A 141,964-nucleotide genomic window follows, 5' to 3' on the forward strand; every position below is an offset into this window, starting at 1 on the left:
CAACAATTTTGCACTGATAGGTGAGGTCGTTTGGGGGGGAGGCATGCAAGAGAGATTTAAGCGGCAAGCAAGGCACACCACGTTAGAGGTGAAATTAAAGAACCTTTCTCAAAGGTGTTATGTTCCAAAAGTAATATATATAAAAGTTATGGTTCCATTTATAACGTTATGAATTGAACTTGTCTAAAATGTGTGTTGGATCCTCGCCTCTAAACCTGAATTAACTCTCTGAACCTCTGGCTTGCAATGCTAGCCGTGCTGTCGATAGCGATGCAGTCACCTTCAGGATGATGAACCATGAAGTGAAGTCTTGGGGCTCTTCAAGAGCATGGAAATTCGGGCTGTGAGCGGGCTGGGCTGAGCAGCAAGCTCACTGCAGCAAAGCCTGGGTGGGAGTTTGCATTGTCACTTTGGGACTATTCCCATCAGAAAGTTCTTTTCCTCGACACAGAAGAACCTTCACTGCCAGCCTCTAACTAGAAGACACGTAACTCCTCATTTACAACTCTTACGTATCTAAAATCAGGAGCAGATTAACTCAGTGTAAACAAGCTTGGGCACCCAGTTTTCCTCTCTGGCAGCAATACAGGATTTTGTTCCACTTCAAAAAGTCTCCACTTGAAATGTCTTTGGCCCAACAAGGGGAATTAATTTCTGCCTGCAGGATGCATCGATCTTTTAAATAGCATCTGAACAGCACATTCGGTAATGTGGCTGTCTACACGAGCCTAGCTCCAGGGTGAAGTTATATTACAAGAGCTAACATAACATTGTTGTTGTCCAGCAATTTGCATTTGTACTTTCTTTATCTGTAGATTTTTATTTTTAGTATATTCATGTGTTTTTTCTTCAGGGGATACAGTTACTTAAAAGAATCTTCCTTTTTTATGCCAATATCCTATTTATAATTTTTTGTAGTGCATTATTCATGCAATACTGTAAACCTGAATTTTGTTCCTGACTTGAAGACCGTGAACATCTAATGACAGAGTCCTGTTCTTTTTTATTCTGTTCGATAAATCATACCCCCAAAGTTGTATCTGAGCTTCTTGCTGTTGATGTGACTGACACCTGCCATGTGCTATTTGTTCTTTCGTGGTTCCCCAGGGAAAAGTGCAGAGCAGACAGCCTTTCATTCAGGGGTAGGGTGTTTTTTTAAAAAAAATATAGAGATTGTTGCAATGTACAGAGGTTATAGAGATGTTAGATATGGCAAGATGAAGAAATTGTGCCTAGCAATTGGAGCTCTGCCCTTGGAAAGTTCTCTGTTTCACACATGCTGTCACAGCACACACGGGCTTTCTCAGCTCATCCTCTCTGCAAGTGCTGGAGAGCTTTCTCTGTGCCGGAGCTTGGTAAAATAACTTCTGTTTTGCCAAGGAAGCAAAGCTGGTTATCAAGGTCTTCATCTCTGAACTTCAAAATCAAAATCCTTCAAGAGAAGGGTTCAGATTTAGAAGGTGACTTTATATTGTAAAGCAAACAGAAGACACAAGTAGAAGCATTAAAAAGGACAAGACAGACGTAATGAGTTTGCTATAGTTTACGCTGCTGAGCAGATGCTCTGTGCTAGATGATGTTTCTGCAGTCTTGAAGGCCTCATGCCCATGTGTGCTGCATTACTGCAAGGCAGGGAAAGGATGCTGCAGGCAGTACCTGACTCTGGTCATCATCCATGTCAGTGGGGTGACAGCAAACACTGCCTGCAAGTGCTGGCAGGAGTGGTCACTGTCATAGCGATGCTCCCACACCGCCAGTAGCAGTTGTGACCTGATAATAGGGCAGACCAGTCGCTGCAGACACCAACACACTTTTCCTCTGTGCACCGGTTGTGCATCTCGTTTCCTGAGGTTCAGCTGTTCTTCATCCCCAGCTTAAATTCTCTGGCCACTGAGTGCTCACGGTGAGATGGTGCATTGTAAGGACCAACAAAGCTCTGTGTCATTTATGTGCATCAGGCACATGTCCCAGTTACTGAACCCAGCGGCTGCAGAGAGGTGTGGAAAAGGCCCACCTAAAGACCAGAGGATGACCACAGCTCTAGCGCTGAACATGCCAGTCCTCATTTGATGTCAATGAATACTGAACCAGTCTGATAACAGGCCTTCTACCAGAGTAAACAGCCTGAAACACAAGAGCAATTATATGGGCTATATTGCTAAAAAAGAAGTATGCACTTAAGTGTTTGTGGGATCAGGGCTGGACTGCAGAGACAGCCTTGTAGCTTGGACAGATAAAAAACCCGAAACACTGCAAGGCTTTTAAATTAATTTTCTTGACTGCTACAGTGCTTCGATGGGGCTGATCGTAAAACTTCTGAAGGAGCCACATGGGTACCTATATTGGCTCCTCCTAAACAACGCTTCGTAAAAGAAGGTGCTAGCTTTTTGAATGCAGGGATCAATAATACTGCATTTTCTTAAATTCCTCGTTAATGCCAGTAATGCAAGACAGAGCAAGCGGCTCGGTGGTGGAACAAGTGATCCTATCTCCCCCTCTGCTGGAAAACCAGGATATGACCTCCTGGCAGGAAAAGGGTGAGATGCGCAGGGAACTGAACTGGGCTGGGGTGGCTGCTCTGGCCCTCCTGGGAACAGAATAAGGCATAAAAACTGAGCTGAAATCCCCCCCTAGCACAAGGTTGTGCCCTGCTAGCCACTTTTGTCCATTTTTCTGGGTTCTGAGGTGTTTTTTCAGATATATGGACCCTACTGCACTGCACCCAGGAGCAGCCGTTTCCCTCGCTCTGTGCCCCATCTCCTTCCCCCAGTACTGTCCCACATGTGGGGCCAGTAGCTGTGACAAGGGAAAATAACTTGTCAGACTATCCCCAATCTATAATATTATGACACTGGGCTAACATTACCAGCAATTGTGTCACGGGCAATACCCAGATCTAATTGTCTTCCACAGAAGACTGGATTGCCCCAAAATTTCCCTGGTCTTCACCAGTCACACTGCTGCCCTTTCTAAATGTCTGAAAGATTAGGAATAAATCATATTCCCAAGAACTGCTGTTGTTTCTGGTAAGACCTCTGTGAAATCCAAAAAACAACAAAAATATATGCTTATAGCATATGATAAATCCCACCAGTCATTAAGCAGCTGAAAAGAATAATGTGGGGAAAAGAAGTCTGCTGAATGCTGTACTTGCAGCCCTTCGACTGATGTGTTTGTATAAGGTACTAACTGCATTGCTGCAAAAAACCCATCCAAATCATAAAATTTTAAATTTTTAAGCAGGCTGAAATTGTTTGTTCTGGAGAGATTGTACACTCTTAGGAAGTGTTTGGTGCTGTTGCTCTCAGTAGTGGTATTTGGTTTTATTCGAGTTGGGGCTGTGCCTGGGAACTCCCATTCTGGGTCGGTGCCTCTGATATACACAAATCCAGACCAAACCCCAAGCTCCTGTGCCAAAGTGCAGCCTGTTTAATAGTGACGGTGGACAAAGTGGTCATTGTGTTTTGCTGGGACGTCTCAGTTCATGGCAATTTGCAGTTTGCTGGGGACCGACGGGAGGCACCAGCACCACAGGGAGAGGTGGGGCAGGAGGGGAAGGGCTATTGAAGGGATTACCCACTTTCCCTCTAGCATTTTGGGAATGGTGTAAAGGCCTGTTTTGTCGTCTCCTGACGTACCTGTCTAGTTTCTCTAAGGAAATTGTGCCATGTGGCCCATTAAAAGGTGACTTACGTACAGCAGTGCCAGCTCTTTATCATCAGGCATTCCCCAGAAAGGTCTGGAGCCAGAGAAAAAAGTCGACTTCCACTTCTGTGGTGTTTGATCTATACAACACCACGGCTACGCCGCGCTCCCCGTGCAGTTATTATAGCTTGGTGCGATTTATGGCAGCCCTGGGGCAGCTGTCAAAGGGAGATGAGGCAAGTGGGGTCCCACCAGGGCTAGCGCTCACAAAATGCATGTTTTAAAGAAACCTTTGGCATTTTCTTTTTATTTTTAGAGCCCATATAGAGGAATCTGCCCTGTCCTTTTCCACGGGACCACGGCTCTGAAGTCACAACCTCCCAGTTCTCCAACAGTGCTTTAATTCACAGCCCGCATTCATAACCCTGGGAGGGTCATAAATCCTCCCCAGCTACCTGTACACAAAGCCAGCATTCATTTTCATCATGCCGCAACTCCAGCCCCGGCTTGGGGGACTTCCCTGCCAACTCCCAGCTCGGCAGGACCCCCCTTTCTTCTCTGAGACCACCACGCAGCAGCAGGGCTTTTCGTGTGGCAAGGAACGAGACTCGCGCTTTGAGTCATGTCTCCGACAAATGAGTCTTTTTTTTTTTCCTCCAATTTCTTTTCCTTTTTTTTTTCAGCTCTCCTCAAGCTTGGCTCTGGACAGCAGGGTCAGGTTAGGCTGCGAGAGCATCCGTCCTACTCCCTAGGGCATTAGGGATGCTTGGGGCAAGGCTTTCCTCAATGCCCATGTGCAGAGGGGGAATGTCCATTCATAAGTCATGTGTTGCACCCATTACCTTCCAATCAGTGGAGAGAAATCTGGGACACCTTCAGACAATCCTATGCACACAGGTTGCTGTCAGATCCTACACATCACAGACATGCTTTACCAGTCCCTTTTCCCCTAACCTCAGGCCCTGCTATTGCTGCAGGGTTTCTTCTCCAGGCAGCTCTTTGGAAATGATATATATGAGAGGTGCTGTATCCTGGTACGTGGAATTAGGATCAGCTGGTGATCAGCTGGTGATCAGCTGGTGATCAGCTGGGATTGCTCAGGCGTCCAATGGCTCCCTACCCACCCAAGCCCTGTTGACAGCCGCCTCTGAATAGCACCCGCGCTCCATGCAGCAGCCGTCTCAGCTTGAAGGAAATCAAGTGCTCCCGCAGAGAAAGATGAAATAATATTTGATCAGTTATGGAGGGGAAAAGAAAGTCCTGGGGCTCTCAGTTCTCTTCTTGCCAAGTTAACCAGCCTTGTTTTTCCTGGGAGACGTGCTCTGTAAAAACATGAGCTCAACATTTGGACAGATCTTTTCAGGCTGTTCTCCAGGGCAGAAATATCCAATGATAGGAAAAGTCTTGTTTGCCCTAATTTAACTGCTCTGTCCTTAGGATTCTGAGAAACAGCTCACCATGAAAAGGAGCTGCTTCACTGGGGAAAATGTGTGGGCTTCAGCAAGGACAACTGTTTTTGCTGGGGTCTGCTATCCAGAGATGAAGAATGGTTCCCTGATTCCTCCAGGGAAATGTCTGTTTTCATCACTCCCAGGGCTCTGGATTCGGCTTGGGGAAGAGCTGCGTGCAGGCTGGGCTGATGCAGTAGGGTGTGTGTCACCCGTGACAGGGGCCTACAAAGAGGCAGGGTAAGGATCATTGCCCCTGCATGGTGGGGCTCCTCTGCTCTCCTCAGCTTTGCTTGCCCCAGGTGTGAGGAGAGACCTGAGAACTGCCATATGGACATGGGTGCTGTAGGGGCACCCATGCCGAGGGGAGGTGCTGTTCTTTCCCTCCAAAACCAAACCAAACCCGATTCTTCCCTTTCTGAGCCCATCCAAAGCCTGCCGTGGTGTTGACGTTTGCGGTTCGGGGAACCCGTGAGTCGGGTCAAGGAAGCGTGGCCGGGCAGGGCTGCGCTCCCGCAGGCTCAGCCCTGCCCGGGTGAGGCTCTCCCCGCCCCGGGGGCAGACCCATGCCTTGGCCCAGGTGTGTTTTCGGGCTTGCCCCGCCTCGCCCGGTGCTGCGGTGGCGGCAGGGACAGGCGACGGAGCGGGGAGCCGCCGGGGCAGACGCCGGCCGGAGGCAGGGGCAGGGAAAGATGCTGCCAGGCTGAACCGCCGGAGCCGGCACGGAGCAGCGAAGGGATGGACGTGGTAACTGCTGGGGCTCTGCTCCTTTCCACCCTCACCGCAGCAATGCGCTGCTCTGCCTCCTCTGTCCCCCCTCCCCTGCCCGGGTGAAACATTTGCTGCTTGATTTTCTGCTGCTGGTTCGTAGCTTTGGGGCTGTTATCTCCACGAAGTGCTGGCAGCAGTTTAACCTCGGGGTTAGGTGCACGCTCTCGATGCCGCATTTGCTCTGCGCAGGGACCACAAAGGAACAGCTTTTCTGGCCCAAAGCAGGGGTTGAGGGGCTCCTGGTGCCTGGTTTCTTCACCCCTTGCTCTGAGATGAGCTGCGGTTGCTGCCTCTTAATTTAACAAAAAGTAGAGGTGGATTTTATTTATTATTTATTTTCCGGGAGAAGCCAGTGGGTTAATGAGTAGACAGTATCTGCGGCATGCTCTCGTCAGCGTGCCCAGGGTGCCTGGGCTCGGCTCCAGCCGCCCCGCTGCGGGGCAGAGGGCAGCGCTGATTAAACATTTACCTGTGGGAGCTCCCTTGGAAATCAAGATAAAGAATGGATGAAACCAGAAAAATTTCAGGAGGAGAACATGCAGTGCTTCCTCTCAGCTGTCCTCTGTGTCACATCCTGAATGGGGTTTTCTCTCCCAGTGTCGATTGGTTTTAGAAAAGCAGCTGAAATAAAACTAATGAGAATTCAGATTCCTTTTGGTTAGTCCTTGGTATCAGCACGTACCTCCAGCTGCTGCTCTTTCTAAAAGGTATTATTATCATAGGCTTAAGCTGAGCTTCATTCTGCTTCCTAGAATGATATTAATGTTAGAAGAACATTTTATTTATAGGGATAAAATATGGAAAGTTTAGATGTCCCCTGACTCTGTAATGCTCATAGCTTTCCTGCCAGTGGAAGTTTGTTTCCTTTTTATTCTCTCCCTCTCGCATCTTGCATGGGCTTTTGCCAAATGTATTATTATTCACAGTGAGTTATTTGGCCAGATGTAGCTGTAATACATATTGTGAGCTTTAGGCAGTCCTTTAAATTTATTAGTGTATTCTCCCCACTTGTCAACTGGTCTCATTTTCAGGGGAGCGCCTCTCCCTACTGTGCTGAACTCTCCCTGGGCTGGTGGGGCACTGGGACTTGGGACTTCATATGGCCCCTGCCTGCCTGCAACCTTCTCGGCACTGTGTTTGAGCTGAGCATCTCCCTGAGCTAGCTCAAGGTGTGCGAGTTGAGCCAGAGAGTTGCTTGGCTGGGTCTGTGGTTTGAAACAGTCCTGGCTCTGATGGAAAATCATCCCTGCAGAGACCGAGAGAACTCATTGCACCTCGGAGGGTTGTGCTAAGCTCAGCCCTGCGCAAGGAAGCGGTGTTTGCGGGAACTTTGTTGGAGGGGAGAGAGCATTGGGAAAGGCCAGGTGTGGGTGTGCAGGAGGTGGCCGTGGGGTGCAATTTAACCCCATCCTCCTGGGCGGTTCAGTGTGCTCGGCTGGAGGGCTGTACGTGTCCCTCCTACACTGGGTCTGCTCGTGGCATCGGTGCCAATATCCCAGCAGGCTGCAAGCTGGGGGAAACTGTATTCTAGTGAAGGGCACCGAGAGTGCATTAAGCACAGATAACCTTCCAGTTAATTAGGCAAATCATTTGAAACTGCCATTTCAAGGCAAGAGGAATAACAGCTGCAGGGGGAAAAAAGGAGGCTTGTATCCATCCCTTTTTAATTACAGGCAGGGCCAAGATAGTGACTGTCACAGCCCTTTCTGTCACAGCCAGTGCCAGGCAGAGGCCTGACCAAAACCCCCGTTTCGCAGGAGTCCGTCTTGCCTGCGGCACATTGTCACGTGCAGGTACTTTTCCATTTTTTTTGTCTCCAAGGGCACTGATGAGGAACTATATGCTACAGTAAAGAAAATCAGTAAGGAGAGGTAAACAGCATTGAACTCTTCAACTGTTGCTGCAGCACGTGCAAAAGCTTGGTGCAATCGCATAAGGGCACCTCACTGCTTTATTTCCTGTCTGGCATCGCTGGAGGGATCTGGTACATGTGGGATTATTTTTTTTCCAAAATCGGATTTATCTTCCGTATGCTTCTGAAAACTCCCATTCCCATCGGCTCGCCGCTAGATTAGGCTGTCTGGGCAGCTTACACGGCATCATGCTGCTGACCACTAATATGAAATATAATTGGAGCAATTCAAACCTGTCCCCCAAGGATTGGTTCTTTACATCATGCACTACCCTGTGAAAGTAATAAAGTCAGTGAAAGGGGTTATTCAAGAGAAATTGTCAGTGTTTAATAAATCGTGCAATTAAATGCAATAAAACCTCAGTATGCTATTCATCTGTTCTGCCTTAACACTTAAGGCTGGGGCTTTTTTCAGTATAACGAAGTTCTGTCCCAGATAATTTTTTCCAATTTCCTCATTAGACAGGTTCTCATGAAGCCTTACAGTTCTCTGCACTGAACTAAGCTGTCAGAGTAGTGCACCTAATGTAATCATGGCATATAAAAAGTTATAGAGCAGTTCAAGGACTTAAGTAGCTCATAAATTTTTCTTTATATTTTCTCCCTAGTTCAGTTCAGAGCTGAATTTAAGCCACGGTATCACAGGCAAAAACTGTGGTCTCCTTTCTCTGGCATGGGACGGTGAGATGCCTGGGGACAAAGGCCTGAAACAAAACGTTCTTTAAGTGCCCTTTTAAACTGTGCTGTCACTGTTCGAAATCATATATAACCTGGGGCCTGGTAACTGTATGGGCAAGGAATCGAGTATCTTAGCCAGTATTTATCACCCAGACTAGGAGATGCTCTTGCTGTCCTTGTGTGCAGTGTGTTTGGTTTGTATCTCCTCTGGTTCCTGAGGTGGGAATATCGGCAAGGGGAGAAGCATCTAAACAGCCATGGGGACCCTGAGCTGAACCAACATGGTGGAGGAAGAAGGTTTTGTCCCAGAGGTCATTTGGAGCCCACCAAGGAGGATGTTTGGTGCTGCTCTTCCCATGGTGGAGTTTTCTAAAGGAAGCAGGCGATGGACTGGGGCTCTCCGGAGCAGCACCGACCTCTCCCCTGGCTGATGGTTGTGTATTGAAAATAAAGCGCAGCTTTCCTACCTAGCACGTGCATAAGCGGTGTCGCAGCACCTCTGCCAGGAAGCTCTAATCTTCATTTTAGTGTTTGCCAGGTCCTCCCGGGGGAGATTCTCAAACTCTGGGTGACATTGGGGAGCAGGAACCATCTCTGCTGGTCCCGCTGGCTCTGCTTGGTCATGTTTCTATGCTCTACTCCAGTGTTTTTCCCCTGTCTCAGCTCTGCTGCCTTTATCAGAAGTGATTTGTGAGCCTTTGGAGGATCCTTTGAATGAGCTAATTCTCTTCTCCTGCTTTTAAATTTTCACTAGGGTCTGCATATCCTTGGTGATCAGGGTGGAGTCTGCAGCCTCTTTCTCTCTGAAATGATCGTGATCATATAAGTTGCCTGTTGCCACCTCTGAAAGCAGATGTTTTGTGCTCTCCTCTCTTCCCCCTCCCAGGAAGGTGTGACTGATTTCAAAGCTCTCCGAGCAAAATTTCAGAATGACCCCAACTTGGCCAGCAAGCTGGTGCAGCCACACAAGAAGCCTCCCACTAAAACCCCTCCCAAGCTGGGCTCTGGAGGAAATGCCGTGTCCAGCCCTCTGCCCCTGAGTAAGAGAGAAGTGATAATACCAAAACCCAAAGATGAACCTGCCCATCCTGCCTCCCAACCCTCTGTGCTCACCCAACGCAACCCCCTGGCGTGGCCTCGAGCCACGCTGGGTTGTGTGGAGCTGACAGGGCACAATGAAGAGCACAAAGGCAATGTCTCAGAGAACGGACTGAGTTCTCCCAAGAACAGTTCAGAGAAGCCTCTGCCATCCTATTGCACTGAACGGCAAGGATCAGCCCAAACAGCTCCAGAGGGCCCTCTGCTCCCAAATTCTTTCCACTATGCCCTACAGATCTGGGAAAACACTTTATCCTGCAGCGAGAAAGCAAGTGCAATGCTCCCAGCCCAACAGGCAGCAAACTTATCCGTGCACCCCTACCCGGAGCCGAGGGTGATGCGTGCTCCTGCTGCATTGGGCAGGAGCAAGATGCGACCGTCTGGAAGCAAGCCCATGCTTGACTTGCCTGCCCAGAAGAAGGATGCTCTGCATGGCAGCGGGCTGGCTCTTCCCCAGGCTCCCAGAGGACACAGGAGCTCTGACGAAGTAGGTGCTGAAAGCGCAGTGGCAACTGCATTCTGCCATCTGGGTTATTGTGCACCAAGAGAGGAACCTCAGTACCAGAAAGGTATAGTAAGCTATACTCTTAACAATGAGCATATATATATGCATAGCAACATATAGGTATATAGGTCCTCTGAAAGTGCAGGATACAGCAGCTGGAGAGAAAAGCTGTTACGAGTTGGGACCCTCAAACAAGAGGCCAAACTGGCCCATTGGAGTGCTTTCTTCTTTCTCCGGAGGTCCTGGAGATAAGAAATGGGCCCCAAACTGCTGCTGAGCTTGGGTAAGGGGAGGGTTCCCCATCTACACCAAATTTTTTAAAGTTCACTTTAAGAAATTATCCACATTTTGAGAGTAGGATGAAGAGTGAGAACAGGGGAGTGTCTTCAGTTTTGGTCTGCTTTGGCCTTTCACAATTACAAGGTAAATGTGACTACGCCCTGCTATTCAGTTTTCACACAGACATATAAAGGCTTGGCTTTTCTGCAAAGACAGTTTAGTGCAAATTAAAGTGGCTTAAACCTGAACTCCCCCCTTTGTACCCTCCCAGCTTTGCAAAAGGTCATATTTGAGCTCAGAGAGCATATTCTCCTTGCAATATTTCTTACACAAACTGGTGCTAGAAAACTCAAATGCTGCGAAGTTCCCCTTGCTATCGTCATGCTGAGTGACAGGGCGCTGAAAAGAATAAGTCTTTGTTTACCCTGGAAAGCTACCTTGCTTGCACTGTCTATGGAAAGCTGCTATGTCACTAAATCCTGGCAGATTAAAATGTTATCGATACAGAAAATTAGGTTAGTATTTTATAATCCAGAGGAAGGGAGCTGTCAAGAGCTGAGGCCCCAACATGGCTAACTTTATAAAAATCTGTAAAAATGGACATTTCCATTTATTTTTCCATTCTGGTAACATGGTAAGAGCCCCCCTGTGCAACAGGAATGCTGAAATTGGGAGGAAGCGGAGATGGTTAGGAATGTCTGTATAATAACTAATGATCTTACGTGGATTTTTGCTTAAATGAGGGCTAATTGCTGCCTCTCCTGTCCTTATGCTTCTCTGGAGCAGAATCGGAGCCTCCCTTCTGCCAGCCTGGTGCAGGAAAATGCTCTCTCAGCCCCGGGAGCAAGTGGCCAAGAATTAAACTTCTCCCTTCAGCTGAATCCCTGGGTCCTGCCCCTGGGAAGCCTGCAAGACCCCCGAAGTTTGATCTCAGTGCTTTCCGAAGCGCTGTGCCTTCAGTCTACAGAGGAAATGAAACAAGTAAGAGATTTCTAGTCTTTCTCCCCAAACCTGTTCTGCAGAAAATGAATAATAATTTGCAATTTGTTGACATCTAAAAAGCCACAATTCCAAGCACATGGAAATAAGGCATTGTTGCTTGCTTCTAACATCTTCCTCAAACATTAGAAAGAGCCCAGCAGTGTCAGTGATACTGATTTTTGCTCTTAATCTGGAAAAGTGATCTGGTTTTCCAGGTTGAACGTCATCCCCCATGCAGAAACCCGCTTTCCTCCCAACTGCAGCATGTTGTGAGCGGTTTACAGCTGGCTGTAAAGCAGCAGCAGCTGCGTACGTGGCGAGCTGATCTTTATCACTGTGCTTCAATGGGAAATGCCTTGACTCTGCAGCACACAACTGTGGGAAGGCACAATAAAATCAGAAGAAACTGGTCTGCTAATCCCCCCCCTTCTGTTTTAAATACAACAGAGGGCAACGCCGTTAAATGTTCCAACATCAAGAAATGCAAAAGTTCAGTTTCCCATAATAAAACCCTATTGATGTTGCATAATAGAATATTCTGGACTGCTTATTAAGCTGCTAAATGGTCTTTCTTTGTAGATACAGGCTTAATTATAGCCAGATCTTTAGGCACAACTTTTGCTGAATTCAAAGGGAGCTACTTTTCTACAAGGGGCTCGGCTAGACTCTCTTTGGCTTTACTGTGCCAGTGCTTATTGGTCTGCCCTGGCCTTGATAAGAATAAGAAGGAAAGAGAGAAGTTTTCACTGAAACTCTTTTCTAACCTACTTGCCTTTTCTAAATATATTAATTTGATGGAGGGAACTAGCTACATTTATATGTCATTATCTCCATGCTCGCTCAATATTACTCAATTATTGATCTCTAGAAAGCCTGAGGTTGTTGCCTGGAAACATGAAATAATGACGTATTAACATAGCCATATCCCCAGTTTCTGCTGGCAATCTTATTTCATGCCTGCCTTTGTGTGCGGCGTGCTGCCTCGAGGAAGAGCCATCCCCATCACACCTCCCTGTCACTGCAGCTTGTGTTCTGTAGGAGAGCGGTCTTGCCTTCAAACGCTAATCCTCTCTGTGTTTGTGTGCAGCTGCTGACGAAGAGGATTACTTGACCCCTGAAAGGTGAGTGTGTGGCAAGGCAACGTGTGGCTCATAGGTGATGGGAGCATGCCCATCCCGTGATGCTGAAGCATCCCCATGCAGTCTGGAGGGAACATCAAGGCAGCAACTTGCTCCAGGGATTGTGCAAACCCGCAAGGGAAGCATAAAGTTGGCTGGGATGACCTTCTCCTAAAGCAGAAAGCTTCATCCCTATTTTATCCTCTGGGCTTTTCGAGCAGCTTGGAGAGCCCTACCCATGTGTCATTAGGTCTGGTTTAGCTGGTCAGAGGGAAAACACTGCTGGTGCTTTGGTTGCACCTGCCCACTGTACATTTTTCCCTTCCTGTTTTCCATGTACTCAAGCTTGGTGTTTTTAGAAAAGGGATGCTTTTGAGAACTGTTGCTGAAACAAAGCCCTGGTGTAATCAGCAGGTGTTGGAATTTTTGCCAGCAGCGAGGAGCTTGCCCTCCTACATGTTTGTGCAGCCAGCACAGCCGGGGTACAGGAGCCACTGCCCCCTCTCCCCATCCCCAGGACTTCAGCTGTCTCCAGATGCTGAAGTGAGATTCTTATTAAGTGGTGGTCCAAACTCGCTCAACAGAGGACATGAGCTGATCGGTTCAGCTTCTGATACTGCAAGTATCTGAAACAGCTCAAAAATCTTACAGACATGATTGTTTTTGTATGCAAGGGGATCCTGACTTTTTCTGCTACATCTCTGACTTGTCATGAGTGGTTGCGTAGTGGTCCTGGTTCTGTGCCACAAGAACAGCAAAAGTGGAGAAAAATATTCACATACGTGTTTTGTCTTAGCTGCATGAATATACAGCTGGGAAAACGGGAAACAGAATGGCTGAACCAAAGCAAGAAGAGACAAATTCTTAAAATACTTTCTGTGCCCAAACAATGAACCCTTGCAGCTAACGACACAGCAAATTGTGCTTTTCACATCATGAGGTGTTCCTGCCAGCGTTGGCTGGTGTTTTGTTTAACTTTTAACCTGTACTTGTCAAAAGAGAACTGGTCAAAAAATAACTAGCTCCAAAGCTGTCATGCACCACAAGGAAGCCTGTGGTCCTAGTAATACATTGCAGCAAGATTAGCTGTCTTGCTCTAATACTTGTGATATGGTCTTTACAATAGGTCACTTGTTAAATATTAACCATGTGATAACTGGGGAAATGAATTAAATGAACTCCAGCATAAAAGCAAAATCGTGGGGTTTTGGAGGCTGAAATGCCCCTCCCTGAAGCCCAGAGGTGGGAGCCTCACCTGTAATGAAGTCCGGTCTCTTCATTAGAGACCCTGACGTAGTTGTTTGTGCCAACTGATCTTGAGCTCTGATTCCTTGTTTGGGGACAAACATTCCGCCTTCCCTGATGTGAGTCAGGGATCCATCAACCCAGCTGTATTTCAGCTCCAGCGTAGCACTGTGGTATATATAAAGGGCTGTCTGGTGTCCAGCCAAGTTCCCAGGATCCTATTTTATCCCAGGGTTGGGCTGGGGAAGCAAAGGGTAGGGGTTTTATCTGGTCTCAGGTGGTGACACTGGGGACAAATTACATGCTTGTGGTATTAATGCAGTATGTATATGTGTGTCCCCTTCAGTGGGACCTACGTGTCCAAGACATGCTGTGGGACCAGCAAGCCGACAGGCACTGCCCCCAGTGCTGGGGACTGCAGGGGAGAGCAGGGGGCTAGGGCAGCCTTTGGCATTAGCACAAGCTTCTGCTTGACTTTAAATGTCATTTCTTACTCTGATTTCACTACTGTTAAAATGCACCTTGAGTTTCTTGTTCCTCTTGTTCTGGTTTGCAACAACTACTTAGTCCTTACTGTGTTGACACTGAGTTGTGACAGCAGGGTGATTCAAGGAAAATGAAACCCTCACTGAGGTTTATTATAGACTTACTGTTAAAAGATAGAAGTTCTCACTATAACTCTTCCTGATGCTCTTACACCACCCTAGCCTGTCCCCCGCATGTCCTGCAAGCTGCATCTTGTGCATTTGCTGCTTCCTGGTACGCTCCTGAGCTGCCGAAACTTCTGCCGCTGTGGGTGGAGAGTAAGACTCAGGGCTTTGCCTGGGTAATCCGGGAAGGCTTGGATTTCTCTCTGTACCTATTCCCAAATTATGCTAATCTGAATTTCTGGAGGAGGAAAGGAAAAAGGACAATGAGGAGATGGGGACTGGGCTGGGAAGCCCAATACTTGAGGCTGCGCGATGCTGGGGTTGTGATGCCTTGCCTCCTCCCATGGCTGGCACGTGCTACCTGCTGTGTCAGCATGGACCATGTCACTTGATGAGCTCACGAGCAGGACGTTTAAATATACCCTCTGATATCTGTATTTTCTGCTTCCTGTTTCCTTAAGTGAGAAACAGCATGCCAAACAGTGCAACTGGGTTGTTATTAATTTTTAAGTAGCTGTAGTAGGTTTGAAAAATGCTGCACTCTGATTTCCTTGGACTTTTTGTTCTGTTTCTGCTTGAGGGATCGCTGTAGGCAGAAGACCATAATCCCAGTATGAAGTCCCCTGATGTGCTTTGAGCCCTGCGCCTGTCCTCCCAAAGGAAAAGTAGTGGGAATGTGGAGTCGGGGAAAGGCTCAGCTGAGCCCTGCATCTGGCACAGGTCTTCTCTCCCTCCGAGGAGTTCCTGATTTCACTTTGCTTTCTTGTAGGCTCAGTATCAAAGTGCTTGAATTCCTTGTCCTTAAGATGAATAATTTTTTTCAGACTTCTAAAAGGGCCAAAAAAAAAATCTCTTCTCTCTTTTCTTTCATCTTCTCAGTGCTCAACTTGAAGAGCAGCATAATTACGAAGAAACCCCGACGTACCTGAATCAGTCTGGGGACACCACAACCTTGTGTCTCATTGAAGGTAGTTTGCAAGGGAAGACTGCTAGATGAATTACATGCTATCTGGGATAGAGCCTTTAAAAAAGGAAATAACATAGTTTCTTCAAGTTGAGAAAAGCAGCTGTGCAGTTGTTCAGGTGACCAAAGATGACTGTCTGTAGTGTCCCTCTGTGCACTGGCAGTGTATGAGGACTTCAGGGCACAAACAAAAAAGAAGTTAGCATTTTGGTGGTGAGATGGTGCTTACAGTAAAACTGCAGTGGGGAAAAGTCACAAGACGCTACCCATGTAGAAGAGAAAGAAAAGAAGATAGTGAGGCAAACCTCAACATCTTCTTGGGAACAGAAAGGTACAGGGTACAGAGCTTTTCCGTCTCCATCACTACTACTTCCCAGTGTGATTTTCTCTATCAGAGTTGCTTCTGCTCTGCTCTTACATTTTCCAAAGTTGCCTCTTTTGGCGGAGGTTAGTTTCTGCCTTGTGCATTGGTTTTCTCTCCCATTGGAACAGGACGCAAGCAACTTCCTTGGGGGGACGTGCCACAGCCCTCTTGGGTTTTCCCCTAGGGCTATGAGAACTATGGCCAGTCAAGCTCAATGGTGCAGTCCTCTGAATGTGAGCCAATGCTAAACAGCAAATTGAGGGACCCTGGCCAGTAGGACATGGTGAATGTGTGCCTGGATGCTGAGCATGTGGGCTGAAGCTGAAATTGGGTTTTGCAACTTAAAGTGCAATGACTTTAACATGGACTAAGAAGTAATATGTATTCACAAATGTCTTTTCTAGTACCTAAGGCAGAGCCTCAAGAACACAAGGTAAGTCTCATCACAGCCAGTTTGGATCTTTCAGGCTTGACTGTACCATACATACCATGTTTTCCTATCTTAGAAACTTCTAATATCTGTATTTCTTATCTGCCAAGTATTTCTTTGTGTGTTGTCTGTGAAGACTCTCAAAAAATAAATAAGAAATTGCAGAGGGGACATGAAGACTAATGAGGTTTCCAAACACACTAGGGGAGAGAGTCAGCTCCCTTGACTTCCACTGCAAACATGTAAGGAAGTGGTAACACCATCTGGATGTTGGTGGTAGACCAAGTAAGTGTCAAGCACTGATATCAAAAGCATGAATTGTTGGAGGGAAAATCCACTGAATTGTTCTGGGAGTTCCTGCCAAAGGTGAGCTCGTGCTGGTAATTCCTCTGTGAAGGCATAAAAGCAAAACTGAGCCAGGTTTCCTTGTCGTGGCAGCACGCTTTGAGCTTTGGCTCATAAGCGAGGGCAACTGTTGTGGACACGACTGTATGGGTTTTCATCCCCTGCTGCATGGATACCTCTGCTGCAAACTATGACCTGACACTTTTCATTTTACCTTGGCTACAAAGGGGGTGGCAGTTCACCTTGGCCATGGACATACCCTGCAGTGAAGGCAGGATAGTGCATTGCAGAGGGCAGGAGTTGCTACAGCTGTCCCTAGAGAAGACCTGCTTGGCTGCATGGCCGAGATCGCAGTGGGCAGCTGGGCTGAGAGAACATGTCACCTTGTGCCAGGAGATGATCGTGTGCTGGGTATCAGTTGTGGCTCTGCTAAAAGAGGGGAAACTACTCTTTGGAAAACGTCAAACTCCATTTTCAAGTGCTGACTTGCAAAGCAATCAAATTGTCCAGGAAACAGCACAGGTTTCCAAATGCACTTATCTGTGCATGATTTACAGAGGGGTTCTCTGGCTTGGCTCTAGTCTTATTTTATGGTAGGTTGGAAAATCTTTATTTATTAAAAAACCCTTCCTCCTCTTCTGTAAGCTCTCCAACCTCTAATTGCTTTCATTCTGACCAGTAGCTTCGCTGGCCTGATCCCTTGCACTGTTACATTATCCCTATATAGTTTGTCAATATGTGTATCCCCTGTCCTGCAAAGCAGAGGAAATATCCTTGTCTGATGACTATTCCAAACGTAAAATGCTTCTGGGCTTTCTAAAGAAATATTTCTTTAAATACTAGATGACAGTTGAGGCCTTGTATAAAAGCTTGACTGTTGAAAAAAGCACAGTGGCTGAAGGCTTTCCTCTTCTTTATTCTAGAAACAGAAGACTTTTCTCTTTGCCAAATCCAGGTAATTTCCTTTCCTTTCTCTCAGACTTCTTCTAACCCCACCACTAACTCAGGTTAGGGTTAGAATATTGTAACACTGAGTAAATAGAAATAAATTTCATATATTTCATGACCAGGACAATGTAGGCAATGATGCTCTTCTGTGTCAGCACTCATGGTTTCTAAGATTGTTTTCATTCTAAAGCATATCTGGAGGGGAGATTTTCTTCTCTCCTCCAGCACTCAAGAAAATGCATTGTCTTTTCCTACTGAAACTTGAATTCTTTCAGTATGAGAAGGGAGAGGTATGAGGCTCTCAAACTGGGACACCCAGTTCCATGTCCAAAGCTGTGTGGTAAGGCAAGGTCCACACTGAATTTCACCCTATAAATGTCATGTTTCAAACTCCTCGCAGTGTATAATTATTGTCACTGGCTGAAGGCTGTTTTTTCAATGGGGCTTGAAGAATCATGTGATAAAAGGGGGTCACTTCAGTGGGAAATGTTGTGCTGCTGGAAAAAAGGTATCAAGTTCTGCCTCCTGTTGCTGTATCTTCTTCCCTAAATTGCAATATAGTATGGTGAGAGGCACATCTTGTGAGCTGGGTACCGCCACTGGCAAATGGATATAGCTTGTCCATTCCTGCTACTAGAAAACAACCATCTTAGTTTGTCTCTTTTCCAAGAGTGATTGCTATTACCGCAAGTAACCAGTGGCCTTTAGATTTGGATTTGCCTGTCTTTTTGGCACCTACCTCATTCAAAGGGAAAACGAGCTGCTTATTTGGGCACAGTCATAAAGCAATCTGTTTGTCTGTGACTTTGCTAAAGTATCTATGTTCTGAGATTTCTCTAATTTTTGAAATTTTCAGTCCTGGAAGAGCTATAATAGAGGACGAAAAAGAGGGAAAATCAAGTATTGAAAGAGAGAAACAGGAAGCAAAGAAAATTTTCAAGGTATCATATCCTTGCGATTACTTCTAATAATTACTGTAGGATGTCTCTTCTCTTTCTATCCTCCTCTTTGGGAAACAGTTGAAATTTGAGTCCTTAATCACCTGGGTTTTTTCTGCCTTCTCCTTTGCCTGCTCATTGCTCAACTGCTACTGCCTAAAAGGCAAGTAGTGCTGCCAAGCAGCACCTATGTCTACGAGAAATCCCTGATGGAAAAGGGCGTAAAACTGTTTTAAGTCCACAGAAACATAACTTACATGCTTATAGATGTATATTTGTAAGTTATATTAACTTATATTAGAAAGCTGTTTCTAAAGACTGTATTAACCAAACCAAACGTCTGATCTCAGACAGGTGGAAATGAATACGTATCTCCCACTAGCCAAACCAAGGAAGGTGGTAGAGGTGGGATGAAGGTGCTGCAAGTGAAGCAGGGTGTGACCAGTACCCAGACTGCAAAGCATCCTACCCCACAAGGGCTGGCAAAAGACGGAGCAGAGCTCTGTGAGTATCTCATTGCTCTGTTGAGTGTTTCCTCAATCCTTAGTCCCATCTGTTGCCCAAATGTCTCTTCCATATGGGAATAATGTTAAATTTGGATGCAACTCTTGAACCAATTTAGTTAAACCAGGGCAAAAGGTTGCATGTGCATTTGTATTCTGGTCTGAATAATTTATTTTGGCTTTTCGAATAGCTTCCTAAGCTGGTTAACCATCTGCGTAACTCAAACCGAGGTGTTTGTTTTTCTAGCAGATTGCCCTTATCCAAGAGAGCTGAAATCCATCTCCTCTGCTTCTCATAATTTATTGAGTCTCAGAAAAGGGTTTGGCTAAAGCTTGTGGTAGAAACACATGTGAGCAGGATGAGAGCCTGAAGTCTCTCCTTGTCCCTTATTAAGATGGATGATGGCTCCTTGCTCCATCTTCTTAGAAGTTCCAGTGAGCCTTTTTCTGACTTTGGGCTCCTTCTGTCATGACGCTCTGAGAGAGTGTCTGGAGCTGGTGATATGCACCTTAGCTGCACAGTTAAACTCAGTCATGTCTCCTCTATAAACACTATTTTGCAGCTTCACGTATAAGTGTGCATGGGCTCTGTTCTGCAAAGGCTTACTCCTGCCTCTGCCTCTGCAAGCCATTAGTGTGATATGGCAGCATTTCAGAGATGAAAGAGAAAAGTAGCTCTGTAGGGCTCTGTGGACAGAGCGGGACTGTGAAGGAGAAAGTGTAAATTGATTGTGGCTGTGGTTGTTGTTATTGGTATGGTCCTCAGGTTTGTTTTTTTTTTTATTTTAAATCACTTCATAATAATTTTATGTTTTGGTTGGTGTCTGTTTTTGTAAGAAATCATGCTGGTTTTCTTGACCTTTGAACAGCTGGAGGTAATTTCTCTTGGGAATTTTTTTTTTAAAGTACTCATGGTGAGTCTTCTGCTATTGCTTCATCAGAGAGGCTGATTCGGAGAATTGTTTGGTTCCACCCTCCCCCCCTGCCCCCCCCCCCCCCTTGTCTTCTTCATGGGGGTTTGAATGTTTTGCAGAAATTTTGGTCATTAACTAGGCCATATTGTCCTGGTGCAAGCTTCTGGAGAGACCTACTGCATGCACCCGTGCTCATTTAGAAACACTATCTGCTTTTATTTGTGTGGCTGCATTTCTACATTACTCTAACTCTCTTAAATCAGTTTTAAGGATTTCATATGCACTTAACAGAGTTCTCCAGTAATAATCTTTTTCTAACCTCATGAGGTGCAACTCTCATGCTTGGTTCCAGCCCTTGGTGAAATACATCTCTGGGATACTCTCCCTCCTTGTCTACTTTCCGAGATATTGATTTACAGGTATATTCCCAATGGTCTGGCCCATTATTTGGATTTTAGCATCTCCACCAACCATACTAAGCCCTCCCCTGAATCACTTCTCCGAACATCCATGAATAGTCTCTTGGGATGTTTTCTGGTGCGGAGGATTCTGCCACAACTGAGAATATTGATGAACGTTTTAATTTTTTTTAAACCTAAAATATTGTAAACCTTTAAAATATTTTAAAGCTAAATGTTTTAAAACTTAAAATCTTTTAAAATGCTTTGCTTTTCTTTCTCAAAGTGGCTCAGAGCAGAAACTTTCCTGGACTGCTGGAATGGAAAGTATGCCTGCAGGCTCTTATTTGTTGTGGCATCAACTGTTACCCTCAACAGTTGTCCTTGCCCTGGGAGAAGTTCCTCAGAAAAGCTTCTAAAGCAAAGGTCCTTTCTCGTTTTCAGGGCGCTATGTGTATGGTGGTGCTCCAAAGCCAGAGGTAGAAAGAACAGCCTTGAACCAAAACACTTGGCAGTCTCTGCAGGCACCAGAGGATATATATGATGACGTTGAGGAAATACAGGAGAGACTGTGAGTATGGACCTGGGCTCTTCACAATGGCTGTGTCTATGAAATGTCTTTTACAAACTATGCTGCAGCAAATCCCCACGTAATACTTCTGTCTTCTAGCAGCCACGGGTCAGATGCCTCAAGTCCGTTCACTTCAGCCAGCAGTAAGTGCAGCGTGAGGGGACGCTCGAATGGGAGCTGCTTATAATTTGGGCTGGTCCCTGGGAAATGATGTGAATAGCTTCATTTAACTTTCAACATCTATAGTGTCTCCTTCTGGCCTGGTTGCTCTAAATCCCCATTAAAACCAGTGGGGAGAAATAGACGTGTCTAGCATGGAATTCATCTGAGCGACTTGGAAACCTCTCTAAGAGTAAAATGAATGGCCTGTGTGCAATTTGTCCAGCAAACCTCACCTCATCGCTACTGAACGTGGTTTGTGATAATGGCATGCCTTGGTTTTAAGTTTCAGAAAACAGCTACGAAGAAACATATGAAGACGTTGAGATTGGGGGTGATAATCCAGCAAAAACAGAGTAAGTTGCAATTTCTTAGCCTGTATTTTGAAATACTGACCTTGATCTCCTACGCCAGGTACTGTCTGGAAGCCTTTTTTTTTTCCTAATGTAACTGCAGAAAAGTTGTATGGGTGGGTTTCTTCCCCTCTTTCTCCCTCTTTCCCCTTTGGCTGATACTTAGGGAGAAAAAATAGTTACTAAAATTGAATCCCTAAGCAGTGAGGCCTTTCTGTTAGAGCTTGTAGCACTCTCCATCCATTGGAAGTACTCCCCTTACAGATCTCTTCTTGCATAAAACACACAGGACAGTCTTGCTAGCCTTCTCTTGATCAAAAGTATTGCTCAGCTGTAGCTAAGAAATGGCACCGTTTTTTGTGTGCCAAAAGAGGTAATGCTTGAGGGACAAATGGGGACATTGTCCCCATAAAAAAGGACAAAATGCTCACATTTCAGATCACAGAAGGTTGGAAAGCTGAAAGGAGCCCAGGCTGACATGCTGTAACTAACTTGCAACCTGCTCTTTTTTATATAGCTTTTAAAGATATTTGCTTCCTCAGGGTGTGTTATAAAAGCAATGAGTTTTGCAGCCTCAGGTTTATACATTGCCTGAGCTTCCCAAATGGATTAAGAGGTGAAACGTGAAGTTAGCTGTGTTTTTACTTATTAGCTTTGTGTGGTTCCCTGCCCTCATGCGGTACAAGATTTCCTGCATCCCTTTGTAAGAAATAGAGACAGCCTTTGGGAATGGCATATGGGCTGGGGATGCTGCACACAATTGCTTCGAGTGCATCTGGTGGCTCTCTTCTAAGGAGCAGTGTGGGAGGAATAATAAGGTGTTGCTATACATCTGCTTTTCCCTTACGGATGTGAGGCTCATACTGGCTTGCATCTGGATTCAAGCCTAGCTTATGCATGCATGTAGAGCCTGTGTGTGTCGGAGACGGGGAAAAAGGTATGGGAAACCTGAAACCCTGGAGGTGACTGGGCACTTGTTAAAAGGTGAAAGTGTCATTTCTTTGCAAATTGTCCATGGGAGTTCAGTGGTGGAGGTACACGAGCTTCTCAGGCCAGAGGGTAGTGTGCTGGCATCTGCATCTGGCTCCCGGACTGACCATTCATGTCCCCCATCTGCTGGGAAGTGTACCCATGCCTCTCCTGCACCTCTCTGCACGTGGGTGCTCAACAGCAGCAGAAATTAAACTCTATTGCTAATTCACAGAGGAGCAGTGCATCTTGCTGGGTTTCCAAGGGAATTTCATGACAAAGCTAGGGTTGGGACCAAATTCATGGAGTTCAGAGGTCAGTGTCTTAATACCCAAACCAGTCTTTATGTAATCTTTCTATCGATCCCACATGCAAGATTAGGTGTGCTGATACACATAAAGTATTATTAATAGTACTTACGCATGGGTAGTGTCCCCCATGTGAGGATCTTGGTTCTTTGCAGATACTTTATTAGAAAATCGCTGTGTAGCTTTGCAACCCTCCGTAAGCTTCAGAGGGGGGTGTGTGTAGTGGAATGCCCTTTTCAAGAGTGTACACAGCAGAAATGTGTGGTGAAGGGTAGCACAGACAGATGCTCCTAATGTCCTCCTTTAATGCGCACTGCATGCTTCTGGGGAATTTTTGTCCCTTTCATCAGGAATTTTTACTCCAAATAAACCTGGATCATTCTGTAGTTGTTGGGTCAGAGGAGGACAACTTCAATTAACACAGAAAAGTTTAAAGCTAAGCAAAGACCTGAGCTTGGACATTACAATTAAACACCTTTTGCTGTGTTGGTGCCTATCCCATTGAATCCATCATTCATCTGCATGATGCTGTTAAGGCTTAAAGCCTACTCCTGAACTGAGGTCTAAGGTCTGCTGCCCCTCCTTTACTTGCTTCAGGATCTCTGGGGCTACGAGGATTGCAACTCTCACACACTTCAGCGCCTAGTGCCTCTTTAATTTAAAATCTGTCTCTCTTTTGGACAGAAGAGAAAACCAAAAGAGATTTGGAAACTTGTTTAAGATAGAAAAGCTGAAGCTGAATAACATCAGGCTCAAGGAAAACTTAAGGTAAGAAAACATTGGTTGTCTAACCCCTTCCCCCTCCAAACCTGAGCATTCATATTTGCAATAATTTGAGAGCAGGAGGTCTCGGAGTAAGGAATACAGCTTCATTGGGAAAGTTATGCCCAAAGTACTTCTATCAACTCACTTGGAGCTGCTATGGCAGATGTGGTCAATGGTCCATCTGTGCAGTTTCTCTGAAGTCTCTGGCATCAGGAATCTACAGGAGCTGGTCCTACAGCCGTGTCCAAGTTTTCATAGGCTTTCTGGTGCCTTTGGTACCTTTCTGATACTTCAGCATGATGCAGGTACACAAGGGAACATAGAAATGTGATACCTGCTGCCTAGCCCTGTGGGCCAGGATTAGGCAAAGGCTGGCTGATGTGGCTCTTAAGGGTTGAGTTTTTTTTATTCCAAGTACCATTTACGGTCGAGCTGGCAATAGCATCTGCTGAAGAAGTTTACTATTCAGTTTGTAGTTTAACAAGTTAGGATAGATGATATTGTATAACTTCCTACAGTGCCCTTTCGGGTACTCTTACTTTAGTATTCAAAACTCTGATTAAAATTCCATGGAAACTGCCTTTTCCTCAAATGCACAGTAGCTGCCTGCAGAATCTGTCCACCACCGCTGCCAGCCTGTGCTTCACCCTGTGCACAGTGCCTGAAGTCCAGGAAAATGCTACTTTTTCTTATTTCTTTGGAAATTCCAGATTAAACCTTCCTCTTTTATATGAGGAAGGTTTATTTTACTTAAAAACCTTTTTACACTAGGTGCTCTGTCACGTCAGTGGCTCTTTCCTGCATTACTCCTAAGTATCATTACAGGGAAGGAGCCACCAGGTTTCATGCCATTCTCCTGTTGCATAGAACTGTTAAAGCTCCTGCAGGCATCTTAGATATCTGCAGTCATTGTCACATTTAAAATCCTGGGCAATCCATAATATTGGCAGATTACAAGGAGGGAATTACTACTGACTACAGATACCAACTGTCCATCAACCCTCTAGCTATTGGGAAGGGGTGTAGGGGTGGTCAGGAGGAAGGTGCTTTTGCCAATTTGGACTGTTCTTTGGATGCAATGTAGATCTTTTATAACCTGCCTGATGAACACAGGGCTCTTGTTGCTGCCAGAAGATGAAGATGCTTATTTAGCAAGGGAGGTAATTCTGGCAGATGCTGTTGGTGTCACAGAGCCCATGCACCTAGACCTGACTCCATCACTTCAGTAGCAAGTGCTGCGTGCTGCCAGCTTGTCGGTGCTCATGGCTTTTTGGGCGACGCTGATGTGCAAACTTGTTTCTAAAAGCTTCTTTCTATCTGCAGATTGTTTTCCGTTTCGGTACCAAATTTAGGTAAGCAATATACATGTATCTGGCTCTCGGGGACTTGTGTGTGTGTGTGTATGAAGAGGCAAATGTATTGCACAATGGAAAATCAACTTTAGCCATCATGCCTTTCCCAAAATCATGTAATGTGTCAGTGTTAACTTTGAAGACTTGATAGAGATTTGTGCTTCATTTGAGGGTGGGTTTTTTGCTTACTTTTGGGTGGTTTTCTTTGAAGAGGAGCATTGCTCTTGCAGATCTGAATATATTTAGGAAGTCAACGTGTGAAGCAATCCACGCTAAACCACTGCTCTCAGGCTGATGGTGGTGTTTAGCAGCCAACTGCACTCTGGCAGCTCTCTATAAAACTTTGCTGCTTATTGCTGTCTGCTAGAGGGACAAGTTCATGCCTTGTGTAAATGGAGGTGGATTCAAAAACTATCCCCACTAATCAAGCCTTGAGAAGGTGCTGGAGTGAATGGACTCATGTCCTCGGGATGGAAACCCTGCTCGGGCTGGCTGCAGTGTGACGCTGGGGCTTTGCTGCTGCTTCTGCTCCATCCCTGGAGCTGGATGGCCAAACCCATCCAGAAAACTGCCCACAAACACAGCTGACAAACCCAAGCATCCTGCCTTGTACTGGAATTTTGGCTGGTTTTCAGAGTCTCGAGGATCTTCCTTTCACATTGCCTTGGCCCCTCTGGGTTGGGCAACAGCCCCAATTTTCCTCTGCAATACATCGCTTTGAGTACTGGACTCAGAATGACACCTCTTAATAATTTTCTGTTGTATTTTGGTTGACAGCAGCTGTTTCCCAGGAGGACACGGTGTACGACGATGTCGAGGTGGGGCAGAGAGAGCCAAGGTGAGGAGGGTGCCCTCTCCTGGGGCTGGCCTTGGGCCAAGATGTTCCTCTTGGCACAAACCTGTGCCCTGGGGAGCCTGTGGTACTGCAAGGCACCGAGGGTCATGAGCTGGTCAGGACTCAGTTCTCTGGATACAGTCCAGGTGTCCTCTCCATGTGTGTTTAATTTGGCAAAATGTTTCTTCAATGTTACCTAGTTAGTGCCAGAGACGTGAAAAGGAGAGAGCTGCTCCCTGAAACACGTGAAAATTCAGATAGTTTTCCTAAGGAAGGAAAACTCCGGCTTCCAGACCCGATAATCAGCCCCGTCCTGGCAAGCCCCTTGTCAGAAAAATTACTTTTAATAGGAACAGCATGTCTTGATGTCTTGCTGCCAGATGATTGTGGCGGCAGTGCGTGCTGGTATAAATCGCAGCAAGTGTTTGTGTTTCAGTGGTGGTTGTAGGGTGAGACAGACAGAAAAATCATGACTTTGTAGGTACACGAGTTTGGGGAGGGGACACGGTCTGCTGGAAAAAACTTGAATTTCTGTGTGGCTTTTTCTCCTCTCAGAGAGAAGGACAACAAGAACAAAACTTGGATGCCAAAATTCCTGATGGCGAAAGAGGATAAGGACCAAAGGAAAAGCAGCAATGATGTGGGAAGGTCTTGATTTCCATTCTGTGTTTTCCTGCGTTGTCTAACTTTATACGCACGTCTTGAGTTGTTTGCAGGAACGGGGTGCCTCTGATTGCACAGACATTTTGTGTTGGCTGCTGCTCCAGGGTCCTTTCCCTTTGAACCCAACTTTCAGGGAACTTTGCAGAAAATATCTTGAGGGCAAAATAAACTCTTGGATCTGAGCTGTATGCAAGTAGGGGATACCCTGAGGGTCTAATCCTGAAGTTGTATTGTGTCTTCCCACTTAGCTGAGACAAAAAGGTGTTACTTGCTATATATTTGGCTGCTTTTCTGCCATGCCCAGTCCCATTCCTTCCTTAATTGTGCCTTGATTAAATATTTTATCTCCATGGATCATCTATTGCTATTTTGGCAAGAGCACTGTGCTTAGAAGCCCTGTACACAGCGTAGTAATTGCCTATGTGTTCCCCTTGCCCTTATTTTAAAGCATTGATTTCTTGGGTCTTCTTTTTCCAGTTGGGTTTATCGCATTGCCTCTTGCTGCATCATTTGTACATAAAATAAAACTTTTTGTTACCAGCGCTGCAAAAATTTGCATGGACTTAGGAGATTTCCCTCTTAGATCAGAAAAATGTGCATTGCAATGAGATTTTTCATGACACAATAGCTGGGACTTCAAACAAATCCAAATCAGAGATCTGTTTTCTAGGTTCTCACCACAGAGCTCCTGCACGGGGTTGCTCAAACACCACTTGTTGTGTTGTGCAAAGTCATGCATATAATTTTACAGGCTATCAGGAAGCTGATGCAATTTCATCCATTCCTTGGAGATCGCAGGTCCTGCAGGCTGAGACTGCCAAGGAGAAATCGCTTCACAGCTTAGAAGTCCCTAATTTCAGCTTTTGTTTCCCCTCCTCTTAATTTTAAGTGCATGAAAGTTAGCCAAGGGTGAATAATTTATTGCAAGTGGGTGGTTTTTGTTTGGTTGTTTTTTTCCTGTCTAGTTTTAAAATGAATGCCATAGCTGGAATTTCATGTACAAACCAGAAAGAGTGGTATCTCCATACCCAGGGAGTGCCCCAGCATGAATGGCCATTGCTCCTCTTAAGCCAGTTACAAGAGCTTGTTTTTCACTTTACAGTGCCACATAAATGTCTGCTTGGGTGAGTTTCTCCTCCATGTGCTAAAAAAGCAACAAAAATCTGCAGAGCTGTGTCAAGCCCCACTTCCATAAATGACTCAGGACGAGAGTTATCTGGGGACCCTTTATGTTTGAATATAAACAAAACCAGAAGGAGACAAATTGCTGGGGGAAAAGTGAATTGTTGACTTCTATAAAAACACAACTGATTTGAAACACTTGATAGAGAGTTTGTTTGTTCCCATGCTGCTTACAGAAAAAACAGTTATTCCAAGTGGAGATACAAAATGTCTCAAGTTATGCTCACCAACAGATTTGAGTTGCATATTCATCCTTTTATGAAAAATAGTGACGTGAATGGTGTGTTTTGCTCTTCCAAGCGTTCATTGCAGACAAGACCGGAGTTAGGCTCTGGGTTGCATTTCGCAACATGCCAGGGGTTATTTAAATGAAGCTCAGAAGTGTGTGTGTTTCTCTCTCTCTCACAATGCAGAAATATCTTCAAAGTCAAGAAGAGCAATGCAGAAAAAAGCAAGAAGATGGAAAAAGAAGAGAAGATTTTTAGAGAAACATTTATGGTATGTTCCTATATTTAGGGAATTAGCTGTGTCAGAGGAGGAAAGCAGCTACTTGTCATGCTTAAAAGATGTACAGTGGAAAGCTGTTGATCCTTAGCTATGCTGGGAGAGATGTGCAACTGACCTGCTGCCTTCTCCCCTAATCTGGATCTTCATAAGAGGTGTTGCTGGTTTTTTTTCCCCCTCTTCAGCCCCAAACAAAGCCTCACAACCCATCCTGAAATCTGTTCTCTCCGTCCCTCCTCACTGCCCTTAAAGACATCGCACCCGAGCATAGAATAACTCATGCTTTCATTTCTTTGCAGTATGACAAGGAGATCAATGTCATCAACACAGCCACTGCCGAGTGCTCAGTCCCCAGTAAGAGGAGAGTTGATCTCCCAGTCACAGCTGGAGAACAGCTGGACGTTATCGATGTCACGGAGGGCAACTCAGTGATTTGCCGCAATTCGGAGGGCAGATGTAAGTTTGCAGAAAGTCTCTGGCACGGGTAGTCACCTTTCAATCCAGTTTTGAGGGGCAACTAACACTATGTTCTTTGTGCTTAGCCACTGAGACTTTCTTTGCTCAGGAGTTTACTAATTTACTACTTTTTTTCCCCTTCTCTCAGATGGGTATGTCCTAGTGGAGCATTTGAACTTCAGGTAAACTCAGATTTTATTTATTATGATGCATATTTTCTTCTCCTTCCTGTGTATAGATATCTGAGATCTGGAGAAATGTACTTAAAACTCCTGAAGGCAGGGGAAGGTTAATGTAAACAGCCAGCATTAAATATTAAATAAGTATTTCCAGTTTTAGTCTGCTATTCTGCTATTGCACAGGTTTCCAGTCCAACTGCAGCTGAAAAAAGCCCCGTCCAGTCATGACTTACGTAAACTGGAGATTCTTGACTGCCTTCAGATATGCCATATTCATTCACATCTGCTGCAAACATGGGCCACTCTGTGTGCATCGCCTTGCCAAAACACACCCTTAAATTCCCTGCTGCAATATCATTTCCTTGCATGCTCATGCATAATTGATACAAATGAACTTCCTATTGCCCAGGTGCCCATTGCTGTGAAACTTTCTTTTTTTTTTTGAGACAGACAGTACTAACTGCCCCGAGAGCTGCTCTCCCCTGGAGCATCCCTGAAGGTCTCTTTTGTGCTTCCTGCATCCGTGAGAGTCCGCGTTGGTCAGTTGTGCAGAGCTGATGCGAATGTAAATAAAGGTTTATTTTTTACACTTACACTGTTAATCATGCAAGAGAAGTTTCCTTTTCTGTCTGCTATTTAGAGCATGTCTTCACTGATTATCTCAACATTAGTTATCTTCAGTATTTCTCACTTTTTGGAGTACCTCGCTGGTCAGCTCTGAACTAGCTGTAACATTTCTGCATTTGCATGAAAAAAATTATGCAGTTTAGTTGCTCCGTCTCGTTACTGTCTGGTTTAGGTGCTGGAATTGCAAGACTCCCCAAAAGATTTGCTCTTTAAAAAGCAAACCATATTTATATGAACTTGTTTTGGTCTCGAGAAAAGTATCGAGACGAGAAGTATCTACTGCCACTCTTGCTGGGTTAAACATATAAAATAGTGGAAAGTGACTCATTTCTTTCCAAAAAACATTAAAAAAGAGTAAATAAAGCATTCAGGCAAAATTTACTTTTGTTTTTGTAAGCTAACTTAGGCATCCCAGATATGTAAAGGCTGACTTCTGGCTCCCCCCGACTCACAGCAGCAGGCAGTTACCCAACAGTTGCCCCTGTGTTTGGGCTATTCTCTGCTGTGGGCCTGGAGGATGATTGCTTATTTTAAGAAAAATGCTCCTAAATGTAGGAAGAGAAACATAAATTGCTAATGGCTTCTCCTCAGTGTATCCAGTGGATACCTTTTCAAAAGCAGAAAAATGTGGATAGGGTTTTTACATGGCTTTGGAAGAAAAAAACCTTAAATATGACTGTAGTGTACAGCTTCTGCCCCTCCCTGGCACATTTTAAGAGCCCATATCAGTTTGCTCATAAATATCCTAAAAATGTAGATGGTTTAATTAGAAATTATTAAATGTTCCAGGCTTAAGAAAACACAGCAAAATAAAAGTGCTGTTTGCCACACGGCCATTTCAAAGCTGGCATAGAAGACATCAGAAAAAACGGAGCAAATATTTAACATTTACTTTTAAGTCTATACAGACATTCTTATTTATTTTACCATGTGGTTACTATTAAGTGCATTGGCCTGCATCCATCCTTGCAATAAAAAAATAAATAAAACAATCCCCTGTAAGCATGCACAGCTTTGCAGGCTTGCCAGCCCAAATATTTAGACTTCTCTAGCAGAGATGGAGAGTTTGGGGAGCTGAAGTGCGTGTTTGGCTTCAGAGCACGCTGGGACGTGCACTATGTCCTTCACCTACAGCCTTTGCGGGGAATTATCCTGATGGAAGTTGTGGAGACAGCTTACCTGGGGAGCTGTTTTCCATGGCAGTGTTTAGGATTGATCCTGTGAAGAAAACACCCCCTTCCTCGACGCCTTCCTCATCCTTCTTCGCATCAGCACTAGCTCAAGAGATCCTGAAGTCTATTAATCACACACTCTGTAAGCACTATAGGCAAATCTTGTATATTAGCCACATGTGCTAGTTCTTTTTTGTCTCCTAAGAAAGTTATTTAACAATCTTTTTTTTTTATCTTAAGTCTGAAAAAAACCAGCTTCCCATATATCCTGCGATATACGTGATTGGGCCCCGATCCTGGTGCAATTACTCACAGTCCTTGTGGGGTTGCGACACAACTCAATGCAGAACACAAACTTCTGCACTGGCGTTGGCAGCTAACTTAATGCAAGGATGCTTTGCAATGCACTTAAGACTATTTTTCTTCATGGACAGATTCCAATGCATGTACAGAAGGAAAGCATTTGATATGGGATGACTCAAGACAATACAGAAATGCGTTACATATAGCAACTTAGATTTCTTCAATTAAACCACAGGTTGACTATATTCAGGTCAAGATATTTGTCAGGAGATGATTAAATTATTATTTTTTTCTTTTATAGCTGTGCTGGTTTTGGCTGGGATAGAGTTAGTTTTCTTCCTAGTAGCTAGTATGGGGCTATGTTTTGGATTTGTGCTGAAAACAGTGTTGATAACACAGGGATGTTTTCGTTACTGCTGAGCAGTGCTTACACAGAGTCAAGGTCTTTTCTGCTTCTCACACCACCCCACCAGTGAGGAGGCTGGAGGTACACAAGAAGTTGGGAGGGGACACAGCCAAGACAGCCGACCCCAACTGACCGAAGGGGTATTCCAGATCATATGATGTCATGCTCAGCACATAAAGCTGAGGGAAGAAGAAGGAAGGGGGAAGACGTTCAGAGCGATGGTGTTTCTCTTCCCAAGTAAGCATTATGTGTGATGAAGCCCTGCTTTCTTGGTGATGGCTGAACACCTGCCTGCTGATGGGAAGCAGTGAATAAATTCCTTGTTTTGCTTTGCTTGCACGTGTGCCTTTAAAACTACTTATTAAACTGTCTTCATCTCAACCCATGAGTTTTCTCACTTTTACTCTTCCGATTCTCTCCCCCGTCCCATTGGGGTGGAGTGAGCGAGCGGCTGTGTAGTGCTTAGTTGCTGGCTGGGGTTAAACCATAACAATAGCCATGCTGGTACATCCTAAACACACCAAAACTTGAAGTAATTCTCATGTGAATTTTAAAGCCTGTTCCTTCTCAAAATGGAGATCATCATGATAACCGTTCTGATTTGCTGAATCTGAGGGAGAACTGAAATGTCTTAGAAGCCAATTCTGTACCACATAAATAGTGTAAAAGGGACACTGTGGACAGGGATGAAACCGGACCACTCACTGCAGCTGTGTGCTTTAACTGGATTTACATCCTTCTGCATCACAGGTATATGAACTAAGTCCCCAATTCCCCCCACAAGTGCCTTTCCTTCAATGAAAGGTTATTTTTGCACAGTTTTTAAAATCCTTCTCTCCATGCTTTTGCATAAGGAGTCAAGATCTGAGTCAGCACAGGTCCATCAGCTCTGCTGGATGCACATTAATACACAAGAAAACGTTGGGGCCTGGCTCCTGGCATGTATTTTGGGTTGGGGAAGCTGTTTCTGTTATTCATGTATATATTTTAATTCCCCTCCCTGCCCCTTCGCCACCCCAAGCCCTGGGAGCATCCATGGCCCCGCAGCCAGGATGTGCTGGGAGCATCTCCAGAGGGAAATTCTACCAGCCAACCCCAGCCTGCAAAAAGGGACTGTGCAATAAGTAGGTTTTAAGGATTTGTTGCTCTCATCTCTTTTCATCTCTGAGTTTATTAAAGTGCAAATGTCAACCATGGAGACAGCTATCACATGCAGTGCCGAGAAACACTTTCCACACCATAAATGGAAGGTAAAAGGCTTCGTTGTGATTATCTATCTGATACACAGTTACTTGCACAAAGGACAAAACTGAACCTAGGCTCTGTGCCCTTCCACAACAGCTAGCCCCAGAAAGTACTAAAGCAATTAATTTGAAAACAAAACCTTCGCCAGTCCATCAGTTGACAAAACAGAAAATACGAAGGATGGAGTATTTATAGAGCTCAGGATTTTTTTCTGAGCTTCATGTTAATGATATGGTTGAAGGGATGCTTATACTCAGAGCTTTTTAAAGTTCATTATCTTAACCAAAAAAATAATAAATACGTAGTATCATAAATCATAAATACTCCTTATAGTATGAACAAAAAATTGCAATGGACTAGTCCAGTTCATCTCTCTCATAAAGCTGAGGTTTGTCTGCCCAAAGATGCTGGGCCACAAACACTACAGCTGTCCTGGGATTCAGTTTTGCTTTGTGCTTTAAAATAAAAAAAAACAAATGCATTGAGGTACAAAACACGTGAATATAACATGATACAGAACACATGAACATGCTTTCAGCAACAAGAATAAATATTACCATGTCTACAGTATCTACTTCACAGCTTTGTGAGATGAGGATAAATAAACTATTTCAAAACTTGAAAAAAAAAAAAAACGTAGAGATGAGTCTTACAAATAAACTTTGATTTTTAAATTAAGGCAGCTTCAGCAGGAATTTCAAGGCTTTTGTTGGAGACAGACTTTTTTGTAACACCAAAAGTGTACTTATGCTTTGCAGCTAGAGCTCTGATTTACCATCCAGTTCTCCTAATTTTGATGACCAAAACAAGCAAAGATATGTGCATCGAATACATGTAATACTAGGTTTACTCTCTGCAAAAGCCAGTGTTTGTTAACAGGTATAATGTGTGGGAACTGTGAAAACCAGTTCATCTCTCAGGCACGGGAGTGAGGTACCTCTGAATGAATTGTTAACTCCACGTCCAAGAGGCAGACTGGAAATTCAGAATTACAGGAAGCTGTTGCTTTTTTATAAGTGAATGATGAAAAGGAATATATAAGGGAAGGGCTAAGGAAGCCAAAGCAAAGCACTAAATAGAAAGCCCATACCAAAGTAAGACCTTAAGAAAGGGGACTCCAGTAGCTACATCATATACCTGAAACAAAAACGGATCCTAAAACTTTCCAGTAAAATATTGCAGGAGCTGGAGCGGGGATTTGTTTGGCTCATCCAAATGGATGGATGTGCGATTCTTCTTCCCCCTCTCCTCTCAGCTAATAAAAGGGTGAAGCCAAATAATTGCACAACAAATGGTACTTCAAGTATTTAGAAACATGGCCTGCATGTCTCACCGGTGGGATTCTGCATAAACTGGGGGATTTGTGCACCTTGTGAAATAAAGCTGTGACTTCAGCAGTCCTAATGTACGTCGAAGGCACAATTTCATGTCCTGCGCGTAGGTCTCTCTTCCTTCCATATGGCTGCAGACAAGATGACTGATGATAAAGAGCAGTAAAATGAAAAGGAGTAGACAGAATGGTTATTTTGTTTGAACTTCATGTATTCCAATATGAATGGCATTATAATCACACACAAAAATGTATATACAACAGATGCTAACCAGTTGCTTCATTTTTTACAACACTGCCCATACCCCTGTGCTTCTACACACCTTATGAAATGCAAAATTGGACGCACACGCTGAAGATGCATTTCTGACCTGTTAAGAGAAAAAAAATCCCGCTGCCTTCGCCTGCTCAGCTCTGACTCCTGAAAATAAGACGGCCCCAAACCCTGCTGGCACCAGGGCTTCAGCCACGGAGGGTGGGAGGGCAGGATGCTTGTGGCTCCTGAGGCCTCCTCTCCTCCCTTCCCTGGATGAGACCATGCTGGGTCCGACAGGGTCAGTTAAGCTACTCCTGGGGTTTACCTAGAAAAGGGTATAAAAATATCATCCCTTTTCTTCAGGTCCTCTTGCATGCCGGGATAAGTGTGCGTGATGGCAGGCGTCCAGGGCATACACCTACCCCGCTGGGCAACAAAACTGAGGCCAATGACAGGGATGCTACCTACACTTTTTATATATATATATGTATGCATATATAATATATACATATATATATTTGCCAACTAGTATAGTACAAGCTATTTCTGAATTAACTCATCCAGGAGCTGGAGGTTAATGCTGGAGCCTAACTGAACTCAATCCTTTGCATTTTGTCTCTCTCCCCCTTGGGCTGAAGCAAAGTTTGGGTGAGTTGGTGGCTTGCAAAGCACAGCTGTCCAGTAGCTTCTGAAGAATTGCACTTGGAGTAATTCAAGTTTCTGTAGTTCAAATATGTCTACCCTGCTTTTCCTGATGCTCCTGCATGTACCAGCATAACTCAAAAAACCTGACCACAGTGTGACTGTGTTAAAAGTTAAACTTTCCCTCTGGAAAACGTAACTGGAGTTCAGCAGCTTCTTTGCAGCTGGGAACCAGAAAAGAGCTTATTTGAAGGTAAAATAAATTAAAAAAAACAAATGAATATTTCAAAATGCAGCATGGATTTGGGTAAGGCTGTAAGAGACAGTTTTATCTGACATGTTCATCGAGGAAGTACTTCCATCAGTCCTACTCACTCCATTGCCTCTGCTGACATTGAGCAGGAAAGTTGCTTCATCTCTTTGTTTCTCTCCATATGGAAAGCTGAGACACTCTATTGCCTTCTAGGCAGGACTGGCTTTGCAGATCCATACATGAGTTAATGTTTGCATGGGTCCGAGAAGATGGCAAGTGCCAGAAGGGCTTATCCTACCACCTAGAAGTCCCACCTGCCTCCAGGAAGCAAATATTTCCTCCCGAGGGCATTTGCTGTTGTTTAATACTATTAGTTCTGCTGGGTAGGAAATCCCAGAGGACAAGTGTCATTTTAAGGCAAGACATCTGTACATCTACATACTTCTGAACCACAGACTGTAACTATTGCACCAGCCTGTTATCAAGTGGGCTACGGGTGTTTCCAGGACAAGCGACTTGGCAAGATGCTCAGTTGTGAGTGATGATTGAAACAGCCTTTTACATTTCAAATACATTTCATGGCGGGGGTATGGACACTCCTAACGGTTTCCTGGATGGAAATTAATGTCTGTCCCTATGGCCACTCAGCTGCCCTCTCCTGTTCCTTTCCAAAGGGGCTTATCTCCAGCACCCAAAACCATTTAGGGCTGTTTGCTCAGCGTTTGCTTGCGTCTCAGTGCTGATCCGAAAGAGCTGGCTGCCACTCAGCTTTGGCTCTAGGGTGAGGTTTTTTGCATGCAGGAGTCTGGATTCTCCATCCTCGCCAGGTATGACCCGCTCACACGACAGCACTGGAGATGCGCATCATCCGATAGCCACCAGGCACAGCACCAAAGCCATCCTCCACCCCAGAGTATTTATTTAATAATGACAATATAATAAAAAGCTCATTATAAAACCTAGGAGCACTACAAATATTTCCAGTGTTTCTTTTAAAAACAAAATTGTTCTGCTGCCGGGTTTATAATCCAACCACTGCTGCGCTGGATTTAGTGTAGGAGAACTTAACAGCAAAACTGATTTTTTTTGGAAGCTTTCTACTTTGTGCGGCTTCTGGAAAAAATTGGAGCTGTAAAGTCACGTTAGTGAGAATCCAAGCGTAATCTGCAACAAAAGTAAGGCAATTTTGTGTTTTTTAAAAAAAGGGACTTCAAGCTGAAAATGTCCACTTAACCGCCAGTAGATGGCAAAAATATCCCATATTTGTCTTCGTTACCTAAAATGATTAGTATAAAAGGCTTAATGTGTCATTCTCTCCCTCGCTTCTCATAGAAACTTGCAGAAAGTATAAATTAAAGTGCAACTGTACAAAAACCCTAGCAAAAAACCTCGATGGTTTGTAAGAAGCTATCAAAAAGATGGATTTTTTTTTTTTTTAAAGTTGAATGACCGCATACCTGGGACCAGCAACATTGCTTAAGTTCTCCTTTGCTTTGTTTCTTAAAACAAAGCAAAACAAAAAAAAGAAAACAAGAAAAAAAAAAACCACCCAGGATTTTTTTGGCAAAGTTTTCATAAAGCATTTGTTCTTTGACTGATTAGACTATTAAGTTCCTTTGCAATCAAGTAAATGGATTAAATACCATAGTGAAGCCAAGCAGATGCCAATGCTGCCCATTAGATTAAGCCTATGTAATCAAAAATAATAATTCTTTTAAACAAAGAAGTCACACATGTTTTAGAGTTTACCCTTGAATAACAAGAATTTAACCTTAAAAATCCCCGCAGTTCGTCTTAAAAAATAAAATCTATCCTTCAGATAGCCAGTAGTAAAGAAACAGTAAAACTCTGAATTGAGATATCCCTGCCTTATCAGCGGAGTGGTGAAGGTCACAGTCCAGTGAGCAGCAGCAGGACGGGAGAGCCCTTTGGCATGAAAAGTGAGTCTCCAGCGGCGCAAAGCTGAGAGCAGGGAAGGCAGGGAAGGCAGATTTGGCAGCGATTTTAGGGTGCTGACAACGGGTGAAGGCTTCCTACGGGAAAGGTGAGAGGTAAATGCTGCGGAGCCATGCAATGCTGCTGGCTCTCACCCAGCAGTGATGTTCCCTCCTTGGCCAAAGTGCGGGTGAAGCACCAGCTTTTTGGGTGGCTCATCAGCACCCTGCCCTCCGTTGGTGGCTCATCCGAATCCTGCTTGGGATGTGGCCCCTGGAGCTGGTGGTGAGGTAGGGGAGGGTGAGTGGGTTGGAGGGGGTGATGATTAAGGGCTGGAAAAAAGGCAAACAGCCTTCACCTTTGAATGTGGTGAGCAGGTCAGTGCTGTCTGGGGCTCTCAGAAGGAGGAAATAAAGCACCTTATGGGACACTCCTCTGCAAAGACTTGACGTGTGGAAGCTTTCCCATGGCACGTTTGCAACAGGACCTTTGCACATCCCACCTTCCCTCACCCTCACATGGCAGGGGAAAAAAAACAGAGAGGAGGGATGGCATATTGCACTAGTGCAGAAGAGTCTAAGCAGCTGCTAGTTTTAGGAGGAAAGTGCTACCAGAGGCCGGCAGCCACACCAGCACCCGGGTGCGAACGCCGCAGAGCTACTTCATTACCCCACTGCTCCGTTTCATGTAGCTCCTGGTTGACCCCTCTGACCTGGCTCAGCCCATCCTGCCCTTGCTCTGCACAGCAAAGGGGATACAACATCAACCTCACTGCATGCTACCTACATTGCAGAAAGCTTGGCCATGGCTCTGTTAACTTAGGATGAACCAGGGGGGAGGTGTTTCCCAAAAACTCAGTGATACATTTGCTACTTTACAGCCATGCTAACATTTCCCATTCGGTTCACGAGGAAAAAACGGGTATTGGATACATTTCACCACGGTATAGCGAGTGAAATAAAGTTATTCCTAATTTCCTCAATGCCTTGTTAGAGGGGCACTGTTTTGGGTCTGGAATTGGCTCCGTGTCGCAGGCTATGGAGTGGTGAGGGGTGGAGGAGGAGGAACAAAGCAGAAGAAACAAGGAACGGACAAGTTGGACCAGATCCTCACAGTGCAATACCGTGTGTAGAGGGACCGGTGCCTCAGTGCCGCCTGTCAGCGAGCCAGGGCCATGATCAGGCTGGCACACATCTCAAAGAAGTCCATGGTGTGGCTCCCCAGGCGCGGCGTCACCGAGGGGATGCTGCCGACAAAGGAGCCGCTCAGAGAGCCCATCAGCGACTGGCACTCGGCAGCTGCAGCGGCATCGATGCTCAGCCTTGGGCGGTGCAAGCCGGCAGCAGAGCAGGAGCGCTGTGGCGTAGATGAGCCAGACCTCTGCTCCATCACATCATCTTGAATATAAACAACAAAAAAGAAAGAGCGGCATTAGTTAGGTTAGCATCCGCAATGCATGTTTGGTAAGGAACTAGAAACAGTAGAGGAGACAAATGGATTAAAAGGGCTTTTTCTGACTTGAAACAACTGCATAAGCATTTTGAAATGCAAAGAATGATTTAAAATTTTTCTTTAAACTTCTAAACTTGTCATTTTATGTGTTTTACATCTCGTGTCGCACCATTTCCCGCTTACCATCGATGCTTTTGAAGTCCAAGAGATAGCTGCGGTTGTCAACCTGGTAGAGCTGCAGGCTCATCTTCACGTAATTGCCCGTCACCGGATTCTTGCGGCGCACTCTGAGATGGTAGGAGTTCACCACCTGCAACAGTAAACTTGCTTTCAGGAGTAAGATTCAAGGTAGCAAGAACATTTCTTTCCTTATTTTTTTCTAACTACTAGCAAGACATCTTCTCAGAAAAACATAGTTTCTAGAAAGAGTAACGCCTATAAAATTAAGCGAACGGCTTCATATCCTATTTCCTCTTATCTTTAAAAAATGCTTCTTAGGGCTCTGATTCACCAGCTGCTAGCAGATGAAGCTGCAGTTAGCTGTCTGCCAGGCACCAAACTGATGTTTGCTCCTCCCTCACCAGCAGCAATGGCCACTCGTGGACCCGCATACGAGGACCATGCCCGTGAAACCATGGCAGGCTGGGCAGCTGGGGAGAGTAACCTCTCCCATCAGCGCAGCTAAATTCAGTGTTTGTGAATCAGCCTTGAGCTGTCTATTTTCTCTTGCCGCTTCCCACCCCACAATCTGCTGCAATGAGATCTTTTCTCTGTGCTATATTTACAAAGCAATTGCATGGATGGGAAAGCTATTTTGATGAAGAGTCACATCTGAAGTTATTCTTAGGGTGGGAAAGACTATTGTGAAACCTCCTCATACAAAATAAGCTCCACTGCCTACGTGAAGACGTTGGGCTGACTTGGTTTGTGAAGCTGTACCAGAAATACATCAGGTTTGTTCACGCTCTGTAAAACCATGCAGCTAAGAAATGTCTGGCTGGTGTAGGCATATGAATCTGGAGACAGTCCATCTCCTGGCTGGTGCAGTGAAATCAGGTTTCTGGGCACTACTTCGCTTTAAATATGTAATATTATCAAAAATAAGGAGGAGATAGGAGGCTTTGAAGAAGTGGCACAGTGACATTCACACTGTACAACCCCTGGGACCTGGAGCGAGGAGGCTATCTATCTCCTCTGGTGATGAAGATCTGGGCTGAAATTCTCCTTACCTTGCTCCCGATGCTCACACGAGGCTGCTGCGAAAGGCCATGAGTCAGGAGAGCTCACATCAGCGACTGCACCAAGATTTAGGGAATCAGGCTCAGCAGAAAATATTAACGGCTAACTTAGGGATTTATTAACTGGACTTTGAAAAAGAAATGCTGTGTAGCTCTGAAGAAATATCTGAAGTGAGTACTGTCAACTAAAATGTCATCTGGGTTTAAATCAAGCTTCAAGAAGCTGAGCCCTAAACCGGGGAAGCAGTAAGTGTCTGAAAGCACATCTCGTCCACGACCACCACTCTATCTCCATCGAGGAAAAATGCCACCACATCAATGGTACAAACTCCTGCCCCCAACGCCCCCCTGCCCCTCACCTGTGCATCTTTTAAGAAGATGCCACATCATGCCACTTCAGCACATACGACTGCTAGGACTCAAGCAGAAATAATGAGAGTTACTTTGCTCAGGAGCACTCGAGATGACCTTGCAAGGAATTAGCCACTAAAATTAGAAATGTGACCAGCTCCTCTTATCCCCACAGCTAAACGAGGCAGAATCATCTTTCCAGTCAGAGGCTTAGAGCATTCAGAAAGAAAACTCTTGTTTCACGCCATAAACACCCCAGATATTGAACCACAGCTAGCATCTTAATTCAATGTGTTTGTATTAATGAGAAAAAACAGGGACGATCGCAAGGTGTGGGCATTTATTTGGAAACAGGCGAGGCTGTAACCATACTTATTAATCTCCCTGAGCAATTCAGCTCATGAGAAAAAGACCCTTGAAAACCACCACAAAGCGACAGCACTCCCTACCTTCCACTCGAAGTCCAGCTGTTTCATAGCGCGGTACACCTCGGCCATAATGTCATAGGGTTTGCTCTGGCTTCGGATTCCCAGGTGCCACTTGGCCTTTTTGACAGTCAGGGGCTTTGGCTTCGTTGTATTGAGAGCGTCCAAAGGACATCGTGCTTTGGGGCTGTCCGCTATCAATGGTGGCATCCGCTCGGGATGTGGCTTCACCCCGGGAGGGATGTGCATGGCGCTGTCATCCATGAAGGAGCCGGTGGGGGGACTGGAGGCAAGGTAGAACTCACTGGCTTGGTTCATGATCCTCCGGTTGTCAATGACAAGGTGGTAAGCCACCGCCAGCTGGTCCTGAGGGTCACCGCTGTACAGGCTGTTCATCACCTCTGACTCCGTGCATTCAAACTTTTCACAAACTTCACGAACCGCGTCATCATCGATGACAGTGGCATCATAAGAAGGGTCCTCTGGGAACAGGTAACTGGGCAGCTCCTCCTTAAACCACTCGTGTTCCCTGAGGAAAGACAGAGAGGAGCCGCTGTGAGCTCTGTGCAAGGCAAGCTGGGGCAACCACTGCTACCAGTCCCTCGCTTGGTCTAGCTAAGACTAATCCTCAGCTGCCGATTGGGGAGCTCAAGCCAGCCCTGCACGGTCCTCCCAGTATTGCAACAGCGATGACACTTTGCAAGCATGGATGCTTGCTCCCTTGGCTTGGAAGTAAAAGACCTCAGCACTTAGGAGATGCTCATGCTTTTGGTTACTATGGGTCTGATGGAGATACAGAGCATCAAAGCTATCCAGGTACCTGATTCCCACTACTTTACAATGAAGTCAATGATAATTAAGTGGCTAAATGCCACCTGAGAGGCTTGTCTATAAGTTCTGCATAACAGCTGTAATCTTGCCCCATGTGTTGCTGCTCTAACGTGTAATTAAATCCTCTAGTCGTAAGGACTTAAGAAGTAAAAAAGGCATTTTACTTGGTTTTACCTGAAGGGTAAAATTAAGGCCATGCGTTGCAAATGCATTAAAAAACCTGAGAACTCCTGAAACTCCCAGTAACGTTTATGTACGTATATGCTTAGCACACCAGCTAGATGTGCTATTACTATAAATTTCACACCAGCTAGATGTGAAATTACTATAAATTTCATAAAATGCATATCAGGCTCCAGTTTTACAAAATGTTTCTAAAATGGCTCAGATGATGATTGTGAGAATTTTGAAGTCCTGCTACCAGCTATGAACTTTTACTGATCTCTGCAGGGACAAATATCTGCTAAGAGCCCAATTGTTCCCTTTACCTTGCACTTCCACAGTGATGCGTGCAGATAAAAGGTTCATGGGCACTGCACTCGTTGACTAAACAGGAAAACTACGCTGCATTTAAAGATGAACCATTTGCTCACATTTTAAACTATATCCAATATTTACGGATTAAGTTAGTAATTCTTGTGTTTCTTCTCCTTTTTTATTGGATAGACACTAAGTACAATGATGACCCTCTTATTCTGAACTGGTACCCAGAGGGAGGTGGTCTTGAAATAAAGTAATGAAAAATGGCTGGTGGATATTAAGTTCTTTAACTGCATGATATAGCTGGTTTTGCTAAGCACTATTAAGAGATTTTTCAGGCTATTTTATAATGCAGTAAAATAGCATTTTATATATATACATGATGTATATAAAATCATCACCCTGTTCATCATCACCCACAGCCAGCCGGCAGCACCCACCTCTCCATCAGCACAGAAGGGTGCAGGAGTGCTCCTTGAATCACGTGGGACAAAAACCAGCTGGATTACCTGACCACTCCTGTAAACCACCCTGCCCACCTGCCAGCAGGTGACCCCCAGGACAGCCACCATCCTCTGACACCGCTACACCAGAGCCCCCTGAACACAGCCAGCCCACCCCATTCCCCTGGGCTGACCTGATGTCCTTGATGGTTGCTCGCTTGAGGGGGTCAACCTGCAGCATGTGCATGAGGAGAGTGGCAACAGAGCGATTGAGGTATTCGGGGATGTAAAACACACCTCCCCGGATCTTCTTGAAGAGGGTGGGGACATGTTCATCATCGAAAGGCAGAGTGCCGCAGAGAAGGGCATAGAGGATAACGCCGCAGCTCCAGATGTCCACCTCCGGGCCAGCATACAGCCTGCACAAAGGTAAGGGCAGGAGAAAGGTGTCATCCCCCGTCCTCTTCTCCTTAGTTAGGGTGCAGGTCCCACTGGGTGAGCTGGGGACCTGCTGCCAGCTCTATCGGGGCCAGAGCTGCAGCCCAACCCCGGGCTGCTCACACAGATGCCCCAGCCAAACCTGCCTAAGCCAAAATCCCTCAGGGGCGAGGGGAAATGACATGGCAGAGCTGGTGCTGGCTGCCCATGCTCCTCTGGATGGCCGTGTACATCCCTGCCTCTGCCAGACCCTCCAAAAAGCCAAACCCCACATTTCCAAGAGCTCTGCCAGGTTGTTTGCTCATTTGCCCCAAGGGCTCAGCCAGCAATTTCTGTTCATTCAACGAGACAGATTAAACAGCAACAGATACTATATCTCTGTTTATTTTCAGTTGAAGTTTGCGTGCTGGTATGCAAGCGCTCCCGCTTCCGACAAGCTGCTAATGTGCTCCCTGGCATCACCAAGTCAGGACACCCCAAATATACAGGTTCTCCTGCTGCTTGCTTGCTCAATTTGTTTATCTCTTTTTACTACAACTGATGCTTTCTCAGAGATTTTGGGAGGCAGTGTTTACCCTCGGGCTCTAAAATCCTACCAAAATACAGAGGTTGAAATAGAAATACAGAAGTCTCTGCATGAAACCTCATCATCCTGCACTTGCTCCTCCTGAAAAGCACCACTGAAGACACACTGGTGTACAAAAAGCACCGATCATGCATGCAGTCATTCTCTGAACACCACCCAAACACTGGCTTTGCTCGTCCAAGAGTGAGACTTTCCCTGCTGAGGCCAGGGACAGCAGCAAAGTCATTTTGGAAATGGGGACAATTAGCTAGATGCCCCCTTGGTCTTGCCTCCGTGCCCGATTCCAACAGATAGGAAGCCTGACTTGTTTTGCTGATAACCACATTGCCTGACCAGTTGATTGGACTTTTAAGTGCAAATGAGATGCACTTTTATGACCTGAGTTGTCACACTCTACTGCTTTTGTGCTCTACCCAGCAAAGGTAGCAGGAGCAGGAACCAGTTCACCCCTGCCCCGCACACCCACTGGCAAGGCATTCACCCTGCTGCAGGAACAGCAGATCATGCCTCTTCCCCACAAACGCAGCTCTCGTGCACTGCTATAGCTTTGAGAAGAGGGCAGCTTGGCATATAATTCAGGGGTATAAAAATCAAGCTCACTGCTACTGTAAGCGGTACTGATGTGGGAGGGCTGCAGCAGTAGCTGGTGAAAAAGTGCAACATATAGGTTTGTTTTTGGTTTTTTTTCTTACTTTTCATGTTAGTAAGTTGTATTGCCTGTATCCTTCAAACAATCAGGCTTTGCATACTGGGACGGCAGGGACTTGGTAATCTACCATGTGCCTTGTCTCCTATATGAACTGAAAAAAAATGTACTTCTGGCCTTTATTGAAAAGGCCATGTAAATAATACTAATTTTTTTTTTTTTAATCACAGTAGAGTTTCTGGCTTTGTCTCCCTCTTGACAATGAAGATTTACTTGCTTTCGCACGTAGAGCTGTAGTCACAACAGGGTTTTTGGATGCTGATCTAATTCCTAGGATACTCTGCCAACACTTGCACTGGTGTAAACAGGGATAAAATAATCATAATCACAGCTAAGACACTTTGAACAAAATATTGTATTTAAAAGCTACAGTTATAGGCAAAAATATGTTGGATTAGGGAAACTAATGCTCATGTAAAGGGTGATTCAAAAATATGGGGCAGCTAATGTGGAGATGGGCAGTTTGAAGGACCATACAGAGGAGTAAAAATTTGAAAATCTGTATTTGCAATCCTTGTTATGCTATTATAGAGAGAGTTAGGGAAGTAAGTACGTTCTAGGTAACTTAGGTTCTTGACAGCAAAATATAGGAGGTAACATTTCTTTATCAACATGGCAAAGTCCAATTCAACCTTGCAGAGTGCGTTCAACATAGAATCATAGAATGGTTTGGGTTGGAAGGGACCTTAAAGATCATCTAGTTCCAACTCCCCTGCCATGCGCAGGGACACCTTCCACTAGACCAGGTTGCTCAAAGGCCCATCCAGCCTGGCCTTGAACACTTCCAGGGATGGGGCATCCACAACTTCTCTGGGCAACATGCTCCAGTGCCTCACCACCCTCACAGTGAAGAATTTCTTCCTATCTAATCTAAATCTACCCTCTTTCAGTTTAAAGCCATTAGCCCTTGTCCAATCACTACATGCCCTCATAAAACATGCCATGTGTTGTACAGATGTTGCACACTGAGAGATGCAACCACACTGGAGGTTTGTCAATTCATTTCATCAATTCAAAAAAAAGTTATGATGGTTGAACCTACTGTCACAAAAAAACCCCTAGCTTAAGGAAGGAGAAGACAAGTACTTTCAATACAAGAGTTCAACAGTGTAGGGAAGTGATTAAAGATCTTCCTGATTCTTCCTGAATGGTTTTCCTTATTAACAATGTGTTGTATTATATTATAGGTGGGCAGGAGAGAAGAGGGTGGCCTGGAAAAGCCTTTCCATCTGAAACCTCAGTATTTGCATCCAAAGAGTAATTTTCACTCTCTTTAATTAGCAATATAAACTGTCAACATCTGCTATTAACAATTCCTCCAAAGTAAACATCTTTAGCAAAACATGGTTTGCTATTACAGCTATTGAGAAATGTAATAACCAAGAAAACTCAGATTTTTGCCAGTAGATTCACCCAAACATAAAATATAGGCTGGAAGGTTTCAGCTGCTTTTACTAGATGTGCAAAGCTGTTTCCAGTCCCAAGAACAAACTGAAAGACCATGTGCTTACATAGGCTCTGATTAGAAGTGGAATGTCCTACCTTCCAGAGATGACTTCAGGGGCTGCATAATTTGGGGAACCACAGCTGGTGCGTAGAAATTCGCCATCTGACATCATGTTGGACAAGCCTAAAAACAAGATGTTTACTACATATTGATGTTTGATGTGAAGGTCCAGTCACAGGGGACTTCATGTCGCACACAGGAGAGGTATAGCAAGTGCGGGGGGAAATTTGAAGGGGAACTGTTGACATAATTTAGATACTCATTTGAGCTGATTTGCAATTTTTTTTTTTTTTTCCCCACATCCAACCAAGGAATATTCACTCCAGGCTAATTTTGCTTCTCTAAGCTGCAAATTCCAGAGTTTTCTTTCTTTAGCACAGAGGAAAAGAGACATAATTCATCCCAGAGCACTTACTTTATATGGGAATTGTGTGGGGTTGTGAAATTTGTAAGTCTTCAAAAGGATTTATCACTACTAGAAAAGAGTCACCAGGGCTGAGCCAGTAGCCCAGCTATTTCAATGGATTTCTATTGGTAATGCCACTTAAAGACTCCTGTTACTGCTCATTTGTAAAATGAAGTGAGGCCAAGAGCACATGGCCAAACGTATGGAGAACACACATGAAAATGAACACACGCAGCCAGCTCACCCTGGAATTAATTGCATTGAGTCTGTCTTAAACATAAATTAGCTAAATCTTTATATTAGGTCATTATACTAAAACATAACAAAGATTTGCAAATTACTTTGCTGCTCCATTCTCAATGCCAGTACAGAAGCAGCCTACAATAAGTAATCCCTGCTTTTGCAAAAAGGCTGGTGTTTATAACTGTGGGCTTTTCAGGTAAAGCAACTGCTAGTGGTTAGGAAAACAGGCTCTGGGTTTTGTAAGGCATGCTACACGGACACGCTCCAGCAAGCGCCTCGGAGCTGGCTGCATTTCTGGAATGCTGCTGGGGTCACATACCAAAATCAGCTATCTTTGCATTCATGTGTGCATCCAGCAGCACGTTCTCTGGTTTCAGGTCTCGGTGGACAACCATGTGTCTGTGGCAGTAATCCACCGCGGAGAGAATCTGCTGGAAAAGGCGTCGAGCTTCTGCCTCTTCAACCTATGGATGCAAGGCGAAATAGTCCTGAAGGTTGGTCTACGTGCAGAGTTGGCAAGGGAAGGTTTGACTTAGCAAGGAGCCAAAACGTTCCAGGGTGCAGACAGAAAATCACAGCATGCTTGTGACCAGAAGTAGCAAATAAAGCAGATTTCCCCCCTTGCATTTTATAATGTGCTAGTGTTTGCAAATGATATAGCCCACGGATGAAATTAGAAACCTAAATTTAGCTGCGCTATCAAGAACTTATTGGTAGCACCTATGAGGCAATGGCCTGCTGTCCCAATGGGACCAGTTCTGCTATACAGGACATACAGATCGGGGCTGGACAAAACACCAGAGAGAATGCTGAAAGGAGCAATTCCTCATAGACAGATGGCTTTGGAAAAAAAAGCTAAAGGTGGAATATTGTGATGATTTTAATTGGCTATATAGCTATATTAGCTATAAAGTTGTATGAGCTATATTAGAGAAATTATCTTTAAAAGGATGAGGAGACTGATTATTTTTACTGATGACTTCCTACAGTTTCTGAATGCAAAAGTTCAGAAAGGATCCAAATTAGTCACTGAAAAGATCCAGATGGGCAAAATGTGCTGGAAATCAGATCTGTACATAGAATAGTAAATGGAGTCAGCTCCATCGACCAGTGCACTAATCTAAACCAATTTATTGTAAATGTATTGATTTTTGTAGTACAGAGAGGAAACGTATGATGGGCTGATCCTTCACTTGAAGCCTTATTCTGGATGTCCACTTCAGCCTGTTTTTATCTCCTTGCCCTGCAATTCCTCCCTGCCTACAAGGATGTCCACAGGGCAGACGCTAGTGATTTTCTTTGTAACCATAGTATCATATTTCATGGGCTCAACCTATGCCTCAGGTGATTTATACCCAGCAGGATTACTGGCATTTGAAAATGTTGTTCAGATAAGCCACATCCTTAAAAAGTCTTCAAAAAACCTTACATGGAGCCAAGGGGGAGGCAAATGACTGCGACGGAGACCACACCAAGTGTTCTTCCCCTCTGGTGCCCTGCACACACGTAAATCTGCTGCTGAACCGTGGGGGTTTTGACAGGCAACCCATAGCTAAAAATTACAAAAATATGCTAGTTTTCCAAATATTTGTACTAAGCAACACGTTGCCTTGGATATTTTGGTTTGCATATCTAAATACATCACAGAACGTTGCAAAAAATCGCATGCAACTTTTGTGCAAGCCAGGTACGAGACGCTCTAGATGGGACTGCCGTGAAGCAACTTCTATTTTGGGCCTTAACTTTAACCGCATTCCCTTTAGCAGTTGTTTTGCTTCTGAACACCATCCTCTTCCCACACAAGTCTTTGGGCTGACACAGTACTGGCACTTACACGTCCATGCTTACAGATGTAATCAAATAATTCACCGCCAGATACGTATTCCATGACCATGAAGAAGTCCGTCGGTGTGCTGATGACCTGGTACCTTCAAAAACACAAGTGGATTTAGAAAAAAAATAATTAAGAAGAAGAGGGAAAGGCTTTTAAACAGATTATTAGTTTCATATCAACCCTTAAAATAAATATTTGTTTGGATCTTGCATTTATAATTGCTTTCTGCAAAGCCATCTCTTATTTCAAGTATAATCTTTCACTTGTGTATGAAAGGATCTCTTTTATAGACCTATGGTTTTTCTTCAAGCTTTGAAATAATCCTCTGAAATCTCTGCCAGACAATCCCATCCCATTTAGGACTGTCCTGACTTTCAAATTTCCATTTTGGCTAAGATCTGCAAGAAGAGGTTTAGAAGTGAAGGCTTTGTGAGCTGGGGGCAGGGAGGGGGTATATTTGGTTTCCCTCATATCAAGGATAAAGGAGATAAAGAAGAACTCTAGACACTAGAGGGAGCTTCTTTTGGAAAGGTATAGAAACAAAGATGAGCACCCCAAAAGATCACAGCTATTTTTCAAATATTAAATCCCTCTGTATCCTAGAATGGAGAAAAAGAAAAAAAAGAGTATCACCCTTGACTCACAAATTTATTCTCCATTTTCATTCAAAATGATCCCTGAGCACGGCAAAGGCATTTCAGTGTCCCAGCTGGTACAAACGGCCAGTGATCAACTGAGGACAATGAAGCTACAGGAATTCATAGCAGTACCAGCTGAGACCCCCCTCTGTTTTATTTCAGACATGTTGTTGTTTGCCTTTTTTATTTACAGCTGAATTTCTGTGGGTTGTAGTTTGAAACAAACAGATTTCAAACAATTTTCAGAGATCAGCAAGTGAACGGGTGATAGTCCCATAAAAATCAACAGGATCAACTTAATTTTTCTGAAGTGCTTTGGAGGCAGACATCTAAGTTATTGTTAAGTGCCCCACTATTTCTTTTACGTATATGTAAAAAGCTATTGAAAGAGGAGGTTTATGTACTGTCGTCTCCTCCTCACCTCTTTTCTTTATCATTGTATTTCATGATTGCAGTACGCACCATAGAACATGGATATTGTTAAACTGGGTTAAATTTTAGGCAACTGTGTGAACAGGACTTAAGTTGCAGGACGCTGGATGCACAGCTGAGGGCTCTTGCTGGCTTTTTTGTGAAATAATACCAATCTGTTCTCCAATAAATCCATGGAACTGTGAAGTTACTCTAAAGTCAACAGTTGCTGCATGGTTAGTTATTTAACTGTAGAGAGAATTTGTTTTCCCTTGCCTCTAAGTCCCAGGTATTTGCTATATCTCATGCCAGTTTTAAGGCTGACCTAAATGTCAACTTATCCTTGCAGTTACCATTCAACGCTTTCTTTTATAGAAATGCCAAAGATATTATCGAGTGCCTCATTAATGTGGACTGGCTGCACAAACTGGGGATTGAGAAGGAATCCCAGAGGCTGGAGTGCAGGTGCTGATTTACAACTTAAATTCAGGTTCATCAGAGTGGCAACTTTGAAAACTTATGTCTGAATAATAAATTTTAAAAAAATGTTCCTTTAAGCTCTGGATAATCAGGCCATTAAAACGTAAATCCGATTGACTTCAGGCCAAGGCTTCACTCTGTGAGCCTGACCGTGCTACAATTCCTGAGGCACAATTTTCAGCAGCTTCAAGTCTGGAGACACAAGGCCAAAAAAGGGTCATCACAAAAACTCCTAATAGCATCCCAGTGCAGGAAAACCCAGACTCTCTCTACGCACCTTTATAACAGCCTCTGCATGGAAGAGAGGGCAGCTTGGACAGGTTTAGCTGAGCAAAACTTGATGCAGGGACATCAGTCTGTTGGCTGTTACAGAAACCCAGACTCCCAATGGAAGAAACATCCTCCACCATTTCATGTATCAACTCCGTAAGTTAGTGGGAGACTCTCAAAAAGCAGTGTTTGCTCTAACATGCAAAAACTTGACCACGCACATAACATTTTTTACTACTCCAAGCCATCTCCTGAAACCCTTTCAACTGTGTATATGAAGTCTTTGCAGATGGAGGAGTAAGCTGAACACATAGCAGAAACTGTACTTACAGTTTGATAATATGAGGGTGCCGGAAGAGCTTAAGGTTTTGAATTTCTCGTTTGATCTTCCCAACCACATCCAGGCTGCGTATTTTCTGTCTGTTGAGTATTTTTACTGCTACTTTGTGCCCCGTCAGCTGGTGTTCGCCAACTATTAGAAAGCATTGCAAAGTCACTAAACAGTGTAGCAAGATTCATACAAGCAATTTAGAACACTGTGATTTATAAGCAAAAAGCAATGCTTGAAGGGAAAAAAAACAAAAGATGAGGGGGTGAAATATTTTAGACTTGGTATTTGTCTCTTCACTTTATTGTTTTCCCCATAGATACATGGAAGACAGAAGAGAGGGGACTTATCTGCAAAAAACACTCAAGTAAATAAAACAGAGTGAGTTATTGGAGGAGGTCATATCCAAAGCCAATTTGCAAGGATTTATAGCATGTAAAAGCTAGATCAATCAGAAACAGATATATTTCAATGGCAGAGGAGAATCTCCACCGTAACACACTGGTTGATTAAATCCCTAATAAACCCAGTCTTAAAACTAGACCATCACACTTCTTTTAAAAAAATTATACAGGGATTTTCCCTGCCCAAAATAGGACTGTGGGATTTGCATTACTAAAATGAATTCCTATTTATACTTTCTCAAGCGTGCTTCTTGGTTTGATGACAAGCTGCAGGAACACTGCTCTACTGCAAGACCAAATTCTGGGTTTAGAAAAGATACAAACTTCAGTATGGGTTTTTATAATACGCGCTTAGTGCATTGAGATGCTGATGCTTATCTCCTGTGTACAGGGACAAACAGTAACCACAAACTGGGATTAGCACCACTGTCACTGGGGTAATTGCACTAACAACAATAATGTGAAACGAATTCAGCATTTGATCCATTTGCTATCAATAAACAGACTATACAAAAAATAAAAAGCTCCTAGGAAGCAAGATTTATATTGAAGTCAACAGCAGAAACTGCTTGAAAACTGTCAATTGGATGTTTATATCTAAAAGGGTTCTCTGGCCATGAGCTACCCCTTCTCAGTATTTTCTGATGTGATATTAAAAATGGTGACATATGGATGGTTTTCTAAAGACTGCACAGAAAACTTGCTTACAGTAAATATCTGTGCTCTATAATTATGAACATTACCCTTCCAGTAATAACATAGAGTGCAAGGAGTTAATAATTATGAGCAAACCTTGTTATTACATTATTAGACGCCGTAATTTTGGAGGCTTTAATGAGCTGATCAGAAGCAAACGGCATAAGCAGACAGCATGAGAAGGGCAGGGGGGCAGCGCCGGCATGGCTCAGGGCACACGAGGTCACTATTATTAGCCACCAGATAAGACCTGCCAGAGATTCTTTCCTCAATAAGAGCATCCTAAAAATAAAACACTTTACTGCCCTTGAAAATTAAAGCACTACTTTGCATGTCCATTTTATTCCTTGCAATACTTAAAACTACTAGACGAAATGAAAATAAACTAAGCTTTGCAGTATATTTAGGGATTAGCTGAGGGCTGGAGGAGGCAGATAATTCCTCTTGTGCGATGCAAGGAGAGCGCTGTAAATAGTCCGAGGAGGCATTTTCCCTGGTGCATCCTTGGGGAGAGAAGAGCAGGGCAGCGTTGGGCCTGCCCCATGCTGGGGAGGCTCTACTGGAGCAAGACTCTGCAAAGCAGTGCATGTGCAAGGGATGCAAAAGCATGGTCGAGCTTTACTGGGGCTTGTGAGGGGGCTGGGGTACAGCCTCTCTGGTCACTGCAAGGAATTGTCCCCAAGTTGTGCCAATAGTAGTCTTATAAAGGGCACTGATCTCTCTTTGCCAAGGTTGTCGTGGTATATGTGTGGCATATGTTACACCGAGGTGGCTGAGGAAGGGGTGACAGAGGAGTAAGAACTTCAGCAGACATCTTTGAGATCAGGTCTTTTACCAGCAGCATTTGATTTGGTCAACAATGGCACTGCGATACCTCTGCTCTCTCTTTCCTGGGAGCATGAGAAGCTGTACTTTGGAAACTGCCCTTGATTTATTCAGCTCCATTAAAGAATTACAATGCACTAAGCCATTAGTTGGGAAACTGAGGAACAGCAAAGCAAAATGGTTTATCACTGAACTGGGAAGAAAACCCTGATTTCTGCCATCCTTCGTTTCAAGACAAACCCTTTCTGGCTTTACCCCAGTACGTGCTTTGAAAAATGTTTATTATACATTTGGAAAAAAAAAATAGCCATGCCTGGAATGAAAAATTATTGTTTTTAATACCATTGCCGAATAGTTCATCTCCTTTCCATCCATGAGAAACAATGTGTAACTCTGCAAAAGGTTTGCTAGCTCAAACACATTAATAATTAAAAATAAACAGTCTATTTTGTAATCCATCTTTTGCTTACAGTAAGCATTAGATACAGAGATATTATTGTTTCAGTCCCCAGTGGCTTGTTAAGCCTACTCGAACGCCTTGAGAGATAGAGACAAAGAGAGAATATAATTTGCTATGTGGTGGGAGCCTTTTAAGCCTTTCAGGTCTCTCCGGCTGCAGATGCAGGAATTTTGACATGGGGCAGTAAGGACAACCTTCCCCCTGTTCACAGAGTCGCTGTCTCTGACCCCATGTGCTGGAGCATGTTGGTGGGATGATCCAGCCCCAGGATGAGGAGCAGTGGCAGGTCCCATGCCTCCCACAGGCATGGAAGGGGATGCTTATGCACCTTGTCTCTAATGGGTTTGTCCTCTCCTCTCCCCAAGGATGGGCAATCGTGGTCTCAAGCGGTGGTGAGGAAGCCTTCTCCTTCCCTCTCACTACCTCCTTGGATCAAAAGCGCAGAGGAAGAAGGGAGGGCTGAGTGGCAGTATTAGAAAGGGGATTTGAGTATATGTCTTGTCTTTCAGTGACAAATACTCAGATGAGCTCCACCACAGCTTAAAACCAGCAACCAGGGCTCTGTTGGGGCGAGCAGAGGAGACTGACTCGACACTGAGATGAGGAGCAGCATTGCACAAAACACCCCAGCCATGAGGGTTAGGTGGTAACGCTGACCCTAAACTCCAAAAAACGGCACCAAACGGGACATGGTGTGAGTGTCCTTAGCTGCTACCCCATCTGCTTGCATGTGTGACTGCCTGGGCATGAGAATGCTTCAGCATCAGATGCTATTAAGGAAAGAAGAGAGGAGATATAATAGAATTAGTTTCTGAAACAGGACCCTTCTAATTTAGTTATTTTTATAAGAGAAAAAATAAGGAGGAATAGTGTTTATCCTACCATAAGCTGAGATAATCATTAAAACCCCTTGACGGCATGTTTTTTTACAGCAGGTACTAACAAAGCCTACCTCTGGGTGCATGTTTGATGCAGCTCAGGTAGCACAAGCAGTTAACATTTTTGCAAATGCTTCAGGAGAATGTAAAAGTTTAGGGAGGGGTGAGAAAACTCTTTTCGTATCAGCTGTGCCAGCCCTTATCTTAGCCCAAAGTTACAAATGAAATCCATCCAAAGCATATATTTAGCAACGCTGTATTAATTCTGCCCCAGTGCCACTTGTTCATATGTTACATCATCCTTTCTTTCCCTTTCCTTCATCTATTCAGTCTCCTCTAGTTTATCTTCCCTCCAATGCAAGGTTTGTCCTTCAGCGGCAATGCTACAGTGCCTGGGAAAACGGGATCTAACCCCAACTCGAGCCCATGGAGATGCCATCATAACCAACATAAACATAACCCAAGCACTGCCGGTCCTTGAGGGACCACAAATTGATCATCTTGGTGGCCAACAAGCGTTGGATAAGAAACCACCAAGTGGCCACCAGGGATGTCGTGTGTGGCACCACATGGAAAAATATTTGTGTTATTCTGCTGGATTTTGATTTAAGCTCTCCAAGCTGCAACCACCATGAACCTTGTTGTGCGAGGGCTGCGGTCGCAGGAGAACTCTTTGGGGACCCGCAAGGTGGGATGTGCCCAGGACAAACATAGCAGCAATTTGTCTAATCTGTTCTTACCAACCACCAGTGGAGGAGATGCCACCTCCTTCCTTCATTGCTTCACTAAACTCAAAATCCAAGATCATTTCCACAGTTCTATTTTCTGCAGATTAATCTTATCTTTGACCTGGAGGACACAGAAAATAACTATCACCAGCTCTCCCTGTATTTGGCAAAATCCTGTGTAGTAATGTTGACCCTTGGCATGAGACCTCCTATCCATCTACCACATTCACATCCACCATGTTAACTCCTGCCACGTTCCTCTCTTGTAAAAAGGTGCTGCATTTTAATCACCATTTCCAGCTGGAATTTCAGTATTATCACCAAAATCCTGCTCTCATCTCCCAACCTATTTGCTCCCCTCCATGCCTTGTACAGTCTTGCTATAAGCAAGATCAAGGAACTGAATGGCCTTAAAACTAACCATCTCTTGCAGCGTTTAGCTAGTTTTTAGGTGGATCAGTTCACTGATGACCCAGGCAGTGCTGAGCCAGAACAAACATCCCAACAGGTCGGCAGGGACTTTTTCTGTCATATCTCTGGTTTCTGATGGCTCAAAGTGACTGTTCAGCTCCAGCCACAAATCCAAGCTCTGGTTAGTACCCCATCATCACTAAATCCTTCCCTTTCATTACCATTTTTTTATTTCCTTAATAATTGTAATCCTTAAAATTTGTAATTTATGATTTCTTTGAGGAGTAAGGCACAAAAAAGTGCCTCTTACAAGGTCTTGTGCAAAGCAGAGTCTGAAAAAAACACATCAGCAACAAGAAATGTCACTGATGGCACTGGCCTTCTTAGTGAAAAAGCAATTATTATACACAACATATAGAAAGCCTGAACCAATCAGGCCAAAATCTTTTCACTTCTGTCATGTTTCTTGCTAAATAGGGTGAATACAGGCTTTTCTAATGCTCATTTGATTAAAATACTATAATGCTGTCTAAATAGGAGATCTAGTTTCTTCATGTCAGTTTCCAAGTTCAAGTCGAAATTTCACCTGTCAGTTGTAGGCAAAATGTTAAGGGAAAAAAATATATAAAGGGTACTACTTACCCATAAAGGATTTTGAGCTAGGAAATCTTTCATGTTATTTTTAATGTTTCTTTGGAGACTGTCAGGTTTTACCAAAGTCAGGTCATATGTGGGGTGGGGGGTATTTGTGCTCACTACTCCTGGTAGGTAGTTAAGGAAAAAAGGCTATTGTTGGCAGGCTTAATTTGGTCCACAAGAAAAAAAATTACCTTTGGAGCACTTTTTGAGGTCTGCTGATATATGCGAGTGATTTAAATGGTCCTTACTGTTAGAAGTATTTATTCAGATAATTCTTTACTCAGTAAATTTGTGGTTTGGGATTAAACACAGCAATATATTCTTAGGGGCCTGATTAATGGTCACAGGTGGATTTAGCTCCAGTGGTTGCGGTGGTTTCTTTCCCCTGCTGTCAATTTTAGTTTATTTTAAAACTCCAGTCGCTGAGCATGGGCACATCACCCCTTTGACCAGCCACAGCACTGCGGGTAACCTCCCGGAGGGGCAGGGACACACTGAGCGGGACAGCTGCTCTGCTGGCTTCAGCTGAACCTATTTCCAACCAAGAATCACAGCTATCCATTTTGCTTAGACAATAAATTTTGTTGTGTGTGTTTTTTTTTTAAATGTCTTGATTAAAAAATAAAATTTGCATATAATGGCAGAAATCACAGGAAAAGGAAAGACAAATATTCGGAAATCTGACAGTCAGGTAAAGCAAAGCTGGTGCCTTGAAAACGCCAGTTGACTACTCCGGCATGAATGACAGAGGAATCCCTGTGTATAGCCCAAGCCTGAGCCGACCCCTCCATCCCTGCCTGCTGCAGGTCTCAGCCCCCCGGGAGCCGCTTCCCAGGCCGCCGGGAAGGCTGCTCTGCTCCCCAGGGCGATGTACAGAGGGGCAGCGGAAAAAAACCCCTTTTGCTCCCGGTTCTTCACTCTAGGAAGCACTTGCCATCCCTCTAGGAAGGAAGGGGCAGCAGGGACCACGGCCCCGGCACAGAGGGGGAAGGATGCCTGGTTTGCTGTCCAGCCTTCCCGCCACCTTCCTCCTAGTTCGGGAGGAAAGTTTTGGTGGGTCCTGCTCGGAGCACCGGCGCCGTGGGCTGCAGCAGGCAACGGCACCACGCCGCCCTGCTACCGAAAGGCGAGGTCTGCATCTCCCACCAGCTACCCGCGACCCCCCTCAGCCCTGTCCCCCGCCAACCCCGAGAAGGGGGCGCCTCCCACCCCGTCCCCACCGGGGAGGCGCCGGGCTCCGCCAGCCGAGCACCGCCCGCCCCCCGCGGCGCCCCGCCGGACCCCGCCGCCCCCCGGGGATGCTGCGCGGCCGCCCCGCGGCGGGGGAGCCGCCGAGCGGAGGCGATGCCCGGCGCGGAGGCCCGCGTTAGCGGGCGGGGGGGTGGGGGGAAGGCGGCGGGGGGGCGCAGCCCGGCGAGCCCGGCCCCCTCCCCGCGGCCGCGGTACTCAGCTCTTGACTTTGCCGAAGGTGCCGACCCCCAGCGTGTCTCCCAGCACGTAGTGGCCGATCTTCACCCGCCCGTCGTGCTTCTGCTTCTCGGCCATGTTCGCCCCCCGCCGACGGACCACAATGCACAGGGCCGGCCCGGCTCGGCGCGGCTCGGCGGGCGGGAGCGGCGGCGGCGGCAGCGGCGGGGCGTGCGCGGCGGGGCGCGGCGGGCCGGGCCGGGCCGGGCCGCGCCGCGTGCGCGGGAGGCGGCTTGCGCGGCCGCGAGGGCGGGGAGGGGCGCGCCCGCCGCGGATGCCAGGTGGGGAGGGGTGCGTGTGTGGGAGAGACCTCCTTGGGGTGCACCTGCCTGGGGGTGACACTCCTCTAGGGCGGCATCTGCCTGGGGGTGACACCCTCCTCGGGGCGTGCCCTTCTGCTGGTGCACCCTGTGGGGTTTGAACACTCCTTGGGGTGCACCTGCCCGGGAGTGGCACCCTCCTTGGGTGACACTGTCCTCGGGGTACACCTTCCCTGCCATGCACCTGCCTGGGAGTGACACCCTCTTTGGGGTGACACCACCTTAGGGTACACCCTCCTTGGGCTGCACCCACCTGATGGGGACACTGGGGTGCACCCTCCTTATGGTATACCTGGCTTGGGGTGGCAGCTGTCAGAGGGTGGCACCCTCCTTGGAGTGACACTTGCCTGGATGGTGCAGCTGCCTAAGAGTGACACTCTCCTTGGGATGCACCCTGCTTACCATGCACCTTACTTGGGTTGAACCCTCCTTATAGTGCACCCTCTTTGGGGTGTACCTGCTTGGAGGTGGTACCCTCCTTGGAGAGCAGGTGCCTGCAAGTGACACCCACCTGAGGGTGACACTGTCCTTGGGATGAATTCTCCTTATGGTGCACCTTCTTTGGGTCGATCCCTCCTTTTGGTGACACTTTGCTTGGGGTGGCACCAGCCAGGGAAGTTGCATTAGGTCTGGAGAGCACATCTCCACAAGAGGGATGTGCCATGGGGTGGGAAGCATGGCCGCACACACACCCTGCGAGGCCCAGCTGTAGCATGGGCTGGGAGACAAGGGGTGGATGGGTAAAAGGGATTGATGGGAATGAAATAACATGGGCAGGTGGGGGAGCAGGGAGGAAGGGGTGGAGGGTTGTGGGGTGGTCGGGTAGTGGGCTGAAGGGGGAGAAAGGAAGTGTCATGGAGAAGGGTGGTTGTAAGGTGGGCAGTAGGTGTGAGGACCTGCCTGGTTGGGTGGTGCCAGGACCTGGGTCTTGTATGCTGAGGAAGGGAGGTGGCACTTACGGATATCTCCTTGCTCTCCTTCACCCTGGACTGCAGGCTGGGAGGAGTGAAGACCCAGTGAGTTCATGTGTGTGGTTGGGAAGGGCTGAATTTGGGGGGATGGTGGTGCTGCCCACCGCTAGTAGCTGCTGGGCAGTGCATTGGGGTGTGATGGTGAATAAGCATTCTCCCTTGGTAAAGCAGCTACAGGAGCCTTCTTGTGGGTCAGTAGCTGTGTTAATACAAAGGAGCAAAACAGATGCACGAGGAAGGAAACATCAATACATCAGCAGTCAGTGCAGCCAGCTGAAACCATCTCCATATCTTGGCAGTGCTGTCAGATGCTGTTTCTCATGAGCTAACAACTCATCCTAATGATAGCATTATCCATTCCTTAGCATTTCAGCCCTGGGACAGCCTGCAGTCTGGTACGGTGATGTTGTATATTAAATAATAACAGCTGCTCTAAGCGGGCTATTTCTTGCTAGAACTTCTTATTAGAAATGTACTTTTGGGAGAAGAAAACCCTATCCTGAAGGAAACACCCATTTAGTGATCCCAACTCTTTCCTGTGATGAAGATTTTCCTTTTTACTCATTAAAAGACAACTGCAACCCCAAAAAAGAAAGCCCTTGCCATGCTGCACAGTAACTGAGGCTTGCAGGCAGCTGACGCGGGTGTGTTTGCTATAAGGTGAAGGTCTCCCTGCTTTGCAGTGCCGTGGCCTCAGTTGCCTCTTGCCTGGGTGATGGGACCCCTGTGAATGCTGTCCTGGGACCTCTGCGTCTCCAAACCAGAGCTCAGGCAAAGCAGGAGCAGCTGCTCCTCAGCTCAGAGAGCTGTGCTAGTGGAAATGGTTTGTTGTTTGTGTAGAGGCTCAGATCCATTTCTCTTTCAAGCAGTCACCCAACGGACAATTTCAGCTGAAAGTCCAAAAAGTTTCCTAAGGAAAGCAGGATGTTCTCCCTCATCTCCTAAATAGGATGTAAACTATGTCTGGACCATGTGAATAGTTAACATTAAAAAAACCATGCATGCTCATCAGTAAGTAGCATGGTTGAACCCTGAAATTGGTCTAGCTTATTTGACGAGTAGTTCTACCATCTTTTAACAGTGTTAATTCTGACCTCTCCATTTCTTATTCAGCCACAAGAAGTAGCAGAAGGCAGTCACAAATGCATTCCCCGCTCTGAAGTAGTAAAGAGCGATTTGGGAAGGTGTGTAAACAAAAGACTGGACTATGCAACTGTACTATCATAAATAATAAAATGACAACTTAATTCAACAAATCCAATAATATAAATAACTAAAATAACAAGCTCAGGGTAGAAACAGGAAGGTTGCTGTAATACAAAACCATGTGTAGTGTAATGAAACTGAATCTGTTCAATCAGAACAATGGATGTACTTGAAGGCATAAGAGAAACAGTATTTACAAATAATATTGCTATTATCTTATCTAAAGTTTACTGTCTCCTGGAAAGCTTGAGAAAACTGTTGTCTTCAGGCAGCTACAAAATTGTCAGTCCATCTAAGTCTTTACCTTGCAAGCTCTCGGCAGCTGTCTTCTGTCTTTGCACACAAGAGCGTGTAGGGTTTGTTTGATCTCTGCTTCCAGTCTTGGCAAGCCCTGACTCTGCCTGAATGAAGCACCACAACAAATAGGTGAGATCTCAAATGGTATTTTTTTAATGGTTAAACTAAGATGTTTAACAGGAGCTGCTGTATGTAGATTTTGCCGTCATGCTTTTGCCTAAAAGTCGGTAACTAAATCTCAGAGCAAACTGATGCATCGTTTCTGCAGCCTGTTGTACACCCAGAAGCTGTTTACTAGAACTATTGAATTAATGTTAATCAGGTTTTTAATTTATAGGGTATATTTTTGGGTCTTAAGGCTTATAGGAGACTATAGAAAGCCCTTTGCTTGGCAGCAACCATGTCACCAGGTGGGTGAGCACCTTCCACCTGCATCAGCGTCAGGGAGAGCTGAGAGCAGTTGTTCTGCAGAGCATGGTGTGCTCCTGGAAAGCAGTGCCGGGGCTCAGGCTTGAGGGAATTTGCTTAATTTTCCCTCTGGCTTTCAAATAAACACCTGTATGTGTGCATGCTTATATGTATGTGTATCTGTATATCTCATTTACGCCCACTGGGGAAGGAAGCTGTGTTTATAGGCAGGAGCTGGAGGGTCTTGAGTAAAATGCTGGGCGGGGAGGTGTTGCTAGGAGATGGAGATTCCAGTGTCTGGCAAAGTGGCATTTTTATTTTTGGTGCAGATCACACAAAATGGTATTTGACTGTGAGGCAGGATAGAAATGTCATTCCTCTGCTTACGTTCATTTCTAAATGATGTCTGTGCCTAGTAGTGTTGCAGCTTATTTAAAACGGAAATCAAGTGTAGAGCAGCTAGAGGCTGTGTGGTTTGCAGTCTCTGGGCTTTTTTTTTTCCCTCCACCCGCCCCTACTCATTGAGAAATCCTTCGCTTGAGCAGCAGGCTATATGTCTCTGTTTGGGGAGGGCATCCTCGCATGCCTTTGGTTCCTTTGTGGCCAGTTGTCTCTGCTTTTTCAGACACTGTGTGTTAGCAGTCATTTTTTCTGGGTTTGGGCTTATTAAATACATCCTGCCAGGGCTTGTTCTCTCTTGCTTGTGCCCCTTATTGCACCCCAGTGCCAGCCGGGAGTCAGATCCCCCCATCCAAGCACCTCCACTTTCCCTGCAGCCAGGGACTACGTGACGGCACGGGGAAAGCTGCCATAGGGTGCCTTTGCTTGGGGCACTCATCTCTCCCTGGTGTGCTATCAGGGCTGGATTTACAGTAGAAATTAGGTCTGAATGCTAAAACATTGAGGGTTTTTTGCACCCTTTTTGGGGTGCTGGAGTCTTGGGCAGAAACTCGGGGGCCCCTTGCAACTCTTACAGAGGCTCATGCCATGCACTCACATTTTGCTGATGCTCCTCTCAGACACCGAACTCCCTTCACTCAATATGGAAGGGGCTTTTTTGGGAATGCAGGGCTAAACAGCGGGATGCTGAAGGGTTGGGAGGGCACCTGGGCAAACCTGGGTGCCTCCTGTTGCAGTGCTGGCTTCAGTCACTGTAGTAAACCTGCAGAAGGGCTCATAGCTGAGCGTCTCAAGCCACGTCTGACCTGTCAAAGGACTTCAGCTCAGCATCCTGAATCTCTTGGCCCATTTGGGAAGAGGTTAGGATGCTGTATTTTTCCAGTTCAATGTGACCAAAAAAGACCAGGAATGCTGTGCATCTGTTTATACAAAAGCTCAGGTTCTGGGGCATGCCATTCAACCCCTGTAAGTGCCCTAAATCTGTGGATTTTCAGTAGGATTTGCTTTCCCAGTCTGTTTTTGGAGGAGATAGTTAATGAGATAATGCAGCAGTGGGTAAACTGTGACATGTGAAATGGTTTGGGTTTTTTTTAATGTTAGAGAAACTACATGCATCAGAGGCTTATGCACATTAGATTTGTAACCAAGCAATTCCCATTTATATTATGTAACTGGTGTTATTTATCAAACCCCATGTACTGGCCATGAGCAGATGTTGAACTGTCATGCTGCAGCGTTGGAAATTAACTTTTCTGGGGGTTAGTTATTCAAGAACAATCTTGTCATTAGCTCATTGTAATATAATGTAACAACATGCAATATGGAAGTATTATTCAAAAAATGTAGTGCATATGGGCCCAAAGTCTATTATGTTCTCTTTTTGGCATTGAGTGAAAATCTGGACTGTATGGCAACATGTGATGCTCTGGTGGGAATGTGTGCTGAAAACCCTCCCTGAGTCAGAGTGGGGAAGGAGTCTGATATTTCTTACATTGAAAATAAAACGTTAAGCATGCAACATGAGAAACACTCATTTAGTGAGGAGGCTGCTGAAAAGAGACTGCACTGGGTGCATACATGCTCTAACCAGCAGTTAGAGAAGGACACATTTTCTGAGTGGTTTACTCCTACAGGAGAATGAGAGTTCTGGATAAGAGTTTTTAAGGGCACAAATGAGTAACTAGATTCCTCATTCCATTAGAAGTTAATAGTAATGAATTCCTGTTATTTTTTTATATGCTCTGTGATTAGGGTGATGGTTTATTTGGGGGTTTGGGGGGTCATTTTTAAAGGAGATATATACATTAGTCTTTTTCCTGCAATCATGGAATCAAACTTTTAGGCTTTATCCACAAATGTGAAGAACAATATGGATTTGAGGGGAGCTATAGGGAAAGGTGGGGAGTATTTTTTGTTTCCATGCAGTCTTACCCTCCTTTTCTTTACAAGCTGTGGGCGATCCAGTTCCTACAGAAACTTTGTAGCCTGGAGCTCAGCATCAAATCCTGGAAGATAACTTCTAGCAGCGTGGAGGGAAAAGCAGTGACCATGTGAGCTGCTTATAGCATTTTTTCAGTGGCTTACCAAGTATGTTTTCTTTTAGGGCATAATCTGCGAGAGCTGGCAGACCTTCTCTTGGCTTTGCCTAATTAGCTCAGCTGGGAAAGCACTTGCTTGTAAGGAGGACTTTGAAGTTTATACTCACCCTTCGGTTTGGACTCATAAGCATCTATTCCAGGGACTGGCTGAGGAAGAGTTTAGGATTTGATCTGTTGCCTGTACAGTAGATCCAGCCTTTTTTGACCTTGATATGAAATGCTATTTAAAGAACCACGACCTTGCAGAATCAGTCCACTATTTCCTTTGCCCCTTCTGTATTGCTGCTCTGTATCAAAGCATTACTGCAAACAGGGTGGAACAACATGTTCTCCACGTCCATTGATGGCCAGGACAAGAACAGGGCTAAAATTAAACCACACACAGATGGTATGAAATGAAGAAATACTTAAAAAGAGGCTTGTTGAAGCATCAGAAACTGTTATTTGGACGGGACTGTGGAGTGCAGATGTTCCTGCCTGGGGTGGAGGGGTGCTGTGAGGTTGGTCCCTGCACGTTGAGTGTCTGGTTCACGTCTCAATCAAGACCTCGGGATTTGGGTTCAGCCCCTGTGGGATGTTGGGCAAGCTGTTAAGGACTACACGCAATTAAGGGCTGAAGTGCCCAAAGTAGGAGAGATGGAGCTGAGCTGAAGTCTAAAAATCCCCATCCAAACCTTCCACTTGGCTGCTGCCAAGCCCTAATGTTTAGGTGGCTTTTATTTTATTTTTACTTTTAAACTCCCCACCTGGGAATCTGCCAAGATTTAGACCTATCTCATTAACCCAAACTGCTCCATTTTTAACAGTGCTGAGCTGTGAAGTCACTAAGCCCAGAACAACCCAAGGTACAGGTATTTCCCTGTGCCTTAGTGGCTGCATCTTCAGAGCATCTTTAGTGCCTTGTGGTATCTGCAGTTCAGGACAAAGCTCTGCTTGGGGTAAATCAGGGGTTCTGGTTCCCATTTCTAGTTGTGTCTATGTATCCTCTTCAATCACTAATTTTAAAGTAAATCTAGATTATTTTTTTTTTTATTTAGCCCTCTTTAGCCTTTTTATGTTTCAGTTCCCCATCCTTGTAACTCATTCCTTCTCCCCGCTTGTGTCTGAGTGGACATTTTAGACTGGAAACTCTCAAACCTGTCCTGAAAAATGTATGTATTTATGGCAGGACGTTACACTTTGTGGCAGGCTGCTAGTATGATGGGTTGGCTGTACCTTTGAGAGATTTGTCCCTGCTGTTGTCTGTGCTGGGTCTGAGTGTCCCTCGGCCAGGCTGTAACACATAGTCCTATTTGTGTGCGTGTTTTTAATAAGCATGTTGTTTCAACTGAAATGCCTCTTTCTGGGGCTGGCGCTCTCAGAGAATTGCTCTCACCCTCTTTCACCTCAGTAGCAAACTGAGAAAGGTTGCCTTTAGTCAGCTGGGGGAGAGAGGGAGGATTTATGAATCGGAGAAACACATTCCTGATGCGGAATAGGCACATTCCGCATTTTATTCCACCACCACCCCCCACCCCCCCACCACTCAATAAAAGCACCATTTGTGTGGCAAATAGCCAAGGGTTTTATGAATACAGCTCTTACTTTCTCCAGCTGTTAGAAACCTTTCTCAAATATGAATTAAAATAAAAAGCCTTGCTAGACACTTTTAGCACTCATAATTCTGCTATTTTTGGTCTGCGGTGTGGAGTTCTTGCATCAGAAATCTTGGTTTGAGAGGCTTGAGTGGCTTCTTTCAAATATTATGAAATTGAAAAAAAAATCTGAAAGATGTATAACTTAAATAATCTTCCACACTATAAGGATCATCAGGAACTCGATGTGATTATGTCCCTAGATTTGATGCTTCCCTTGCTGTTATGCTGTGAAATCCTATCATCTCTGATATTTTATATAGGCGTGCCCTTCCTTCAGAAGCCATTGGGGTGTGTTCTTGAGAAACTGGCACAGTTGGGATTAGGTATTTTTAATAAATCAACTACTGGGGAAATGAAAAGATCAGGACTGCAGCCCATACAGAGGAATCCCTTCTAGGTTTTAAGAAAAGTGTTTTAGGTTACATCGCGGGAATGAGCTTTGGTAAGAGACCTGGGAAACCATGGTAACGTTAGGAAGATGGTTGAACTGTGAGTTTACAGTTTGCATAGCGGAGTGTGTGTGAGCAGGGAGAGAGACGTCTCAGGGATTTCTCAGGAGGGCAGATGAGGGGCAGGGAGATGTGCTCGCTCGCTGCATGGTCGGGGGATCATGGAGGAAAGGGAGTGTTTTTTTCCAGGGGGGATGAACTTGGACAGTTTGCAGTCCTTAGTGATTTTCTCTAAGTACCAGCCCTGTATTACCTGTGCATTTGTGCAGGGATTTTTGGATACTTCCCTGCTAAGTGGGACTCGTGCCTTGTTCAGAGTCACTTCGGAGGGTTATCCTGAGCAGGGAGCACAGGGTGGTACCACCTGAGCAGTAGCTGCAGTGGGGTGTGGGGCATCTTTTCCCTGCTGTGTTTATAATCCAGCTGTTCCTATAAGAAACCTCGCCTATCTCTCTGAACCAAAGTTGGGTAAATTAGGAGTTTGTAAGCAAAGCAAGCAGGCTGTATGACTGGTCCCAGATAGCTAGATGTAGTGTGTGTTAAAAAAAACCCCACACACAAAAAAAAAAAACCAACCCCCCCACCATTTCTGACAGAGCATAAATCATGCTTCTTTCCCCCCGCCCAATTGCAAACATCTTTTTGAGAGAGCAGCCAGCATCGTTTTGGATATCCAGAGTCATCAGTGACAGAGGGATTGCTTTCCTGGAGGAAGGGGCTCACATGGTGCCTGCGTGGCCATGGGCACATCAGGACCCTCACAGTCATTTTGTGCATCTGTATTCAAGCGATGTGGCAGCCAGCAGTGAGAGGAAAAAATCTGGACAAATGTAAAATTTCACCCACTCAGATTTTTAAGGTGAATCAAGAAAATGTGTCTAGAGGTGGTGGGGGGGGAAATCTTGTTATATGTAGGTTGTGGTGCCATTAAGATGGAGTGGATGTAAGTTGCAGACATTCATTGAATGATCTCTCATATCTTCCTAGACCTATGCACAGCAAGGAGAGGTGAAACTGAGAGCAAATCTCGCCTTATAAATTTGTATGACATGGCTCAATTTATTTGCAAGAGCAGTAGAGATTTTTCACTTCTGTTGCATTAGCCTGAATCCCAACAAGATTGGAGATAAATAACAGAGCCTCCTAGAGATGGAAAACTAGCCAAAGGGCCGTCAGTACCTTTGCATCTGGATCTACACTCAGAAATTCAGATTTTTGCTGGCTGGTAGGAAAAACTGAGTATTCCCCCCAATTGTGCGCATTTATCCTGGTGGGATCATCTTCGAGGATGAAAAGTTCAGTGTCTATAATGGTTGTGCCAAGGCTGCCACAAAACAGATGCTCAGGGGTAATTACATGACTGGCATTTTTGTGCGTCTGTGAGATGGAGGCTTGTCCAAGGCTATAGCAGCATCGTTCATGTAGGTCACCAAACTTAACAAGGCAGCAATGGGAAACATGTGTGAACTGTTGCACTCATTTGGAGAGAGGACTTAATTATCTAGAGGCTTTGATGAGAAATAATTGCTAAAGGCTTTAATACAAGTTGCCATTGTCAAAGAAGTTGTTGTCGCTTGGCTGCTCTGCGGGAACTTTGTGTGCCCAGGCTTACCCTAGCATCGATGGAGCAAGCTGCCTGGAGTTACCTTGCTTCCATACATACAAGGGTAAGACAACTCACATGGGCAGTAACTATGCATCAACTCAAGTGGGATAACACTTTACAGTGCAGCAACTTGATTGTTTGTCAAAGCCCTTAAAACATGCATGTAAACTCTGACTTGCAGCACTCGTAAATCATATTCCTCTCCAAACTGCCTGTCTTACTGTTGTGTAAAAAAATCTTAATGAATTAGGGCCTCACCAAAGGGACGTTACTCTTATTTTACTGATCGGAAGATAAACCACAAATCACACATAATAAAGGGGGCTTTCCCTGATTCCCAGGCTTCTAAGTTAACCTCTATACAATGCTTTCTTTAATAACTTAGCAGTGTATTGCGAAAATAAACCTAAATTTGATCATCCGTGTTAAAAACAAACAACCCAAAACCTCTTTCATGAGAAATAGCAAACTTGTGGCTATATTTTGTGTGCCTAAGTAACAGCCTCATAAGACACTAATCATGCCCACTAGATGTATGCAGCAGTATTACTAGATAGCAAGGGATATAATTTTTTGCTTAGGCTATACTGTGTGTTAGTGCATCAATTTAATTTTACTGTCTGCTTGATATGACTGCTTCTATAAGCAGGAATATCATTTTACTTGTGTCCTATTGCAAGTTTGTGCATTAGTATAATTTTCCAGTTTCTTCCAATGCATGCTGAAAGCAGTTGGCTTTCTTCCATGGACTTTGGTGTTTGTTGTATCAGAAATTTACTGATTAATTTAAGAAATGGTATATTGTAATAATCCTGCAAATCTTTTCTGACCAACTCGTGATACAGGAGATCATCCTACAGTAGCATTTTTGGCCCATTCTTGTGCGTTGTGTAAACGAAAGCGATTTTCACAGCTGGCCTTCCCATCAGTTCTTCCTGCTGCCTAGAGATTAGACTCCTAATCTGGTTTTATAATTTCTGTGAATCAGCCATACTGGTTTAAACCACTCTGCTCTGCTAAGGCTGTGGAGTGCTTCCAGTCTGAGGATACCCTCTCACATGTGAGCCTTGGGGCTAGCCTGACCGTGGGAGCCGCGCTCACATCCTCTGCAGAAATCTTTGGAGACCTGCTCTCAGATGAGAACATTAGTTTTTCACAACCCGCTTAAGTAGAAATCAAAATGTTTTTGCCAAGTTTGCTGGGCTGGGAGGAAAAATCTGGAATACGCGGATGTAGGTGGAATCTCATGATCTTCCCTGGAGAGCCCTACACCAGCAAGTGTCGCTGTGCAACCCAGTGATTGTGGTGGCAAAGCTTAATCAGCAACAAAATGAATTCTTGTTAAGTCCATTATTGTCATAGCTGGACTGGGCTGGGGCGTCTAACAAGTAGGAAACAACAAATGACTTCGGGTCTTGTAAGTCAGCGTGTGGAAATGGAGCCCCGCTACGTTTCACAACCATCTGAGTCACACATGTTCAGTGAAGGCGCTTGTGATTTGGCTGTTATCTCTGTATGGGGGAAAAGTGGAAGATAAATCTGAAGGTTTTTCCAGACAAAAGGAACTTATCGAGTAATACTGAAAACAGATGGTGCAGAGCCAAGCTTGGATTTGGCCCTTATTTTGAGCTGAGTAGAAAGAAACTGTGGCCAAGGATCAGCTGTAAAACCATTTAACCTTCTTTGATACTGATCAGCAGCTTGTGCTGAGAAAGTCTCATTTGAAATACAAGCATGAGAAAAATCAAGAGAGCAATGATTTATACAGTGATTGACAGCATGTCATGTAGGACAACCTACAAACTCACCTCCTGAAGGTTATACCATGTATGATCATGTACTCTGATGAGGTGGAGCTATAAAATATGAGAGGTTATAGAGGAAAAAAAAATGCTGCTTCTGATCCTCTTCACCTCTCCTGATGTGCCTTTCCCTTACCCTGCCTGTGTCTCAAATTCTCTTTCAGACCCGAACTCTGTTAGGGCAAGTGGAAGTAGAGGGATTAGCTCAACAAATTCATGCATCCTAATATTGAGGTTTTTTTTTTTATTTATTGAATTCCTCACTGTTTGTTGCATCTTGGTTCCAGCTCATGCTATCTGTGCCTTCACTTGACCATACTATCTGTGAGTCTTTATTCTTTTTTTTTTTTTTTAACCTGGCTCTCTTCTTCTCTGATCCCATTGCCCCTCTCACCTTCCTTTCCCTTCTTAGGTCTTTTTTCCCCCATTGCTCCCTTGCTTTCCCTTTCCTCTTCCCCTTCTGCTTGTTTCTCTGAAGGATAGCCCCAGACTCAACTTGTGCCTTGCCTTTATCCCTCTAACTTTGCTTCCTTTTCCTCCCAGTGTACTTCTCCCCTTTGATCTCTCAAATCCAGGAAAAAATGAATTATAACTGTGTATTCTTACAGCTAGTCTTGACCTTCAGCTCCTGTTCCTGCTTTTTTGAGGTCACAAAGTCTTAGGTAGATTCCTTCCACTTTCAAGGAGACTTTCTGCTGAGTGGCCTCCTACTCTGGTCCACATCCTCAGTTCCTGTGAGGAAGAGCTGGGACAGTCCTCTCTGCTGCTGAGCATCTTTTGGGGAGGACGAGTGTGAGAAGTGTGAATGTAAGTGCCTCTCAAAGACATGTTGAGGACAGGATGGAAAGGAACAAGGAGAACAAGGAGAAAGTAATTTGAGGCTTGGAGAAACCTGGGCAGTTGGGCCACTTTTCCTAATCCTATTCTTTTATGTAAAGACATAAGATGAACATAGCTTCATTGCTGAGCTAGGATGTCTTTGTTGGATATTTCGCAGGATGTTTGTGATGACTTTTTGATTAATTGAGGAATTGTATTTATTTCAATTGTATTCTCTCCATAAATGATGGGTGCTGCTTTTCCTCCTTTCTAAAGGGATCAGAGCTATACAGATGAGAAACGGTAGATGGGATTATTGGCTAATGGCTATTTTAGCAATTTAAGGCATGTTGGGGCTATTGTACAGAGATTCCCCTCCAGTGGTTTAAGTGAGCTGATTTTGCTGTACTGTGGCTAAAAGGAAAAATAGATCCATCTCATGCTTAGCTGTGCAGTGAAATTACTCTGAATGGCCAGATCTTTATGCTGAACTGCATCTGATGAATTTACCCATTTCTCATGTCTTACAGAGTAGCTGTGATGTCCAGGTTGGCTTTGAATTCCACATCTCTCTTCAGTCTGTAGTAACCAGCCCTTTACACAGGGTCACGATGGAGGTGCTTGGATCTCCATGTGAAGTAGAGGCAATTTTTACTCTTAAGGCAGTCCTGGTGCTTCTTGAGCTGTAATGAAGAAAGCATGTGGGGTTTCTGTGGTACTTATAGCTGAAAGTCCTGAGTCCTTGCTGCTTATTCTTCATTTGGAGTCCAATGCTAGCTTTCCTATTTTCATGAAGGATGAGGCTGGTGACTGTAGGTTTGCTACAGGGTTGTTATGGGACTCCTGAGAAAAATCCCACAAGAACTAACCTCAAATTCCATTCTACTCCAGCTGCAAAGCAGAGGTCTTTGTTCTGCCTTCTTTACCATAAACACCAAGCAGTGTCTGTTACGAGACCTTTCCAAATTAAAAATCCTACCAAAACAGAAGGCATTGCATACGCTATTTCCAGTGGCAAAAGTGAGACTCATCACTTAATGCGTGATTGGAAGGCATTTCAGTATTCAAGATATGCAAACCTGTGGGACATGTACTTACGATTGCTTGATATTTCCCAGTTATTTTTAACTGATGTATCATCTGATGCACACCTCTCTTTATAAAATGCAGAGTAGCTCAAAGAATAGAGCTCCTAAATTCTTGGTTCAGGCAGCATTTTATCAACCTTTGGAATTCAGTAAGAACTAAGAAAAACGTAAAGATCTGTCTCAAAGAAATTGGAGATGTAAACATCTGCTAGGCTGCCTTTTGCATCCTGTAGGGAGTTTGTATGCTTTTTATAGCAACCTTTGTTTTTGCATAGCACCTAATGCAGAGGGGGTTTGAGCCATTGCTTGGGATCCCTTGGCACTATTGCACAGCAGTTAGTTAATAAGGAGACATTGTTGCCTGTAATGTAATGCTATTATTATTTCAAATATTTTGTTAAAGTTCTTTAATCTCTCCTTGTGATCATCCCTTTCTGCATTTTTAATTATCAATGTTTTAAATGAAGATATGCTGAAGTATGAAAGGTTAGATAAGGAAATATTCAACATCAAGAAGCCCTTTGCTCAGAGGGGCTTTGAACAGGACTGTTGTGTTGATTTGATAAACCAGAGCCTGTGTTTTATACATCAAATGGCACTGTGCACAACAAATATACTTACAGTTTCTAATAGGAAAGGAGACCCCATTCAATGAGGTGCTTCTGCTTGCTGGTTGACGTGAGAGAACGAAAAGAGTGAGTCTTTTTTTGTAAATGGGGAATGATGGAGTAGGTTTATAAGAAAAAGATTCAGCTCGTTTCAAATTTGAAGAAGACAGTTTGCTCCCGATTCCCAGTGATTCATGAGCTGTCACACATCAGAGACAGATCCAGCCTGGCTCTGACAAAACACATGACCTGAGCGGTCTTCTAAAACAGCAGTGCCGCTGAGCAGGGTGACACACAAAGGATCAGGAGGGGAAGCTGGACTGCAGCTCCAGGAGGGGACAGCAGTGGCAGCAAAGTGTTTGTCTCGGAGAAAAATCAAATATACAAATAACTGAGGCTGTTGGCATGGGGGTTATTCAATGCTTGTTCCAGCATGGCCTCAGCCAGCACCCAAGGGAGAGAGGGCATTGCTTAGGGGTCTGCAGACTGCCTTGGGACCACATTCAAAAGGGGAGCTATGTCTGCAGAGTAGGTCCAGCTATAACAACCTTAAGCTCTTCTCCTGTGCCCTCAGGCTGAGGATTTCATCCATGCCCTATAGAGACCATGTTTACATTCAGATATAACTGGTGAGACTGACTCTGTTCCTGCCCTGTTATTTTCCTGCCCAGTATGGCTGTACAGACCCAGAGCTCAGAGTACAAAGGACAGCAAGCTGTGATGTTTCTTTCTGACAGATTTTGCTTCATTTTATCATAAAACAACACCTAATCAATTTAAGCCAAGCTTAACTGTGACAGATCTAAACCAAAATGAAGTCCTGCTACCCTTCTGTACAGGTTCACCTTATGTTAAATTGTTGTGGTTCAACACCAGCCAGCAACTAAGCACCACACAGTCGCTTGCTCACCCTCCCTCTCCCTGCCGCGGTGGGATGGGGGAGAGAATTGGAAGGGCAAAAGTAAGAAAACTAGTGGATTGAGGTAAGAAGAGTTTAATAATTGAAATAAAATAATAATAATAATAGTGAAAAGGAAAACAAAGAAACAAAAAGGAACAAAACCCAGGAAAAAACAGGTGATGCAGCTGCTCACCACCCGCCGACTGACGCCCAGCCTATCCCTGAGCAGCGATCACTGCCCCTTGGCCAACTCCACCCAGTTTATATACTGAGCATGACATCATATGGTATGGAATAGCCCTTTGGCCAGTTTGGTTCAGCTGTCTTGGCTGTGTCCCCTCCCAGCTTCTTGTGCCCCTGGCAGAGCATGGGAAGCTGAAAAGTCCTTGACTGGTGTAAGTGCTACTTAGCAACAACTGAAACATCAGTATGTTATCAACATTATTCTCATACTAAATCCAAAACACAGCATTATACCAGCTACTGGGAAGAAAATTAACTCTATCCCGATCAAAACCAGGACATAAACTTTGGCAGTTGTCCCGAGTGCAGGCTCTCCAGTTCCTGATGTGTTGAATGATGTTAGGCATCATCTACCAGCATCTCCAGCTGGGTGGGAGCTCTGTTTTCCCTTAGATGGGGGCTCATATGTTAGATGGGGGCTCATATGTAAGATGGGGAAAGAGTTTTTAGCAGGGCCTGTTGTGATAGGACAAGGGGTAATGGTTTTAAATTAAAAGAGGGTAGATTCAGACTAGATATAAGGAAGAAACTTTTTACAATGAGGGTGGTGAAACACTGGAACAAGTTTTCCAGAGAGGTGGTAGATGCCCCATCCCTGGAAACATTCAAGATCAGGCTGGACCAGGCTCTGAGCAACCTGATCTAGTTGAAGATGTCCCTGCTCATTGCAGGAGGGTTGGACCAGATAACCTTTAAGGGTCCCTTCCAATCCAAACTATTCTATGATTCTGTGATAGCCATGCATTTTGGGCCCCATTGAGCTTCTTTGTCATTCAGAATAGCAGTGTTGAAATGGGGGAGGAACGGGTACACATGGGACTATTTGTAGTGTGTTGAAGAAACCAGGTAGAGTGTAAATAGCATCTTTGATCAAACTTTGAGCTGAATATTGTTCAGGAAGCTCAACACAAACACACTTCTTCCGGGTGGAAGGATGTGGCAGCCTTGTGTCCTGATGGCTGTTTGTCCATGCAGCACACTCTCCAGCTACTCTTTCTTGCCTCAGGCCAGGGGTAATTGCAGTTATTTCACAGGCAGCACCATCCAATGAGTTTTCTTAAACACACAGCAGGGATGGGCCTGATCTGACTAAGATCAGTTCAGTAGGTACATTCTTCCCACATTAAAGCCAATTAACTTTGGATGGGTATGAGTGAGAGCAAAATTTACCCCAGTTTGTCTTCTCTGTGAATTGGTTCATGTTGGCTGAGATTGTCTCACATCTTTCCTTGAGGCAGAGGCTCCTGTCCATGTGAAGGCCAGGCTTACAGAGAGCCATTAGAGCAGGGGAAGGGCTTTGATCTCGAAATTGCACCATTTGAAATTGCAGATGAAAAAAAGGAATTAATAAAACAGCAAGCAAGCCTGCAAGTGAATCATTTTAGCTTCTCCCAGAGCAGGCTCAGTCCCAGTGGCTCTGAAATGGGAGCACCCCAAGGGTACTGAGATGCAATGCTCCTGATGGCCTTGTTGCAGCAAGAGCAAGGACCTGTCACCTTTGGGAGGGGGAGATGCCAGTGGAGGCAGAGGAAAGCAGGGTTAGCTGTGGATGGGAGTGCAACATGGCTCTTGGAGAGCAGTGGTGATGGGGAGCTGGGAGCCAGAGCAGGAGGCTTTGGAGGAGCAGGTCTGCACAGCCTCCACCACTTTTGCCCCAAGCTGGATGCGTGCTGTAGAGCCACTTCAGCGTGGCACGGTGCCCAGGCAAATTCGGCTGCTTTGCACTGTAACGCTGCTCTGCAGCTTCCAAACCAGACCTGACTTGCACCCTGCCAGCTCCAAGCAGGAGCAGAGCAGACTGAGCCTGGTAAATAGACATGCCCTGAGGATATGTCTACATTGCAGTGCAGAGGTGAGACCTGGGCTTGGTGAGACAGACCTGAGCTAGCTCTTGGGAGCCGCAGGGCTGCGATGCACCAGGGGCACGTGGGATGTGTGTCCTTGGGCTCTGGGAAGAGGGTGTGGAGGAGGAGGGAGGTTTCTAGCCTCAGTGAGTCTTGTGACGCTTTGGGGGACTGAGGCTGGGTGGTGGAAAGACCTTATGGGATGGCATGTGCTGTGCTCACCAGTGGGATGGCCATTCTGTAGAGATCACACAAGAAAATCATGACCAGCACTGGGGAGTGAACAAAGTGCTAGTGCTGGAGTTTGGGTAAAATACACTGCTGTTTTCCTTAGGATGCATGAATCTCAGAGTTTGACTGAGGATCCTCAGCCCCATACCCTGGCACTGGGACAAGCCCCAACCCTTCAATCGGGTGGTTCATCTCCTGGAGACCAAAACCACCTCTGCAGGGTGCAAGAGGAGACAAGGGGCGGTGCAGCATTTGCTGAGTGCCCGGCTGTGGGGCAGGGGTGCATGGGTATGTGTGACAGGCCAATTCAAGCACCTGTGGCTGCAGTTTGTGCTAATGCTCTAAGCTCCGTATGCATGAGGACATATAGCAAAAAGAGAATAAAAATAGTAGAAACAGGTAAAACTAGCTTCTGGTGAGCAGAATACAAAGAGATTGGCTGAAAGAAGTAGAAATGCATATGAAATTTTAGGGTTATTTTCCCTTCTGCATTCCGTATGTTCTCATTGTAAGTCATATTTCTGTACTTCTTAAGTGCCAGGCTAGTTGCTACCTGTTTTCCCTCTACGCCCCTCTGCACCTCTTGTAATCCATGAGAAAAGCTCTTGTGTTTGAATTCACCATGTTGGCTCGTGACAATCTACTCAAACTTCCCCTCAAAAGCAGGAGGACAGGCCCGCATGGGATCCATGCTGCCCTCTGAAGAGGTGGCTGTATCCATATGAGCCATTTTGGTTCACTTTACAGTCAAATGCAGAGAAATAGGCACTTCCCACCCTATGGCAGGCTTCTCATATAAATCTGATAGACTGGCACTTCAAGGAAACATTTTCTTTTCACTGACTGGAAACAGATTTTAGGTGTCTCCAGCAGATGTTATCCTCTGAAGGAGTCCCACCTCCTGAGTCTGCGTTGCCATGTGGTTGCTTATTCCTGAAATTATACAATATTACAGAGACAAAGAAAGAGGTAGAGAAAGAAATGGTCAGAAGAAGCTTTATCAACCCAAATGACAGGTTATTTTCAGCGAGATCTTGGGAAATAAAGTCTGGTGTGAGCCAGCAGCTTAAAGCCAGAAGGGTTGCTGCAGCCCCTGGAAGAGGAGCAGAGATCTCCCTCCCCAGCAGCTCCCAGCACCTTCGAGGCTCTTCCACTCTCAGCACTGAGCACTAGATGGCACCCAAGGGGGTAATTTGGGCTCCCAAATGCAGTCCTGGGCTCTGAAATTATAATTGTAATTGCAGCTGGATTCAAAAATTAAGATCCCATCCAGATGAGGAAAACAAACAAAGGGCCAAGGGGGTGGACTTCGTCCAGCTCCTGCTGCCATCCCATTGGGGTACAGCTTGCTCCGAGGTCTGCTCCACTGTCTCAGTCAAGTGCTGGGCCATGGGGGCAGGAAAATAATGCAAGGGGCTGAAGAGCAAAGGCATCATGCACAAGTCAAGGTGCATTAAAGCCTGTGTAGCTGCATTTGCCCATATCCTCTTTTTTGCCTAAATGCTGCCAGCCTTGTGGGTGCCTGGATGCGCAGCACACTGCATACATTGCTGTCTGTTCACGTGCCATCCCTTGGTGTCCCCTAAGGTATGCAGTCTGGGGACAGCTGCAGGTGACTGGAAATGCAGCTGCTCTGATCTGGAAAACATTTCCTAATGAGGGAATTACTTTGCTTCATCCACCTTGTTAATAAGTCAAGTTGTCCCTAGGCCATTAATGAGCTTTGGAAGAAAGCAGAAGCACCGCAAGAGATGGTTCTTGCTCAGGTGATTTTTTCTCCTCTTTATCTTGAAGGTGTCTTTCTGCTGGCACACGATGAGGAGGGGGAGTGTTCAGCATCTCTTCCTGTCCCATGTCTGCACCCTCCTGGGATGGGGCGTTCAACTTCAGCTCCAGGCAGGATTAGACCCCCATCTTGGGTATCAAAATGTTTGCTTTATCATCTCTCAAATAAGTGGCAGCCATGAACAAGCTCCTCTGGAGAGGCAGCTGTGCTTGGCCCCATGGCTCAGCCCCCTTTTGGCATGTGGGGCCAGGAGCCAGCACCCAAGCTGGGGCTCGAAGGCATTGATATGTACAGCATGGAGGTGCACGCAAAGGTGCGAGGAGCCAGACGGGATACCAAAATGAGTAAGTGGCCGTGGGTGGCTGCCTGGAGGTGCAGGAGCCATGGGAGGGACATGACACTCCCCTCCTGCCCTGTTTGCATGCCGCAGGTGACCTTGAGTTTAACAACTTAATGAGCGCTGTGCAATTACCAGCATTATTTGCATGTGCCCTGTCCCTGGTTAGGAGGATGCCGAGTTACAGGTCCCAGTGCATGCTGGACGTGACTTTATGCCTGCCTCTCCTGAGCCTTTTTGTGCTCTTTTTAGATGAGCAAAGGGGTCTCAGGGCTGCAGTGTCCCATCCGGCACTGTACGGGCTGCCTGCAGAGCCCCACTGCCCTGCCTGCACAGGCAGCAGCCAGGCAGACCGCAGCAGGCAGGACCTGCCCTGACCTTATCAGAGAGCAAGCATCTGCTGTCTGCAGCACCCCGCCTCGCCGCCCCCACAGCCCCGCAAGGGAGAAAGGATGGGGGCAAGCGCTTGATTTCCCAGCTTGCTTAATCACAGGCATTCACTCCTGGGTGTAAATTTGTCTTGCAATTCGGGTGACAGGAGGAGAAGGAACTGTTGGGGTTCGACAGTTGCTTCACTGCCTGGAGGTCCAGCACCAGAGGGGGCTGGGTCTCATCATTGCCCAGAAAACATTTTCCCTCTGAAACACCTTTGTACTCACACTTTTTTTTTCCCCCTTGTGTTTTTCTGGTGTGAATACAGCTCCAAGCAGGGATGCAGGAGAGCTTTATCGGGGTTCGGTTAGAGTTTGAAATAGTTTTCTTCCCAAAAGTATATGTACCTAGAAGAAATAGCTTCAACCCAAGCCCTGGGTAGCCCAGAGTTACTACAGACTGCTTCTTGTGTGCCCATTTCTTTCACCTGCAATTATGGGGAAATTGCCATCATGTAAGCAGTGGGCTCTATGAATAGCTTTATTATTTGTTATTATTAGACCTGGATGTGTGTTTTTCTTGAGATCATATCTGCACAAGAAGGCACAGTAATAATAGCCTTTTGGACTGGCCAGGTTTAGTTTCTATGGACTGTGAAACTGTTGAAGCAAGGTGCTGTTTTTCGCTTTCTTTTAAAATCAATGGTATTAAGCAGATAGTCGCAGCAGAGAGACCTCTGCGTTGTCAGGGATGAGTTCTTGTAAGGGCAGGCAGTCAAATTGTGCTCGCTCTCCTCAGCTGGCATCAGCAAAAGGGTCTCTTGTTACAGCCTGGTGCCAAGCTATTTTAGGAAGCAAGATTCCCCTTTTATAGAGTTATTTTTCATGTGAGTTTAAGTACTGCGCTCATTTGCACTTCTCTTTTTCTGTTTTGGTCTGTTCTGTCTCTTGCCTTCAGGTAGGGTGTGTAATACAGAGAACAACAGCTTCTCAACTTGTGAGAGCAAGGTGCTACCTAAGTATGGAAAACATGACCAAGAATGGGTCAAGAAATAGGAAAAGACCATGTTTTCTCTTTGAGGACCATTATCAGAAGCTTTACATCAAAGTCCAGTAGGAAAGAGTAAAATCAGGGCTGGGTTCCTCAATGCACATCGTGACCTACCAGTATTTTTTGGGCTGTTTATCAGGTGCTCGTGCCCATGTGGACACAAGCACATGTGGTTGCAGAGCCACCCAGGTTGGCAGTCTCTGAAAAGAAGATGAAAACAAAACCAAATTGAAACGGTGCCTTGTCAGACTTATGCGATTTGTGCTTTTGGTGTTGAGTTTGTTACCCCAAAAGTCACTTCACGGTTGGTATTTTGCTCCACTTTGCAAGTAGCTGGTGGTACGAGGCTTCACTAAAAGCAAGAGGGCTGTAAACATGGCTGCATGCCTGGAGAAAGGCGGGCAGCTGAGGACAGATAAAATTAGAACTCAAATGCATCACTTTAGGGGGTCTTTTTCTTCCATTTTTGAATCTCAGCATTTCAAAACAGTCTCAGGGTTTGGAAACAGAAGGATTTTGACATTCAGTGTTTGGTGTTGGCAGTACTGGATAAAGGAGATAAAGGGGCCTGTGATGGAGCACAAGAGCTATTTGCAATCTGTTGTGCAACAACTGTCCGTGAACCTGTGTCTTTGTGTGTTTAAAGTGTTTTTCCTGACATTTACTGGCAATTTTAAAGGGATTTACTCTTTGCTATTTCATAATCCCTGGTTCAGAGCAAATTTGCAGATTTTGAAGATCAGAAGAGACGATTAATGCCATAGCCTGAGTCTCTGGATAGCTCAAGCCACCTAACTTCACCCTCTCCTGTACTGAGCCCAATACTTTGTGTTCAGTACAGGGCAGGCGGTCAAGTTGTGCTCGCTCTCCTCAGCTGGCACCAGCCCCTTTGCACCTCCCTGGACATTGCGTAGCACAGAGGGATCAAGGCATGGATGGCCAGGGTTACAACAAAGATCAACCACTAACCCAATGGTTTGTTCCAAGATCCAATCATTATCACTATTGAAAATAAAATGGGTAACTTACTTCTCATTTTTCTTTGTCTGCCTTTGGCTAGAAGAAGAATTTATACCCAAACATTCATATAAAAGCAAATATTTCTTTAGCCCTTTCAAAATAAAGCAAAAGATAGGCTACATATAGTTTGCAGTGAGTCTATGTACAGAGAAAATAGAATAGCATCCTTCCAGTGGTTTGATGTTGTGGTCTGCAGGTAGCTTGCATGCATTTGTAAAGTCATTTGAGCTGTATTAAGGTCAATATCATAACTTGAACAGAATTTCTTTTAGTGGCTTTTCTTCTTTATAGACATTTCTTCAGCCTTTTGAAATCCAATGTCCCAAGCAAAATTAAACTGGCACAGAAAAGTGAAGTGGGAAAGGGAGGGTTGTGCACTTAAGGGAAAAAAAAAGGCATTTAACTGGAAATGTGTGTGACAAATGGGAGTGGGCCTGGCTTGACCCCTTCTGGCTATTAAAAGGCTATATTGCAAGATAATTTGGGAAAATATTGTAGCTAGAGAGAGGGTGTGAAGCAAATGGTTCATACCAAGTCAGTAATTTGAGTGCTGTAGTTTTGTAATGTGCTGCTAACCCAAACCATGGATCCCACCACTCCTGAATTTTTGGGCCTGGCTTTTATCACAATATCAAACAGCCTATGTGAAAATATTCAGAAGACAAATGGGGGAGAAAATCCTTTTCAGAGCTATAAAACCATCTTCTGTTGTAAGAAGCTTGATCGGTTTTGGCAAGGCTTTCAAAGAAAACAGTGTCAAGATCCTCTCGATGAATAGGGACATTAATATATTAGGTATGTATTATGTAAATCCGTACTTCAGTGGGGTGCTAGATAAGATAAATAGGAGCAAAGAGCAGGCTTTGAAGACTGTTGGTGAGATTTTTTTGTGTATGCTGTTCCCCTTGAAGGCTCAGTGTAGCACTCATAGCCCACGGGGACATTGAGATCCTGCAGCCCCCTCCTGCTCCTGGGCCACTTGAGGGGCTGCTGCAGCATCACCAACTAAATTTTGTCAACTTGTGGTACAGCCTTGCTTAGGCCACAGTACTGCAGCACTATCACTGAAAAACCTCTTTTCACCCTCTTTTGTTGTGAGGGCTTCCTTCGCAGTTTCAGTGCAGATGGAGGAAAGCTCCTCCATGGCAGAACCAGCCCCTTGGCACCTCCCTGGACATTGCGTAGCACAGAGGGATCAAGGCATGGATGGCCAGGGTTACAGCAAACCAAATTTGTGTGCTGAAGCAAATATTTGGGGAGGGTCCTGCTTGGCCCCTGCAAACACATTCAAATACTTGAGGATCACTGACAATGAATTATCAAGATAGAGACTTGAGAGCAGATAACCCCAGGGACTTGTGCATTGTATACAAATACATGGCCTGACCCTCACATCTCACGTGAGGTGGCAGCGAGAGGGATGTTGGAGCTCTTCCCTGGCGTATCTCCGTTTTCATGTTGTATAGTTGTGCAAGACAGGATTGATACAGGGACCCTCACACATAGGGCCATGTGCTTCACTTTTTCTTGCACTGCTTCATCTCTTGACAAGCCCCACTGTTGTTCCATATATATTCTGCTTAAGTTGCCTTTCAAAAGCCTCTCCCTGCTTCTCCACTTAGGTGCCCAGACCCCTCCAGTATCAACCCATCAGAGCAGCGTCTTGGCTTGTGTTCAGAAGGTGCAAGCCCATGCACGCCATCTTCAAGGCTGCTCCTCAGCTCAGCATCACCTTTCCTGCTGCCCCGTGGTGCTGGTGACCAGCCACACACCTGCCCCATCAGAACCCGTGTTCATCATCAGGGACTTCACACTCTGAAGGTGATGCCAAAAGCTATCTGGTGGCCCATAAAATGGTTTGGTCTAGATGTGGAAAAAGATTTTTTTTTCTTTCACTTTTCATTTAGATGCTGAGCACTTTCAAACAGGTTATTGAGATAGTTTGTGACCAGAAATCAGTCCAGGCTGAAAAAATGTAGGTGTACCTGTTTACATTATAAACCACAAATGTTTGTATCCTGCAACAAACATCTGGGAAGTGTCCAGACCAGACATTACAAACGTGTTAACTACCCCGAGTTAACCGGTAATCAATTCGGGGCTAAAAACTCGAGTGTGGACCTTTCCTCTGAGACTGCTGTTTATAACGGGGCTTTCATTTAGATCCTGACCTAGCAGCATAATTAAACCATGGCACATTCTTGACTTTCAAACAAACTTCTGGGAGCTCGCCAGCACGGAGCACAGACCCAGATTTTACCAGGGTTGAAACGGGGTGGCGATGTACCACCTCTTTCATTAACTGTTGTTGACAGTGAAAATGCCTGCCCAGTAGAAATTGTAAATTATACAGACAGCCCTTTAAGGCTCTGCTAATAAACACATGAAAGGATTTGAGGGAACTGTATGAAAATACTGGTCTATTGAAATCATTTTTAATGCCACCAGTTGGGGAGAAAGTGTATTATTCAGGGCTGGAATTTCTAATAATTAACATGCGTCTTTTGTAATTAAGACGCTGCTTTTGATTTTTGAAGTCCAAGTTTGCTCCAATTTCTCCATCAATACTGGGCTGTATCACCAGGCAGTGGGAAACCATAGCCATGACCTGCTGGAGATGCTTTGATGAAGCTGACGGGTTTGGGTTTTCCAAGCAAATGCTAAGGAAGGGCAGTAGATGGTGCTGTTATTCTCTTTTTTGAGGGCAGAGATGGCAGACTGAAGATGGAGGCACGACTACGGTTGTACACAAGGTGTTACCAGTCCCCAGTGCCCCCAAGTCATAAATCAGGCTCCTTTGAATCGTGGGATTTGGCCTTCAGAAAATCTCTCAGATTAAATCAAAAGGCGTCCTTTTCTGCAGCTTGTGCATTTTGATTTCTCAGATGAGATTTGGAGGTCACCTTTTCAAGCTTTTTGTCGTAATCATGTCATTTGAAATTTATCTTTTTTTTTTTTTCCTTTGTATTAATGCAAAGTGGAATCCTCTAATCATTTCAGGAGTCAGCAAGATTTAGGGGAACTAAATTAAATTAAGGAGAAACACCAGGATTGTGAAACTTGGCAGTAGTACAGAAGCTGGTTTCAAAACAGACTGGACTTGAAGGTTGTTGGCAAATTGAATGCATCCGAGTCATTTGGGATGCCAGGAATGGGTTTGTGACCACAGAGCTTCCTACCCTGTGGGTCACTGAGGCACGTGCTTGAGGGATGACCCTCCTTGCCCGCATCAATCTGGATACCCAATTTCCTGAACAGCCGCAAATGCTGTATCAGGATGACATTTATCAGCTAATTTTTTTAAATGACCTGAAGATTGTAAGTCTTATTATAAGTCTTGATTCTTCCCAGTGGCATTGGAGAGGGCAGAATTTGCCCCCCTTTCAATTTCACTTTTATTTACCTCTCTCTGCAACGACAGGTCTAAGTCCAACCTTAACAAACATTTCTTAACAGGGCAGCGATGATTGCGCAGGTTGGACAACCCAGTGCCGGTGAAGGTGGCTGGTGTGTGAAAGCAGGCAGGGGATGTGGCAGCTCTCCTGCCCTTAAGCTCCTCCTGCCTTGGGGTGGGCTTGGCAATGCCCCCAGCTCCCTCCCCACAACTTGCAGCCCCTCTCATGGTGCTTTCTCCAGCAGCAGCTGGTGCTAAAAATAGTCTGGAACAGGGTAGTGGTGGTTCAACTTCGGACTTTCCAGAAGTTTACTGGTATTCTTGCCTCGTGACTCCAGTTGAGGCCACCCGATGTGCAGCACGTAACTTTGCTCCAATTTCCCCGTTCAGTGAGGAACAATCTCAGATAACGTACGGATAACAATCAGCAGACTGAACACAGCTCACTTTCTTATTTTAGGATTGCTATGACATGGTCATTAATGGCTCTAAGAAATACAATAGGCAGGGCCTGGTCCTTCCCTGCTGCATGTCCCCTCTCCAGAAGAGCTGCTGCTAAATCCTGCCCATGATGGAAAAGCAAAGTTGTTCTTATATAAAACCCTGCTGTAGGTCTGAGGGAGCAGCGGTGGTTTGACGCTGGGCTGTGCATCAAAATGATGCAACCATGCACACTTCAGACATCAAACTGCTCTGCAACATCTTTCTTGTTTGCAGCACATCAGGAAGAGCAGGAGAGATTCTCTACGCTTGCAAGTGGGGCAGCCCGGAGTGCCAGGGCCGCATCCTGCACAGCCGAGGAGCAGCTCTGGGAACACGGGGTCCATGCTGGCGAAGGGCAGTGCTGCTTGCCAGGCTGTCACTGCACCTCAGCAGTAATGCTGGACTAATGAAACACATCGTAGAGACTAATTAAAGTTGTACTGGGCCAAGGGGAGTGGGATGGGCTAAGTGGTGCTGTAAGAGCAGGCTACCGATCCACTCCCTGCTCCAGCAAATAGTTATTTTACATTAAATAATGTGTGGGACAAACTAATTCCATGAGCCTCAGAGCAGAAGCCGGGGCTGCCTCCCTTCCCTTCTCCCTCCCCAAACCCACCCTGTGTACCAGGTAGAAACACGAGCTCTCAAAAGACTCCTCTTTCCCCAAACTAGACCTTACTGTCCTCCTCGGACACACTCTTCTATGGACAACAGAGAAAAAGTAAAACCAGGAACTATTTTCCTTTTTTTGTGTGTTTGTTTTTTTGATAGAAGTGATACCCTTCGGCCTGGATCGTCATGAGTGGTCATGCTGAATGAGGCAGAACTTCTCTCAATTTTAAATTATTGCCATGTAACAATCAGGTTTCCATGTAGTTATGTTCCATAGATACAAAGGTGCAAGGGGCAGCACCCAGTTCCTGCCCCTTTTCCTGTTACAGGAGTAGTCTTAAAGAGATTATTCTCTTAAAATGGCAAGACGGAATGAATAAAACACAATTCCTGTTTTAATGGTGTTGGGTTCTGAAATATCCCAGTTAATTTTTAAATCTGGGCAAGAACAAGTGTTACTGCAAATATTTTATCTTCCCATAGATTATATCAGTGCTGCATTCCTTGTTCACCAGGGGTCTGGTCCAGTTTAGATGGGAAAGTGGTGAAAATGTTGTGAGATCAGTTGGTCTCCAAAAACGTGGGGCAAAATTCACTGATAATGTAAATGTAATTGGTTCAGTTAATTTATATGAAGAAAAAAAAACTTCAGTCCATAGTGGGAATTTAGAATCTGACTGAGAGGAAAAGCTGAGCCCTAAATGGATAGCTGCTGCATGGTGTATTCAATAATTGCATTTATGAATAAACAATTAATTATTATCAATGAATCTCTTGCATATTACTGACAAAGGCACAGAAGCTGGTTTTTGGTGCTGCTGACTTACCCATTGTGAAGTGTGAACTGAGCAGTTGTCCTGGCTGCTCCCTTAAGAAATTGTCCAAGATTCAGACTTATTTGTGCCCCCATGGCTTGCATCAATTAACAGTACAATCTTTTTGTTATGGAAATGCAAACATTAGTAGCCTGAGGGGTCTTGTAAATGCAAATATAAAACTATAATTTCAATTTCCCTTTAAGTGCAAGAAAGGCTCTTTTGTTTGTTTGTTTGCTGTTACAATGACAGGTCTCTTTTTTTTCTTTCCTCACTTTAAACTCAAAATTGAATTTAACCCAGGGAATTTGAATGAGGATGGTTTTCAATCAGCAGATCTGGGGATGCGGGGAGGCTGAAGCCAGCTGCCGAAAGCGTGGGCTCCTCTCACAGGGGCCAGGCTCTGAAGGGTGCAGGGAAGGGTGGATGCTTGGCCCCGCAGCGGAGGTGGTGAGCTGGGCTGGGCAGCATGCCCGCAGCTGGCGCGGGGCTGGCCCCCTCGGCTGGGGGAGAATTCCCACGTGAGGATTCTTTCCGCTTGCTTCAGGCATCCGAGAAGCCTAAATTAGGCACCCGCACCTCTGCCACCGTCAGGAGAAAGAGAGAGAGACCTTGAAATGTGTCCTTCAGAGGCAGCTTGGCCCCCAGGTGGGTGACCGTCACCATGGGGCACCATTTTGGGCCAAAACTGATGGTTTTGTGCTCAGTGCTATGGGGTGCTACCAGGCAAAAGAGAGCCGTCTCCTCAAAAGCAAGGTGGGAGATGGCACCTGAGTGCATGTCACTGAGGCGTAACGAAAGAATTGGAGGAAAGTCCAAGGTCTGTTTTCCCCTTTCTTTTTATACCACACATATAAAAGTAAAATATGAAAGCAGCCACTATGATTTCTTCCTTCCAGGTTGGCCCAAATATGCCCAGGTATGTGTCTAAACAGATTCCTGGGAAACCTGCCCTTGCTGAGGCACAATCTCTAGCACTCGGGTTGTAGTCTGCAGCTCTGCGAAAAGCAGCAAGGAAATGTGTCCTCGCCGGGGGTCCTACCTGCCCTCCTGCCTGCCTTCCCTGCCTGCCTGCCTCTGCAGGCAGCAAAACACCAGGGACCCAGCAGGATATGCGCCTCAGCGCAGGATTTGGCCTGGCAGTGGTTTGCTGAGGCTGAGGTCAGATACAAGACCAAAAAAAAAAAGAAGAAAAGTGGTTAGATGCTGTCCTGAGCAGTTTCCTTTGGTACCATGCACTTGCTCCCGCTGTCCGTGCCCCCGGCTGGCCTGCTCGGAGCTGCTAGCATCGCCATCCCACCAGCCAAGGTTCCTGGGAAACCTTTTGTTTGATTCCTTAGTGATTTTTAATTTGACCAAAGGGGCAATTAACCAACAAAATAATCCCTCACCCAACTCCGAATGCTCTCGTTACACTCATTTTACGAAGGTGGTGTTACTCGTGCAGGAGGGCAAAGCCGCCTCAGTTTGGTGGTGGTACGCGGTGGGTGGGTGGCATGGCCAAACCCATCCTTCAGCCCTGAGCAGGTAGAGCAGGATCTGGCCCTGCCAGGGTGGTCCCACAGGGGTCTGCCAGGCGCCAGGCTCTGTGGGTACAACACACACTGCGTCCTCTTGAAAAGGGGGAAAAAGTCTGAGCCCATGGAGCAGAGCTGGAGGGCAGGAAGAAAAACCAGGAGAAAAATGTTGAAAGTTATTTGACACCAGTTTTCTCCCCTTCACACCGTTACCACCTTTCAGGAGTCCTCCAGCCTTGGATCGGCTGGTTGTTTTCCTTCCCCCTCTCCCGTTGCACTCCTCTCTGGTGTGTGAACGCTAGAGGCTCCCTCCTTCTGGTCTGCGAAAAAACTTTAGTTCCTGACTCTTTTTTTTTTTTTTTTTTTTTTTTTAACTTCCCTCAGGAAAAAAATGTGGAGTTAATTATCTATGTAAAATGTCAGATGCAGGAAAGGGGCTGTGCTTACTTGGATAGCCCATCCGAGGCGAAGTGACTGATTTTTTTTCCCCCTTTCTTTTTTTTTTTTTTTTTTTTTTTCTTCTTTCCTAAGGGGTGGAAAGGACCTCGCGAAATAAAAGTGCAGAAACAAGCCGGTGGCTCCCAGAGCGGCCGGGGCGGGCGCGGCGGGAGCCCCCAACGCAGCTGCAGCGCGGAGCAGAGCGCGGAGCTGCCGCCGAGCCCACCTGCCCCCAGGAGTCAGCATCGCCCGGCTCCTCGCTCCGCACCTTTTTCCGCCGCGTACTGAGATCTTGATACATACATATATAATTTTTATCCCTCCCCCCGGCTTTTCCTCCAGGACTTTTCCACCGCCTTGGGACACCCGCAAACTTCTCCCTCGCTCCCCCTTCCCTCCCGCCCCAACTTCGCTGGTGTTTTTGTGTTTGTTTTGGTTTTGTTTTGCTATTTTTTTTTTTAATTTTTCTTTTTGTTTTGGAAGACCCGCCTGCGTTTCGCCTCCCGTGCCCCACCGGAGAGGCCGGGAGCGGCTCCGGCGGCGCGGGCAGCACCTCCCCGGCGCACGGCGTGCCAGCCCGGCGGCGCGGCGCGGCCCGGCTCGGCGCGGCCCGGCCCGGCTCGGCTCGGCACGGCACGGCTCGGGCGCTCGCCCCCGATAATGCAGAGCTACAAGTACGATAAGGCGATCCCGCCGGAGAGCAAGAATGGGGGCAGCCCGGCGCTGAACAACAACCCGGCCAAGAGCAGCAGCAAGAAAGCCCTGCTCATCTGCCTCGACTTCCTCTGCCTCGTCATGGGTGAGCAGCCGCGGGGGCTCCGCGGGGCTAAGCGCCCCTTCCCTCCGCTCCCCTCCCCTCCAAGCCCCCCGGACTCGCACTTTGGGAAAGTTTCGCGGAGGGAGGGCGGGCAGAGCTCGGCCGTGCCCCGGCCGCGCCGCTTCCCAAACAAAAGCGGAGCGGGGTGCGGAGCGGGGCCGCCGGCCGAGGCGAACCGGGGAGCGGGCAGCGGCGGGGAGCGCGTCCCGCCGGGGTCACAGCGGGGCTGGCGGGGGGGAGAGCGGGGTGCCGGCTGTCCGCGCGGAGAGGGGGGCACGGCACCCCACCCCCCGCCCATTTACTGATTATTATTATTTTATTTATTTATCCTGTCCCCCCACTGCCGTGACCTGACCCGGCGCTGCGGAGGGCGGGGGGCAGCCCGGCCGCCGGCGGTGCGCAGGGGGCACCGTGGGCCCGGGGAGGCGTCCCGGCCCCGCGCCCCCGGGGGCGCCCCCCGGGCCGTGCCCCGCACCCCGCCGCCTGCCCGGACCTCGGTAGGCGCCGGGCCAGCTCCAGGTGGAGGTAGTGCTCTACGGCTGCAACGAACCGCACAGCTTGGGTTTACTTATTTTTTTACTAATAATGAAAAAAGAAACTCTTGCCACTCTGGTTACTTTGTGTTGCTCGGATGTCGGGTTTACCAGTGGTTCTTTCTTCCCGCTCCCCTTCTTGCACCCAGTGCAGGCATCTCGCTAAGCTAATTTCTTAAAAGGTTGCTTTGAAGTGCTTTCAGGCATCTCGTAGTCACTGGCAGTGGTCTTATTTTGCTAGCCTGCTTGGCTTTTGGAAATGGCATGGCACGTAAGGAAACTGTCAACAGTCTGTCTCAAAAAGATTTCGCACGCCAAAACATCAACCGTTCAATTGTGGCTGCAATGCTGAATATTTAATTGACAGACACAGGCAGGGGAAATCAACTGGCTTCCAACAAAGAGATTAATAACACAACAGCACGTGAGTTTAATACTCCAGACACCACAGTCTTTAAAACAATTGTTTCTGCTTAGAGCCCATTTTTTAAAGGCTGTCAGTTTGATTTAATTTTTATGTAGTTTATTGATCATCTGGTGTATATTACAAGGCACTAATACATTAAGAAGAGGGGCATGGTTTTCTCTTTATATTCCCACAAGAATAGAGGCCAGTGCAGAAAGCTTCATCTTCTTGTATCTGGAAAAACTAAAAATACTTGATATCCCATGTATGAAACTACTATAAGTAGAAACATAACTAGCTTGACTTACCTCACTTATTTAAACAGAAGGTTGGATTCCTAGTAAAACAGCTCCTAGGAGTCAGAACTTTAAAACTTTTATTTACGCAAGTTTTCTTAACTTCAGGCATTGCTGGCATGAGTAAGTACTATTTGAATGGGTAAAGGGTTTTCTTCCCCATCTCTACACTAAGGTCCTAACTGCAAAAGCAGTTAGTTGACATGTGTTATTCTACTTGTGATAGTTTGGGTAAAGACAACTTACCAAGCATCACTGGAAGGTATTGTTACTGGGGAATAATGTGATACAGCAAAAACTGTGATTGTTGCTTTGTTTCACGTTACTACAGGTGGAAATCAGAAAGTAAACACCAGAGTTGGTTTGTTGTTGTGGGTTTTTCTTTTTTTTTTCTGTGTGTGTGTGAGGAGTATTTAAAAGTAAGATCATGAATTCAACAGCTGAAGGAAATTTTAGATCTGGCTGATCACTGGCAGGTGAAGAACACAGGTGGGATGTGGTAAGGGAGGTGATTACATGATGGATAGCCCATGATGTGTGTTTGGGGATGGGCTTGTCAAATACACCCAGACCAGTAGTATTGGACCTGCTGGTGGATGACTGGGCATGAGGTGCTGTGAAAGGTAGCTGCCCCACTCGCAGGAGGCTTGGCTTGCTCTTCTCTCTGCTTTTTGCTAGGGAAGACTAAGACCTTATAGTTTCCAAGCACTTGATTCCAAAACCAATAAAATCTCACCACTTTGAAGGTGAAAAAAAAGGTGCTCTAGCTGAAGCTTGTAAGAGAAAGTTGGACAGATACAAGTTGATGTGTATTTACATGTTCAGTAAAAAAATGGAGTCCTATGTAAGATAACAAGAAGCAGAACTGGGTGAAATTACTTGTTTTAAGGTGGAGGTACTCAGTAGAGGTCTTCTGCTGGTGCATGTAGGCACGTGGCCAATGGCCTCCAGTGCAGTTAAACTGAGTTACGCCTCTTGAGCAGCTGCCCAAAGACATTCAGAGTAGCAGGGAAACAGAAGGCTTTTTCTCATTTGAGGACCACTTTAGGAAATATTAAAACCTGTCATTTGAATTGCAGAGGTCTGTGCTGCATTGGCTTCTGCTGCAGGTACTGCCGTAATTCTGACCTGAATCAGTTTTTTTGGGGGGGGAATGAAAAGAATAAACTACAGCCGAAATGTCTTTCGGAAATGACACGTCAGCTCTCTGTGAGGTGGTAGATGTGTACAAACCCTTTGTTTACATACAAATGTAAACAAATTACCCCAAAGACAATTACCATAAGCATCTAAGAAAGTCAGAATAAGTAAAGCAGAGCTATCGGGAGCTTCCTTCAGCTTTAATTTGGTGCAAGTCGTTAGAAAGATCCACTTTGTCTTTCGTCATTAAGTACAATGGTTATCTTGATAGTAAGTGCATAAGGGGAAGATCTGTATCTTCGTTCTTTGGGTATCATGGGGAGCAAAGTTGTCGAACCATTGGCAGAAGTGTGTTGCTGGTGGAGTAGGCTGGATGAAGATCCACTGAACCAGACCCCCCACTTCTCCTGCATTTCCAAGTTGTGTTGGGTTGGCAGGGAGCTGAGTATTTCCGAATGCCCTGCTCCTCTGAGTGCACTTTGCACTGACAAATCCCTGGTTTCTTGCATGAACAAGAGGTTTCATCACTGACACTGTGAACTTCCCAGAAATTTCATGTTGGTGCTTAACTTGGTAAAAGAGGCAGAAAAGAACTGACTGTGCATTTATTAAAGCAGGTCATGCAAGGGGGGAAAATAACTTTCTCCATCTGCTTCCTCCTCTTGGGACGGCTCTGTTTAGAGAATTAGAAGATGCTTCCTGAAATTGTTAGGGCCACAGGCAAGCCCGGTGGTGTGGAAGAGTCCCCGCTGCCCCATCCTTGTCTCGCTGGTTACCGTGACACATCTGAAAATGTGATTGAGGAGCTCAGCTGGGGGGGCTGAAGTTGCCCCTGCTAAGCTGGTGGGTGATTTCATGTTGGAGAGATGTGGGGAACTCTCTGAGCAGCAAAATAAGAGGTGTGATGGGAGGACCTCATTCTACCTTCATCTGATCATCCTCAGCCCGATTGCAGCCACATCTCTTCGCCAGGATTTTCTTGCACCTCCTGCCTGGAGCACGAAGCCATTACTGGGTGGGGGGACTGGTGTGACTTTGGCTGGGTCAGGTCCCGCTGGACAGTTTTCCTTGGTGCCATGGGGTTTTGGTACCCAGATGCAGGACTGCACGGAGCTGTTGCAACCAGCCACCACCTTTCTGCAGGAGACATGGGCAGGTGGGGAAAAGCCTCTTGCCCTGACCCTTGAGGTGGGATATTTTGGAGCCTAGCCCCACAGGTGTAGCATCTAGGGTTAAATTTACTCCTCTCGGACCTTCTGTTTTTTCCCTTAGCAGGGACTCCCCCTGTCCAGCAAACTCTGAGCAGCCACTTGTGCTCTGCTGACGGGCACTAAGTGAAGTGTTTAATTTTGGAAGAGGGGAAGGCTGCGTCAGCAAGGCCAATAGGGCAGATGAAGGTCTTCGGTAGCTTGTGTTTGTGCAGCTTGCACAGGTAGAACAGCTTCCAAAATGTCCTGCTTGTGCTATAAAATAGAGGGATTTCATCTGGCATACCTGCTTCCTAGGCGCGTGGAAATCGGGTTTATGGGAGCATATGTTTCAGGCTGGTGAGATGTAAACTGTACATAATTTACTGCCCTTCTTATTTTCTGTCTCTAATTTAATTTTGTCTCCTCTGTCAATCCCAGTTAATCTGTACAACACAAATTTTACTGCCTTTGGGAGGTTTTGAAGCAACAGATGGATAGGCCTATTATGACCTTAATATCTCTTCAGCTTTCTCACAAATTTGGCGTCTCCTCTTCTGTAGCAAGCTTGATGCTAAAGTGAACTTTGAAAGTAAATATTTACACTAGCAGGACTTTGACATGTTTATGTAAGTGGGGGTATAATCTTATAATTTGGGCTAACAGTTTAGATTACTCTTAACTTTCCTCTTCTGTGTAGAAAATTGTGTTGTCATCCAGCTTTCAGAAGCAAAAAGTGTTTGAGCTCTGCTGGGGACCCTGTCCCTCCATCACGAAAATTGGTGCAAACAGGCCTGGGATTGTCATTTAAGTGTAAAGAGTGGGAGGAATTAAAGATGAGGTTAGGGTTATTTGGATGCTGTAAAATTGAATTTGATGAGCTAAGCAACTTTGCTTTGTTTGGTTTTGTTTTTATTATTTTTAAGACTACCCTGCCGTGCAGGGCTCACTTGTCGTGTAGGTAACATCTTTGTATACGGTCCTGAAGAAACTGCTGACCCAACCATTTCTTATTTTTGGCAAGGGATGAGATCTGACTGTACTAAACCAGCCGGGCAGTCCCAACGCCTTGGCGTTGTCTTCTCCGTGCCGTGTCCTCTCCATGTTGGGGAGGACTAGATCCATACTGCACACAAGAAGCTGTGTGGGTGGGGAGTCGTCATCGTGTTTTGAGCATCCCTAGATGGGGTTTAGTCATTAATGTTTGTGTATCGCTTATTTTAATACCTGTGGAATCTCTTAGCGGCAGTGAGCTCCCTGCAAGGCAGCAGGGTCTGTCTCAGGGATGGCTGGTTTGGAAGTGCTTTGGCAAAGGCAGGTTTACAGAGGTGGCATCTCGGCATGGGGGTGTGCGGTTGTATCCCACCATCCTTTTGGAATAAAGGAGATTATTTGAGCCTTGAAAAGCTTCTTATTAAACCAACAGTCAGCATCTAAGCATGATACCCATCCTTAGTTTTGACCCTCTTTTGAAAGACCAAAGGGGCCAAAGATGACTGGAAGAAAGGACGAGAGAGAAATATTTTGGAGGTGTTTAAAATACACTTTCTTTTGCATTGGCTTTATAAAAAACAAAAAAGCCTATCAAGAGCAGGTTATTAGTGACAATTATACTTGAGGTGTTAATTGCAGAATAAGGAAATGCTGTACCTATGGCAGACCAAGTCCTTGGGGGTATAAATCTGCTGGCTTTCACGAGTTAGTGGAATTTGGCCAGCCTGAAGATGTGTCTCCAGGAAAGCAGAATTATGTGCAACTGCTTCATGGCCAGAAGTGCTTTGAATCCTGCGTACCTGCTGCTGAGACAGGCAGGAGATGGGATCACAATTACAGTGGATGACACTTCTTTTTTGTCTGTTTGTAGTAAGCATAGAAAATAATATAAACATCACTCCCAGATCAAACAGATTATTTTTATACCCTTTAAAATCTCAATTTAATATGCATGCCTTTCTTAGGCTGTTTTGGTCTGACTTTGTTTGTCTAGATACAGGCTGATGGTATATCCTCCAGATGCATGTGCCTCCGTATACCGCCCAAAGATGGTTTGCATACCACAGTTGGGGAACCCGCGCTGCGCGGGCACCGTCTTGCAAACAAGGGTGCCTGCATCTGAGATAGGAAGGGTGTTTACATGCCTCCATCTCTGCCTAAAATGACTTAAAAGAGGGGAAAAAAGCCCCAGCTCTGCTCTCTGTAGCTTGCTCTGGTGGAGCAGACTCCATCCTCTCCGTTTCGTTCATACAATGCTCCTGCTTCATCCATGGTAATCCAGAAGGGACCGTTGTGGTCGCCCAGTCTGCCTGCGCCTTGAACAAGGGCATGCCTGTTGAAGGCAGCGTGAGGAAAGGCAGCAGCCTTCAAACCCTCCTATTCCAGTGTCAGCACAGTCGGTGCTGAGAACGGCAGCTTCCCCCAGCCCTGCGCATCCCCGGGGGACTGTGTCCCAGGGGCTGGCAGCAGGGAAACCCCCTCCCCGGATGCGGCTTTCCCTCCTGCACAGCAGGATGCCAGCTGGGGTTTTAGTATGAGTGCTGTCATTTTTTTTTTTTTTCCTTTCTTTTTGTTCTGTCTTAGGGCCCTGGCTTCTGCAGTTGTGTTGGTTTTTTTTTTTTTTTTTGATAGGTCAGATTTCATATTTCAAAAAAAAAAAAAAGGCTTGTAAATGAGAATCAAGTGAATGATAAAGCCTCAAAAAAAAAGGTAAATTAAAATAATCCAGTGTTTATTCTGTAATGATAAAGTCCAAAGTCAGTTTTCTGAATACGTTCTTTTTTTTTTTTTTTCACTGACTGGTGTGGCGGAGCTGTGGGACCCCTGGTACAGGAGAGGCTAAAGCAGCCCTCTGTGCTTCCCCCCTTGCTAACACGGTGCCGCAGGCTGCACCACTGTGTGTGCGAGGGTCCTGCCTGCGCCCAGCCTTCGGTCTGGCTTTGCAGATACCTCAGCTGTGGGGGGGTCTTGCCAGAAGCTGGGAAGAGGCTACCCTGTCCATCACATCTCCTCGTGGATCAGCATGGCCCCTTTCTCAGAAGGGCATTCATATCCCTTTCAAAGCCACCCCATCTATCCCTGTTTTGCTCTCTCCCATGACATCTACCTTGGAGAATCACTACCTGCTCCACAATTTTAGCAGGTGGAAAGCTCCTCAGTGCACATCAGGTGTCTGAGTACAGGGTTGTGTTGGAGCAGCTGTTGGGAAGTTATGCTTGAGAACCCCTTCTTGCTTTTAGCTGCACGCAATGCCTTAGTTGTAATGGTGGGATCATGATCAGCAGAAGCTGCTCCTCAAGTTAGATCTGAGGAGGCAGAACGTCACCAAAAAAAGGGGAATTTGAAATATTTTCATATAGCTTTTGATGCAAACCATTGGAAAACTTGCCTTAAGCATAAGTTTGTTACTAAGACAATGTATGAAACAGTTGGAAAACTAGGTTTGTCCTGGTGGGTTTCTAAGTATCAGAAATTCCTATAAACTCTGTCCTTTCAGGTTGGTCACGTAAGTGGGCTTGTTTTTCACATGCGTTGGATGTTTTGAAGACACACGGTTGAAAACTGACTCTCTGGATCAAGTAAATGTTATTACCAGAACGTGTAATTTAACTCTAGAGCTTCTGATGCTCTGAAAATGCCTGTGCTCTTTATGCTGTGTGTTCTTGTTCCAGCGTTGCCTGTAGCTTGCACACATATATGAGCTTATCTTATCTGAGCATATGGTGCTCTCAGTCAGGAGCTACAGGGCTAGGCTGGGGCTGCTAGCCAGAGCTCAAATGAAGCTGCCGTTGGTCTGACAATGCTGGTGACACTGAATCAGCGGAGAGTGTTCATAATCCTCTAGTACTTTCCCATAATTTTTCATCCCTTGCCCAAAAACACATGAAAGCTGTCTTAACCATAGCACAGAGAAGCTTGGGAGATGCCTCCAGCCTTTCTGATAAAACGCATCAGTAGGCTTAGCTTACGGTGCCTGAGAGACACAGAAAACTGTGGCTGGATTCACATTGCTGGGCTAACCCAGACCTTGCCCTGAACACCAAAGGTAGCTGTGGCATGGAGGTGTCCTTCACTCCTTTGGGAATTTGCAGATGGCAGGCTAGACCTCTTGGAGCCACTTCACCTTTGCTGGTTGGAGGAGCTGAGAACAGCGTGGTTCTTCCTTCCATGGGTTTAAACAGTAAAAGTGAAAGTTACTGGTTAGTGGTTTTGGGCAGCCATCCCTCTTGAAACAAATGATGCTCCCTCTGAGAGCTTGCTTCTCCTAGCAGTGTCAGGGTTGTAGCCTGTCGCTGCACAAAGGAAGCAACAAGCTACATGGCATCCTGTAATTAGCTTTCACCTGGTTTTACTGTAAATTAGTGAGAATGGCAGCCATTTTTGAAAGCTTTTACAGCAGTGCCTGTGTGTCAGGTCATGCATGTACTGGAGACAGGCACTGCACGCAGATATTATTGCATTGATGTTAATTCAGCATGTGCTTATGCAAAGCTGAGACATCATCGCATGCCTCAAAATGTCCAGCCACTGAATTTGAAAGCCAATGTGCCAAATGGGGTCTGGGCTTCTTGTCTTCTTGACGGTTGGCAAGTTATTTATGACCTCCGTTTTAAGGTGGTGTGATGGGCCTTTCTTTAAGCCTAACTGCAAGTCTCAGCTTGAGGCTGGTTGGAGCGAGCAGCCAGCCCAGCCCTGGTTATCATTCCCACTGATGTTGACAGCGAGGTCAAAGTAGCAGCACAGTGGCTGTGGCAACGGGTCCTGCACCCGAAGCATTTTGAGGGCTTCCGAGGCTTTTCTGCAAAGCCCACCGCTCTTTAAAGTGTTAGTTTCCAAAGGGAGAGTCAAAAATAGCATGGCAAACCACTGGTAAGCAAGTCTGGTCAGTGAACGCTGAGTGCATTTATGTTCTGAGTGATACTCACAGAGTAATTTTGGATAGATGGTAAGCTGATGGCAGACAGCAAAACTCCTTTGAAGTTGATAGCTGTGAATCAGTTCAGTGTTAGCAGGTTTCTGAAGCTGCTCTTTGATCACTGATCAGGTGGCCCTCGCTTTTTGGGGAGCTGCTTCTCCCTTTGATTCCTGGGTTGCAGCCCAGCCAAGGACCCAGAGGAGGTCCTCTAATTCCTAAGAATTTAAGTGAAGCCACAAACTTCAATGCTTCTGCCAGTCCTGCCAGGCCATCACCTGCCTCCCAAGGTATCTTTTGAAATCAGATCCTCAGCAACATGCAACTGTGGAAAAAGTGTGCAGCTCCCAGGGCTTGGGCTGAAACGTGTCCCTAGGACATGTGTGCACCTGTCCCAGAGCTTCCCACCTCGATTCCTGTGAAAGCTTCCCTGGGTGGCTCTGTTCCCATGCTCCCATGTTCTGCAGAAAAGGGAAATGACCTCGCATCACCCGTTGCAGTGGGAACTGTCTCATCTGTTCCCAAATAAGAGCTGAAGTTTTTCTGGTTAAGGATATGCAGGGAAAGGTGTACTGAGACATCTGCTGGTTGATAATACGTAACATAAATGGCTAATTTTCAAAGGAAGGGCTTGGAGGGGCTTTTAGCCTACTCATACTTGCCAAGCTAAGAAAAAAATCCCCCTTGCTGCTTGACCACAAGAGGCTGTGTTTTCAGTAGAGGCCTTGGGTTTTGTGTTGTTTTTTTTTTTCTTGTTTATTCTTATCAAAGTTTGCAGCATCAGTGACTATCTCATCAAATAATTCCATATTTTTTCCCATAATCTGGGATGGATATTTTTCTGTCTAACACTCCTCGTTTCTTGACCACCCCTGCAGCTTTAGCATGCAGCTGTCATTCTGCTGCAGCTCCCACAAAGCGGCTGAAAACCAAGGTAACAGCAACATTTTGAGTGAAGGGGATGAAATGTGGAATAGGTTCAGCGTATTTCTTTGTCATTGTTGGAGTCCTATTCAGTCTGGAGCTGAATAGGAGGCTGATTAGCATGTGGAAGCATTTCTAAAGCATTGGGCTGTGAGGGTTGGGTGGTTTTTTGGATTTTTTTTTTCCTTAAAGGAGAAGTTTTGTGGCATTTATTTTTCTGACTGACCTGGCATGAGTCTTTGTCAAATGCAAAACCCATGGAAAAGTCACATAGTGCTTTAGAGAAAGCCTGTTTTGATAAATCACTGTGTGCATGGGCACAAAGAAGTTTTCCAGTGCCTCAAGCTCTAAGAGCTACTGCAGGGTCTAGGGATGCAGTGTGTTTAAAACAGCCAGACAAGTGGGATAGAGCTTGGGACACATCTGGGTTGTGGATGTAACATAAGGGACTTTGCTTTTGCTCTCACTGAGGTTGTGTGCAAAACTGGGTATTGCTTTACAAACACAGGATTGGGTCCACAGTCTGAAAATCCACCTGCTTAAATGCTCAGCGTTTTGCTTTCACAGAGAAAGATATAATGCTGAGGTAGATTAAAAAGCTAACTGCAAGTGGAAAAACAACTTTTCCCCAATGAAATTGCTTCAAGTCCTGGGCCTGAGGCTGGTTTTGGAGAAGAAGGTTGATTTTCCCTTTGGTGTCGGGGTGAGGTGTGGGGCTGACGTTCCTGTTAGTCTCTTACTGCAAGATCTGTTGTGTTTTGCTCTGAGTGGTGACTGAAATTGTTGCCTTGGTGCTATTTGTGGGTCTCACGTGGGTCTGTGCTAGACCAGAGGTCCTGCCATGGGAGTACCATATCTCCTGCCCGTTGCAGGATTGCGGGATTTTGAGGTGCTTGCAAACCTCAAGGGAGATGGGGGATCCTGTTGCATGCCAGGGGCTGTATGGATATAGCACACTTGTGCCCCTGAGGTTGCAGGCAGAGTGGGCAGTGCAGGAAAATGCATTTAATTTCTGGGTGCAATAAGTGGTGGACTTGAGGTTGCATGGAGAGCTCATGGCAGCAGTTGGAGTTGAACCCTCTTGGTGATGCATGTATGGACCAGACCCTATGCCTGGGTTTCTCCAATGCCTTGTCTAGTTTTCTTTCAATTATTCCAGTTTAAGAGAGGAAAAAAGTGCTTCTCCAGCTCACTGGTGTGCCTTAATGTAGGCTGTTGAAGGCTGATTAAAGCTATTGCTTAATTAAGGAGAACTTAGCTCCTCTGTTCGCAATTCACGATTAAAGAATCGTTTGAAGTAATTCTGCAATACTTCCCCCCGCCTTAACGTGAAGAAAATTCCTAGCACTGTACATGCCCCAGCAGCGAGGTTTTGAACGCTGTTACAGGACCACAAACCTGCTGGCGAATCTGGCTGCTGCCAAAGGCATCTGAACATTAAAAAGCCCTGCAGAGGGGTGGGAGGGAGTTCAATCTCAGGATACGCTGATTTGGAAAGGGAATCCAAACAAAGAGGCTTTTCAGCAGAGGCTGAGGCTTGGCTTCTCTCAAGGGCAGTTTGGGCTTGGGGAAGCATCCGGGAGGCGGCGAGCAGAGCAGGAGTACATGAGCTGGATGCCGCGCGGTGTAAGGTTTCCCAGCACAGCGCGGTTTTGTGTTACAGGCTGGGGAACTGGCTGTAAGCGCTCCTCTCTCTTTTTTTTTTTTTTTTTTTTTTTTCTCCCCTCCTTTTATTTCTGTTGGACACAAAGGAGAGGTTTAGGTTGTTGGTTTTTTTTTTTTTAATAAAGGAAAAGTAAAGGTTCCCATCCCCTGCCTCTTGCTGTTGATGATGGAGGGGGACCTGTCAGTGTCTCCAACCTGGAGAAACCCTTTGCTGGGTCTCATGGTGGCCCTGTAGGGGCATTTTATTTTGCTCAGAAAGCACAACCCGCTCACAGGCTCACGGAGGGTACCCTCGCAGGACCCCAACGTGCTAGGGGGACAGACACCTCCTAAAGAAGGGTCTGGCTCAGATAAGGAGAAGTGAAATGAGGTGGATGCTGGAGCACCTTCTTCACAGGAGGGATGCAAAGTGGGGTGTGCATCTGCTGGGCCCCCTGTTCCCACAGCAGCCTTGTCCTTCATGGTGACAACTCCAAGTGCCACCCCACTCTCAAGAAATGCCAGGAAGAGCCAAGCAGGGAGGAGGTGCTACCAACCATCCCAACCAACCAATTGGGTTTTTTATAGGCACCAGATGGTTTTAATAGAGGAAAGCTGAACTTCTTATGACCCTTCCCCACAGACGTTGTTTGTTGTTTTGTAATTGTGGCCAGGACAAAACCATGTCCCAGAACCTGCAGTGAGTGTGAGAGCTTGGTGCCTGGTGCCTTCTTCTCCCACTCCACTGTGAGCCCCCCCCCCCCCCCCCGCCCCCATGTTCTCCTGCCTTCCCTGCCTCCAAATTATCTGGGGGAAGCTGCTGGGCATGAAAGACTTGAGGCTTTCCACTGATCCCCAGTTAAAGAGATTAGCAAGAGTACAAATTGGAGAAAACCGAAACATCTGAAAGCAAAGCACAAGGAAGCAATAAAATGTCAGGCCATGTTTTCCCTTCCAGTTGATTAAAAATTCTCCTGATAAGCAAGAAAGCTTTCATGGCTGGACAGGACCTGTATCGTGTCAAATGCAGTGAAAGGTTTATTAGAAGCATAAAGTGGTGTGAGTGTGGGGTTGTGCTTGCAGCCCTTCTGGTGCTGAGGTATTCTCCAGGGCTGAAGGCATTTTGCAATGGTATGGGAGCAAGAATTGTGATGGAGAAACCGTTTTTCCTATGGAGGGAGGAAAATGTATGGAAATGGGGGTATCTGGAGGGGTGAGTGGGAGACACGAGTTTCTGTGTGCTGAACAACTGTCAGAAAAATTAACATAGAAACTGGCTGTTGGGAAAAGCTGAATGACAGAGGTAAAGGAAGAAGAGCAAAAGCCATCAAATTACTGCTAATGAGGGTCTCTGGGTGTTATACATATATCCATAATGCATCCAAACCCATGATTGACTGCATAGTTGTCCTGTGGCTGGTATGTTTGGGAGCAGTGTTACATCAAGGCTGAGCATTTCTGTGAATTCCTTCTTGCTGCCCCTGTTTACAGTCTTATTTTTGCCCAGGAGCAATCAAACCTCCAGTAAATCTGAAATTATGCCCGCCTCATGTGCCATTTGTTTTGTGGTGGCTCTGGGGACAGGAGGCCACCAAGATGCTGCAGACTGGGGGGAGAAGTTCAGTGGACTTGCCCTGGCTTTTAGAAAGTCAAGTAGAAGAAGGAAATGAGGGCTGGGTCTCCTGCTCTCCATGGGAAAGCCAATGGTGGTAGCAAACCAGCCTGCTTGGAGATCTGCTCCAATTCAGTGCTGAGATGCTCCACTGGGCCCATGGTTTCCCCTTAGCTTGAGATATCAGTGCCTCTGTTTCTGTTTGGGGATCAAACACAAGATAAGAATGAAAAAGCAGGAAAACAAAAGGTTTGTTTCTGTGCTGTTGTGTTTACCTTCCCAAGGTTTTAATTGCCAAGGGCTGCATTGGGAGCCAGCTGGCTGCAAAGGGATGCAGATCTCAAGGAAGAGAAGGGCTTTTTTTTTTTTTTGTCTGAGGATCCAATAGCTGCTATATTTTCCTGCAGGAGATGCAGCTTTGTGTACATTTTACCCCCAAAGGTGAATTATTATTTTTAGGTACCTGCTTCCTCAGCTTCTCCAGCTGCTGTAACAGCAGGAGCTTTAACTGTTTTACTATCTATAGGAGTAAGAGGGTACAAGCAGCAGGAATGGCAAGTATGGACTCCAAATTGTACCTCAGTTTTAGAGTTTTTCTCCTTGGAGCCAAAAAGTGTGCTTTATACAAAGGGAAAATACTGTAGGTGGCTCAACTTGTAAGCCCTTGGCCCATGCACTAAGGGATGCATGTGTCCCTGTAGATGCTGGTGTGCAAAGACAGCAGGATCAGGCCCACCAGTGTACGGACTGGGAACAGGCTGGACAATCTGAATCTTGCTACCAAAACCTTATTTGTACAGTAACGTGAAAAGAGGAAAAAAAAAAAAGGCCAGCTTAAAAAAAAAAAAACAACTAAAGCATGCGATACTTGGCACGCCGGTTGTATAAATCTCGACATTAGCTACCTGTGAATCATCCAGCAGCACGTTAATTGGTACCCCTTGGTAGATGAGGATTTGGCATCAGGTCTGCATGTAATTACAAGCCACACACAGAAGGACACAGGCAGCTAATGAACTCCTGCCAAACTCCAGCTCCGCTTCTGTGGCTTTTGAAGTTTGCTGGTCTTTCAGCATTTTGTATAGTAAGCACTGAAAGGCATCAAATCACTCCTTTGACAGCATTTAGAAAGGGTTGGTTTGTTGAATAACTGAGTCCCTCCAAATTCCCATCTGAGAACTAGAGCATCTATAGGCGCCTTTCTCAACGGAGCAGTAAATAGGCTGGAAATAGAGGACACCCCCTACGAGCTGCTGAGCTCCTGCCTTGCTGACTGGAGCCAGTGGGCTCTGGTTGCCATGATAGGCTGCAAGAAAAGAAACTATTTCCATTTAAAAATCCTTCAAAACAACCCTACTGATGGTACAGGCTTTTTCCCAAGCATCAAATGGCTTAAAACGGAGGCTGTGCAAAGTGGGTTGCAGCATGTCACGCGTGTCTGCAGTTGCATCGGTGTTACGAGAGAGTCGGTAAAAGGGTTTTGGAGGGCAAGTTTTCCTGATGCTGGATTTGGAGGGTCATGGGTGCTTTTCCGCGGATGTTTTGTTGCTGGGATTGGATTTGAGCCCAAGCCCTTTTCCTCCTCTTTTCATGTCTGAGGTGACAAAGAGTTGTTGAGATAAAAACAATTTCCATGAAAACGTGCAGTTTTCAGGCAAACATACCAGGCAGGTTTCATGGCAGTACCATGGTGAAGAAGAATAATGCAACTTGGCACGAAGCCCTTCCAAAAAAAAAAAGGGGGGGGGGACGACGACAGAAGAGCCTTTGTCAAAATTAACCGCAATAAAGAAAAAGGGACTGCTATTCCCTTGGGCTTCTTTAACCTTGTTTTCCCCAATTTATTCACACGTTCCTTGACAGCAGGGCATGGCATTGTTACAGGGGGGCTGGAAAGGGAAATTGGGAGTCATCCATTTTTGGTGTTAAAGAGCACAGTACATGTTGTGTCCTTTGAGTCAGTGTGAATGGAGATTTGGCCGCTGCCTGTGCTGACCCGATTTATACTGTCCCCTAAGGAAACAAGGCTATGAAATGTCACCTGTCTGCAAAATGCAGCCATTGCAGTGAGGTTTGGGCTGTGCCTGGGAAAGGGGCTGTTGTGACACTGGGTGTGACAAGGTGGATGTGCCCGCAGTGGCTGGTCCCTGTGCCAGTGGTGGCCCTGTGCTTGCAGAAGAGGGTGGTGAAATTTTAGGTGTTGCTATGACACTGCTGCATCACCTGGATTTACAGACTATGCAGTTTCTTACGGGGATAAAAAGCATCCAGAAGTCTGAGGTGGTGTGCAGCATGGAACTATGCTGTCCCGAAAAATCTCCATTTAGCTTTCAGGGACCCAAACAATTCATAGGGTCTCATCCAGGGGCAGATGGGTCAGGGTATCCTGTCCTTGTGAGCAGCACAGGGTGGGCACCTCTGTCACTGCGGGTGACTGCTTGCCACCGCAGTATCCCATTCCCAGCTACTTTTCACCAAAGTAACTCAAACTTTTGCAGGCAGTGCGGTGGCAGCATGGCCAAGGCAGCAGCCATCACACATCTGCCTTCCCCTGAAAAGTCTGCTCTCCCCATAATACAAAGCTATTTTAATTAGGAGCATGATTTTTTTTTATGTTACCTGGGTACCAGTGCAATCTCAGTTATATCATGTATTGTTATATTTTAGGATGCCACTGCAGTAACTGCAGTCAAAATACAAATAAGAGAGAAAGATAATTTTACACCTTTTTAACACATAGGTGAATAGGCAAAGCCTTACTGAGCTCTGCTCTAGGGACCACTGAGATCAGACCCCCATTGCTTGAAGGACCTTTGGATCATTTCCACCCATGCTCAAGTTTTTTTGCCTTTCTTTCAGCACTCTGAACCATGCATTATATCCTGGAAACTTTACCAAATCTCGACTACTGAGGGGGAAAAGTTTCATTTCCAGTTAATCAAGGGAATTGTGTAATACCATTTTCTCCTGGGGAACTTCCAGAAAAAAGAAAGGAGGAAAGAGAGAGGGAAAAAGGAGGGGTATTATATAAAGCAAGTATATTAAGAGGAAATAAATTATGAATTAAAAGTGATTAGTGAACTTTTAAGGAAGAGGTCAGAAGTGCCTTTTGGACTACAAACTTTTTAAGCTTTCAGTGCTTGTATTTGGTTACAGAGTTATAACCCAGCCTTATTTGTGCAGGTGGCTGCTGCTTCAAATCCGAAGAAGGATTTTGCATTTACAATAGGTACATTGACAGAACTGGGTCAGAAAGCTACTCGCGGCAGGCTTTAGCGCTGTGGACACAGCCTTTGCCTCATCCTGCACAGGGGCAGTTGTTCCCCAAAACGTGCTTAATTACAGCTTCAGTGCTTGGCCGGGATGCTCTGGTAAGCAGGAAAGGAAGCCTGGGAAGCTCAGCAGATCAGTTTTTTTAAGGGACCTGATGTTGACCAGGTGAACTGGCTTTATTTTTGCTTCAAAAGCTTTGTGCCTTTATTGATTTAAAAATAATCAAGATATTTTTGTCAAATACATTGCATTGGCTGCAGTTCTATATTTCCACTCAGTCTTGTTAGGGCTCGGTGTGGCTGTGCAAAGAGAAGGTGTCAGGGCCACATGGTGGTGTTTGGGGGCAGTAAGCTGAGATAAGGAGTCTCTGCTTGATATTTTCTATATTAAAACAACACCTACAGCCCACTAAACTTTCCTCTTGAATAGAGGTTGATGGAGTGGAGCAGATTTGTTGTTATATGGGGAAATACTAGGGTTCATGCAGCCAGTGTGTGCCAGTGGGGTGACATGGATGAAGGGGAGCAGCAGCTCTGCTCACCCTTACATCAGCTTGGAAGAAAGCTCCTAGATTTCCCCCAAAGAAATGGGGTGTCATGCCCCTTTCTTGCAGCGTGAGCGTTGCTGGTGCCGGGCAGTGGTCCAAGCCCTTCCTCTGGGCTCTGCCTTCGAGGAGTCGTGGCAAGGCAGGGCTTGTTCCAAACCCCGCTGACCGGCAGAGTAAACCATGTTCACTTCATTTGTAATTGAAAACATAATAGTCGCTGCAGTGTATTTTTCACATGATCCGTTTGCCCTGAGTATTGCAGAGGTCACAGACATATTTTTAGGTGTTTTTTCCTCCTTCTATTCAAGCTGGGTCATCCTAGGTCAGACTTCTCATATCTGTGAGACCTTCCAAAGCACTTGGATGCATAGAGGTGCCTCAAAAGGTGCTGACGCATTGGTGTTTTCATGGTGTATCACATTTTATTCCTTGCTCTAGACAATGTGAAATGATGGCTTTGTTTCCATCATGTTTGACTGGAGCTGGCTCTGGATTCCCGTTGATAATGTCTCTTATATTCACCTTCTCCAACTTTTACTGGTCGGCCAGTCTGGCTCAAATCTGTTTTACCCCACAAATGCAGAATTTTATATGTATCTAGGTATTGTGGCTTGGATAAGACCTTTTGTTCTTATTAATGCATTTTTTTAGGTATTGAAAATATACATGCACTTTAATATAAAGCTCTTTTAATACATCAGCTCATGCCAAACTCCCAGAAGGAACAACTTAACACACTTCTTAGAATTCCCTTCTCCTCTTTCTTCCTTTGTATGTGGTGTTTACCTCTGGAAACAGGTAACAGGTACTGAAAGAGCAGTACTTCTCCCAGCAAAACCAATGGCAGCCCTCCCATTCATCTGGAGCTCTTGGGAGCACGGGGCTGACACATTGTGCTCCAGCTGCAGGAGGAAGCATTTCAAATCCAGAGGAATTTGCAGTGCATGAGAATAATTTGATGCTTGTTTTAAAGTATTTGTTACCAAGAGCTTTTCTATAATATTCTCCGAAGATGGTTGGGTCAAAAAGCATGTGCCAAGTTGTACAGGCACATTTTTACTTTTTACATTTTTTTACATTTTTACACATTTTATTTACTGCAAAGGATGGGTATGTCTCTGGATGATGGGTATGTCTCTGGATGATGGGTTTGGGCAGCAGGTAGAGATACCTGTCATTCCTGCCACCACTGCTGGTTCCTTTTAGAGGTGCTTCTCAAATAGCTCTGTAGCTTGGGGTCATCAGTGTTAGAGGGTTGTCCATATAGAAAATGAATATTCTTGGCTTTCTTCTTGTTTGCTATTGCACTAGCAGGCATGAGAAGACATTTTGCCCAGTGTTCCTGAATAACCAGTTCTTATTTAAAAAAAAAACAAACAAAAAAAAAACCAAACAAAAAAAACCCCAAAAGTAAGAACCCAGACAATATCATCATCTAGGTCAAAATGAACCTGTCTGCTCACTAGGAAGTCTCATGGACTCTGTAGCATCTGGTAGACCTAAAAATGGTGAGGTTTACATTGACGTTCCTATGATCTGGCTGAAATATAACTAATAATAATAAAGTGGACTGAAGTGTCCCCCTCTTGATAGGAAGGAAACCAGACAGATTGACATAGGTAGATGCAAAAGTTAGTGGGAGTTACATGGGAGAACCTACAGCAAGCAGAAAATGAACTAATATCTTGTTTTTTTGTAGAAATAAACCTGTTGTGTCCTAGGACTTTTCCAAACAGGTCAAATCAGAGAAATGCAATATATGCTGATCCTTGTTTATAGGTTCTTTGGGACTCTAAAGCAGGTACCTGTTCTACAGTAAAGTCTAGGGTTTGTTTGTGTGTTTAGAGACTTGCCTATCCTTACGTGTCTGTGTAGCCGAGAATAGTGGAACTGTAATAGAGTTGAATGGGAATCTGTTTTGCAAACAGAGATATTAGATGTGTTTCCAAAATACAGACAGATGCACAGAGCAGCCTTCTGGGCTGCTGGAACCAAGGTGAAGAACAATTAAGACTGAGCAGGTAATAAAATAGAGTTGAAGATACTCTGTATTTCTGATGTTAGCCTAGTTGTCTCTTGAGAGTATATGGACATCAAGTATCCAGATTCAGTCAAAAACCGTTGGGAAGGAGGCACATCACTGATGCTTTCAAGACTCTTGAAAATCCCAACATAACGGCCCAATCCAGCTTGCAGCAGGATCCTTCCTTTGGCTACCTCTGGGCTGTGGATCAGGTCCCTTGAGATTATTTTTTGGTTGACCAAGCTCCTACCCCTCCTTCCCCCACCCATTTTCTTGCTGCTGGTGTAGAATCAGGCCCTATTGTGACTGTCAGCATATGCCTGATATGATGGAAATGTGGAAATAATTCTATTCTTCGTGTTATTAAATTTTATCTGTGTGTGCGTGTATATACACACATACAGATACAATGTCAACTGGCTTCAAGAGTTGCTCACTTTTGTAGCAGTTGCCAAGGCTGATCTGCAGTGCTGCAATTCCTTCTCTAAAAGTTGGAAAGCCCACTTTTAAAGCCCCAATAAAAGCCTACTGTAGGCTAATCTAGTTTTTATGCATTTTAAAACATGTACAAATGTTGTAAACCAAGTAAGGTTTATATGTACCCAAGATCAGCCACTAAGTACTTCAAATAGAAAGCCCGCCACTTGTAGGTACCCAAATATTTACAGAGTGTGTCTTAAATGAGGAATTAGATGCCCTGCTCAGCCCTGCCAAATTATTTAATGATCTTTTTCACTTGTTAAGATAAATGTATAATCTACCGAAACCTTAAAAGCACGCCCAGAGCCTGGACACTGGCAGCCAAATGCATGACAGAGTGCTTGTTAGCAATTACCATTGCTTTGTTGAGATAGCCAGCAACATCCCACTGACCTGCAGGGTTGAAAGAAGGAAAAAACCCAACCTCTGTTAAAACCAAACATAAAAAAAAAAAAAAAAAAGACTGTGATGGTGTTAATTTAGTGCAAAGGTGAAGGTTGGGCTGGGAAGATGAGAGCTGCATGGGTGGGTCACTGCAGAAATGCCTCTTCCCCTCCTGTTCCCTCTGCAGCTTTTCCGATGGGTGGCCAATGAAAGCTTATCCCGTTTAAAATTTTTTCCCCTGCTAAATCTGCATAAGTGTTAACTTCTCAAAGACTCTCAGATTCAAAGTGCTGTACCCAACACAGAGCCCTTTTTTCTTCTGCCTTTGATTTTTATGCATACTTCAAGCTGGTCAGAGAGTGCATGGGGGTTTTGCAAGGCTTTTTGTTTAGGCTTGGTGGTGGGGTTTTAGCTTTCATGCTGCCAGCCTTCTGAGGATTATTGCCTATTAATTGCCCCTTAATAAAGGTGCTGACCAAGGAAAGGAATATTTTTACCTTGGTGCTAGATTTCCAAACTTGATTGGCTCTATTAAATGGAAAGAAAAATAAATTTAAACCCTGCACTGAGATATCTTAGCGTAGGACACCAGCGGTTAGAGGTCACCAAATCACTTGGACTTCCTCCCAGCAAAAGCAGCATCATTTTTCAATGTCCAGCCCCATGGTGTCCTGCGGTGCCTTGTACAATTAGTTAGTGTCCACACCTGCTCTGTGCTGCTCGGAGCAGGGCCAAGCCACTTTCCACACCATGGACCCCATGGCAAAACTCCTGTGGCTTTGGATGGGGCAGGATCAGCCCCCAAGAGATTTCTATTATGCTCATGGTTTGGAGCCCTGTTTGATCTTGTGCAGCGTAGTTAGATAAAAGCATGTGGTTGGGATTTCCTTGTTCTGTTATTAAAGCAAAAAATCCCCTTTATATAAGGAAAAAAAAAAAACAACCAACTTTCCTTCACCTTGTGAAGCATATTACAATCTGGAAGGTAATCTCTGCTCCATTTACCTTTTTTGCATTGGAATAAGCAAATCCCTTTGTTCTGTGCTTTAGTTTCCTCTATGTGTGAGATGGGGATAACAGTACTTCTCTAGTTGCACAATCCTATATGGATGTGCCAGGGTTGCCTCTGTGCCTTAGGGTATGGTCCACAGGCTGCTGTGTAATTTATCAACATGGGGATACCAGTATTAAGGAAGATGTGAGGCCCTTCTACAGTGTTACTAAAGATTTTGCAGTAGGTCTGTACACATAGGTGAGTTGTAGCCACAGACAGAACAGCCAAATAGGACCATTTTTTGGAGAAGAGTGACCATCCCCAAAATCAGTGTAATTTTTTGCCTGCCATGTACGTCTATCGCTCACTTCAGTGCAAGTCACCATTTGTTATCGTTTTCTGAAATACACATCTTGTATTCTCAATAGTTTTGTACCATGGGTAGGGATGGGAAGTGGTGGAGGTTGAAAACTTAGCACCTTTGCAGGGTTCAGCTGTTGAATTTGTAGATGCAAATCACTGCAGCCAGGGATGCATAATATGAATTTTCTATTAAAACACTGAAGCAGAGAGATAGGCTGTGGCAGAAGAGGTGATGAGGCCAGATGTACCATCTTCATGGTACAACCCTATACTGCTTGTCTTCCATTTCCAAGGGCATGTGGGCTGTAGCCCCACTTCTGGATACCTTTGCCTCTGGCAGATCTCCTAGTGTGAATAATGTCTCTGTGGTGTTTTGCTGAGGGATCCCAAAGGCATCTCTCTCCGCATTTAATTTTCTGTCTTCTTCCAGACTTCCCTCTGTAGTGTTTTTCTGCAAAATCCATTCTCTGGCTGCCTTTTGGCACCACTACAGGCTTCTCTGTGCTGGAACCTCCTTGCCAAAAAAAGTGTGGGTGGTGACCTAGTCATTTAGACAACCCATTCTCCAAGAAATAACCTTGTGGAAGAAGAGCCATCATGAACACTATTTACTGTTCACCATGGGCTGGGGTCTTCTTTTCCTTGGGTAATTACAGCTGAAAGAACAGCCTCTCACCCAGCCCTTGAAATCAAAGGCATGTTATGTCTTCTAAGTAATATCCGTTCAGCTATGGAGAGTATGTTTATGTTTCTCATGTTAAAAAAAAAAAAAAAAGGGGGGGGGGGAGGAGAAGGGGAGGAAAAAAAAGGGAATCTGAGGTTACTGTTTTGCTGGAAAAATGTCAAGACTTGATTGGCAATATCCCGCTAAACCACAAGTTTGTAGGAGAGAAAACAAAACCATTGGATTTTCTAAACTATGCCTATGTGCACTTTAAGAAAATGTATACCATATAGGTCAGTTATGCTCTTATTATAGCTGTGGCAAACGTACATATAATTGAAATACGGAAATACTACCCCATGCTGTTCAATGAATGAAGGGAAAACAAATCTTTATTATTCCTGGGTTCACATAATATATAGGAACACTATTGTCTTTTTTTTTTTTTTTTAAAGCTAGTTTTAGCTTTCAGATGTATTTTATTGTCTGTGGGAACATGTGTTTTACAGACCTGTCATGTGAAAGCTATTAACAAGAGGAACTGGAGAAATAACAATAAGCCACGTAACCGTGGCATGTCTACTCCCCGAGTTCAACTGTTACGCCGCTGCTTCAAGTGCATATGAAATTGGATCGTGCCAAGCAACGTTAGCTCTTCTGCAATTTTTCATTGGGAAACTAAGGATTTTTTAAGTGGCCTATTAATATTGGATTGCTGGCATCAGAGACACATTTTGGGGCCAAGCTGGCTAGGCATCAAAACAGTTAAATAGTGGCATGAAGATCAACTGGATTCACACAAGATGTCCAGTTTTATTTACCAAATCTGAACTGGACAGGCAGTTCTGAAACCTTTGCTTGCCGGTTCACACATGCAGTGGAAACCATGCTGCCCTGCCAAGTGCCGTGGGGCCCAGCGCTTGTGATTAGCCCATTTCCAGAGTTTTTAGAGAGGATCTGAAAGGGGTCCTGAGTGGTGGCGCTGGCTGCTCTTGGGTACCTGAGAGGCTGCAGGTCTGTATGTGGTTGTCCCTGCTCCCATGGAGCAGATGATGGGGACTTTCCCTTTTCTTAAGACTAACAAAACCCCCTAATAATCCTAGATTAGGCAAACCTATTAACATGTAGGAAAAGGAGCCAAAATGGATTGTGCAAAGTGAAATACAGAAAGTGGTTCACGTGGAGATGAGGAACATTGTTTTGATGACACTTTTTAACTCCCTGGACGGTACCTTTGCTAATCACAGCTAGCAGATCATGATCACTGAAAATGTACTGTGGGCAAATTTCACTGAAACCCAACAGCGCTTCATATATATATATATATATATATATATTTTTTTTTTTTTTTTTTAATTTTAGAAGGAAAAAACCCTCTGATGTCTTGGACTTCTTGCTGTGTAAACAAAGCCACAGATACTTAATCAACTTAGTGGTCAACAAATATTCCTAGTGCTTTCCATAGGATCTGGGTGTGAGACCTGTTGTCTTGGCCCAAGGACAGTTTGAACCACTCTGTGTTTGTTTTCCCCTTACCTAGGTTTCGCTCTGTAAGTGGGAGGAGGGTTTCCTGTACCTTGTGGTTTGTGATTTACTCTGAACACTGGTTTCAGGGAATTTGGGCCTTGTTTTGGTGGGGATGTACTGCTCCTCTCCGTGATGGGCTTGATAGCAAAGATGGATGGGGAAACTGAGGTGAAGGGAAGGAGGGTGCCCTGCCCAAGGTAACGTCATGGCTGGGATATACCCCAGGGCTCTCCTTCCAGGTTTGAGGCAATGCTGTGTTTCTCTGAAAGACTTAGAAGAATATGGGGTTACAGACGTAGAGCAATTTCGAGGTGTCCCCTCCATAGTGTGTGTTGTAACCCATCACCTCATGTTTTTGAGCACATCTGCTCCATGCCTGGTGCAAGGGTCTAGCTGAGCTGTGCAGATGCAAGTCTCCTGCACAGGGGGCTCATGAACAGCATATAAAAACAGATTTCACGTGGCTCTAATGTGATTGAAGGTGAACAGGCTCTGATGGGAGTTCAGCAGCTCTGGTGGATGGGCTGGCTGGGTGCATGCTCAGGTGCCCCTTGCACGATGGGCCAAGGATGAGTGTCCCACAGCTGCTCAAAGCGTGTAGTCTTATAGCATTAGTAGGTACAAACATACATATAACCTGTAAATACAGAGAGGAGGGAGCTGAGGAAGGCTTCAGAGGCATACAAATAATGGGGATGAAGTGTAGCTGGGCTGACCAGGTAGGAGAAGCTGTGCTGATACTCGATCCTCCAGTGTTTGTTTGCACAGCTCTGGGCTGCCCTGCCACGGGGCCCTCAGCAAAGCATTGGGCCCTCCCCGGAGAAAAGAGCCAGATTCATTTTCATGGCTTTTTGCAGAGGGATTGCTTTAGGGGTCCATTCCTGTAAGTTAATATTTGCAGTGCACAAGGCTTAACTGAAACCAGGCAGTGCAGACATCTGATAACCATAACAGAGGAGATGCTTTTCTTCTGTAAGAGCAACTTGGAAAAACAAATCCCAATGCTATTCCCTTTGGAAAGATAGCAATATGAAAAGAAAAGCATCAGGAATGGTGCTGCATGGTTTGCAAGGGGTTTTCTAGTGGGGTCTTTTTTTTTTGTTGTTGTTGCTGCGAGTTGCTTTTGTTTGCCTGTGTTGCTGATGGGTTTGCTTATTGTCTCCCCTTCTTTCTAGCTGGGTTGCCCTTCCTCATCATTGAAACGAGCACAATCCAGCCCTACCAGCGGGGCTTCTACTGTGATGATGACAGCATCAGGTACCCGCTGAAGACGATGGAGACAATCAACGACGCAGTGCTGTGTGCTGCGGGCATCCTCATTGCCATTCTTGCCGTAAGTACCACCTCTGAAACCTCCTCTCCTGTCCCTTGGGCATCCTTGATGGCTTTTTGTCACCTCTTTAGCTGATGGCACCAATGGCCAGTCAGTGTTGGGGGTTTAACGCTGTCTTGATGGTATGTCCGTACTATCTACCAAGGTGCACATCTCCTCTACGATTATCTGACTTCCGCATGAGCAGTAAACATTTGCAAATGAAAGCTTGTAATGGAGAGGAATGAGACTCTTGAAGCCCATAAACAGGCCCAAAGCTGTTTGGGCAAGTCTGTGAGCTGTGCAAGAGCTTTTTCACCCTCTGGTATGAGTTCAGAGTAGAAGCAAAAAGACTTGAGTGTCAATAAGGACTTGGCATGGTTTGTCCCTATTCAAATAACTCTTGGTATTTGCCTGTTTTATAAGGTTTAAAAAAAAAAAAAAAAAGAAAGGATACATCTTTTCAGCTAACCAGTGCCTGGAAAACTTTCACAGGCTAGTATTAGATTTTTAAGAGATTGTATATTACAGCCCTATTAAAAAGACAATTAAAACCTTCCACGGGGAGCATATTCCCAGAGTCCTCACTGTAAAAAGTAGTTAATGCATCACCTTCCCAATGTCTCCTCATTTCTCTTTTCCTGCCAGGTTTCCTAGAGCTGTGCTAGGAGATGATTGCATGGTAAGAGCTTTGTGTCTGCCAAAAAGCTGAATTCAGCCCATGGAGCTGAGCCTCCTCATGCCAGCATGTGTCTGGTGCTGGGGCAGAAGGCAAGAGCTGTCTCCTGGTTGTTGGTTAAATGCTTCCAGCTGAAGATGAAATTCCCCTATGAAAAGTACCTATGTTTTCCTTCTCACCTGCTGCCAGCCCAACTCAGGTGCTTTCCCAGAGGTGCTGCCTTCCTCTTAGCCCTTCAGCTGTGGAGGAATGGAGATGGAGAGGTCAGGAGCCCTTGTTCCCCTCCTAGCTTTCATCTTTCCTCATAGGAGCAATGTCACGGGCAATAGGTATTTTAGCATGGCATGGTGCCTGCTTTGGTAATACCCTGTCCTCAGCCTTGTTGCTTTGTGCTGTGAATATCTCCATCGTTTCCCGATCCTCTTCATCATTTCCTGACCACATATGCTCTCTTAGCAAAGTAGGTCCCTAAAACTGCCTTGTTCCTATGCCCCCTCCCTCCACAAAACAAGCCCAAAAGGTGCCAGACCCGCAATTCTATAAACACGGCAGATTTTACCCTGCAGGTGAATTACCCCTGAGTGTGGAAAAGCCATAAAAATGAAATGAAAAAGCCTCTCATTTTCACATTACTGCCTGAGCTATCGGCACACTGGCTCCATGCGGAGTGTGCTTCTGATCAGTAATGAGGCAGTGGCAAATACAGGAGTTGGAACAGAAACTGGAAACATAATCAGCTGCCTATGTGATCCATCAGCTTTCTACCACGAAATAGCAGGTCAATTAAAAGAGAAAGAAAATCCCCAAAGAATTAGATGTTTCTGCCCTGGTTTTACTGTGCCCACAACAAATGTAACTTAATAAGGTAAATTCAAAAGCCTGGTTATTTGCTGTTGAGTGATACAAATGGCTAACGAGGAATTGAAGCAACAGATTTCTTTGCTATGGCAGCGTGCATGGAAAATTCAAGTCAGCCTGACCTCTTTTTTCAGATGTAACCCAGATACCAGAATTACTGTAGCATAATAGGAATTCCTTCCAAATCCACAAAGCACTCGCTCCACTCCTTTCGCTCACAAAGTTTGCCTTCACAAGGCAGGACAGCAGTTATGAGGACTTCCAGGAGCTGGCGTTTTGGATGGCACAGCCAAAATTTCATGCCCTTGCTTTATGTGATGTTATGGGCAGTCTAGCCTAGGGTAAAAGGTCCAGGTCATGTTTTAACTGGCTTGAGGACACCCAGAGTGTTCATTAAGTAAATGGCAGAGTCGAAGACCTTTGCTTTGATCAGGATGTGAGAGGATATGCATTTGGTTTTAATACCTATATGTTTACTGACTTTAGGCAAATTTCCGTGTAGATGACCCTGGAGGCTCGTGTCCCTGGACTGTGTGCTCTCACATCTCTCCTGACTGCTCTTCCTGCTTGAAGATGGTTAATTTAATCATCTTGGGCACAGAAGAAGCATGTTGAAGGTCCCCTGGATGGCCAGGGGAAGGTGAAGTTTTCCTCTTCCTGAGCCTCATATGGGTACTGCTGCTGAGCCACCCTGTGTCCCCAGACCTGACAGGTCTTGAAAAATAGCCTATGAAAAATACCTAAGAAAATTAATTTCCTAGATGATCTAAGTTACACAGCCAGATTAGCTGATTGTTTTACAGTTGAAGGTGATGCGCTTCAATGTGATTAGACACAGAGAATGATACACCAGAGACATAGAAAAAGCTCTAAAAGTAATTACAGGCTAATTGGATTGCTGATGATACCTTATGATAACGATAAAATGGGCACGAGAACCAAATGTCTGCAAAAGGCATTAACAGACAGAAAAGTTTGATATTAACTTCTCTGCAGTGACTGTCTTTCCTAAATGTGTGTGACAGTCCCCTGGGAGCTGTGCCCATCACATAGGCATGGCATATGTCCCACGTGGCTGGCTTGCCAGAAGTGCAAAGCATAAGAAGAGCTTAATATCTCTGACTTTTTTTTTTTTTTCAGGATGTCCTTTCAGTTCGTGCACATCTGTGCTGCATTAGTTTTTCACCGTCCTGCTTTATCTGGGACAGCACTGCCAAAAAAACAAGTTTACCTAATTTTTAGCTTCTCATTAAAGTTGAGCCATGGCTTTAACTAAGTGGGGAGGGTTCATGGCTGCCCAGCAGCATGTTAGCGAGGGAATGAAGTCTCCAATTTACAATCTGCTACATGTGTGCAATTGCCCAGACCACCAGCGGTGAGAGAAAAATATTAATCCCCGGACTTTTGTTGGTCACGTGCCTTTCCCAGGCCAAGAGCCTTGGGTTTACGTGGATCCGTTTGTGAGTGCGGAGTAAGGGCACATCCGCTGGTATCAGACGTCGTCCTTAATTCAGCTCATCTCCCCTGTGCGAAATCCATGAGTTTTGAGCCTCGTGGCTTCCCTTCTTGTGAATTTAGGCTTTTGGAAGGCTGCAGGTGGTGGTTGTGGCCTCGCGCAGGAGCATCCATGTCCATGCAGGACATCCTGGCGTTGCTTCCTGGCAGAGGAGCAGGAGACGCTCCAACCTTCCTCTGTGGTTCTCATGCCAGTAGATTTCCTGGCTGCCAGCTTGTGCTAGAAGGTGGTCCAAAATGGAGATAAACCGTGGTCTTTGGAGTCTGAAAGGATTAAAACAATGCTGGAGCTGGTTAGCTGCAGCTCCTCGGACAACTCTTGGTCACAACCAGATTTCCAAGAGTAAATCTCAGTCGTGACAGGTAAACCCCGCATGATGGTGCAGCCACACAAAGTATTTCTGTGCATGGTAGCAGAGTGCTGTAGCTTGGCCTTTATTTTTTATTATTGTAATTGTATCTCTCTTTGATAAAGCCTGCCTAGCTGCAATTTTAGCTGCCTTAGGTCAACCTTAGTTTTTTCAGGCCGTGGTATGAGTGAGTTCAAACAATGATACAGCTTCATCTTCTCTTAGTCTAATTGCCATACTTTTCCAGTTTATTAGTTTCCAAAGGTTGTGCCAAGCTTTTAAAAAAGGTAGGCAGGGGAGCCTTGTCTCCTGCATGCCACTGGCAGGCTGCCAGGCCGGGAGGAATATTGCTGGCTGCTCCAGAAAGGGATTAACTTGAAGGCATTTTTCCTGACAGTTAATTTTACGTATCACAGTCCTTGTGACTACAGAGGGGCAGGGATGAGGGGGCGGCCGAAAAAAAACCCCGCCTCGATTTATTACTCAGGTATAAAAACATTTAAAGTAATGAATAAAATCCTAAAGCTGTAAATCTGGAGCTCAAAAACTAGGTGTATAACATGATGGAGAACAATTTAAGCCTTTGCCTCTTTGGGAGAGGCGAGACATTTGGACTTAAATTTCACAGCCTGATTTTCATTAACCTGCCTTTTAAGAGTTGGAATTATGAGAAGTCAGGTCCTCTGCTCACTGACTGTGATTTATGGTGATACTGTCAAACACCAGCACCCCTGTTACAAGAAATACATCGTTTGCTGCCATGCAATGGCAAGACCCCTTGAAATACCCAGAAATAGTTGGTGTTTACGAAGGCTTTGAGCAGCTTGAACTGGGACTGGTGGTGGCAAATTTTGGGCGAGAATCTGAAAAGTTTTAGGCTTTCTGAATCTTCCACTGTTGTGTCCGTGGTTTTCAGAGAGGAAGATAGGCAGGTTGTTAATTTTTTTCCTCCAAAATCAGTTTGATAAGAGGGTAGTAGATCTGGCCTCTCGTTCCCAAACACATGCTAATTCTTTATCTGGTTTATGTTAAATTGTTTTTTCCACTATGCTGGTATAGATCTGGGGTGCTATTTCACTTCTATAAAGATATGCCAATTTGCTAAGCCAAAATCTAGCTTTTTTCTTGTTTATCAAATTTTTCCATAAACAACGTTTCAAGCACTGCAATCTCTTCTTGAGAGGGAGGAGGATGGAGAGATGCTGGGCTATGGGCTCTTCTTCCTCGCTGTGTAAGCAGATTCCTGGTTTGAGATCCTCGGAGCACGAAGAACTGTCTTGGCCCTGCATTTGCCACCCGTGGCTGGTTTTACACAGCATCTTTCCTGCTCTCTAACCCCTCTGTTGCATTTCCCCCACAGATTATAACGGGAGAGCTCTACCGCATCCACTACCTGAAGGAGAAGTCGCGCTCCTTTATCCAGAACCCCTATGTGGCAGCGCTCTACAAGCAGGTGGGCTGCTTCGTTTTTGGCTGTGCCATCAGCCAGTCCTTCACAGACATTGCCAAAGTGTCCGTCGGGCGCTTGCGGCCACATTTCCTGGAAGTTTGCGATTTGGATTTCTCCACAATCAACTGTGCTAAGGGAGTTTACATCCAAAATTACACCTGCAGGGGAAGCGACAGCAAGGTCCAGGAAGCCAGGTGAGAGCTCGTGGTATCAAAATGCTGGGTTGCTGCCACCAAAATGCTGTCTTACGCTAAATACATCTTGGGGTTTCTCTGCCAGTAATAGATGATTCAAACGCTACTTTTTCTGTGAAGGCTGTAACTCTGTCTGCTAGCAGTAGGCAGTTTCCTTGGGAGTTGCGGGAGTCAGTTGAATAATATTTCTTTTCCTTTCTCTTTACTCCTACACTATTGTTTCCCTGAGTGGTTGCTTAATGTGGGAATTCACTGTAAGAGCTGAGCTCATGGTGAGCAGCTCAAGCTGTCGCATGTGGCAGAGCAGAGGACTTCTCCACCAAGGAGGCTCCATGCAGGCAGGGCTGCCAGCACCTCCCGTTCGAGCTCTCTATCAAATCCATCAGATGCTCAATTTTGATGTTTCCAGGGGCGGATTTCACATGCTGCAATTAAGCAACCGGAGAAGTTGCTCACTTCTTTTTTTCTTTATGGTTTCCTGGTTATTTGAGGCGAGACGATGAGTTATCGGGCTCTCCTGGAAATAACTGCTGTCCCACGAGTAGACCAGGAAGGGATGAACAATGCGAGCATCCTGTCCGTCCGTTCGCTTTCTGCCTCGCGAGCGAGTGGGGCGGATAACGGGGGTTTTATAACTTGAAAGATTGGGGGTTGTGGGTCCCTCTGCTTTGACACCCTCTTGGTAGCAGCAGACACATCACCATATTACATGTAAAATTATAATATCAAATATTATAGTGGCTGGTTCTAAGCACCTGCTTTGTTTTGCAGGAAATCCTTCTTCTCTGGGCACGCATCTTTCTCCCTCTACACCATGCTGTATTTGGTGGTAAGTAAATTCAGCCTTGCTTGAGGTTGAGCTGATTTATCCCCTGTCCCCTTTCCCAAGGCGCTCACCTGCGTTCAGTAGCAATAATGGCACAATGAGCGTTGGAGATAAAGGGCTGGTTGAAAGAAAGAGCCTGAACAAGCCAGTGGTGGAAAGATCCACTCTCAAACCCTGTGGTGTTATTTGGGATGGAGGCTCTTGGGGTGATAGCTGAGCTGTGCAGCTTTGGGATGTAGCCAAGGCTGCAATTAAATCCAAATCCTACTAAATCTGTGGACAACCTGTGCGATTTTGTTCACCCCACGTTGTGGTTTCCACTGGGGAGAGTTTGGGGCAAGCCAAAATGTTGCATCGATGGAGGGGGAAGCTTTGCCATCGCAGCTCTGTCGGGGAGTGAAGGCTGGTTCCCAAATGTGCCAGCAGAGCAGGTGGAGCAGCCTCTACCCGTCTGGATCTGGAGCGGAGGGCTGGGACTTGTTTTTCTTTGTCAGTGAGAAATGGCTCTACCCTTCCTGTGCCGGGGCTGGGGCCGGGGCGGCTGCCAAGGTGCTTCCTGCAGGGGCTGTGGGAGGCACGCTGCCCGCACCCCCCAAGGGGCTGGACCCGCGTGCAGTGCTTTGGGAGGATCTGGATAGTGATTTGTGTTTGCTTTGCTTTTCTTAATTATTTATTTTTTAGAAAATCAGGAAAAAGGTTTTGGATTCCTGTCAAGATTTGTACCCCCTCCATCTTCTGTAAGCTCAGACTAGCAAAGAAACAGCATAACACTGATAAAAACATTAAACATGAGCTTTTATCTATGAGCAGTGCTTCCCCCTATCTCTTTACCCGCTGAAAAGATAAGTGATCTCTGGCTCCCTCCTGCCCTTTCAGCCCTGGATCCCCCCTCCCTGTGAGCAATTTCTGTAATTTAATTACTCAACTTTCCAGGCTGTTGGGGGTGGTGTATTAAACTCTTTCCTCATTTTCCCCCCTTTTTTGTTCTTGGAAAACTTTTTAATTTCTTCAGTAAACATTTTGGCCGTTTCCTCCCAGCTGCGTTACAATGCAGAGTCACTCTGGCGATGCTTTGCAGGAGGCTCAGCCCTCTGTTGCTGCCATCGCAAGACTTTCTGAGCTGAATTTGGAAGCCATCACTCACACTGGCATTTATTTATTTCCAAGGAGCTCTGTGGACAGTCAGATAAGTCAGCCCCGAGATGCTTTCAAGCCTGGCATCTGGAAACAGTGAGGACTGCCACTCCCTATTAAGTCAGTTTCTCTCCAAATACTCAGCAAGATTTGTGTTCTTTCAAGGTATTTTTTAGGAGATGCTGCTCCCGGGCCTTTTTGGAAGCCAAGCCCAATGCTTTACCTTTTGCACAGGATCATGCCCTGCAGCATCCTTCAGGGTAGGGAACAAACCCGGGGGGCTGTGCCCCGCTGGGCAAGCGCTCACCCCCTCCCTGTGTTTCCACCCTGCTCACTTCAGCAGTGGCTGCCCAAAGTCGCCAGGGCTTGACCCTGTTTCCACAGGGTGTGCTGTACAGACCATGTTGCTTTGCCAGGTTTTTTTCCATGTTTTCTGAAAAGTCAGTGGTTATACAGAGCAAGTAAGAAACGAAATGGCCTGGGGCAGCACAGCAGGAACACTAGTGTCCGGGGGACCACTGGCAGGAGGTGCACTGGAGACCCCAAAACTGCTTTGCACCAATGCCTGCTGCCTGATTTTCTTTTTAACTTTGCAGCAGGCTTCAAAAGTGGCGTTTAGCTCCTGCGTAACACTTCAGAGCAGAAAGCTGTCTCTGATCTCTCTTTGCTGCCTTTCTTCGTCCCCATATGGGAGCACTCAGGCTATCAGCAGCCTCTGCCCTTCTCCCTGCCTGATCCAGGACAGCAGGCTGATCCACTTATCCCTCTTCATGAAGGGGCTTTGACACCCAGTCCCTTAAGAATTATTTTATTTTATTTTTTTCCTTGTCCCAAAAACTGGGATAAGCAGGCTCCACCTGACCAGCTGTTCAGTTGCCTTGTGCCTTAAAAAGTCAGGGGAAAAAATTACACCAAGTGCTCAGTCATAAATTGAAAGGAGAAAAAGGCAACTTGAGACAAGCCAGTGTGATGCGGTGCATACCGGAGGCAAGGAAATGATGATCTTAAGGGTCTTTTCCAACCTAAATGATTCTATGATTCTAACTTGTCTCTCAGCACTCTGCTCTCCATCACTCCGGCTCCCCTGCCAGAGCCTGAATGAGAAATCTCATAGAAAAAGGGAGGCAGAGAATCTGTCACATTGGAGAGGCTGGTAATACCCCAAAATAATTAAAACAAAAATTAAAAAATTAGGTTATAATAACCCAGAGGGATTTTATTTAATGCAAAATAAACCCTGCTCTCTTGCCCAGCTCAGTGATCGAGTGGGTTTTTGGAAGCCTGGTTAGAAACATGGCATCCCCCATGCCAGCACCTGCAGGAGGTAGGTTTGATGGATTTATTCAGGGAATCATCTCAATCAAAACAAAATGGTTGTTCTCTGGTTCCTGGGAAGCGAGGGCTGTGCCACAGCAGGTTGCTGCCAGCACTTCGGGTACCAGGAGTTTGCTGGGACCCTTTGCAGAGTGGGAGTATTTGTGGGGCTGAGTGAGTGCTACAGAGGCTTGGCTGATCAGCCACATCCTAAGTGCATTCCCTATCGAACAATACTTCATATTTCAAGGATAAGTCACTTCCCGTCTTTCCTGGCATTCCCTGGCTTCACTTTTAGAGCCCATTCTTGAATTATAATGTTTTCAAGTTTGCCTCACCTGATGGAGATGGGTGCCAGAAACCTTTAGTTGATCTATTAAAAGATACCTGGATTCCCACACATCCCAAGGGGCTTTGCCTGCACTGCGGGGCTGGATTTGCCCAGATGTTTGGTGGCCGGTGGATTGGTGACCACAGTTTCCCCATCGCCTGGCACAGCAACAGTACCCTGCGGTATCCATCAGGGAGAAAGCAGTTTGGCCCTAGGCTCCCTGTGGGAAAACATGGATAGATGGCAAGCCCGGGAGGGCTTTGGGGGGAAAAGTCCCAGGGAAAGGCACTTGCAACACAGTAAAACCTCCTGGGATTTAGTTCTAAACACTGAGACTTTGGGGTTAAGTTTCTCACAGCCTTCTTGTCACCAAGAATACCCAATTAACATCAGGCCTTTGTATAAAAAATTTAAAAGGGGAAATTACACTTGGATAATCCTCTTTGTCTTAATTTTCCTTGCTTTGTTACTCGTTGGCTGCGCAAGCCCATAATACATATTTATAGCAGGCTGAGGAAAGAGGAGGTATGCAACAGCTTATTCCATGGAGCCCCCTGGACCTGACCCACACCTCTCGGTTTTGTTTTGCTGGATGTCGGGAGTCTTTGCAGAGAGCAATGGGGGCTTTCCGCTCCTCTCAAGCACGTGAGACCATAATGCTAATTATTCTTTTTTTTATGCTATGAGGTTGTCTGAAACTACACAGAGGATCCAGAAAAACAAAATTAATGTCAGAAAAGTTAAATATGTCAGCAATGCTGGGGGAGTAAAACAGGGTAGCTTGCGTATTTAATGTGCGTTGGTGGATGAGATTGAAGACTTCAGATCAGAATGGGGTTTAGTGTGTTCTACTCATTTATATGAAAAATTAGAGATGTTGCTGGTTTTGTGTATCTGAGTGAGCGTAAAGCTTTGCACTGGGGTTTCTTGCTGAAAGGTGGAGAAGGTCCCAGTGCCCTCGTGCTGCTGAGCAATGATGTGCCCATGTAAAGGAAACTCTGTGGTGGCTGTAGACTTGGAGTCAAGTCTAGTGGTGACCTAAGTAAGCGAATAAACGGGAATTACATCAGAGGCCAGGGCCGAGGTGTGAACTGTGTTGCTGAACTGATGGAGATGTTCCCGATGGGGTGGGAGGATGCTGTACATCCAGCAAAGGCAAGGAAGAGGCAAACAACACATCCCTTTGGTGCTGGGAGGTCTTTGCTCTTCTCCTGTCCGTGTCCCCTGGCCATCTTTGTGCTAAAAGCCGAATTCTGCAGTTCCCCTTCCTCCAGCTGGGTTTGCCCAGCCAGGGCAGTGTGTTACGCCAGGGTGAATTTGGGTTTGAGAGGTTTTGGCCCCATACCACTTTGGGTACCGCTCTGTTTGCAGATGGGGCTGGAGATGGAGGTAACTTCAGGTCAGACAGTCAGAAACAAGACCAGCCATTTCTCAGAAGGAAACCTTAGCTGTGACTAAGGGACGTGGTTAATGGAGTTCAGCCTTGCAGTGGGGAGAGTGTGAATAGGATGGGATTTCTGGATGACAGAAAGCCCCGGGAGGCTGGAGGTGATGCTTTTAGCCCGTGTCCCCTGCCAGCTCCTCCTTGATGTATTTGCTCAGGGGTTGCATGTGGCCACAGGCTGTCCCCACCAACACTGTGGAAGTCCCCTGGCAGAAGAGCAATGTGACGTCCTTCAAGCCATCTGCTTTGTGGTAACTCAGCCTCTGCCAGGAGACAGCGGATGGGAGCTCCAAGTAACTCCTGCTCTGTGTGATCCCATTTCATTTCATCCATACTTGCTCCTGTTGATGCTCCTCCTGACTTTTGCTGCCCTGTGATGGTCTGTGGTGGAAATAACCCTGGTTGTGGTCTTATTCCTCCATCCCCTCCCAGGAAGGGCTCCATCCAGCTGTTCCCATCCAAATCTGGCAGTCCTTAGCAGTCAGCACTTCAGATTTGCTCCCAGGTTTAAAAAAAAAAAAGTCAAAAGCAGGTTTTCAGATAAATTGCCAGGAACTTCCCATTTCTTAGTAATAGCACTAATTCCTGTTTTAGGGAAATTCCGATCCTTTCAGCCCCCAAGCCCCACTTTTGCTTTTTGACCTTCTCTTGTTAACTAGGTTTTTCTTTCATACTGAGGGCAGAGGCAAAGTTTGGAGCACCCTGAGGCTCACCTCTAAAGTACTTAAGGGATCCTCAGCACCCTGGTGTTTGAGCACAGTTTTCAACGTACTGCATGCTCATAATATACCTGTGGAATATGAAAAGTGCTGTTATCCTCTTTTTTTCCTTTTTTTTTTTTTTTAATTCTTTATGAATGGGGAACTAAAGAACAATTTTCCCAAGACTTTTATTGCGGCAGTAAAAGGAGCTCAGTCAAGATCCTTACACTGATAGATGCATCTCAGACACCGCACTATTTGAGTGGGTTTTACTCCTCCAAGATAGGCAGGTGTGGGTGTGAGTTGGGTGCTGGGGACTTGGCTAGCACCCAGCACAACCCCATACAGTGCCACACTGCTTTTGCACACCTTTTCCAGGGCTAAAGTGTGTAGATTAGGCACATAGTTCAGAGCTGTGCTTTGGAAGGACCGAGTCAGTATACAAACATGTTTATTTTTTAATGGCTTCAGCTCCAAAAGCATCTGCTTTATCTGCTTTTATTGTGTGTTATTTATTTAAGCTCAGGGTTAGCTTTTTATTCTTAATTTTTAATTGATACTTTGCTTCCTCACATACAGATGACCTATTTAGTCCAAGCTTATGGGATGGAATGGTTTGAGGGGGTGTCAAAGCTGTGCAAAAGGGACAAATGTCAGATTATCCAGCAGCAAATTTCTTTCTTAAGGGGTTTGACATGACGGAGCCTCCAGACTAAAGTAAGATGTTAGGTTTCAAGTCTTCCTGGTAGAACTAAGAGTAATAGTTTATAAGATATAATACTTGGAGCTAATTTTGCTCTGCGACAGCATACTGGAACCTGAGTTTTGCATTGTCACCTGGGCTGGGCTGAGACTCTTAAACATAAAAGTAATCCTGAGCCTAGACCATGGCAATAGAAGCATACTTTTATATCTTCTGTGCGCTTTAAAAATACTACTCTCCACAGATACTCTCTTTTCAAGGGACATTGTCTCTACACTGAGAAGTTGTATTTAAAGATATCAGGACCCTCAGCTCTATCACCACCTTCCCTGAATGCTTCCCAGGAGTATCCTGCACTGGGTGCACAAATACCATGGCAATGAAAATTCAGCCAGCCTAAGCATTGCAAACTAAAAATGCAGTTCCCTGCTAATGAACCACATAGATATTTGCTTGCAGGATGAAGTGCCTGCTGTTAAATCACTGCAAATGACTGTGCAGGATCGCGTTGTGCTATTTTACAGCTCCAGCTTTCCAGCTCAATGGTGGCTGCATTTTACCTGGAGGAAAAGCACCTCCTCATTGGTGGTGGGTTTTTTGGTTGTGGGGGGGGTTTTTTGGTTTTTTTGTGTTTTGTTTTGTTTTTTTTTTTAATCTTTATGGGCAGAACATGCCTCCTAATTTTTATACGTTCATTGTTGACTCATCTTTCTCCCGAGCACAGAAATTATCACCACAATCTAGAGAACCAGCCCTGTGGTCCGTTCCTTGGGCTACATCAGCATGGGTTTACTGTGTGGGTATCTAGAGGGCTGTAACTCATCCCCTAGCATCACGTGAGCAAGTTTGCATGGTGTGGGGTGTGTTCCGTGGTGACGTGGCTCCATTCCCAGACTCAGGCTGGTTTGCAGATATATTCTTCAGAATCAGAACGTGCATTAGCCAGCACCGAGCTGTTTTGGTGCGGCTCTCTTCCATGTTAATTGGCTAACAATTTGGATAATTTGGAGCATCTGCTCCATTCAAATGACATGATGTTTCATTTCCTCTAAAGAGCCAAGTGTGTGTTCTTTCCAAAAAGGGGTAAATATGTTTATGCAACAGCCAAGCATACCAAATTGGGCAAAATGATGCTTATCCCCTTATCAGCTTTCCAATTAAGTTAGCTTTTATAGGTAAATGGTGTCATTAAGTTATTTGTGGTTTCAGGGAACCCAGCAAGAGCTTCATTCCTTTTATATCAAGGCAGTGTAAACTGCCCTGGGTGTGTAAAAGGGATCGTAAATGGGTATTAAACCCCTTCCAGCCCTCTGATGTTGCAGAGTCCCACGAAGCATGCTGGGTCTGATGCAGCGCTTCATTTTGGTTCAGGCAGAAAACACCCACTGTGGCTGAGCCCATGGGCAGCAGGTCCAAGCTGCAGGAGCCGAGCAGCATTTTTTTCCAGGCTCTTTTACACTCTTCAAGCCATTGAATGCCTCTCTCCTCCCCAAGCCCGAAGTTTGCTGCGGCGTCCCTCCCTTCCCGCAGCCTTCCTCCCTGTGCTGAGCCTGGCCCTGCTCATCTGTGGGCAGCGGGTTGCCGTTTTCCTGTCCTCTCTTCTCGACCAGCTTCCCGGTTCCCACAGGAACCATTCGTACCCGCCGGCCAAAACGGAAATGGGCCCAAGATAGTCGCGGGGGGGGGCGGGACACAATGTCCATTTGACGTCATATCAGCTTCGTCTTTTCGGGTCGAGCCAGGACCTCGCTCTTCCCTCGCTGGGTAAGAGCGACTTCCCATGCCATGCAACAGGGCGGCTGCTCGCTTACGGCCCTGCAAACACCAGGGCTTGGGCTGAGAAACATGATGGCAATGTTAGAGGGTTGCATTTTGCATCCACATCGTCAGTGTTTGCCGCTGTGTCTGGAAATCCTTTGGGCTGGCCCTGGAGGTGTGGCATGCTGTGTTGATTCCTGTTTTTCCTCTGAGAGATGCTGTGGGTCCTGCGTGCCCCAAATTTGGGACCTTGCTTCTGTTACGTGCTAAATAGCGGTGGGGAGGAATTTGCAGGATGTTGTGTGTGACCTTGATGGACTTGCAGGCTGAAGGAGGGCTGGGGTGAGCCAGGATGCGGGGGGTCCCAAGCTCCTGACCCTGGCTTACCAAGGGAGGGCTGTACCCATCTGCCTCTGCCTATATTCCCTCCATGTGTTAAAATCCCTCCAGCTCCATTCCTCTCTGCATGATGGAGGCCACATGTTTGCAAGGAGCATCCTTCTTTGACAGCTCCCCCCTCCTTGAGCCACAGGGGTGCAGGTGCCCCACAGCCAGCCCCATGGAGCGGGTGCTGCCACGCATGCACATTTTGGGTACAGCTTCTTCTTTGCTGCCCTCAAATTAATGCGACCTTTTTGTTTTCCTCTCTTCCCAACAGTTTTATCTGCAGGCCAGATTCACGTGGAAGGGAGCCCGCCTGCTCCGTCCCCTCCTCCAGTTCACCCTCATCATGATGGCGTTTTACACCGGCCTGTCCCGTGTGTCGGACCACAAGCATCACCCCACCGACGTGCTGGCGGGCTTTGCACAGGGAGCCCTGGTGGCTTACTGCGTGGTGAGTACAGCAAACTGTGCAAGGAACAGCAGCAGGGATGCTGGTGGGGGTCCCGGGGGAATAGTGGGTGCCTCACCAGCCCGTGCTACTGTGAGCTCGCGTAATCCCCCATTACAGCTGGGGATGTGGCAGTAGGCAGCGTGCTCCAGAGGCTCAGTCCAGTGTCATCCCCATGTGACAGTGCGTATAAACCTTGTTTGCAGGTGGAGTGTGGCTCAAGGGCGGAGCACCCTACCAACCCAATGATGGGTGCCCTGATGGGCACCCAGCAAAGAAGGGTGCACCCACCAGTGCTTTCCCCTCCTCACGAGCAAACACCGCTGCCATGCTGGAGGTGTGAAGCAATTCCTCTTGTCTGCCACCAGACAAACTGCATATTCAGCAAAAAATGCAACATTTAGGGTTTTTCTCCATCAGCCTTGAGCTCCTGGAGGCTCCTGGGTAAAGGGCCCCTTCGCCCAGGCAGCTTGGAGCACTGAAAAGGCATTCAGACAAGGGAGAGTATTTCCTTCTTGTCCAGCAGCATTCACTTCTCCAGCTGCTCTCGGTAACGAGCACCGGCTCATTTGCAAGGCTCTCTGCCAGGACCCAAGCGAGGAGTTTGAGGTCGCTGGGATTATGGCTCTTCCCTGCACAATCCAGCCAAAAGCTGTCTCCTGGGAGCGGGAGCTGGTGTCTGCCCAGTGAGGGGAGGCAGGGTGCCTCATTTGGTGGTGGGTTTTTAATGTACCGAAAGGGCTCGTGAGAAAACGGCAAACAAAAGCCATGCCCGTTTGTCTTTGGCTGCCGGGCTTGTTCTCATGCAATTTGCTTTCCAAAGAGTGACCTGATTGTGCAGCCCTGTAACTCGAAGTGACATATGTAGATGTTTAAAGTAGGCAGGGTAGGGGGCACCGGGTCAGGTGGCTGCCTCCCATAAAAACAAAGGGGCTGGGGGTTATGGTTGTTCTGTGTCTGTACGAACTCCTGAAAGCAAGATTTTAACAGCTTACTGCTTTCTTGGTTTTGGGGTTTTTTTGTTTGTTTTTTTTAACTGATCTAAAAGTAAAGCAGCCCTAAAGGCAAGGAATTAAGTTCACTAATGTTATATTTTGCAAGGAGAGAAAGTAGGTTATTTATGTACTTTCCACTCATTGATAATATTCCAAAGCCAAAACAAAAATGTCATTGTCGGGAAGTTTTGATAAAGTATTATTAACTCTCTGAGCAGTAGCTGTTGGGTTTTGCCGTTGCCTGATGCCAGTGTCCCATGCAGGGCTGGCAAATTCAGAGGGGGAAACCAGAGAAGTGTGTGTGCGCACAGATGCGTGCTGCTGCTGTAACGCCTGCTCGCAGCAACAGCATTGCAGGTCCTGTGTCCTTCACTCCAATGCTGTCGGGGTGTTCCTCCAAGTCCTGGTAACTTTTTCCTATCCCTGCAGTCAGCTGTAGCACTGCGATGGCAGTGCTGGCAACTCTGGGGAGAAAAGGCCCTGGGCCGCACAGGAAGCAATGAAGCAGCTTGCCTCAGTCCAGGTGCCTGAATTTGTATTGTGTGGGTTTGTTGAGACACCAAGTGCACATCACCGTGTGGTTTTACAAGGGGGTGTTTACCTCTCTGCGTGCCTTTCCACTTGAGAAGTGGGGATAACAGCAATATATAGGAGGAGTAGGGACCAGGCAATCCATCCCTGGATCCCAGCAGTGGTTTCAGAAAGACAATAGCTCTCCGGATGCTTGGGATGAGCATCAGGATGCTTCCTGGCCCGGACGAGTGGCAGGGCTGGCTGTCGCCTCCTGGCCCTCCAGCAGCTGGAAGCTGTGCTGGGAAGGGGAGGGTGCAGCAGCACTGGGCTGGTTTTCCTGTGTCGAGGTAAACCAGCATAGGAAGCAGCTGCCTGGAGTTTCACAGGCAGGCTCGGGTTTGCCTGCAAGCCCGGGGCAACCTGCACTGCTCTTCCTAGCTGGCTCATGGAGGGGGCAGTTGTCTCTGCACCCTTTGCAGGCATGGCTTGGTGGCTGGGGACGTCTCAGGCAGCAGCTTAGGACTTGGGCAGGGTTTAAACCCAACCCTTGTCCCATTTCATCAGCTGGCGAAGAACCAGCAATATGCCCTTGTTGTCCCAAATCCAGCTTTGCTGGCGTGAGCCATTGCCCAGGAGGGGCTGGCAGACTTTCCTCCCTTTTGGGAGGTGGCAGCAAAAGGACAAGGGGAAGAGTCTCCCTGAGACTCCCTAGAGTTTACACTAAATGTAGAGTTTGGCAGCTTTTTGCGAAAATTACTGGTATATCAGAGCAATTACTGGTATATCTTGGGGGTCCTTGCCCAGCTCTGAGATCTAGCTGTTGTGCACGGAATGCTCTGAAGCAGAGGGAGGGAGGGACCTGGAGACTCATCACCTCCAACCCACCCTGCGTGCTCCCAGACACTCCTTCCCCCAGCAAAGCCTTCAAGAGTCTGCTCTGATGATAGTCAAGGGCCGTTAAAATACCATAGTTATCAGGCTGTAATTTGCAATAGAAACCAATTGTGGGTTTCATCTCCGAGGGCTGCCAGAGCTTCAATCCAGGTTGTGCTGCAGCAACCGTGTTTGTCCTTTAGTGCCTGAAATAACAAGCAGAAGATGTTAGTGTCAAGCACTTCCAGCTGATGAAACAGTTGGACTCGGATCCAGAGTGAAATATGATGAGCATTTCTTAAATGGAAATAGTTTTTATGCGCATTGTAGGCAGCCTGCTATGTGTCATGTAGTTTGTCTCATCTGATGGAGAGCGAAAAGGGGAGGTGTCAGGAGGACATGCTCCTTCTGCAGTTGTTCTGGTTAGCTCAGATGAGTTGTTTTAATCTCTCTGTATGTGATTAAGGATTTCTTCAATATAATGAAAAGGAATAGGAATTCTTAAGTGGCGATATAAGATATTGGCTTACTTTGTATAATACATGCTCAGTCTTCTGCCATCAAGTTTTCTTTATGGGTGGAGAGCACCTTCTACAGGAAATGGAGCTAATCCAAGTGAAAAACTTTGCACGTTTATTAGTCCTTTTTTGTGTTCAACAGTTCAAGCATTAGGAGGATTTAACACACTGTTTTAACCCCCAATGATCACGTTTCATTATTCCTATAAGTGTTTATATAACCTCCAGCCATGTTAAAGTGAAATACAGTTTAAAGAGAAATGAAACCTCTTACCCAGTCTCGGAATTAAACCCTGAAAAGCAGCAAGCAGCGCAGTAAAAGCTAAAATACCTAGGATGACACTCCACCGTAACTCATTCCTGTCCAAAATAAGGACCAGACTCTGTGTAATCCCCATATGCTTCTTACACTCAGCAGTCTCCTCCCATAAATTGATTTGTCATGGCTATCTTGGTGCAGAAATTGGACATCTTTTTGATTGAATCCAGCTCTCCAAGGTGGGCAAGTGAGCGAGATGGCATCAGAAATGCGCCGAGCCAGCCGAATGGGGGTTTTAGTTATTAACAACCCGTAAGAAAACGATTGCCAAAGCAGTTCAACCTGCTTTTACACTGCGATTGCTGCAGCAAGAGGCCAGACTCCAGCTTGCGATTCTTGGTAGTTTCAGCCAGATCCTGTTATTTAACCAAAGGCACAAACACTGCCACTTGGATGCCCAGTCAACAACTTTATCAGCTCTGTTATACAACTAGGCAGCCAGACACCAACACATACACCAAAATATGTTTTATATGTCAGCTCCTTCCCTGCTTTTCCATGAGGCAATAAAAGCCGAGCAACAACAGCTCGGCTTCCTGCATCCCCAGTTATAATTGTAGGAGTAAATTGCTACTTATAGCAGGTTCACTGTCTGTTCAGCTCAGCTCCTTATCTGCCCATGCGGATAGTGACTTGCAAAAGTTGTTTCCAAGACCTGCTGTGTAGGACTCTGGGTAGCTAGAAAATATGGAGATGCAGAGGGGAAGACCTTTGCTCCCTCCTCGTGTTACCCCGCCTGGACGTGCTGATCTAATATTCCTTTGAGCACCTTGGACTTCTTTTTTTTCCCCTGATTTATCTTGTTGCTTAAATGTTGCATCTGAGTACTGTGGGAGAAAATTCAACTGTGCTGCTAATTCTTACAACCACATGCTGCTCCTACTGAGGCCTTGGCTCAGCAAACCCACAGCTCTGTCTGAATTATTGGTGCTTAAGGATGTCTGAGATGAGCCAGCAAATTTGGGCCAGCAGAGGCAGTTGGCAGCAGGACTGAAGTTTGGGGCTGTGGTGCCAGCTAACAAAGTGATGAGTCCTTGTCACTTTTTACCCTGTCCAGAGGATCCACGCTGTCTGATTCTTTTCCATTCTGGTGCAGGGCTGAGTTTTGGCAAGGGAGAAAGTGCCCCGGTCCTGGAGGACTGATAAGCTTTGTGCAGCGGCTGCCAAGGGAGGATGTGGAAGTTTCCTCCCAGCACTTTTGTTTCTTATTGTGTTGCTACCTCCTGAAATTGCCAAGCACCGGCTTTTTCACATCCGGGAGAGGGGTTACATCACAGGATATTTAGGAAAAAGTAGTCAGGAATAGCTCCTCCTCTCCTTAGGCTTTGGCGTCAGGACCAGACCCCAGTTCTGCACTGGTGCCTTGGTGGGGCATGAGGAGAGCATCACTCACTGTTGACTCATTGCTGATAACTTTTAATACAGCTTTGATTTGAAAGCTTTTAATTGCATACCTGATGTCTGGCTGAATGAATTGTTTCACACCAACTCCATCCCTAAAACCACTCACCATGAGTCAGGCCAGCCCTTTGGAGACCTTTGTTATTTTATTGGAGTGTGGGCTGTGTATCTGTTTCCTGGCTTTTCAACCCATTCAGCAGAGGTTTGGGTATTGCGCTCTGTGATTATTCAGTGAGAAATGAAATTGTTCTGTAATGTTTTTACACTATGTTTTGTGAGGTACGAGCCTTTTTCTGTATTGTATAGAAAGGTGGTAGCACGCGCTTGGGATTTCACACCTGTCAGTGTTACGGGCAGGCATTCAATAGCACAAAAAGTGCTAATTTTGCAGCTTAAAGATAGATATATATATATATATATTCTGTAAACCAATTTTTGAACAAAGCATCACCCAGTGTGGCTAAGTGTGCCTTTTCCACTTATTCCTACAGGTGTTTTACGTCTCAGATCTTTTCAAGCCCAAGACAAAGACTTGCCTGCCTCCACCTCCTATCCGGAAGGAGATCCTTTCACCTGTGGACATCATTGAGCGGAATAACCATCACAACATGGTGTAGACCTTCGAGAAATCGGATGGGTGTCGTATTTTATTTTAAAATTTTTTTTTTTTTGCAAAAAATGACTGCTGACAGCAACTACCTGCTGCTCTCAAATCTCATCAGACAGTAGAATGTAGGGAGAGACTTTTTTGCCCGACCAGTAAAGTCTTACTCTGTGGTCTTTTCAACTTGCAACATTTGGATGAAAGGGGTGGTGGTCAACTAAGTCAAAAGCGACAATGAGAAGGAAAAAAAAAAAACAAAATACAAAAGCGGAACAAACAAAGAGAGGTGCCGGAGTTCTGGATGTGCAATTGGTTTGAGTGTTCATGTTGTAGTGAACGCCAAATTGTTCATAGCCTAATGAACACTAAGGGATTTTTGGAAAGCTGGCCATCTTAGGTTTTTTTACTATGAAGATTTCCAATGCCTGCGAGGAAAAAAAAAAACAAACAACTCACGACTAAATTGTGTAGCACTATATACGAGAAACAGCACTGAGTCAAGATCTGGGATTGGTTTGTAAGAGTTGCTTTTTTCTCTTTTTGATACTAGTTTATTTTTGGCTCCTCTGTTCCATACTGTGACTTAGTTTAGAAGAAGCTTGCCCAGTCAAAGATCTCCGAAGCGTCTCTGTTCACACTACATGCCTTTAAGCAGTCCTGAGATGCGCAGTGAGGCTGAATAACTCCATCCTCTGTGCAGAGAAGCTACATTTCTTCCTCTCCACTCTCTCCCTGGCGAGGGTTTGTCCTGCCTGAGCCCCCAGGCGTGCGCAGCACCCACAAATGGCCCTTCATGAAAGGAGCATCCTCTGCTTCCCGGCCATCCCCCCAAAAAAATCACAGCAGACTTTCTGCACACCCGCGGGAGCTGGCGGTTTGCAAGTGGGTAGCAGCGGCTCTGCTGAAAACGCGTTCGCACTACGACCTCAGGGCTGAGTCCTGAGGAAACTTTTTATTCTGCAGTTTTGGGACGGGCTGCTGGGCGGCACGTCCCAGCCTGGGTGTCAGTCCGTTTGTGCATCCCCCCCACCCCTCCTTCTCCTTTGGGCACCCTGGTGCACACCACGGCAGGTACCAGGTCCTGTGCTCTGCTCAGTGACACCAGTGGTAAATCAGTTGTGCCTATATCAAGTGTGATTTTTTTTTTTTTTTTTTTTTTCTTCTTCTTCCCTGGAAACCACAGGTTCTTGGTTTGCAGCCCTTTCACAGAGCGCGTTTGCAAAGGGATCCCACAAAGCATGCAGAATGGCCATTTGCACATCCTTCTTACAGAATCCGTCCTATCATTTCAACTATAGCAAGCTATGATTTTTTTATATATATTATATAAATAATGTATAAAACCTTAAAAATTAACTATGTAAAGTATTATTTCTGAAACAATTTTAGATATATCCACTATGACTATAAACTGTGTCCTGACCTGTGTTATTTACTTTTTGCTGCTTAAAAAAGCATTGAATTAATTTTTTTATAGTCGACTAAAATATTGTAGTTCTGTGGTAGTAATATTTTAATGAAAATAACTACAATTAGAGACATTTGTATAAAAAAAAATCATATTAAATTGTCTGTATTTTTGTAATGTTCCATTTTGTAAAGAGAAGAATATTCAGAGACTTTTGTAGAATACAAAATTGAAGTTTGTATCTGCGAAATTATTGCTGTATAAATGTGCTTTTTAAATAAAAGCTCATAACACAACTAAACATCCTGGTGCAAGTAGTGTTCTGCCTTTGGGTTGACCTTCCCCTGCCAGAGAAATAGGGCCCTTGCCCAGCAGGCCCATTGGAGGTGACCCTTTGGGATTCGATGATACATGAGGACATTTGGATAAAAAGGACCCAATGCCACTTTCCATGGGCATGCGACAATGTCCCACCAGCTCTTGGCTGGGGAGGGTGTGATGGGGGCACTTACTGCATTGAACTGCTCTTGGCTAAGCCCAGTCTTTGAGCAAATCCCTTTTTATTCAGGGCATCCCTTTTTCTTTAGCATTATTATAAGCTTTAAAGAAATATTGTTGAAATAAAACAGAGTGTGAAGAGCCACAACTTGGTTGCTGGCCCTGCCTAGGAGGGCTCAGAACTATGTTCTGCACCAACACCTTTTCCATGAAGAACAGACACTTTGCAGCTGAACAAAAAGCTTGCAGCTTGCTGGGGTGCAAAGATGTGGGTGGAAGGGGAAAAGTAGGAAAAAAAAAAAAGCCCACAACAACATGTGCTCAGATACACACGTGTGCACAGCATACAGTTACAAGGCAGCCTTGATTTTTTTATTATTTTTTTTCCTCCTCCTCCTACAGAAGAAAATGAACTTCTTGGTGGTGACACATGGTCAGAGTTGTGTTTCGGCCACTCCTTGGGTGAACCGCATCAGCAAGATAATGCAGCACAGAAATAATTTGCAAGAATGCATGACAGGAAGTGAGTACCACATCAAACTGCAAATAAATAGCAGGTGGAAATTAAGCAAGCAGAACTCAGCTAGCACTTGCTATTATTATCCTAATTAGTAGTAATATTTTAGTACGCGTGGAAAAACTTTGTAAACCCGCACCTGTCCTAAACGCAAAGGGAGTTTTCATGGTGCCACGTGTGATTTGAAAGCATTTGGGGGTTGAGTGTTGTAGAGGCGAGATTTTAGCTTCAGGGCAATGGCTGTGAGGACAGACTCTTAATCCCCAGTTTATCTCCAAAATATGCTGCCTGTGTCTAAGTAACCCAGGTGGGAGGAGGAAACAGTGCCACATCTGCCTGCGCCTGGCAGGAGCTTGGCCCCGTGGGCCCACTTCACGTGCAGGGCTGGCTCGGGTGCAGCAAGCGCTGGGCTGAGAAAGTACTTGCTTGCATCTTAACCCCCAGCTACTTAGAAGAAAACAGGAATACAGATGTCTAGGTGAAAGAGGAGGGCCTGGAGAAGTGTCAGAGGGGAAATGGCACAGGAGGCGATAAAAGCTGGGGCAGAGCCGGTGGCTGTGGGGCTGGCGAGTCGCTGGACCTTGCTCAGGATGTGTGGGGGCAGGTGGGGGAGAGAGAGAAAAGGCCATGGATAAATTTGTGGAAGACGACAGGCTTGAATTTTACAGTGCAGGGCTGAGCATCAGCAGCGCCAAGTCCTGTTTCTGGGTGAGTGATGATTTTATCGCCATTGTTTCCTCCTCCACTTCCCGCTCACCTCCCCTGTGCTGTCCGGTCCCATCCATGCCCTCAGGCTGGGAGGATAAGGGCAGCTTTGCACGGCAGCCTGTGCCCATGGGGGTGCAGCTTTGCTGGGGCTCACCCCTGCCAACTGCTTGGGAAATAATTAAAGTGGAGTGATAATTGCCGAAGGCGTTGATGGGAGAAAGTGATACATGGTGGCACGGTCCGCAGAGATCTTTCTAGGTTAGCAGAGTGTAGAGGAATGAGCACTGGTATTAAATGAGCATTTCAATGAAACCCCATAGACAAGTGAAAGCATTTGGTGGGCTGGCAGAAGGAGCAGAGGTGTGGGTATCACAAACTGTGAGCGTGGTGATGGGGCATATCTCTTACCATCGCTTCCTGCGGGGCAGGAAGGAAGTGAAAGAGAAATGGGTGAAATGGAAAAAAACCAAACCCAAACCCATATGAGCACTAGGATCCCAAGGCAACTGCTTCTGTGGGCGGTCCCCGAGCAGCATCTGCATGTGCAGCTGGAGCTGGCACCTTGCACCGCTGCAATGTTTGGTCCTTCATGCAAACACACATCAGCAGGGATGCTGGACAGCCAGGAGACTTTGGGGCTGGCGGTTTTCGTGCTGCTCCACACACTGCAGCTCTCTGCAGCTATCCCGTTGAGGGAGACAGATGAACAAACTCAGATGCATTCGTGCAAACAAGACGCATTGCTGGAGCCTGAGGCTGGATGCTGGTTGTGGCCTTTAGTACTGCAAAATCTGGGCTCTGCTCATGCCGGTGCTAATTGGAACCTGTGGAGCACCCAGCGCAGCCATCAGCCTTTGATGCTCAGCTTGGCTGGCAGATCCTTTCTGCACAAGGGGCCATTCTGGTCAAACCTGTCTTTTTTTGCACAGAGACTGGTTCAGCGTGTTTTCACAGGCAGGGATTCGTGCATGCACCTGACTGCCATGGGAGCAGGTCTTTTGTTCAGGGTAAGAAAGGTTTACGCAAGCCCCAGATTCGGCCGTGTTTCCGTGTACTTAAACAGCTTCACTCAGCAAGAATGCTTGGCAGCCTTCAGAGGCTGAAGCTGTTGTACTTCTGCTCAATGATTTTCGGATATGAAGTTCTCAATCAAGGGAGGGGGAGGGAGGAGATTTGTCCTGCAAGCAGAGACCTGTTTTTCTCATGCTCCAAGCCTGCCTTGTTTTGGGTGTCCGAAGTTTTCATCCAGCTGTTTGCGAAGATAAAACTAGCATTCAGCCGTGGAGCCAGAGGACATCTTGGGCTAAGGTCCTGCAGCACCAGAAGGCTGATGTCAAGCCCATGTCCATGGTTGGGGCATAGCACGGCCGTTCCTGGAGCCAGCAGCCCATGTCAGCTGCATTTCTCCCCGCCATCTCCTCTTAGTTTTGACACACTCTCTACCTTCATCCACCATTCTCCTCCCAAAAGGCAAGCGATTCCTACCTTGTGTTTATCTTTTCCTCTGGAGACCAAATCAGAAGTTCAGATTTTATGAATGAAGTGAATCTCTTGTCTCCTGGCTTCTGTAAACATGGTCCATATACCTCCCCACAGACATGAGCTACTGCCCATCTCCTCCACACTTTCCTACCCTTGTTCCCTGGGTGCCAGGCAATGGTCCTGGCACAACCCCAATGGCCAACTGCTTGTCTTACCAAGCTACATCAAGGTTGAACAGAAGCTGTTGCCTTCACCAAAGGAAGCAGGAGGTAGAAAACAACCTGCTGTTGACTCAGCAGGGGGAAAAAACCCACTCAAACAAACCCCAAAACCCAGCAACTTTCAATTATCACCTTTGCACACCACCCCCACTGGCACCAGCCGGCGCGAGAGTGCCTGCGTTAGCTTGTCTTGAGTTATAATTTCCTCGGGGCACAGGCTACACCTATGTATGTGTTTGGGTAGTACTGATCAGACTGGTTGTGATGCATCCCCACCCCGTCCTATCTGTAGCTAGAAGGGAGCGAAGTCACCAGGAAAATCTCCCGGTTTCCTTAGAAAGTCTCGTTCTGCAAGTTCCTGCCCTGCTTGAGAGCTGCCAACTGCCACCGCGGCGGTAGCTCGCAGGCAACGCTGCTTTTAATATATAGTGGCGCAGCCTCGTGTAGCATTTAATTTTTGCCTTTAACCCAGCAAATAAACGTCTTGGCTTTTTGTTACAATCTCTCATCAGGTGACTCTCAGCGCTGTGTTTCAGGACACGTGAAGTGCGAGGCTGCCAGCTAATTCACTGCTGGTGGCAAAGGCATCTGCATCTGTGGGGTTTAAAGGCATGAACTCTACAGGATTTGATCTCCCTTTATGCTAAGAGTTCATAACCAGCAGGAACAACGGGCTATTATTTAAGAAAAACACCTTTTAGTGTTTCCGCGTGTCAGCAGAAAGTTGAGAAAAAGAACCACCAAAACACCAAAATATGTGTACACACACATCTACACATGGGATAAATGGGAATTGAGGGGAATTCAGCCTGCTCCTGAAGTCTTTGAAGTGATTAAAATTATACCAAAACTTGAAATAATGTGACTTCTCTTTCCCACCTGAAAAATTAATAAAATGAAAGAAAGCCATCACTTAGTTTGTATGGGAACTGGTGTGAAAAGCTTGGCTTTCCAGCCGCACTTTGACATCTCCATTTCCAGGTGTGTGGTGTGGGTGCATGCTAGCTGAGGTCAGCCTGAGATATAAATTAAATAAAGGAGCATTTAATTCGTGCTGGGCTGACCTTTCCCCTCAAGAAACATCATGAATGGAACAGGAAGAACTGTGCTGTTTTATTAAGGAACTCAGAAATACGATAAAATCTAAAAAATAAAATAAAATCTAAAAAAGAAAAGAAACCCTCTTTTTATCCAACGGCGGAAGGGAGCCAGATCTCCCGTGAGCACCAGCATTTCAAAGGGACCTGCCTTCTGCACAAGTGCATAATTTGCTTATTTTCAAAGAAATTTTAGTGCTGTTGAAGGCAAATGAATAACATTGCTCCAGCCTCCCAGGGCTTGTCTGAACAAGAAAAGTTGTTAATGTTTAATATGAGGTAAAATTTTAATCCATTTCATTAAACTGTGTAGATATTCTTAGTTCAATTTTAAGCAGGATTAGTGCTGTTTACCTCAAGTCAAGTAAGCACAAGTATAACTTCAACTGATATAAGCCTTGCTTAAATTAAAGGAATAATCTCTACCAAGGCTTAGGGGTGGAAAAAAAGCCCACTGAAGCTTTTCTAAAAAACAAAAACTGGGGTTTGCTTTGATTTTTTTCTTTACAAAGTATTTCTTTCCATGGGAAAATAATAAAAACTAGAAAAAGTCTATGGAAGTTTTGCTTGTAAATGATGAGACAATTGCAGCTGAAAAAACACTACTTACTTAATTCAAGAGAGGTAATTCTTTTCAGCAGAGCCAGCCTAAGCATCCCCTTGAATGGATGCAGTGAGAGCCTGGGCCGGCACTTTCAACTCACCCGTTTCTAAGAGTCATCAACACTGATCATAAACAAATGAATCGATGCCGAGGCCAGCAGGATGTTCATCCCTCGCTCAGAAATCATCCAGCAGCTCTTGTGTTTAACCTGGTAGCCCATGACTAAGGTACTGCATGTCCTTTAGAAAGACTTGATCTAGCCTTGATGTAAAGGTGCCAGATTATATCGGATTTAACATATCCCTTGGCCAGCTGTCCCACCAGCTCATCGGCCTCACTGTTAAAAGTGTGTTGTTAATACTTCCCTTGTTTTTCATTTCTAACTGCTTCTGTGTTGCCATGCCCCATATCCCTTTGCTTTTATTATCAAAAAAAGCTCACTCTTATTAAATCATGCCATTTTCCCGTAGATGAATCCCCTGGTTAACTTTTCGTGGGATTTGCTCATAAAATTTAAAACTCGCTCACTTTTTGCTCAGGTTTTTTCTTCCCCTACAAGAACATAAGGCTGCAAGGTAACACAAAATCAGCAGGCAAGGGACTAGCTGGGGACCAGTTTTTCTTTTTACAAGCAATTAGATAGAAGCACCTTCTGCTTGTAGGTCAGATTTAATCTGACACTCTCCAAGAGGAAAGATTCCTTATCAGGTCTTAACCCCTCTGCCTTCCAGGCCCTGGGAGAATGGTGGCTTGATAGCATTCACACTCCTTCATGCCCTCTTCAGTCAGGCACCTTATCTGCTGGACTTCAGGGTACTTCTGAAAAACAGATAACCCTCTCTTGTGGGGTTGTCCAAAGCTGCAGAAGAGGACTCTTTTCAAGAGAAACGTTAATGACTTCCATGCCAACATATAAGATGCATTGCTTCAAGCAACACTGATACGTGGGCAGCATTTCCGAGCTTGGAGGGTAAGTCACGTCTTACTTTATACTTGGCATAAATCAGGTATGATGCTGTTAGGCATGTGAACTGGGCCACCATGAGCTAAGGCACATATGGCAAAAGTCTTCGAGGTTTGGAGATGACTCCTTGGGGTGATGTGAAGCTGGAGGGTTAAGCAGTCTTGGAAAGATGATTTTGTCATGGATTGACACGTACCTTAAAATTCACCCAGCACAAGTACCTATCATCATTTCAGCTTTCCAAAGGAGCTACAAAGGAACTAGAAGTTACCTCTATGCTAAGTTCTTGCACTGCAGCTGACATACCAGCAGAGCCAGAGCAAAGCTGAATGCAGATTTGACCTTGCCGTAAGCAAACAGCAGCACACTGGGTTGATAACGGATAACTGCACAGACACCAGTGAACGTGCACTGAACAAAAGGCTACAGAAGACTTTCCACCCACTGTATGCTAATAGGCCGGAGGGGTAAGGTGAGGGATGCTAGGCAGAGGGTTACATCTTCAGTCTTATTTATTAAGGACAAAATATTTAAATAACTGTGTGCCTGCTCCTTGTCTGAACTGGCACTGAAAATAGGAAGGCAATTGGCTTTCTAAGCTCTTCCAGGAAGATTTGAATAAAGCAGGCAAGCTTAGTTACTTACCTACATTAAGCCATGCATGTCTTATCTTGCAATGAAGGGAGCAGTTCCCTGAGGAAGTGGGCCAGGCTAGGCACTGAGCAGGTGGATTAACTGTTCAGAGGACAGAGCATGGAAAGCAGCTTTCTTGCAGAGCAGGTCTCCATACAAATAAGTACGAGGCTGCACGGATTAGTGCTTAAGTTAATGAACCACCCATCAGACCTCTCTGGGAGAAGATATTAGCATGTAGCAGTACAGCTTTTGACAAGCTGGCGTGTGTGCAAGGAGTCAGAGGGTTCAGCAGAGAACAGGCTGCCCGTAGCCAGTCTCCCAAAATACACATTGTGCTTTATTGGAAACGTAATACAAACATTTCCAGCACAGAACCTGTAATGAGCTTCCAGTTTGCCTCAGGACGTTTTCCCCCAACTTGGTTATATTCATGAGCAGCTATTTTTGCTTAAGTACAGAAGGGAAAAAGGTGCATGGATTGAGCTCCACTTTCCCCTGCACCCACCACTGTAATGGGGAAGGGGAGACCTTTTGGGGCAGTTCACATCCATACATCGGCTGCTGCACTTTTATCTTTCATTATGGGGGAAAATATATACATTTTTGCAGGTAAAAGCCAGGCAATCAAGAGGTTTATTAAACAGAAAATGAGTTTAACAACATAGGAGAAGCAAAAACAGTTGTTTGGTGCCGAGGTGGACAGAAGTGGGGTGAGGCTGGGGCGTGGGGATGGGGTTGGCTTTAAAGCAATCACCCTTCTCTGCCCATGGAAAACCTTTCATGGTTGGGTTTAGGTACTCCAGGAAACCAGGGCAGGTGTCAGGAGTCAGAAGGGAAGTGTATCCTCAAGGGACATCCATATGGTATTTCCCTCTATCTACACTATCAGCCAAGGTAGGTAACCTTATGCAGAGGAAGCCAATCTGCTGGTATTTCTAGTTACCAAAAACATTTGGGATTTCTCCTAGTCATTCCTCGCTTTATTAAGGCAGCTTTGAGTTTGGGGTTTCCCTTGAGAAATTCCAATATTTTACTGTGTATTTTCCTTCTAAATTGAGACAGAAAATCAAAATATTAACTTTTTTTTCATGGAATGGGAAATTCCAAACAATCCCCATTAGGAAATATTAAACATTTTTGTGCAAATCTATTTGCCCATCTACAGTACAGCCCCACATAGTTGCAGGCACTAAGGACAAAAGAAGTGTCCTTGACTCCAACATCTCTTACAATCTCAAAGCATCCAAGGAGTATATATTTCTTTTCTTTAGTACTTCAAGACATGGTACAAGCAGCAGAAGAAGATTCATTGTTTTTAAGTAAGCACAGTGGCAAGGCTTGCTCTTGGCCAGCCCACCATCTAGGGTAGAAGGAGAAGTGTGGTGAGCTAAGCCCGTGTTCACTGAGGCAGCATCTGTGCAAGTACATCTGCTTACCAACCTGTGAGATATTGCCTGGAGCCTTGCTCCTGAGCTCAGTAAAACTTGGTCCTCCTGGCATAGCTGCCGGATTCCTTAGCAGAGGTTACCTGTCTCCTTCCCCCTCGAGCTGTGCAGGCACCCTGAGCTAATCGCACCTAAGGGCTTAGCGGATGCCAGAAATGATGCAGCCATCCCTGTGCTAAAACCTCCAGGGAAGGTGATATTTGTTGTAATGACCCATTTCCTCTCCCTAGAGCAGTGCAGGGAGGTAAAGTGAGAGTTAATATGCCAATGATAACAAGTGATGGGGATTAAAATGACTCTGTGATACAAGTCTCCAGCTCTGTTTTCCCGTGCAGTTTGTTGTGTGGCACCTGCCAAGCACCTACAGGTCTCTGCGAATCTTAGTGTTGCTCTCTGAGGCTATTTAGGCACTCTGCTCCTGCAGATTTTAACAGGAGCTGGTGCTAACTGTGAGCAGGTCTAAATAACCTTTTATGTAAGGCCCCAAGTCCTGAGCATGAGCCCTGCATGCTGCACACACGCTCTCCTACCAACACATCATGCCTGCCATAAATAGCATTAGTCATATAATGCTTAATCTGCATAAGCTCATCATAATTAGATAAAAGTCAAGCGAAACATCCTTCGCCTTCTGTAAATAACTCAGGCCAGAGTCAAAATAAGTGCCAGCAGAGAGAGCATGTTCTTACAGCAATGGGATTTCCAGGAATGCTGCTTTCCTTACTGAAATATCTCTGTTGTCTGAATGCACTCGGCATTTGAGCAAACAGGGGCTAAGCCGAAGTGAGAACTAACTGCCGGAGCTTGGCAGCACATGTTTCACATTAAGGAGCTGTTTGAGGGGCCTATGTGGCTTAGTGGATAAATCATCAGGTTTTTCCCCTTGCAGCTCACAAGTCCAGAATAGCTTGTGGTCCTAAAAGAGAAAAAACTCAGCCTAAGCTCAATAGTTTCCATCACAGAGGTTGTGCTCTGGTGTGAAACAGCCGGTGCACAGGCAAGGTCTGCAGGTTGGACCCATGGGAAGCCCCAACCACACCTTACGTGGGGCATTGGGAGCTGTTGTAGGATGAGGCAGTCCCAGCCCTGCCACACACAGCCCATACGTGGGTCTCCTCTATCCACAACCTCGGGAGCAAGCACTGTCTGCTGCTGAAACATGGAAAAAGCAATGAAAACAGTGATGAAACACAAGCCCGAGGATCTAGCACACAAATAGCAAAGGAAGGAGAGATAAATACTACGATAGTCTTTAAATATCCGTGGAGGAAACCAGCCAGGAGCCAGTTTGGCTACAGGGGGACGGGCTGGAAGCTAATGACAGATGATCCTGATATTACTGAGAGACTAAGTGGATTTCTAACCACCGTTTTCACAAAAAGAAGCCGAATGTCACATCCTAGAGATCAGGTTCATTTTCTTGGGAGGAAGAGGATGGTTGAAAGCCTTTAATAGCTCCTATTCAGGCAATCGTGATTATAAGGAGCTGAGAGGAAGCTGGGCTTGATGTATGAGATGCCAAAGACTTGAATGTGGTAAACAAGGGTAGGGGAATATTTGTTTTGACAGCACGCTTGGTACACAGGAAACATCAAGCAATAAGATGGACAACTCTGCACAGGAGTTCCCCGTCCTATATTTAAGAGCAAATCAAACTAAGGGAGGACCCTGCAAATTATAGACATCTACAAATAACCCCAGACCTTTTGTCTCAGCTGTGGGAAGATCCTGAGGACAGCGATAACAGAGACTGCATTGCACAACACTGGGAAACAGGGGGCCTGGTGGTGTGTCCACTCTGCCCAGGATCTTGGCTCTAATTCTGGCTACAGGCTGCAGGGGAAGGTGGAGAGAGCCCGGGAGAGGATAATTATGGAATAACCTGTTGATGGAGGAAGTGGCTTCCCAATCTCTCTTTACTTAGGGCTTGAGTTCTGCTCAAAAGCAGGAAGATTTATAGCCCTCCCCATGGTTGTGTTGTTTTCTCCTTCTGGCCAGATTAGTTTAATAAATGACAGGTAGGAAAAAACTGCTGAAAAGCAAAGCCCCTAGAGCGATGCTGTGTCACATCATTAAATAAGGGGACTTTTTACTTAAGAGGAGTTGTTTGACCCATAATTACACATAAACTCCCATTTGGAAAATGGCTTTCAGTCTATAGGGGCTTTTCCTGTAATTTTAACAGGATGCAGCATTCAAATCCTCGCCCTCTATTTTCGAGGCAGCATAAATTGATTATATAATATTAAATAGCAGCTGTTTTTCAGGCTGGAAGGGGGTCTTCATTGCTGTGTGATTCTGCTATACACAAAGGCTCTTTCTGAAATTAAATACTGTCTGTAAATGTCAACTAGTATTTGGTTCTCATTCCTGAGGTCTGCACACAATTCATTGTAGCAAAACATAGGCTGAAAACTAACCTGACTTGTATGACAGAATGAGTATCGACTGGGAATTTCCAAATCCCAGCATCACTGGGGCAGCTGGAGCTCAGAAGATTATCAAAGGTAAAGATATTGCAGTGTCCTGAAACATAGGTTTACCACACTTGCAATATGTACTGTCCTCTAAGAGTGGATTGGGTATACTGAGAATGTGATGGCATGTTTAAACATGTTGCCTCATCGCCATTTCTATCTAAACCAATTATGAATCTATAAACCAGCTCCGAGGTCACCAGGCAGCTTCTTTGGTGATAATAATAATTACATTCCTTGCATTTACACTGTGTTTTTCGTTTGTAGATCACAGGAGACTTCATCAAAGCAGGCAGCAATCATCACTTCCCATTATTACCAGCAGGAAAAATGAGATGCAGGAAGGTAAACACCTTGTTTGTCCCAAAGTAGGGGTCAGGAGAGAGGGGTGGCAGGAATTAGGAGCCCCATCGGACCTTATTCCAACGACAAGCCATAGCTATTGACCTACTCTCCCAAATGGATTAGCACGAGATTGCCCAAAACCTAATGGTGAGGAGATGGCTGGCAAGTTTTAGATGAACCACTTCTGCTTTGTTCTTTATTTTTTCTTCATTTGCTTCAAAAAGAAACATTTCATGGGAACTAGCTCTTTCTAACAAAGCTCTCCTGAAGAAAGGTTTTTTGACATCATAAG

General features: G+C 45.6%; 3 protein-coding genes across 13 annotated transcripts; 2 read left to right on the forward strand and 1 right to left on the reverse strand.

The window, feature by feature from the left end:
* The first annotated feature begins 5,700 nt into the window (after positions 1 to 5,700).
* On the forward strand, positions 5,701 to 31,171 carry FYB2 (FYN binding protein 2). Of its 8 annotated transcripts, none has more exons than XR_015698715.1 (21): positions 5,701 to 5,840; positions 9,341 to 10,121; positions 11,123 to 11,317; positions 12,405 to 12,438; positions 15,210 to 15,298; positions 16,063 to 16,091; positions 17,357 to 17,388; positions 18,238 to 18,322; positions 18,670 to 18,823; positions 20,579 to 20,705; positions 20,805 to 20,848; positions 21,151 to 21,220; positions 23,179 to 23,262; positions 24,583 to 24,611; positions 25,389 to 25,449; positions 26,002 to 26,094; positions 27,705 to 27,789; positions 28,095 to 28,251; positions 28,400 to 28,433; positions 28,881 to 28,995; positions 30,957 to 31,171. XR_015698715.1 is itself a non-coding variant. In XM_087731408.1 (20 exons), exons 1-20 carry the CDS (start codon positions 5,832 to 5,834, stop codon positions 28,888 to 28,890), a joined length of 2,202 nt encoding a protein of 733 aa, XP_087587534.1. In that variant the 5' UTR covers positions 5,701 to 5,831; the 3' UTR covers positions 28,891 to 29,023. The 8 variants fall into 8 exon arrangements, 1 of the variants encoding a protein (XP_087587534.1); XR_015698716.1 differs by having other exon boundaries at positions 31,006 to 31,171; XR_015698717.1 differs by having other exon boundaries at positions 25,392 to 25,449.
* A 920-nt stretch (positions 31,172 to 32,091) lies between these two features.
* On the reverse strand, positions 32,092 to 56,349 carry PRKAA2 (protein kinase AMP-activated catalytic subunit alpha 2). 4 transcript variants are annotated; one of them, XM_087731412.1, is made up of 10 exons: positions 56,159 to 56,349; positions 49,669 to 49,810; positions 47,540 to 47,633; positions 46,025 to 46,169; positions 45,092 to 45,179; positions 42,014 to 42,238; positions 40,090 to 40,594; positions 38,235 to 38,361; positions 37,723 to 37,996; positions 32,092 to 33,660 (listed from the first exon to the last, which is right to left on the reverse strand). In XM_087731412.1, exons 1-9 carry the CDS (start codon positions 56,250 to 56,252, stop codon positions 37,758 to 37,760), a joined length of 1,659 nt encoding a protein of 552 aa, XP_087587538.1. In that variant the 5' UTR covers positions 56,253 to 56,349; the 3' UTR covers positions 32,092 to 33,660; positions 37,723 to 37,757. The 4 variants fall into 4 exon arrangements, with proteins under 4 accessions (XP_087587538.1, XP_087587540.1, XP_087587537.1 ...); XM_087731414.1 differs by having other exon boundaries at positions 32,092 to 37,996; positions 56,184 to 56,349; XM_087731411.1 differs by having other exon boundaries at positions 32,092 to 37,996.
* A 28,671-nt stretch (positions 56,350 to 85,020) lies between these two features.
* On the forward strand, positions 85,021 to 129,787 carry PLPP3 (phospholipid phosphatase 3). The gene is made up of 6 exons (XM_087733301.1): positions 85,021 to 85,725; positions 109,822 to 109,979; positions 114,721 to 115,004; positions 115,776 to 115,833; positions 123,874 to 124,050; positions 129,158 to 129,787. The coding sequence occupies exons 1-6, from the start codon at positions 85,587 to 85,589 to the stop codon at positions 129,281 to 129,283; spliced, it is 942 nt and encodes a 313-aa protein (XP_087589427.1). The 5' UTR covers positions 85,021 to 85,586; the 3' UTR covers positions 129,284 to 129,787.
* Positions 129,788 to 141,964: the final 12,177 nt, after the last annotated feature.

The sequence above is a fragment of the Nipponia nippon genome, unplaced genomic scaffold (assembly GCF_047370975.1).
Source record: "Nipponia nippon isolate SJK-2023a ecotype South Korea unplaced genomic scaffold, ASM4737097v1 scaffold_5, whole genome shotgun sequence".
Classification (NCBI taxonomy): domain Eukaryota; kingdom Metazoa; phylum Chordata; class Aves; order Pelecaniformes; family Threskiornithidae; genus Nipponia; species Nipponia nippon.

Excerpts from the sequence above, each read along its gene's own strand:
- FYB2 (XM_087731408.1), top strand. Across the intron at positions 12,439-15,209 it reads GATTACTTGACCCCTGAAAG|TGCTCAACTTGAAGAGCAGC; the intron begins GTGAGTGTGTGG and ends TCATCTTCTCAG. Across the intron at positions 15,299-16,062 it reads AACCTTGTGTCTCATTGAAG|TACCTAAGGCAGAGCCTCAA; the intron begins GTAGTTTGCAAG and ends TGTCTTTTCTAG.
- PRKAA2 (XM_087731412.1), bottom strand. The coding sequence starts at position 56,252 with ATGGCCGAGAAGCAGAAGCACGACGGGCGGGTGAAGATCGGCCACTAC. Across the intron at positions 40,595-42,013 it reads GCAACCATCAAGGACATCAG|GGAACACGAGTGGTTTAAGG; the intron begins GTCAGCCCAGGG and ends GTCTTTCCTCAG. Across the intron at positions 38,362-40,089 it reads AGCTGGACTTCGAGTGGAAG|GTGGTGAACTCCTACCATCT; the intron begins GTAGGGAGTGCT and ends TTACTGTTGCAG.
- PLPP3 (XM_087733301.1), top strand. The coding sequence starts at position 85,587 with ATGCAGAGCTACAAGTACGATAAGGCGATCCCGCCGGAGAGCAAGAAT. Across the intron at positions 115,005-115,775 it reads AGCAAGGTCCAGGAAGCCAG|GAAATCCTTCTTCTCTGGGC; the intron begins GTGAGAGCTCGT and ends TTTGTTTTGCAG. Across the intron at positions 124,051-129,157 it reads CCCTGGTGGCTTACTGCGTG|GTGTTTTACGTCTCAGATCT; the intron begins GTGAGTACAGCA and ends TTATTCCTACAG.